Source organism: Hoplias malabaricus, chromosome 2 (assembly GCF_029633855.1).
Source record: "Hoplias malabaricus isolate fHopMal1 chromosome 2, fHopMal1.hap1, whole genome shotgun sequence".
In the NCBI taxonomy this organism is placed as follows: Eukaryota; Metazoa; Chordata; class Actinopteri; order Characiformes; family Erythrinidae; genus Hoplias; species Hoplias malabaricus.
This window is the reverse complement of record NC_089801.1, coordinates 18,208,787-18,349,646: the sequence shown is the minus strand read 5'-3', so window position 1 is coordinate 18,349,646 and position 140,860 is coordinate 18,208,787. Positions and strand designations below refer to the sequence as shown.

At 42.3% G+C, this 140,860-nt stretch overlaps 11 protein-coding genes, 1 long non-coding RNA gene and 2 pseudogenes across 16 annotated transcripts in view; 5 read left to right on the top strand and 9 right to left on the bottom strand.

The window, feature by feature from the left end:
• arhgap31 (Rho GTPase activating protein 31) overlaps window positions 1-14,422 on the bottom strand; it is a 32,841-nt gene extending 18,419 nt beyond the window's left edge. For both annotated transcript variants that reach the window (XM_066658624.1, XM_066658625.1), the window contains exon 1: window positions 13,993-14,422. In XM_066658624.1, coding sequence (XP_066514721.1) covers window positions 13,993-14,092 — 100 coding nt within the window. In that variant the 5' untranslated portion in view covers window positions 14,093-14,422. The remainder of the gene's footprint in view (window positions 1-13,992) is intronic.
• A 5,704-nt stretch (window positions 14,423-20,126) lies between these two features.
• On the bottom strand, window positions 20,127-33,049 carry b4galt4 (UDP-Gal:betaGlcNAc beta 1,4- galactosyltransferase, polypeptide 4). The gene is made up of 7 exons (XM_066661846.1): window positions 32,969-33,049; window positions 30,573-31,190; window positions 28,610-28,842; window positions 27,352-27,539; window positions 27,022-27,144; window positions 25,765-25,869; window positions 20,127-24,355 (listed from the first exon to the last, which is right to left on the bottom strand). Exons 2-7 carry the CDS (start codon window positions 30,880-30,882, stop codon window positions 24,214-24,216), a joined length of 1,101 nt encoding a protein of 366 aa, XP_066517943.1. The 5' UTR covers window positions 30,883-31,190; window positions 32,969-33,049; the 3' UTR covers window positions 20,127-24,213.
• A 7,741-nt stretch (window positions 33,050-40,790) lies between these two features.
• On the bottom strand, window positions 40,791-51,320 carry casr (calcium-sensing receptor). The gene is made up of 9 exons (XM_066651040.1): window positions 51,216-51,320; window positions 50,871-50,899; window positions 50,092-50,231; window positions 48,985-49,627; window positions 47,032-47,338; window positions 45,198-46,037; window positions 44,640-44,870; window positions 44,031-44,154; window positions 40,791-42,760 (listed from the first exon to the last, which is right to left on the bottom strand). The coding sequence occupies exons 4-9, from the start codon at window positions 49,179-49,181 to the stop codon at window positions 41,613-41,615; spliced, it is 2,847 nt and encodes a 948-aa protein (XP_066507137.1). The 5' UTR covers window positions 49,182-49,627; window positions 50,092-50,231; window positions 50,871-50,899; window positions 51,216-51,320; the 3' UTR covers window positions 40,791-41,612.
• A 554-nt stretch (window positions 51,321-51,874) lies between these two features.
• Window positions 51,875-58,407, bottom strand: eif4e1b (eukaryotic translation initiation factor 4E family member 1B). The gene is made up of 7 exons (XM_066651053.1): window positions 58,348-58,407; window positions 57,948-58,042; window positions 57,411-57,506; window positions 56,028-56,091; window positions 54,687-54,800; window positions 54,157-54,296; window positions 51,875-52,303 (listed from the first exon to the last, which is right to left on the bottom strand). Exons 1-7 carry the CDS (start codon window positions 58,369-58,371, stop codon window positions 52,189-52,191), a joined length of 648 nt encoding a protein of 215 aa, XP_066507150.1. The 5' UTR covers window positions 58,372-58,407; the 3' UTR covers window positions 51,875-52,188.
• Window positions 58,408-64,047: 5,640 nt separating this feature from the next.
• Window positions 64,048-73,291, top strand: zgc:175280 (cationic amino acid transporter 2 family protein). The gene is made up of 11 exons (XM_066652915.1): window positions 64,048-64,417; window positions 65,279-65,434; window positions 65,712-65,874; window positions 65,961-66,097; window positions 66,794-67,016; window positions 69,003-69,139; window positions 69,705-69,807; window positions 70,846-70,961; window positions 71,071-71,231; window positions 71,751-71,859; window positions 73,137-73,291. The coding sequence occupies exons 1-11, from the start codon at window positions 64,048-64,050 to the stop codon at window positions 73,289-73,291; spliced, it is 1,830 nt and encodes a 609-aa protein (XP_066509012.1).
• On the bottom strand, window positions 67,750-68,618 carry LOC136687587 (uncharacterized; annotated as a pseudogene).
• Window positions 73,292-74,577: 1,286 nt separating the features above from the next.
• Window positions 74,578-89,549, top strand: zgc:152816 (uncharacterized protein LOC777712 homolog). The gene is made up of 20 exons (XM_066661237.1): window positions 74,578-74,683; window positions 76,553-77,185; window positions 78,414-78,475; window positions 78,798-78,895; window positions 79,711-79,751; window positions 80,486-80,602; window positions 80,974-81,099; window positions 81,253-81,414; window positions 81,602-81,723; window positions 83,173-83,650; window positions 84,700-84,790; window positions 84,909-84,925; window positions 85,067-85,207; window positions 85,918-86,046; window positions 86,294-86,422; window positions 86,992-87,122; window positions 87,282-87,393; window positions 87,535-87,661; window positions 88,313-88,434; window positions 89,134-89,549. The coding sequence occupies exons 2-20, from the start codon at window positions 76,622-76,624 to the stop codon at window positions 89,212-89,214; spliced, it is 2,850 nt and encodes a 949-aa protein (XP_066517334.1). The 5' UTR covers window positions 74,578-74,683; window positions 76,553-76,621; the 3' UTR covers window positions 89,215-89,549.
• Window positions 89,550-90,744: 1,195 nt separating this feature from the next.
• On the bottom strand, window positions 90,745-100,812 carry tagln3a (transgelin 3a). Of its 2 annotated transcripts, none has more exons than XM_066661322.1 (5): window positions 100,696-100,812; window positions 99,779-100,001; window positions 98,963-99,137; window positions 97,844-97,946; window positions 90,745-97,683 (listed from the first exon to the last, which is right to left on the bottom strand). In XM_066661322.1, the coding sequence occupies exons 2-5, from the start codon at window positions 99,956-99,958 to the stop codon at window positions 97,500-97,502; spliced, it is 642 nt and encodes a 213-aa protein (XP_066517419.1). In that variant the 5' UTR covers window positions 99,959-100,001; window positions 100,696-100,812; the 3' UTR covers window positions 90,745-97,499. The 2 variants fall into 2 exon arrangements, with proteins under 2 accessions (XP_066517419.1, XP_066517420.1); XM_066661323.1 differs by having other exon boundaries at window positions 99,779-99,998; window positions 100,696-100,793.
• A 951-nt stretch (window positions 100,813-101,763) lies between these two features.
• On the top strand, window positions 101,764-104,805 carry LOC136687784 (zinc finger protein 135-like; annotated as a pseudogene).
• A 1,544-nt stretch (window positions 104,806-106,349) lies between these two features.
• LOC136687785 (zinc finger protein 135-like) lies at window positions 106,350-109,314 on the top strand. The gene is made up of 2 exons (XM_066662341.1): window positions 106,350-106,399; window positions 106,696-109,314. Exon 2 carries the CDS (start codon window positions 106,708-106,710, stop codon window positions 107,683-107,685), a length of 978 nt encoding a protein of 325 aa, XP_066518438.1. The 5' UTR covers window positions 106,350-106,399; window positions 106,696-106,707; the 3' UTR covers window positions 107,686-109,314.
• Window positions 109,315-109,738: 424 nt separating this feature from the next.
• LOC136673947 (uncharacterized protein C3orf85-like) lies at window positions 109,739-111,875 on the bottom strand. 3 transcript variants are annotated; one of them, XM_066649761.1, is made up of 5 exons: window positions 111,741-111,875; window positions 111,364-111,466; window positions 110,715-110,839; window positions 110,490-110,575; window positions 109,739-109,983 (listed from the first exon to the last, which is right to left on the bottom strand). In XM_066649761.1, exons 2-5 carry the CDS (start codon window positions 111,398-111,400, stop codon window positions 109,908-109,910), a joined length of 324 nt encoding a protein of 107 aa, XP_066505858.1. In that variant the 5' UTR covers window positions 111,401-111,466; window positions 111,741-111,875; the 3' UTR covers window positions 109,739-109,907. The 3 variants fall into 3 exon arrangements, with proteins under 3 accessions (XP_066505858.1, XP_066505843.1, XP_066505849.1); XM_066649746.1 differs by having other exon boundaries at window positions 111,364-111,441; window positions 111,741-111,872; XM_066649752.1 differs by having other exon boundaries at window positions 111,364-111,409; window positions 111,741-111,872.
• A 299-nt stretch (window positions 111,876-112,174) lies between these two features.
• On the bottom strand, window positions 112,175-116,853 carry abhd10a (abhydrolase domain containing 10, depalmitoylase a). Its single transcript, XM_066662228.1, has 5 exons — window positions 116,639-116,853; window positions 115,668-115,851; window positions 114,752-114,863; window positions 114,294-114,431; window positions 112,175-114,192 (listed from the first exon to the last, which is right to left on the bottom strand). Exons 1-5 carry the CDS (start codon window positions 116,715-116,717, stop codon window positions 113,851-113,853), a joined length of 855 nt encoding a protein of 284 aa, XP_066518325.1. The 5' UTR covers window positions 116,718-116,853; the 3' UTR covers window positions 112,175-113,850.
• Window positions 116,843-130,759, top strand: LOC136687700 (uncharacterized). Its single transcript, XR_010800505.1, has 4 exons — window positions 116,843-116,962; window positions 117,489-117,623; window positions 129,686-129,834; window positions 130,547-130,759. It is a non-coding gene; the product is annotated as an uncharacterized lncRNA (long non-coding RNA).
• Window positions 130,543-132,723, bottom strand: gsx1 (GS homeobox 1). Its single transcript, XM_066662229.1, has 2 exons — window positions 132,306-132,723; window positions 130,543-130,910 (listed from the first exon to the last, which is right to left on the bottom strand). Exons 1-2 carry the CDS (start codon window positions 132,721-132,723, stop codon window positions 130,543-130,545), a joined length of 786 nt encoding a protein of 261 aa, XP_066518326.1.
• Window positions 132,724-140,860: the final 8,137 nt, after the last annotated feature.

The window sequence follows — 140,860 nt, the reverse complement described above, 5'->3', positions numbered from 1 at the left end:
TGTGTTCTCTCTGTGTCTGCATGGGTTTCCTCCGGGTGACTGTCTGTGAGGAGTGTGGTGTGTTCTCTCTGTGTCTGAGCGTGTTTCCTCCCACGCTCCAAAAACACATGTTGGTAGGTGGATTGCAGACTCAAAAGTGTCCGTAGGTGTGAGTGTGTGTCGCCCTGTGAAGTACTGTTGACCCCTCCAGGGTGTGTTCTCGCCATGCACCCCCTAGGGCTGTGCCATATTGTATCGTTCACAATAATGTTGTCATAATTGTTTAAACAATTTTTAAAAAATCAATATTGTGATATTAGTGATATTCAGACTTGTTTACGTTATGACGTCATGCAGTTACCTGTAACACGGCGTGTGTTCTTTACATGAATCATTTAGACACAGTGAAGTACAGTGGAAAGTGGCTCTGAGGTGGAGGAATTTGCTCCAACAAATTGATAAGGGTTACAGACAATGAATGAATGAATGAATGAGTGCCATAGAAATGTGCCCCATATTGACACAACACACTCTGTTGTCTAGGGACACTTTGCCACACTTTAACAGTTCAGTTTAAGAAGTTGTTTGTGCATTTTCTATTTCTCAGGATCCAAAAATACCAGCTACATATTACACTGAGCTGAACTTTCATGAAATAACTGAATTTTCAAGTAAATAACAGACACAAACGTGAGATTGTCCCACAGCAGGGGGCTCAAACTCAAATAACATGGGGCTTCCTTCACAAATATATATAAAATTATTAATTGTATCTTAATTAATAGTTATTAGCAATTCTTCAGTCTCCACAAAGCACTACAAACTACTTGTTTTTCATATCAACACGACATGCAAATGGCCAGGGGCTCACAAACGTTTGTACATGACTGGTGAAGAAATAAAATCTGTTTATGGGATGCATCCTCATGCCTTGTTCTAAACTCCTTCACCAACACGGCTGCTTCCTCCTGTTCCTTCATCACAAGGGTTTGATTTTTACACTGAATATTACACTCTTTCATGACAGAAGAAAAACAAATGTCTAATGCTTTTTATATTAACTTCCACTGAGAGTTAAGAAGGTTGTTAATTCTCCTGTAAAGGTACTACTTTAGAGATGTGGATAGATGAGGTTTTGCTGTGACATTGACTGTATATAAGGCCTTTTCTCATCTCTGTGGATAGATTTTCATGTTATTAATATGCTTTCTAATCTCTCTCAGGTCTTTAACAGAGTTATTTAAGTCTCTCTGTCTTTGTGCTGAGGCCCTTTAGAGAAGGTGGTCCTGGGCAGGAAGTTAAAAATGGTTTGTTTGTTTCAGAGGAAGGTGGCCCCACCCCGAGGCCTTGGTCCTGCGACACTTCCTCTCATAGAAAAGAGAAAAGTCTCTGGAGCTATGCCACCGGGCTCTCCATCACTTTCTAAACATACCTCCGGCCGTGACGTCTCTCGCAACCAAATCACACACTCTCCGTGTTTCTTTTGGCCTGGAGATCAGTTCACACAGCACTCTGTTCGTTATCTCGTTACCATGACAACAGTCCCGTCCAGTAGATGGACAAAACAAAAACTCAGGGCTAAGTCTAGATACAGAACACCTTACAGTTACCCCTCAGTCAGGTGTTTTTTATTTATTAGAATCTGGGAAAACCTTTAACATAAAACTAACCATTGTGTGTGTGTGTGTGGGGGGGGGGGGGGGGGGGGGGGGTTAGTCTTATTAGTGTTTTTTTGTGTGTGGTGGGGTTTAGTCTCGACAGTGTGTGTGTGTGTGTGTGGTGGGGTTTAGTCTTGGCGGTGTGTGTGTGGGGGGTTTAGTCTTGATAGTGTGTGTGTGTGTGTGGGGGGGTAGTCTTGATAGGGTGTGTGTCTGTGTGTGTGCATGGGGTTTTGTCTTGTTAGTGTGTGTGTGTGGGGGGGGGGTTAGTCTTGGTGGTGTGTGTGTGTGCGTGGCGAGGTTTAGTCTTGTTAGTGTGTGTGTGTGTGTGTGTGTGAGGGGGTTGTCTTGTTAGTGTGTGTGTGTGGGGGGGTTAGTCTCGATGGTGTGTGTGTGTGTGGGGGGGGGGGGTTAGTCTTATTAGTGTCTGTGAGTGTGTGTGTGTGTGTGTGTGTGTGCGTTTTAGTCTTGGTAGTGTGTGTGTGTGTGGGGGGGGTTTAGTCTTGGTGGTGTGTGTGTGTGTGTGTGGTGGGGTTTAGTCTTGTCAGTGTCTGTGAGCGTGTGTGTGTGTGGTGAGGTTTAGTCTTGGTAGTGTGTGTGTGTGTGGTGGGGTTTAGTCTTGGTAGTGTGTGTGTGTGTGTGTGTGTGGGGGGGGGGGGGGGGGGGGGTTAGTCTTGTTAGTTTGTGTGAGTGCATGTGTGTGTGTGTGTGTGTGTGATGTTTGTGCTAGCAGGTCCTGAGTGAATAAAAAGTGATGGCTTGTAGATGACCATAGTCTCAGAAACATGGATTCACACAGACAAGGTTTGATACATCACACACCCAAGGAACCAATCCTGAGAACTCGTGTGCAGGGCTTTCCAGCTGTAGGTGAGCAGTGGAGTGGTGGGTGGAGACAGAAACTGCATATCCATAAACCTTTACTGAAGGAAGTCGTATGAAGGTGTAGTTACAGCTAAGACACTTTTAAAGAGTTAGAGGAAGTTTTTTTTGTCTGAAGTAATTAATGTTCATAATTATATTTACACATTTATCACCCATTACTTTAAATACAGTCAATCATCCAAGACGTCTTTGGTGTCTGAATTCCCCTCCTTCTCTCAGGAGCTACAAGAATAACAAGTAAATAACAGACACAAACGTGAGATTGTCCCACAGCAGGGGGCTCAAACTCAAATAACATGGGCCCTCTTTCACAAATATATATATATAGAATTATTAATTGTATCTTAATTAATAGTTATTAGCAATTCTTCAGTCTCCATAAAGCACTACAAACTACTGTGTTTTCCATATTGTTTTTCATATCAACACGACATGCAAATGGCCAGGGGCTCACAAACGTTTGTACATGACTGGTGAAGAAATAAAATCTGTTTATGGGATGCATCCTCATGCCTTGTTCTAAACTCCTTCACCAACACGGCTGCTTCCTCCTGTTCCTTCATCACAAGGGTTTGATTTTTACACTGAATATTACGCTCTCAGAAAAGAGGAACGGTGCAGGAACATTACTGTCACTAAAGGTACAAACAGTGTAGTGTATCTTTAAAGGTACAGCAGTGGTGTTAGAGTCCAGTTGTGTTCCCTAAAGCTTCATTACATTCTCTTCTCCAGAAGGAGAGGGGGATCTCTGTAATCTTTCATTACACAACTGTGGAGAATAAAAGAACACAATATAGGTTTGATATCGACTTCAAAATCTACAATTATAATAGAATAAAGGTACAGTTATGTTCCCTAACTAAAGGTACAGAATATGCAACTTGAGGGTACCACCACTGAGAGAATGACAATATGTTTCTGATAAACTGGGAAATACGTGTAAACACCAGGTAAGTGTTTCTTATAAACCATATACAGACTCATGCTGAATGTAGGAGTAAAGGATGCAGTAATTACAGTGTGATCACAATCAAAAATTCTAGAGAATTTCTGACTCACTCAGAGAGACAGAAAGAGAGGATGTCTGTTTCTGAATCAGCAACTTCCCACAAAGAAAACCAAAAGTCCAGCGTCTCTCAGCACGACAACCACTCTGTTCTACTCTTTCTGGATCATTTAGGGTTAAAATAACAAGCTAAAACTCCAGATTCAGTGGTGTGACCCAATCACCCCACCCAGCAACAACGACGTGTCGCTTCCCACCCAGCTACAACCACGCGACGTAACATCCCACCAGCTACGAGGCGCCGTCACATCCCACCCAGCTACAACGCACCGTCACATGACACCCAGCTACGACAAAGCTCCGTCACATCCCACCCAACCACAATGCGGCGTCACATCCCACCCAGCGACGACGCGGCATCACATTCCACACAGCGACGACGCGGTGTCACATCCCACCCAGAAACGACGCGCCGTCACATCCCACCCAGCAATGACGCGCCGTCACATCCTACCCAGCGACGACGCGCCGTCACATTCCACCAAGCGACGACGCGCTGTCGCATCCCACCCAGCGACGACGCGCCGTCACATCCCACCCAGCGACAACGCGCCGTCACATTCCACCCAGCGACGACGCGCCTTCACATTCCACCCAGTGACAACAAACCGTCCCAACACACCCAGCTACGACGATGCGCCGTCGCGTCCCACCCAGCTACGACGATGCACCGTCGTGTCCCACCCAGCTACAACGCGCCGTCGCATCCCACCCAGCTACCACGCAACATCACATTCCACCCAGCTACGACACATTGCCACATCACACAGAGGCACTAAATACAATCTGCAGTTTGAAGACACTGTTTCAGATGAAATGTAGTTCTGAGAGTCTGAGAGTTGAACTGAATGAATGGCCTGTGTCCTGTGACTGAGGACTGACTAAACACAAACCACAGTTTACACACAACACAACAGAGCCCTTCATTGAGAGAGAGAGAGAGAGAGAGAGAGAGAGAGAGAGAGAGAGAGAGACTCTTTCCTTGCCCTCTGAATACTGCCTTCAGAATCAGAATGCAAATGCAACATAAAAATTGCTCCCTGGTCCTGGGGGGTTTTAAACCCCCTACCCTTAACATGCGCAGCTACCATGTGCAGCTACTCCAGAGCATCCTGTTCTATTTGTCAATGTTTTTCTAAACAGAATAAACAAGGTGTGTGTGTGTGTGTGTGTGTGTGTGGAATGTATAAACATCATACTTATGTATAAAACCATTAACAAATGTTAGCAGGTAAAGAACCCTTTTAAGACCAATTTTAATTCCATACTGAGCTCTGTTTGTCCTGAAAATGTGAGTGTGGTAATGTTTTAACAAGTTCCAGAAATGCTGTTAGGCGAAAACTATGCTAACCGACTCATATCTGACTCACATCTGTGAGTTAAACTCACAAATGAGAAACAAGCACATTTCTGTGGAGAGCTCCAAAGCTGTGAAAAATCCACCACATTTATTATAGACCTGTAGTTGCAAGGTAATCTACTCAATAGCTAAGCAAATCTAGCAATACTTTTGTAGCATTAGCCACATTTTTGCATGCTAATCAGCTCCCATTAGCCGTTTTGAGCTGTGTGTTACTCTGAGGCATTTTTCTGTCTCCTTTTTTTTTTATCTCAAAAATATGACTGTGATAATGTTTTAACGATTTCCAGATCCTCTAAGGAATGGAATTTGTCTGAGGTGGGTAGCAGCTAGCTTTATTTACTCAAGAACTCAAGTACTTTCCTGAGTACCTTCAAATGCTAAAACTTATTTTAAGCACAGCTTTGACAAAAGGGATATTTTAAAAATCTCTTTAAGTATTACGTGTAGTTCCTAATAGGATTTTAGAAGTTAAAACTGCTTTACGGTTGCAGAAACCCCTGATATTTATAGAGGTTTAGCAGGTTATTTTGGAATAAAATGACCCAAGCAACAAAGAACTAAGCCAAACAGATTTTCTTCAACTTTCTAAAGAACTACAGTGTTCACAATTTTAGATGGAATTCAACATTTAAACTTGATGTCAATAAACAAACAAAACTTAAATAATGTGCACTGCACAGCACGAGAACATCTTTTATCCGTGTTATTAGCCCAATCCCTCTTCCTCACAGGCGTCATTACCATCCATTAATACCACTGTCTTATTTTTATTTACGGAGAATACAACTTTACTAATTTATTATTTGCTAAAATATCGAAGCAAATAATGGCTAGAGAAATGTCCGTTTCAGTAATAACCTTTTGAAAATTAGTCAAAAATAGTAAGTGAAAGAAATGTTGTTGTTAGAGTTAAAGCTAAAGTAGGACACCAATAAAAAGCATTGCTTAGGAGAAATATTATAATAAAATACTTTATGCCTTTGTTGGAATAAGAACCTATGTTTTGTAATTCGCATTATGCCTTTTTCTATGTTATGAGTAATGACGGCTGTAATGAGGAAGAGTTGTAGTGTTACTGTCACATAGTGTTTATATGGTAATTACCCATACACTTATGATTGTGATATTGTTGGATAAAATGTCGAAAATATGCGACTATGTGACGAATATTGCAGTCTCCGATATCATGAGTAGGTGTGAGAGCGGGTTGTTGTTTACTGTAATGTCTGCAGGACATTAATTATAAATCAATTACACCAGCTAATGTGTCGCATTCCACATCATACAATGCTACTGGTTACTTTCATATGAAATTTAGGCCTGTACCTTATTAACATTAAAGACATAGAGCACCCAATAATCACAATCTGTCAGCAGTTTTCTTGCCCTGAAAATGAAATTCATATTATAGAGAATCTCTTCCACAGGAACCATGTGTTAATTAATTCTGAATAATTAGGAATAATGTCACTGAAAGTCAGCTTAGGCTTGTGTCCTGTCTCATCCATTCACACTGGAACCAGTACAGCGACTAAAATGTGAAATGTTAAGGGGAGAGTGGTGGGAATAAATAGAAGCTTGGCTACTGTTAGTCACCAAAGTAAACTCCCTTTTAGTGAATCATGTAGTGAAACACGTTTTTTTTTTCTTTTTCAGAAAAAAAAACACCAACATTTTAACCGGTGTGCCTCAGCCATGTACTTCAAGTTCAAATGTAAATGTATTGATTCACTGCAGTAATATTTGTGTTTACTCTAGACCTCCTCACAGCTACATACAGGTTTTAGGTTCATGTTCAAAAAAACTCATTAAAATGGTGCATACATTATATACTGAGCTTGTAGTAGATGTTCTTGATGGGTTGTATACATTTCTGCTTATACTGTGCAGAAAATAAAACAGTACAGGTACTAAACAGTTCACATAAAAACCTGGCTTCTCTGAATGTTCTGTTCCACCTTAAAAGCCGACGGAGTTACGTCCTAAGCGCCTAAAAACACATCTTCAGCTTGAAACCTGTGTGTCGCCACTGCAGCATTTAAGGTGGAACGGTAAAATTGAACGATCGAACATCTTCATGTACGATTTACTGAAGGCAATAAAGTTTTTTAAAAAGCTAGATCGCTACTTACACATAATGCCTTCTCTGATTTGTGCAGGTGCTACTTTAATGAGGACGCAATGCACATGACCATATGACATGATATATGCATGAGGCAGGCAGAGGAGACATAAAACTTAACAATGAATTGTACCGTCCAGCCCCCCCCCCCCAACACACTCACACATTCACTCCCACACTCACACCTACGGAAACTTTTGAGTCTCAAATCCACCTACCAACGTGTGTTTTTGGAGCGTGGGAGGAAACCAGAGCACCCATAGATAATCACACGCAGACACAGAGAGAACACACCACTCTCCTCACAGACAGTCACCTGAAGGAAACCCACGCAGACACAGAGAGAACACACCACATTCCTCACAGACAGTCACCAGGAGGAAACCCACTCAGACACAGAGAGAACACACCACACTCCTCACAGACAGTCACCCGGAGGAAACCCACGCAGACACAGGGAGTACACACCACACTCCTCACAGACAGTCACCCGGAGGAAACCCAGGCAGACACAGGGAGAACACACCACACTCCTCACAGACAGTCACCCGGAGGAAACCCACGCAGACACAGGGAGTACACACCACACTCCTCACAGACAGTCACCCGGAGGAAACCCACGCAGACACAGGGAGAACACACCACACTCCTCACAGACAGTCACCCGGAGGAAACCCACACAGACACAGGGAGAACACACCACACTCCTCATAGACAGTCACCCGGAGGAAACCCACGCAGACACAGGGAGAACACACCACACTCCTCACAGAGAGTCACCCGGAGGAAACCCACGCAGACACAGGGAGAACACACCACACTCCTCACAGAGAGTCACCCGGAGGAAACCCACGCAGACACAGGGAGAACACACCACACTCCTCACAGAGAGTCACCCGGAGGAAACCCACACAGACACAGGGAGAACACGGTGCGGGACTGTTTTTTCTGCTGTAATTGCTTTAGTCCAAATCATGTTTGAGTGTATGTTTGTGAAAATCACATTTATTTACCCACTTTATCCATCAGGCGTTTTTCGCACATTTTGTTTTTGAACTCTACATATTTTAATATATAAATATGAGTCAGAACACACAGATGTCAACTGTGTAACACATTGCTGATCTTTCTGATGTCAGCTGACACATTGCCAGGTTGTTAACATATGTGCATCACAGGGTTCCTCTTTTCATCAAGCCACACACACACATGCACACACACACACACACACATGCACATGCACACACACACACACACACACACACAAGATCTGGGAGCTCAACCAAATTCCAGCGAATCTATACAGACACTGCACAGAGTCTACAAAGAGTAAACACCGTCTACATAGACTGCACAGAGGATTCTTGAGATCTTCAAGGCAAGTTAAAAATGACCTAGAAAACAGTGTAGTCTGTCTATAATCTTTTCCTAGTCTGAATAGTGTGCATAAAGTCTTTATGGAGTCTTTTTCCATTGCTAAATCAGGAGCAGGAAATGCATGGCGTATCGTAATAATTAGCAATAGTTATTGCAGTCATTGGATGTGTTCGGTCACACAGTTCCACCCTGACCTCAGAGATAGCATGCTAAATAAATTGAGAACTATTCGTTTTTGACTGTTTACACTGTGAATATTGAACAAAGACAGCAGAAAAAGGATCTGTGGCCAACAGGAGTGATCAAGGCATGTTATAGCCACTAAAACGTTATATAATACAGAATTATACACAGGATATGGTGTCAGATATCCTATACCAGTCCGTTAGAGCTTCACATAGGGCCCAGCTCACTCTCTTCCTACCAGCAACCACCACATTCTTGCAATTATCTATTCTCGAACATTTAAGTATCTTACACCTAACCTCTAAGGGTTGCTGTGGCCGTTTATGATCCAATCAGCAACCAGCTACCGCTAACAACTACAGTTACTCATTAGGCCCAGCCTATGTGAACCCAAACCCCAACTGTACATCACGAGCTCTTCACAGGGGTCACCGGGTAGGCTCTTCCCCTCGTCTGTGTTTCACTGAATTAAGTCCATGACACATCAATCGTGAAGTCTGGCATCCCAGACCCACTCCCATCCAAGCCAGTTTTACAGCCACATCATACTCTTATATTTAAATCAACACTGGCCTCCCTGGTGACACCTTTAATGCATGCTCAGTGCCACCAGTTCCACGTGAGCTTTTTACGTGATACACGGCATCTGCTCTGTCCTCCATGTACACAGCAAATTCACCAGTGTTAAAGGAACACTATGTGATAATTTAACCTTAAAATTACAGCTGCAAAGTCACTGTGATGCTTCATTGACCTGTAAAAGCGAGAACAGAGCCTCTGTGATTGATACTCTGTGCTCAGCACTGCAGAAACTCCACTATGAACCTTTAGGAGGAGGGTAGGAAAACACACCCTCACCAGAATGCTGTATATAAAGGTCATTACATTAGGGGGAGCCCCAGTAGCAAAATATATCTTTTAAAACCCTAATCTTACCTAGTGTTCCTTTAAATGACCATTATTAGTGTTAAATTAACAAAGTGAGTGTAAAACTATAAAACACATGAACACTCTCAGTGTTCATTTATTTAGCCATTTACACACATTTACACTGCACTTAAAGAGAGACTGTACTTGTTACACAACTGTAAAAATGTTGCATTGCAGAATAACTTCACATTTGAGCAGCAAGAAGTTTAACGAGCCAATTTACGCCATTTAAGCCCCTCCTAGAGAGCGGTTCTGAGGCCCTGATTATGGTCTCTGTGTGGAAGAGCCACCAGAACAGTTCCCCGTCCATGGTCAGAACCGTTCGTCCCTGCCGTGGCCGTAGATTCCACATAGAGTCTACCTAGAGTCTACACAGTCTACATAGTCTTTAGCTGAATCTTTACAGAGTCTATTTAGTGTATAGACACAACACTGTGACCACATAGAATCTCTACACTGTCTTTTCTGTAGAGTCTACCAATCTATAGCAAGAAAAGGGTTAAATAAGACCACACACGGTCTATGTAAAATCTACACCGTCTACAGATAATCTGAACTGACCCTATATAGTCTACGTAGAGTCTGTACAAATCATATGCAAAGTCGACACTGTCTGGTTTAAACTGAGCAAAGTTTACTAAAGAAAAACTGCACAGAGTCTACGTAGAGTGTCAGTGGAGCCTATATATTCTATACAGACTTTACAAATCCCAGCCATGGATTTAAACATGGCCCACCTACTGCATTCAAGCTGAGACACAGAAGAATCATGACGTTCCTTCTCTTCCTCAGTGTGTAACTCACATCCTGCCGCTGAGGTTATAGAGCGTCTCTGGAGTAAAGTCATTAGAGTAAGCGGAATATGTGTTAGTCAGCTCAGGAAACTGTCCACTGAGAATAAGGCATGAATCTGGGGAGAAATCTGAACTTTAATCCACAGGCAGCGCTGTGGAAACTGTGAACTGTTCACTGCAAGCTTAGGAAAATGGTTTAAGCTCAAGGTGTTTTCATTAAACAGTTGAGATGTAAACAGAATAAGGGAGAGTATGGTTTTTGAGAATCTTGTCAGACAGTGGTGGTGAATGGAACCAGACATCCATCTGTAACAGAGGCTCATAGAAAGTCACTACATGAGATTGTTGTGAATGCTCTTTTGGTTTGTGACGTTTGAGAAAGTTTGGGTCTAAAACGTGCTTGAAATTAGTTATGAAAATTGTAAGCAGGCCCCATTATTTATTTTACATCTAAATAAATCATATACGTTAAATCATAAATAATATACGGCCTATTATTGCTAAACACACTTACTGAAAGAGGTGTGATTAGTGGAAGTTATTTATTTATCTGGCCATTAGAAAACTCAAGGACTCACTGGCTTTGTTTAAATATTCATTCACAGTAATGTTAGCACAGTCATAGTCTTCCAACACTTTTTTTCTGACAGAACTGTACTTACTGTAGGAGCCTAACCCACGAGCAGCTACAAATATGCGGCTAAAAAAAGAAACGCGCTATTTGTTCCACGCTGCTTCTGTCCTAGCAAAGAAAAACGGGTACATGCACAAAACTGGCAGGCTCTTTAGTGTCTGCCAACACTCATGAAATGTGTGGGTAAACAGGATCTAAAACAAAAGCTTCTTACAGCATCCCACTGCTGCTCTGGGGTCAGTTTTACAGCTCACGCTGATTAAAGGGAGGACTACACACTTGAAAATATCTGATTTAGAATCAGTTTAAACGGGGCATGGCTTTTCCTGCAATTATGACAGCTATCCCACAGTTCAGCTGGGCAGAAGACTAAAGGGCGGGTGCAGGGCCACACCCACGTTCAAAAAAGTCACACACGGCCAATGAGCATCGGCCTCAGAATGGCTTTTATGTAAAAAAGGAAATGAGTGAAATATGTCTAGCCCAAGCTTTGACTCTCTACTCTCTCTTCTCTTCCACCTTCCCCCACCTTTCCCTCCTTCATTCCATCCTTCTTTCTTATTTATCCTTCACCCCGAGTGTTTTCTCAGTGACCCGAGCAGGAATCTGTCTGTAAACACACTCAGAGAAACTGAAATAACACACGGGCTGAGAGGCTGAGACTCAGAGTCTGTACGGCACCTATATAAAGTCTTGAAGGAGTCTGTACAGAGTCTTAATAGAGTCCATGTGGAGTCTGTATAAGACAGTCTACATAGAAACAACACAGCGTTATTTTTACAGAGGCTTGACAGAGTCTACAGAAACTGTGTAGAGCTTGTATAGTCTTTAAACAGTCTACAAGAAGACTTGACAAAATCTACAGAGTCTATATAAAGTGTATTGTCACCATCCAAAGAAAAAATATATATCTCTAAAATTGTATCTTTAAAGGAGAAGGTATTAACCCTTATAACAATGAAAGGAAGTCCATGTAAAATGATTTTATTCAGTCATTTTGGAGCATTTCTCATGGTCCATTCATCATGTAATGTTCACACAGTGTGAAGGACAGCTGCTGTGTTCTAAAGTAAACATCCACAAACATGGAGTCTAACTAGGGTCTACACAGCATCGACACAGATCCTGCACAGAGACAATATTGAGGTTACATAGTGTTTACATGGACCCTATAGAGGCTTTACAGTTCAAAATGTCTACACAGGCCACAAAGACTCTTCATAGAAACTATACAGCCTTCAAACTTGGATTCTATGGAGTCTTTATAGACAGATTACACCTCTTGTATAGAGGCAACAAAGAGTCTACATGAAGTCTAAGGAGAGTACAAAGTCCCCATAGCATCTGAACAGGGCCTGTGTAGGTTAGTCTAAACAGTCTGTGTTAGACCTACATACAGACTACACAGAGTGCAGTTATCGACAGGGTCTATATGTAGTATCTGTAGAGCCTATAGAGAGTCTATATAGAGCTCACACAGAGTCTACGTAGATATTAAATTAACAAATGCTTCTTTAAAGGGAACGTACCTGTAATCCCAGTGTATTTTAAGGTGGAGTGGTGTGTTTGAGGAGAAAACCGACTGTAGTTTGTACGCGTCTGAAGTGTAAATTGTCTGTAAGTTTTTATTCACTGTTTGAATCAACGCAGAAACTCATGTGTAACTTGAGGTGTTTAGTTTTGTAGCACTGTCGCTAATGCAGTTAGCCGTCTCATGAGTTTGGAGACATTTCCACCTTAAGCAAAAATAAGTCAATATTATCCACCTGTGGAGCACGAATAGAGCAACGTCCTCATCTCGGTTCATGCTTTTCAACGTTTGAATGGTCTGCCATGAGCAGAGAGAGAGAGAGAGAGAGAGAGAGAGAGAGAGAGAGACTAGCATACCAGACCGAGACACTTTGTTTTTTTAACAATTTACAGACATTGGGGCTTCGTAAACACATTAGACCAGTTTCGAATACACAAACACACTTGATCGTTAATGAATTGTGAGGAAACGATATCTGAATTTTCTAAAAAGGGTTTTTTGATTACAATCGCGAACTAAATTTTACAGTCTGTAAACATATCTGAACGCTCTGTTTCCTGTTGGCTCTACTGTCTGCACACTCAGTTTGTGAAGGACTTGGGTCAGAGTTTATCGAAAGGTGCTCTGAGGGTCTAAGTAAAGACAAGAACGACTGAAAGAATGGAAAATGCCAGTCACAGACACGGTAACATCTCATCGTGTTCCACTGAGAGGTATTCGGAGTTAGAGACTGTAACACAGAGTGAGTTTTTGTGTCTGGGGTTCTGCAGGATGATGCCGGGCAGAAACTGGGTGTTGGTTTCTTCCACGTTGCTGGTGTTTATACTGAAGTCTTTTATATAGTTATTAACGGCAGTAAATCAGATCCAGGGTGTGAGGAGGGAGAAAAAGAGCCAGGGATTTTCTGAATTACAAAAAATCTGAGAAATTATAAAACAGAAAACAAGAAAGTGATCTCCTTAATGTGTATTAGTGACTCATTAATATCTCCATAGTTTCATTGATATCTATGTAGTGTCTGTTTAATATATCTCTAGTGTCTCAGTAACATCAGTAAAGTCTCCTTAATATCTCAGTAATTCCACTTTAAAATTTCAGTAGTATCTCCTTAATATCTATATAATTCCTCCACAATATCTCAGCAGTGTCTCCTGGATGACACTGAAGTCAGACGGAGACACAGAGTAGACTTTATCTTGAGTCTCCTGCGAGAAGGAGTCCAGGAATGTCCCCTGTGTCTCTTATTGAGCTTGAGTGGAGATCTCAGTAAAGTCTCATTCTGGGCTCAGATTTTATCTGCAGCTGAACTCAAAAACAGAACTCCACCGTTTCTCCTTTAACTTGTTTTTTAAAGCTGTTTCTCCTGAGGGAGTCTTATGAAGGTTTTGCCTCCTAAGCCATCAAGGAGCAGCTACTGAGCGATAAGAGAAGTAAAAGCAGAAAGTGATAAAGGAGTGAGAGGGGTACCTTCTTGTCCTGAATGTTGGAGGTACACGGTCAGGTCACAGCCGAAAGCATTTTCACTTCCTTTCCTCTTGGACTTCTGCTTGGAGGCTTTATTCTTCATCTGTTTATCCAGCTCTTAGGTTTATCCAGATCAAAGTAAACAACCGCAAGCTCCAAAAGTAAGCATCGGACCCCCTCCCAAGAGCTACAGCCCCCCAAAAAAAGAAAGAAAAGGAAGGAGAAACACCTCCAAATGTAGTCCCAAACACACAGAAAAGACTGGTGGGCTCACATTTTGGCCAAGGGTCCGGCGAGAGCTTGGTGTGGGAGAGGAATTCAGAAGTTCAGCTCTAAGTCTGACGTCACTATTCCATCAGCCTTTCTTTTCTCTCTCCCTTTTCTTCAGCCCTCTACCTCTCCGCAGTCAAACAGAAGTGAAAAATGTTCTGAGTCCGAGGCCCGTCCCGAGAAACAAACCCGAAAAAACACCCTCTGAAAAAAACCCCTGTCACAGTGAACTGGCTTCCTCTCCTCTCTCCGCTGTAGGCGTTCCTCTTCTCTTCTCTTCTTTTCTCCTCCTTTCTTTTTTTCTTTTTTTACTCTCCCGCTCTCCCCCTGACCCCCTCTTCCTCTCTCCACAACACCCCCCGCACTCACTCACTCACTCACTCACTCTCAGATGCCTGTCAGCCAGAGGAAGTGATCCACAGAAACCTCCCTCTCTCTCTTTCTCTCTCTCTCTCTTCTTCTCTTTTTCTAGCCTTTCTCCATGTCTTTCTATCTATTTCTCATAGTTTTCCCCGCTCTCTCTCTTTCATGTAACTGTCTCATTTCCTACAGTTCTTTTTTTCAGATTTTAGTGTGTGTATGTGTGTGTGTGTGTATGTGTGTGTGTGTGTGTGTGTGTGTGTCTGTTTGTTTGTGTTTGTGGTGGTGGTGCTGGGGATTTGGGGGTTTAAGGAATGACTGCTGCCCACCAGTTAACACAGTACTGACCTCTTTAACACCTCCCCCCATTCCTCTTCACTCTCTCTCTCTCTCTCTCTCTCGCTTTCCATTAAGAGAGCCTTAAACCATAAATGGCTCAAATCTTCTCAAATCTATAAAGAAATATCTGTTCTGTGAGGGGCTTTTAGAGGAAGACATTTGGTTCCATTCACCTCCAGTGTTTGTTTTGACTCCGGAAGTTTCTCCAAAGTGGAGCATTTCACACCAAACCCACTCTCCATCCTCCAGATAAATTGATGGAATTGCACTTTAACTTGAATTGCCTAACAACCAGAGGTCACAGGACAAGTACTGTATGTTTCTGAGTGTCTCTCTCTCTCTCTCTCTCTCTCTCTCCATTTTTAAGCCATGCACGTTTTTTTCTAGTGCTTTTGAAACAGGAAATCTGCTCTCAGACTTCCTGTTCGCTCCCTGAGTTCCAGAGTTTCCTGTTCAGGGCTTTGTTTGGAAAACAAAAACAGACGGAGAGCAAGGGAAGTGGGGGGAAATGGAGAGAGAAAGAGAGAGAAAGAGCGAGAGCAGAAGAAGAGAACAACACATGGTTCCCGTTAGCTGCAGCGTAGTCTCATTTCTTTCTCAAATCAGACTCAGCTCTGCTCCGACGAAGCCCTCACTCCATCACCACTGAGACAGACCAACGAAGAAGGAGAAGTTTTGATGGTTTTATATATATTCACAGTTTTATACAGTGTGCAGTTCAAATTAGATGGACTAACCCTGTCCCAATGAATGAATGAATGAATGAATGAATGAATGAATTTTTAAATGAAATCCTATAAGTTTTACACTGTAAAGATTCTTCTTCAGCCATTATACTGACCCTTGTGGCCTCCTGCATCAGACATTCTGTCCTAAATATTTTTTAAACATGGCCACCCTCATGTGGGGGACCCTCTCTATGGACCGTAAACTGGTTTGTTTAGGGATGTTTTCATTCTTCATCCCCTGTGCTCTATTTCTGATAAACAAATTAAAATCATAATCACTTTCAGAAATGTCACATGATGGTGATAAAAGTTAGTGGCAAAGTGTAACCTAACAACACACCATTTATGACTTGACTACATTGACCAATCAGAAGTAGTCAAGCACACACAGGCTGTGACATCGCAACCATGACAAACTGGCAATCTGTCCCAACAGAAAACAATCACAATTTAAATTGCAGTCACAACAGAGGTCTGAAAAACGGGAAGTAGACATTTCCCCCAAATGCTTCAGCTCCAAAGTTTAGCCAGAGTTTTAATGGAAGCTGAACGCATCGAGTGACAGAGCCATCTGCTGCCCTCAGGAGCGGTCACTAATCATTTAATTGTGACAGGAACACACAGCTCCCAATGTCCAGCTCACACCGCTTTGGCACAGAGGCCCTGAGGGATTTATTTACCTTCTGTGACGTGTTTCAAACTTTCTGCAGCTGAATCCGGAACCAAAGCTACTGTCAAAATTAGAGCTGGATCATTTCATCCAGATATGATTAAACTAAGAGTCTAGAAATAGCCACTGTTTGGACAAGGCTGTGTCCACTTAAGACTAAAAATAGGAACTCAGAGCTTGGAATTGCTGCCCAGCCCATTCCCATTCCCATTTCTTATTTAACCTCTACCCCTTCTTTCTGAGTGTGATCTTGCCCCTTGGAGCTGAGTTACAAAGTGGAGTGGTTCAAATCTTCCCCCAACAAAACAAACGACCATAAATAAAAGCCAAAGTGTTTAGGAAATGTTTATTTGTTTGTTTATTTGTTTGTTTCCTTCACTCCGCTGGCAATAATGGAATATAACATTCACGTTAGTCACTAAAACATGAACACTTATAATTTATCCACAACTTCAGTATCACTCATTGACTGATCAAACAAAAAATAGCAACGCTTCATTCCCAGGCAACTAGCACTGCTCTGCACCAGTCTGCAGTGATATCAGAGGAGCTGCTGCACTCCTTCACCTTCAGAGGAGTTCCACAATCAGATATTCCCCCCCTCTCCTCACTCTTCTGTGATATAGATCTAAATTCAGATTCTTATTCAGCAGATTTCTGTTTGAACCTTCCAGTTCTACCTTAAATGTTGCCATAGCCTCAGGCACCAGAGTGTAATTACATAGGGTGACCAGATCTGAGATGGTGAAAAAGAGGACACGTCTCGGGGGATGATAAGTTCCCGCCCCTCGCTGCCATTGTATGCTTAGCTAAAACTATGTGTGCTTTTAGGTCCTTTACACCTTTATTTGCTACACAAAACATGGGAGTTTCTTTTTTAATTCATCCGAGAACTTATATTTACGTTTCAAGATAGCTGCTCGAGATGAGGGTAGGTACCTGAGCTTTGCCTGACGTAAACAAGGACTACTGACGTGCAGACTGACCAATTAAATGTTTACAGAGAAGGTTATCGACCAATAACGGTAGCTCTACAGTAAGACCGTCCAATCAGAAGATTTTAGGCTACTTCACCACGCCCCCTTCTCACTCAAGTGAACCAATCGGAGTAGGGGAGGGCGGGACTAGTTTGTGAACGAAACTTCTCGAAGTTCTATGTAAGTTCTAGAAAAATAAAATCCCGGACGTTTGTGAAATTCCGCTCGGACAAGTCTAAAAAAGAGGATATGTCCGGGGAAAAGAGGACGACTGGTCACCCTAAATTATGTCACCATTTAAGGTGGAACTGGAAAGGTGGAAATATCTCCAAACTCAGGAGACGGCTAACTGCATTAGCGACAGTGCTACAAAACTAAACAGCTCGAGTTACACATGAGTATCTGTGGGAATTCAAACAGTGAATAAACACTTACCGACGCTTTGCACTTTATTCCGTTTATTCCGACATTCCGTTTAAAAGTCATTAATAATCATTGGTAACGCAGAGAAAAAGGGAGTGACCTCTTCATCATCTAACAGTGACATTTGAGTTGATTCATATGTAATGTGCACCACACTGTCGTCGGTGTCTAAAGAGACATTCAGTCAGAGGTCAATCCGGTGCTAAATGATTAAACTTATTAACAAACGTGCTGAAGGTGACAGGATTAATATCGACTGAGGGCAGGTCACCGCCTTTCTATGTGTTATTAACGTTTATTTATGACTTTTACTACATTTACAACTTAATAACCATTAATAAACCTTTATGAGTGTACTTTTATTGTAAAGTGGCACAGAGCTGGGATTGTTAATGAAATAAAGCTAATTTATGATGAAAATACAAATCTAAACCCCATCCGTTAAAAGCAGAACCCTCTGCTTTAGTCTGAGCTTCACTGAGTGTGTTTTCCACAGCTGAGTTTATCACAGAGGACAGATACTGTCCCTCTCTCCCTGCTGTGGACAATGAAGCCTTTCTGCTGGACAGGACGGAAGATGACATCACTCTGTCACACACACACACACACACACCAAGGCCAGCATTTCCTCTCCAAACACTGTGAGAGCAGTTCTAATCTCAGTGAGTGAATTTAACGCAGTATCACACCACACTCACCACAACCACACACACTGCAACCACACACCATCACACCACACACACACAACTGCACATGTAGTGAAATTAACATTATATGAGGAGTTAAATGGAAATCAAAGCCTTGAGTGCATAAGCGTAATCACATGACTGCTGTAAGGAATAATGAGCTGAAATTAAGATGTGTATTATGGGAAACACTGATCGTCCCCATTATTCAGTGTTTTGAGCTGAATCCAAGGCACCGAGTGAACCCTGAACTGTAAACAGACTCACATGCTTTAAGTTTGGGCACATTCAGATCTTTCTCCTCACATGTTCCTTAATATTTTCCCCCAAAATCACCACCACAAATGGAGAAAAGACTCTTTCACTCAAGAGAAAAGCCCACCCCAGCTCAGAGACGGTGAGAACAGAAACCGTCTCCATCTCTAAAGTGTCCATTTCCGCGTCTGAGCCTTGTGATCCACACCAAAGGTCAGCGTCCCCAGTGGAGCCTCGGGTCACATGACCTATTCCAACAAAGGCCCAATTCACTGAGGCGAGCATGTCGGATTGACAGTGTCCAGTGATGTAATCGTGTTTTCTGGAGCTTGAGCCATTTGAACCTTCATTAAAGATGAAAATAATTCAGTTTACTGAGGTTTGTTTAATTATTGAATATTAAATTGTTTAAATAGACTCTTCTTTAAGGGCGTGGAGCAGTGAACCTTCAACAACAACTCAGGTGCCTCAGAGCAGGTACGAGTTAGAACGTGGGCCCTGGATCTCAGTAAAGCACAGTAGAAGCTCCTCACAGACTTACAAACAGCACCTGCTCAGCAGCGCCACCTGCTGGATCACACCTCATAGAGGAGCTTTAAAGAGCCCATGCTCGACATTTTTCTGCATTTTTGTCCACACCTTGGACATCTGTGTGGCCTGTTTATGTGTGTGTGTGAGTTAGAGAGAGAGAGTGTGTGTGTGTGTAAGTGAGTGAGAGTGAGTGTGTGAGTGAGTGAGAGTGTGTGTGTGTGTGTGTGTGTGTAAGTGAGTGAGAGTGAGTGTGTGTGTGTGAGTGAGTGAGAGTGTGTGTGTGTGTGTGTGAGTGAGAGAGAGAGAGTTAAATTGTAAATTGTATGTGCAACAGACAGAAAGTGTGAGTCAGAGAAAGAGAGAAGGAAAGTGAGAGAAAGAGAGACAAAAATAGAATAAAATGAAGGAGAGAGGGAGAGGGAGTGAGACAAAAAGAGAGGGAGAGTGAAACAGGGAAAGACAAAAATAGAGAGAGAAAGAGAGAGAGAGACAAAAATAGAGAGAGTAAATGAAGGAGAGGGAGAAGGAGTGAGACAAAAAGAGCGAGAGTGAATCAGAGAGAAAGACACAGAGAGGGAGTGAGACAAAAAGAGCAAGAGTGAATCAGAGAGAAAGACACAGAGAGAGAGAGAGAGAGAGAGAGAAAGAAAGAGAGACAAAAATAGAGAGAGTAAATGAAGGAGAGAGGGAGAGGGATTGAGACAAAAAGAGAGGGAGAGTGAAACAGAAAAAGACAAAAATAGAGAGAGAGAGAGAGAGAGAAATAGAGAGAGTGAGACAAAGAGAGGGACAGTGTGAATCAGAGAAAGACAAACATAGAGAGACAGAGAGAGAGAGAGAAATCAAAACCAAAGCAAATATTTGTTTTCAGGAAATAATTTATTCAGATTTTCCAGAATCCCGTCACCCGTTACAGATGATTGAACTGCACGTTAATATCGGCAAAATTAAAGTTTTAGCACAGCACTACAAAATAAAAGCATAGGCAATAAAAGCAAAGGAAAATCTCAATGGCACTTCATGATCCTTGACAGCGGAGCAGTAAACGAGACCTGCGTAAAGCACTGAGCGCTACGGGGAGAAAGGAGTCGTTAAACAGCACTCTGTCTCCACAGCTCAGTACAAACAGGTGAGAAGCAGCAACAGTGTGTGAGAAGTAATAACACATAAGATAAAAAAACACACGTGCCTCGGGACCAAATAGACCCTCGTATTTATTCAGAACACGCTGAATATTTATGAGTTCTGTCAGGAAATTACTGTGGGGTTTTAGGCTCAGGCTAAACTCAGGTGAAAAAAAAAACAAATAAAAACACAAAGTTGATAATAAAGCGAAGCTGTAAACAACAATAAGGCATTTGAAGCTGTAAACATCTACCTGTTACCGTCCAAAACCTCAGCAACACGGCTTACATTATACACAACTCTGAAGCCTGTATAAACATACACACACACTCATCAGCCAAAACATTAAAAACACCTCCTTGTTTGTTCCCTCACTCTCCATTCTCTCAGCTCCATCTGTTGCTCTGCATACTTTATTAATGCCCCCCACCCTTCATTAGCAGGTGTGATGTGGTGGTGGATCATTCTCAGAGCTGCAGTGACACTGACGTGGTGGTGGTGTGTTAGTGTGTGTTTTTCTTGTGCGAGTGGATCAGACACAGCAGTGCTGCTGGAGTTTTTAAACCCTGTGTCCACTCACTGTCCACTCTGTGAGACACTCCTCCCTCGTTGGTCCACCTTGTAGATGTAAAGTCAGAGACAGTAGCTCATCTGTCGCTGCACAGTGTGTGTCGGTCGTCCTCTAGTCCTTCATCAGTGACACAGGACGCTGTCGGCTGGATGTTTTTGGTCGATGGATGGGTTTTAAAAACTCCAGCAGCACTGCTGTGTCTGATCCACTCTACACCAGCACAACACACACTAACACACCACCACCACGTCAGTGTCACTGCAGCACTGAGAATGATCCACCACCACATCACACCTGCTCTGTGGGGGTCCTGAGTGCTGAAGAACAGGGGAAGAGGGGTCTAATGAAGAATGCAGAGCAACAAGTGGACGATAGTCTGTAATTGTAGAACTGCAACATGCTCCAGTGTGGTCTATGACTCCTGAAAACAAGGAGGTAAGTGTAAAATTATCGCTGATCAGTGTGTATATTGTATAAGCTACAAACAACAGTGTTTACATGTCCCTCAAAAATAACAAAAACAAACAAACAAAAAACCCAAAGGTTTCCAATGACACAGACCCTTTAAAACCTCTGTTTATAAATGTCTTGTTCTTGTTTACCGTGAGTCTGTAAACACATGACCCCGAAATACTTTTCTACGCAACATTCATAATTTTTGTTCTATTCTGCAGAATTAGTTTTGGACACACACACATCACACAGACACACACACGATGTCCAAAAGTATCCAGACCTTGTGTGATGAGTGAATTCAGCTTCTGTAATGTGTGCACACTGCTGAGTTCTAATTTACTGTCCATAGGAAAGCGTTAAATTAAACATGACGCTCTGGTGCAGCTGCACATGAGCATAAAGTCACCATGCCCAGTGCTGAGAGCGGCCACGGATTTATAAAACCTCCCTAAACTGAGCTGTGGAGCAGTGCCGCTGTGTTCTCTGGAGAGACGGAGCTGCCATCACATCCTCACAGCAATGCTCCAACATTAATGCTCCTACACTAAAGCCTCCCCTGAAGAGAAGAAGCTGGTGCTGCGGTAAATGATGACCCCTCACTTCCGAAGTAATACTGGACGAGCAGGTGTCTAGAAATGTTTGGATACGAGTGCACACAGCCCAAACGCTCTCAGCTCAAACACTGACCTAAATTTGAAAGCGGCTCACTGTAACACCTGTTCCCAAAGCTCATTAACATCCAAAATAAACCTCGCTAATGACACCAACCTGCGGCTGGGTCTCAACTCTGAAACCCTCACAGAAACCCTCAGAGACACTCTCTCTCTCTTACTCTTTCTCTCTCCCAGTAAAGTTTAGGCACCCATGGGTCAAACTGCATTAATTAGTGAATCTTATTACACGTTCCTCGCACTTTTTTCTTGTCCACATTAAGTTCATCAGTTAGTATTTATTTTTCAGATTAACTCAGTCAGAATCACTCACATTTAATGCCTGCTCCACAAGGGGGTGCTATTGTAATCTGCATCAATGAAACCTGTTCACGTCATTCCTTCATTCATCCATCCAGTTCAGGGCAGCTGTGGTTCTGGAGCCTACCCAGAATCATTGGGTGCAAGGCGGGAACACACCCTGGAGGGGGCGCCAGACCTTCAGAGAGTGACACACACTCACACACACACACCTACAGACACTTTTGAGTCTCCAATCCACCTACCACCGTGTGTTTTTGGAGTGTGGGAGGAAACCGGAGCACCCAGAGGAAACCCACGCAGACAGGGAGAACACACCACACTCCTCACAGACAGTAACCCGGAGGAAACCCACGCAGACACAGGGAGAACACACCACACTCCTCACAGACAGTCACCCGGAGGAAACCCACGCAGACACAGGGAGAACACACCACACTCCTCACAGACAGTCACCCGGAGGAAACCCACGCAGACACAGGGAGAACACACCACACTCCTCACAGACAGTCACCCAGAGGAAACCCATGGAGACACAGGGAGAACACACCACACTCCTCACAGACAGTCACCCGGAGGAAACCCACGCAGACACGGAGAACACACCACACTCCTCACAGACAGTAACCCGGAGGAAACCCACGCAGACACAGGGAGAACACACCACACTCCTCACAGACAGTCACCCGGAGGAAACCCACGCAGACACAGGGAGAACACACCACACTCCTCACAGACAGTCACCCAGAGGAAACCCATGGAGACACAGGGAGAACACACCACACTCCTCACAGACAGTCACCCGGAGGAAACCCACGCAGACACAGGGAGAACACACCACACTCCTCACAGACAGTCACCCGGAGGAAACTCATGGAGACACAGGGAGAACACAACACATTCCTCACAGACAGTCACCCGGAGCAGGACTCGAACCCACAACCTCAAGATCCCTGGAGCTGTGTGACTATGACACTACCTGCTGCGCAACCGTGCCAACCCTGTTCACTTCAGTATCAACAACTTTCTTTTAAAACAGCAAGCAAAACATGTTTTCCACAATTCTAATTCTTTAAATGATAAATAGGATTTAAGTGAACTTCTCTGCACTGACTCTGCTTGATGTAAACATACATCACCCAGCAATTTCCCTCAGGATCAATTAGGTTTGTCTTACACCAAGTTTTTCTCTTGGCCAGAGAGTAGTGTGAAAACGTAAAGAAGAGTAAATACGGCTGAAAATGTAGAAAATGTGTAGAGCTGAGAAAGAGAGGCTGTGTTGCCAACAAACATGCTAACGTGGCTAATAGTTAGCCTCTACGTGACTAACACGATGCTAATTCATCTTTGAAATTGAGAGTTTTACTATAAAGACATTTAAACTCTGCTTTATGCAAAAAAGTTTGGACCCAATCTGGTCAAATGTCATAACCAGTTTACACAGCCTCTACAGTTTAGTGCACAATATCTATTTATTTGCTGTGCTATTTTTAATACGTTGAAAAAAAAGACCAAAATTTATAAAAATATAGAACAGAAAAGGTAAAAGGCATTTAAAAAACAGGCTATGACATCCTCAAACACAGCCATTGTGCATCAAAATATGCAGACCTTATTCTCCTTTCATTTGAAAATCAAATACAATGTAAAATTTAACCATAAATGTTTGCATATGAATATATACCTTTGGAAAATTCTCCTCAGGTCTTCGGTTGCAGCTCTTAGTCTCTGCTTTTGGAGAATGCAGCAAGTTCAGAGTCTGTGCTGGCCACAGGCTGTTTTTCAGGCTTGAATTCACTCTACACTCTGACTTTTCCAGTTTACTTGTCTCTAAGCGCAGAGAGGCTCACAAAGGCCTGGACTCAAGAGGAGACTGGAGGCTTCCCGATGTCCACAGTGACGTTAATGTAGAGGGGAGGCCTCTCCACTGACAGTGTTGTGTAAGAGCAAGAGTTTAAACCATCCTTCTTCCACATCCGAGGTGTCCGGCCCAGCAGACGCATTCTGTGGACGAAAATAATTATGTTAAACACCCAAATCCAAGTCCATTAAAGTGCTACTTCTGGCTCTAACCCTCAGTCCTCATCCAGACCATCCAGATATTGTCTAAAATATTGTCCAACCCCTCTTTAAAAAGGTTTTTTTATCTTTAACCAACAGTGTCTTCCATAGAAATCACAACTTATAGAGTGAACACATATCTGACTCTAACAAAGTCTCAGGAGGCTGCCTCACCAGCAGAGGGTGACAGCACCCCATAAGGTTTGATGTTGAACTCCTCCCGAAGAACACAGTGAGCACACTGCTCAAAACTTTCATTTGCAGAGCTCCATAATTAGATTTTTTTTTTTAAATAAAAAGTCTGATCTCTGCCAGGAAATAAAACCAGACTGAAAAAAGTCTACAACATGTAGCCGTGGGTTTGTTCACGTTACTATGACAACACCACATCCACATGGCTCTAATGATCTACTGCTCTAAAGGGGATATATTCTACCCCTTTTCCAGGAGTGGACACAGTTTGGGGGTCTTGAAATATCACAGCTTCGCTGAGTGTGATCCACTGATGTGACCGTGTAAAATTACTCACTATCACTTCTTTAACTACATCTAGAGTTTGCCGTTTCATGAGTGTTTACCCCTTTAAATGTGTCCCTCTCGTGGTCAGGGGGTGATTTAGTGAAGGTAGAGAGGTGTTCATGCTAAAGGAATCCATCAGAGCGCTGGGATAAGTGCTGGAGCACAGCCACAAAGACCACCACCAACAATGACCTCAGCCGTGAAGCATGGAAAAAACAGCACAAAACTCTCCTGCAGTGTCCACTGAGAGGAGTATAGACCCGGACTGGAACACAGCTGCTTTTCTTTTTCACAGCTTCTTTATCGCTGAAACAAAGCCTTGAAATGTCCAGGACCGCGTAAGTCCTGTGGTCCCTTCACAATCTGAGGTCTGAGAAATTAAGGGTAGAAGAATTGTGTTGTGGTGGTGGTGTTTTGGACAGAAATACACTGTGATCCAGTGAGGGTTTATGTGATCTTATACAGAAGGGTAATAGAGTCTCACCTTACAGCTTTATTTTGCAGCTAGATTACTCTCTAATTCCCTTTCACACCTTTAAGATGTCACCGGATGGCATGATTATATACATTAGTCCTTGATCATTGTTGTGATACGTGGATCATGTCTGTAACTTTAACATTTCTGCTCTTATGATATAAATCCACAGATCGGAGGAGGTGGGTGAAGCACGACTGGCCTCTAAACTTTGCTTCCTTAGCTGTAGCGTTATTGAACCTATTGTAGCTTATATCCAAATCAGCACAGAGCTATCAGCTTATTTAAATCCTCACACACATGGAGAAGTCCAGTCATCTCTAATAGATTTGACTCTGAGGTCATCTTCCACACAGACCTGTCTCTGTTGACCTCATTGCCGCTGTCTCTCTTGTGGAAGACCATAGTGTAACGGGCCACAATCGGTGACGGCCGGACGATATGCATCCCCTGGAGCTGCACTCTGAAAAAACAAGAGGTAGCTGTTAACACAAGGACAAAGTGTCTCTGATGTGAAGCACTGTACAGCAACTCCTTGTGGTGCAGTTCCTAACTGAGTGAGTGAGTGAGTGAGTGAGTGAGTTACAAGCCAGTCCCCTGAGGTTTAGGTTATTCGGTTTAGGTTTAGAGGAGAACTGCATGGTTAGTGTTAGCTCTAACTCACAGCAGATAAACCACACTGACTCTAGACTAGCATCTGTTTTGTATTTCTTTGTTTACTGTGAGGATTTATGAGTATTTTTCACACAATTGTTTATATTTTCTGTTTATATACATGCATTAATGTTTCTGAACCTTAGTTTAGTGGTAGATTTGTTTCATTACTTTATTCAAAATCAGAATCTTAATGATTTATTGTTGTTTGCAAAATAAAAATAACCAAAATTTATTGTATGAATGTTCAAAACCATCACATGTATACATATATATATATATATAATAATTTAAGCATTTATTATATTATGTTCTTGAAATGACTGTCACAGTTTGTCTTATCGCCAAAAATACCTTGAAATATCGTGATATTTTAGAGCCATATCGCTCACCCCTATTTTAAAGATACAGTTACAGTAAAAAATCACATTCAACATCTAACCAAATACAACCTGGGGCCCAAACACTGTTCTGTTTTGTCGCCAGGTACATTCATTTATAAATACTTGTCCGAATAGAGAGGAAAAAATATCTGAATAACTTGAAATGTACATTTCTTTTCACATTTTCATGATATTATCCTCCTTTAGCTGGACGTATAATATCAAGCTATATGATCCACCTATAACCCTATCTCTAACCATAACCCTAAGCCTATTTTTATTGATATTATGTGTAAAGTGTGCAAGCCTGGGTCAAATTTGAGTAAATAAAACTAAAATAGTCCCATTCTAGATTCTACAGATGAATCTGAGTGTTTTACCACGGTCCATTAACTTTTTTCAATATTTAGTTTATAGATGTTTTAAATATCTATGCACAGGTCCTGTTCGTTCAGTGTGTCACGTGTCACATGTCCCTGATCAAGGCACTGTCCTTGTACAAACTCAGCAAAATAAAGCCACTATGATAAAGCAAATCTGTTTAAACAACATTTCCATGAGTGTAGCAGTTTATTTACCGTATGCGGAGGTCATCGTCCTCGCCCCCCCAGCCCCAGTATGTGTTTGGGAAGCCGTTAACTCTGGAGAACTGCTCCTTTGTCATTGCCGACACCCCCCCAAAGTAGCCTTGATATCTCAGCCTGAAAGAGTCAACATCAGCACTGCCGTCACATTTCACGTTCTTAAAAGAGGACTTTTGTGTAATGAGCAAACATTTACAGTGTTCTGCCATAAATCAGTAGTAGAAGATGTGTATCTTAAGCCTAACACCGCCATAAATACACACACCTCCACAAAGCTGTATGGATTTATATCTCACGCAGGTATGTCAGTCTGCCTGTACGTACCGGTAGCCGGTGGAATTCCTGCCCACCACCAGGTGTTTGGGCTGATTTTCACATGTGTAAAGGTTGCGATCGTTTTCAGGAATCAGATCCACGTCGTGGAAGATGAAGCAGTCCCAGCTGTAGTCTTTCAGAGCCTCCAGATAGCCCACGTTCAGCAGCTTGGCCCGGTTAAACGTAGCTTCTCCAGCCTTGAAGACAATCACAAACATGCACCTTTTTTTAAATCCTGTAAACTACAGCTGGGTAATCCTAAATCAAACCTCAGTCCAGCTCAACAAACAGGATCTCTGACTTAGCCAAACTAATTTTAGCTTAACGTCTAAGCTTAAGTTAAACATTCCTGATCATTTTTTATAGAGCTTCTTAACTATGACAATTTAAGATTAACTTACTCAGATCCAGTGAATGCATGCCTCAGCTCTATTGTTTTCAATATCAATAAAAAAATTATATTTAGCTAGGATCACTGTTTTCCAGATCTGGTCATATGACCAAACAAGGGACCATATTTATATTGAAACTGCATTTTTGAAAATGTGCAATTATCTAAACTTTAAGCTAAAATTTATTCTAGTGTTATAACAAGGAGATAATTAGCTTCTATAGTAGATTTTCAGTTGAACATTTAGCTGTGGTCATCGTTTTTGGCTTCGCAGTACCAATGTAAAGAGATATGAAAGATGGATATATTTATCTCATACACTGCTGTTCTCTCTGTGCTGAAGAGGGTCTCACAGCATTTTAAAACACAGAAGCCCACTGTCTTTTCGTGTCAGAGATCAAACTGTGTTTTATAATGAGGAGTAGCAGGCTGTTATGCTCTGTTAGTCATATTAGCATTTTCGTCATATGATCCAATGGAAAACTTCAACACTTTATGATCCAATGGAAAACTTCAACACTTTATGATCCAATGGAAAACTTTAGCACTTTAACCAGTGCAATCCTCAGCTCGTGACAGAATCTGTTAAAGTTATTTACACATGGCCCATACACAAGCTTCAGTAATCCTATTATTTCACTTGTGTATTGTTTCATTGTGTAAGAGACTACACCCAGAAGCCATACGTTCTATTGTCACAAAATTAGTTCATATTTTTTAGTAATCTGATCACGCTAACCATACTCTCTGAGAGTGGAACAGATTTTTGGAAGATAATGCTTCACCATGCGTTAGTGTTTACAATGTTTATTTGCAACATTTATCTCCGTTTTTAAATGTCTTCCAAAATAAAAGGAGTAAAGTAGTTAAACAGACCTGGTGGACGACGTAGATAGCATAGTGGAGCTGCTGTCTCTGGAGTAAGGGGTGGAGGTGGTGGAGAAGGTAAAGGAGATGTTTCTCTCGGTTTCTGTGAGGGATTAGGATGGCCACACTCTGTCTGGATGAACAGTCCAGAGGTTCAAACTGACCCTTAACCACTGCCGCATTCTCTTTCTTCACCTGCTCCAGAGTCAGACTTGGCTCGAAATTTAACTTCAGTGGTCCACCTTAAAAAAAAAACAGGAGCACAACATTTATTGCTTTTGTTATTGCTGCTTATTTTCTATATCCAGTGCAACTTATTTATAAAAAAAGCACAGAATAACCAGGGCCGTCTTCAGTGTCACAAGCTCCTTAACACATTTAAAAAATTTTGGCCAAAGTCCTGGTCCAAAGTCCTGTTAGAACAGACACTCAGATAATCAAACTAACATAGCTCCGGTGTGTGTCAGGAATGAAGCTGTAATGAAGAGAGAGGTCTGCAGGAGTGAAATCAGCATGTTTGTCTTTTATTTGAGAGCGGGATCTCAGTAAACAGCGAAGAGAGGGGGAGGAATCACAGTTTTAAAGCAGTCACAAGTCTCTGAGCAGCTGTTGAGGCTGTAATGCGTAAACAATTTCATTCACGCAGCAGGAGCTGTGGGACTCTAACTTAAACAGAGCTACACTTATTCTTCACTAACTGAGCACAATGTCATCAACCCATTCATCTCTAAAGCTGCGGATGAAATTTAACAACAATCCCAGCATCTTTCTAACTGCATCTAACACACCGTCACTGCAGCTCAACACGCTTGGAGGAGAATACTAACAACTAGTCCTATTAGATCAGGTCAGAAAGAGTGTGAGAGTATATAATCTCTTAGACTCCTGGCTACAGATGTTTGCGACGTTGATTAAAAATTGGAGGAGTGTAGTTAAGATTTTGATTAAGTAATTTTTAGTGAAACCAGTTTTAATCTTGTGTTAAACTCTGTCAAAACCAGGAAAACCTAAAGGCGGATCTGATTAGAAGCACATTCACAGCATTCAGAACCAGTTCTGTGACATCGTTCCCCAGTAAATCAAAGGGTTAAAATCCATCAGGGTCTGCCCTGTGGTTACAGACCCTGGAATGAGGACAGGTGGTATCAGTCTGTCAAACAAAAGGCAAACACAGTTAACTATGCGTCCAGATATAATACACACAGTGAGAAACCAGTTCTGAGCTGTTTTAAACTACAGTGCACATATGTAAATAAGCCTCAGATCTTTATCACAACCACAATCCCCTCCAGCACATCACCTCATTTACATCACCTTTCCCACAAACGTGATAAAAACAGAAAACCAAACCACCGAAAACACAACAGACCTCATTGGACCGGAGCTACCATTTAAAACAGAAATGTAAATATAACTGGACTATAACTGCTGCACCGTTTAAGGGCTGAATAGATTATTCCTGGACAAAGCTTACGTGCCAGTAAGGGATTAGAGGTTAAAGAATCAAGTCTGAGACCCATTGCCAGTTCAATGCCCTGGATCTGCAAGAAAATATGGAGCCTGGGAATACGTGCACCTGACCCCCAACTGATTGCTGCCCACGGCTCTGTGTGTGTGCTCACTGCCCCTATCACTAATGTGTGTGTTTTATAGGGTAGAGTCTAATATATTATCATTATTATTAAATATTATAAACACATGATTTACACTTCACATAACTATTTCACCATTTAAGGTGGAACGGGAAATCTGTATAAGAAGCTAAAGCACTGGAATGTGACCATTTAAAGTGGACCTGCATATAAATGTAGCTGGTGCATATTTAATGTGGAAAAGATCATTGTATTGAGGTTTGAGAATATATATTATGTGTTAATTATTGAGCATCTTTTCCATTTTATGATTCATTCATTTTTTGGCTTAAACTGATCGGTCTCTAGTTAAGGGCAGACATTTTGGGGGTAAAACTCACGGAGCAGTGGTGATTCCTGTGGGCAAATGGATTTGGTGGCCTGTCCTTCATCCTCCTCCTCTTCCTCAGGGTCCAGCTTGTTTATTTTAGCAGGTGTCCAGCTCTCTGTATTTCTCTCCAGCTGTGTATCCCCTTCTTTCCTGCTCTTCTCCTTGTTCTGCTGCTGAGAAAATGTGGCAACCAGTTCTGTCGTTTTCAGCTGCCCATTAATAAGTGTCTCTATCCAGGCGAACACACACATGCAAATAATCAGCAACAAAATGTATTTGACCTTTCGGGTGAACCAGGACACTGCGGGGCACGAGGACATGGCTGTGGCTCAGCTGCGAAAATGTAAAACAAAAGAAAAGACAAAAAAACACAAACACAGCGTCCTGGGGACAGACATCTGCCCCAAATCTGTCCCAAAATAAAAAGATAATAGGAAAACTATGACCTAATCAAGGCTCAATGCCCTGCATATGATCACGGATACGTTTTGGCCTTTAGTGACCTGTCGGTTTAGTCTTGGGAAGATTTCCATTTTTAATAAAAGTCAACAAAAATGTTTCAGAAAAACAACTGCCTTAAAAAACAGACGTCACTTGTAATAGTCCAGGACAGTCTTCCCGAAGAGACCTGCACATAAAGAGAGAAACACACAGGTTACTGTTTAAATATTTACAACAGCTCTGAATGTTATAAAACATGACAACATCAAAGACCAACAGAACGCCCCAATAAAACTGTAATAAACATGTCATACAGCCTCATCCAAGACGTTAAAAATACATAAAATAAACAACTCACATCAATGTTGAGCTGTGAAGACAGTTGAGGAGATGAGACAGTGAGGAGGTGAGACAATGAGGAGATGAGACAGTGAGGAGATGAGAGAGTGAGGAGATGAGACAGTGAAGAGATGAGACAGTGAAGAGATGAGACAGTGAGGAGGTGAGACAGTGAGGAGGTGAGATATTCTACATTCCACAGGTGAGCTGGAGCCCACCTGAGTCCACCTCGCTTCAGACCTCCTCTGAGAACAATACCGCTTTATTCATGCCTCCCTCTATCTCTCCCACTTTTTTTCCCCTCCTTTCTTTCCCTCTGTGGAGCGATTGTCTGACCGCTCCCTGCAGGTAATAATCTCAGCAAACGCCGTGGATCGCTTCTTAAACCCTGGCCTTTTGTTCGAGTGCCAGACTCGACGAATCACATGCAGCTTCTCTTCTTTCGTGTTTGCACAAATCACTCAAGTGTGTCTTTCATGTGGAATTTCTACCAATCACTTCTTCGACACGAACCTGAAAAAGGACCTTCACTTGTCCTTTATGTTACTGAATAAAGCTTGGCCACGTCAACTGGGAAATAAACCTGCTTTCAGTTTTTTTACCAGTTTAAATACAATCATAAATTGATTTCTCAGTTTAGTCTCAGGAGCTATCTGTAATTTCTGACAAAAACAAACAGTGAAACAACATTCATGAAATTTGTTATTTCTTTTATATTTCTTGTCAGTAAAAGTGTAAAACCACATTTTGTTACAGTCACAGTGTGTGTCGGTCGTCCTCTAGTCCTTCATCAGTGACACAGGACGCTGTCAGCTGGATGTTTTTGGTCAGTGGACTATTCTCAGTCAAGACACTGAGGGGTTTAAAAATTCCAGCAGCACTGCTGTGTCTGATCCACTCACACCAGCACAACACACACTAACACACCACCACCACGTCAGTGTCACTGCAGCGCTGAGAATGACCCACCACCCAGATCAGACCTGGTTTCTGAGCACTGAAATACAAGGTGAAAGGGGCTAACAACGTACGAGGAGCAACAGATGAACCACAGGTTGTAATTACAAAATTACAAAAACATTTGTTTGTGTAGAGGAGTTGATAAACCGGACAGTGTATGGAGAAACAAGGAGGTCATTTTAATGTTTTGGCTGATTGGTGAAAATGCAGCACAGCTTTAACATTTGGATATTTCCAAAGCAGTCAGTACATCAGAAAATATCAGTGGGGGTAATATCAACGTCTAATAAGCATTTTAGATCAATTCCTCCCTTAAACTCATTTTCTGTTGCGAGATTGATTTTTATTCCTCTTTTAAAGACAAACATATTTTCACGCATTTTACCTTGAACATGGACAGCGGCAAAAATGCAATAAAAGTGACCCTACCACCAGAGGAGAGTGTTAAAATGATTAATAATAATCATTAAGTGGTTATTAGGAGGTAATAAAAGGGATAAATACAGAAAGTGCCAGTGTGAGAGTAAAGCCAGTAGAACTAACGGTGTTAAAGCACAGATAACATCAATGTTAGCTCTTTTCATTCCTGAGACGATAAGAATGGATATAAACAAATGCACTCAAAATTAAACGAAGAGAATAAATAAATAAAAGCATGTGTCATACCGGAAATTATTCGGAAAACGGTTTGTTTTCTTTATTTAGCTCCTCGCTGACTCCCGTTACAGCCACATCTCACAAATGAGGGCGTTACTTCCGCAAACACGGGCGTATGAGTGGGCCTAAACCCCGCCTTCTGCTCTGTCATTGGCTACAACAGGGCAGACTCTGCACTATGATTGGCTGGAATTGTAAATTAGCCCATCGTTGATTGAATAGTGGAGATGTCAGTCTGTTTGACTTGGAGGTCTTATGGTGCGTATGGTGGTATATATATATATATATATATATTGCTGTTTAATAAAAATCTGCTTGACTCAACATGGGCAAAAGTTAGACACCTCTTTCTTTAGATGGTGATGGTTTTCAGTCAATACATCCATTAGATTTTTTTTTTTTAAAGAACACAAATGTTATAATAAAATTGCTGTTGCTGTAGTCTGAAGGCGAAAATGGCTGTCACATTCTGGACATGGAATGCCTACGCCTTCATACTTTCTTATATTTACTTGGTAAAAGTAGAATCAGCTCTGATGTGGAATATTTTCTTAACCCTTATCAAACTGAAACACACACACAGACCTTTTTTCTTCTCTCCCTGCACCGCCTTCTGTCTCACTCTCTATCTCTCTCTCTCTCACACACACACACAAGAATAATTCCACAAATAGGATTTTTTAGTTTAGCCAGATATTTGACTGAAATGTACTTATTAGTAAAAGACCCGAGAGACATTCCTATTTGACAGCCCTCAGCTGTTATTAAGCTCTACATTTTCTTACTTATACATTAAGGAACAAACACCTTGGGCCTGTTTACACCTGGCATTTAAATGTATATGTTGTTGAACAGGTCACATTCCGACTTTTCTTGTCCCTTGAAAATCCAGGTGTAAATTCCTCCATAATGCACTGTGGTTAAATTATGATCGAATCACTCGAACCACAATTGGAGGTACATATGGATACTGCCCGTATTTAATACAGAACAGAACACGTTTATGGAAGTAAATCTGTCTCATCAGACTTTAAAATATTACCACCTTTGAATTTGTAGCCACATTTGTTTCCACATTCTGTCATATCACATGCTATGTTCACAGGGCCATTACAAAAAATTTCCACAGTACAATTTCATCATCTTCAGGATATCAATAGTCTGTTATATTGTGTCTTTAGTGAGGCTTTCAGATTTTTGAGACACTTTGAAAATAAAGAGGTAATATCCGTGAAAGGAACCTAAACGTGTAGTTTTTCCACGGTTCTGGAAGTTGTGTTCGTATTTCGTTCGAATGCAACTAGTGCACCATTTAAAGTGAAAGAGAAAATCCTAATGAATTGATTGCTCATCATTGGTGTCCCGGATGTGTACCTGAATTTTTTGTAACTCATATTGTGGTATCTGAATTTCGTCTACATTTTAAATATTTGTTTAGAAGGTTTAAGAGCAAACACACTGGGAGCAGCAGGAGAGAAACCATGTTTACAGTTGGGTGGAGAATGGTAAATGTAAATTATTAACAGAGTGGTGTGATTTTTACACAGGAAAGTAGACCTTGTCTGGTCAGACTGGAGATGCTTTTAAATGACAAGCAGAATCAACTCAAAGTACATGCAGATACTATCTTTGACAAAAAGCATATCTCAATGCCCAGTGTAAACAGGCTCCTGATGTCTCAGCAAAACTACCCCCTCAGAAAAAAGCTTATAGCTTAGAGCCTTCATCCAAGACACAGAAGCTCCACTCTCCATTCTCTCTCTGTGAGAAGAACAAAGAACGACACCATGGGTCTAAAATGGATGTGGAGCTGGAAAAAAATGGCAAATATAGCACTGAATAATTTGTTGTTAATGCTCATTTAGAGCAAAAATTAAGTAAACAACACCTGATCTCTCTTGTCTCTTTTGCCAAATACAGGCTGGACTGGGGCAAAAAATAAAAGATTATTTTTGAAAATATCAAATCTAAGGAATACTTTGATGATCACTGCTCTTCAAAGCTTACCATGTCCAGTGTTCACATTTCACCAATACGTGGGTTTATATTCTTCAGGAACAGGGTTAGCTTTACTTAGACACATAGTTGTTGTTTCCTTTGTTTTTATTGTGTACTGTAAGTACAAATTCTTGTTTTTAAACATTACTATAGGTTGAGACATTTAAAGAAAATAACTCTCAGCTTGTTGTTCTAAACCTCAGTATTGCTTCAATTAGAGAAGGGTATCTCTGCAGGCCGGAGGCAGCTTGGAAGTTTGGAAGTTTAAGAGAATGTTAGTGAGTACATTTTCAGCATTATGTGATTTACAGACTTGTTTGTGGTTGGATTAATATGTGAAATTCTTGCAATAAAAAGAGAATAACATTTAACAGAGACATGTACTGAGAATGATAATGTTTGCTTACATATAGGCTACTACTCACTTCCTAACAAGAGACAGGACAGTAAATATGGGTTCATCAGCACAGCTCAGTGCTGGGGTGCTATATATTCTTCACCTGGCATTAGGTTCATGTTTCTCTACTCCAGAGAATCCAATTCCATTGTCAGTATTTCTCTACAGGAATTAGAGAGGCAGTGTGTGCACGTTTGCACATCTGTGCTAGTAATGGGTGCAACTTAATGTATAATACATTCATTACAACTTTGTCCTCAAATATTTGTACATATGGTATATTTTTTATATAAATTTAACTGAATAAATGAACTGTATTAAAATAAACTGATAGCCCTTCAGGCGGCACGGTGGTGGGGCAGGGAGTGTTGCAGTCACACAGCTCGAGGGACCTGGAGGTTGTGAGTTTGAGCCACACTCCATGTGAATGTCTGTGAGGAGTTGGTAGGTGGATTGGCGACTCAGTGTGTGTGTGTGTGTGTGTGTGTGTGTGTGTGTCACCCTGTGAGGGACTGGTGTGTTCCTGCCTTGCACCCAGTGATTCCGGTTAGGCTCTGGACTGGACCCACCGCGACCCTGAATTGGATAAGCAGTTTCAGACAATGAATGAATGAATGAATGAAAGTCCTTCTACAAATTCACATGCACAATCCAGGTAAGAAGAAAGGGAGGCTTTCTGACAGTCTAAGCCAGTGTTATCCAACTCTGATCCTATTCTACCTGTTCAAACAAACTTGATTCTACTATTTTTGTGGGTAGGGTGTTCCAGGACCTGGTTCTGATGCCAAATCAAAGCATATGTGATCATCTGAACACAAAGAGTAATACATAATACTCTACAACAAGGACATACTTCTATAAAGAATCATTTAAAACCACACAAAGGAACTAGATGAAGTACAATGAACTTCTCTGATTGTCTGTTTATTTTCTTAGTTTTAAGTTGAGCCAAATTTCCTGAGATTGCACCACCATCTTGGAATTCATTAAACCACATTACTACATTACAGTGAACTTCTATCTTAATAAGTTCACCTCACTTGTAGCTACATGCACTGACTCTATTGTCATATACACCCACTATGACTGAGTGCTCATGGTAGGTTTGCTGAATATTATGATTATTTGCAAATTATTAGCACCATTTCTCCCATGTCCATTAATGGAAAGGAGCTGCTTTAAATATTTATTTTAATAGTGGGCCATTTTCTACAGTGTTTCCTAAGGGTTTACACATTTAAATGGAGTATAATCCAATACTGTGCTGAGTACAAAACAAATAATAGAGTCCTATAATTCTGTAATCAAAATAAAATAATGATTGTAGACATGAGAGACCTAATGGAATTCATAAGTTTGCAGTTCACCCCATAATCCATCCATTATCTGTAACCGCTTATCCAATTTTAGGGTCGCGGGGGGTCCAGAGCCTACCTGGAATCATCGGGCGGGAATACACCCTGGAGGGGACGCCAGTCCTTCACAGGGCAACACAGACACACACTCACACCTACGGACACTTTCGAGTCGCCAATCCACCTGCAACGTGTGTTTTTGGACTGTGGGAGGAAACCGGAGCACCCGGAGGAAACCCACGCGGACACGGGGAGAACACACCAACTCCTCACAGACAGTCACCCGGAGCGGGAATCGAACCCACAACCTCCAGGTCCCTGGAGCTGTGTGACTGCGACACTACCTGCTGCGCCACCGTGCCGCCCCACCCCATAATCAGATTACCAAAAATATATAATTAAAATATCAGGAGTGCATTTTGTTTTCACTGTACTAATATTTTAAACTATAACTAGTAGAGAGTATCTAGTTCTGCTGGAGAGAAACTATGTCCTTTTTTCCTACGTTCGCCTTCCCACAAAACATAGATCGCCCACTTGCTGCGTACGCCCCTCCCATTTGTTGGTTTCCGCCCACTTGCTGCGTACACCCCTCCCACTTGCTGGCCTCCGGCCTGCAGAGATATGTAGTTGTGCAAATTACATACCACGACCTCTAACACTAAACCATCTGCATCTGGATTGGGAACACTTTCATTAAGTGCCTTAATTGCGTGTGATTAATGACTGAAGTCCAGTTGTCTGACAAAAACAGTATTGTCTATTCTAAGTGTTAATATCCATTATTAAAAATGTATTTATTAATAAACTGTTTTTTTCTGTGTCTGTTTCAACAAATATAAAATGTGAATAACCTTTGTAAGTTAATATTGGGAGGAAAAAACAGTGAGAACACCAGATATGGACAGAATTCAAGCTTCTGTTTCTGCAGCCAGAGAGAAAGCCGCTCCACTGCACCATAGCCCAATGCAGGGGATTCTAGCAGATGCTCTGTTAAGTTTTTCTCTTATTTGTGTGTATCACATATTAACTGTCTATATCTTACTCTTGGGCAGCACAGTGGAGCAGCAGGTAGTGTCTCTGTCACAGCCCCAGGGACCTGGAAGTTGTGGGTTCGAGTCCCACTCCGGGTGACTGTCTGTGAGGAGTGTGGTGTGTTCTCCCTGTGTCTGTGTGGGTTTCCTCCGGGTGACTGTCTGTGAAGAGTGTGGTGTGTTCTCCCTGCGTCTGCGTGGGTTTCCTCCGGGTGACCCTCTGTGAGGGGTGTGGTGTGTTCTCCCTGCGTCTGCGTGGGTTTCCTCCGGGTGACCCTCTGTGAGGGGTGTGGTGTGTTCTCCCTGCGTGGGTTTCCTCCGGGTGACTGTCTGTGAGGGGTGTGGTGTGTTCTCCCTGCGTGGGTTTCCTCCGGGTGACTGTCTGTGAGGGGTGTGGTGTGTTCTCCCTGCGTCTGCATGGGTTTCCTCTGGGTGACTGTCTGTGAGGGGTGTGGTGTGTTCTCCCTGCATCTGCGTGGGTTTCCTCTGGGTGACTGTCTGTGAGGGGTGTGGTGTTTTCTCCCTGTGTCTGCGTGGGTTTCCTCCGGGTGATTGTCTGTGAGGAGCATGGTGTGTTCTCGCCTTGTCCATGTGGATTTCCTCCCACACTCCAAAAACACACATTGCTAGGTGGATTGGTGACTCAAAAGTGTCCGTAGGTGCGTGTGTTGCCCTGTGAAGGACTGGCGCCCCCTCCTGGGTGTATTGGGCCTTGAGCCCAGTGATTCCACATAGGCTCTGGCTCACCACCACGTGAACTAAATAAATGTCACATAACGAATGAATGAACAAATGCATGAATATATCTCTAAGACAGAATAAAGTAAGTACTCCAGCTATCACAGATTTTTTTATTTGTGTATGGAGTGTAGCATAAACAGTGATGACTCAATCTTCACCATTAGTGACCACAGTGGTTTTGAGAAGTGTCAGTTAGTAACTACTTAGTGGAGAAAGAAAATCTGAGCTGCAAGTTCAGGCTATAATCAGGGACAGAGACAATGGGGCAAACAGTTGATGTCTCGGAGGCATAACAAAAAAGCTAAACCTATCACAAAAGCTACTCCAGCTGAACACTCACATCCCACAGTTCACATGTCAAACAGGTTCGTCCCACTCAGTGAAACACCCACTTAAAAGCCTTTTACAAGGTGCTCTGGTCATAGAAGACTCTATTGTACACCAGCATGGGACACTGGAAGCTACATTTGGCTGTTTATCGGGTGACAGATCACTGGATATTAGCTGTTAGCAAACAGCTAAGAATGGTTGCCACTAAGAACAAATGACTCTTGCCTGCGCAGGGCCCTATTCCAACACGATAGTGTGCTGAATTTTGCAGCAGGTTTTGGGCACTACACTTCTGGATGTCCAAGTGGTGTTCAGAAGATAATCTGAAGTTTATAGATAATTGTTGTAATTGATTATGAGGATGCCTAGTCTTTTAGTGTAGGATGGCATCCACTCCTTATTCCTCATTTTACCTTATCTATTAGTTAGAGTTGTATAACCTGCTGCTGAAAGAGAAGAGGCCAGGTCACAGACAGACAGGCTAAACCAACAGGCATCACCTAGGCACAATCATATTCAGAATGTGGTTATTCCTGGAATTAAACAAACAGAAAAAAACCCACAAACAAATCTACCCAAAAACTGAAACTTGGACTAGATCCCACGAATACTTCAAATAAAATGTAGCCTATAGTTAAGCACACAGCCAGAGGTGATTAATCAAAGGAGGTGGTGTAGGTTTAATGTTTCCTCAAATACCTCAGATATTACTCAGACAAGGTGTTGCACATTTATATCTTTTAAAATACTCACTACTAAAATAACTAATCCTTTTACAAACAAAAGCTGAGTTAATATTTACAGACCTTCAGGGGCCAATTCAGAATTTTTATAACAATCGAGTGGCTTTATTGTAAGCTTCATAACTGTATGATATTTTAAAATTTGTTTTGAGAAAAAAGCATTTTCATCAATCCTAGACTTTCGGCTTCAGGCAAAATGCAATTAATGGGGTCAACCCATTATCGTAATCATAACCTTGATTTAGTTTTGACCCTGTGTCAATACAGATAACCTAACTGTTCTTCAAACCACTGTAATCTCAGACTATTACCTCATTTTGTGCGAGATACATCTGAGTCAAAATGTATGTACACACCCTAATAAATGCAAGAATATAATGTATAATGAAGAAGCAATATCCTCAATTCAGCAGACAGAACAGGACAGTGTTCATCAATACTATCCACACAAAGCTGGTTAAAGAAGTGAATGTGTGTCTCTCTCCTGGGTGAAGCCCTAGTGCCCAATGCAGTCCTCCAGGTGGGCGGTCGTTCCTGGTTGAAAGTACGCTGTGCGCGTTTGGCTGCCGCTTCTCACCAGTGTGTGTGGGTTCAACATTGAATGGAATGGCGTTCTGAGCAGTGTTGATTGTTGATTTTAAAGCGTTCCTGGGATTTCTAGAAAGGTGCTATATAAGTGTAAAGATAAATAAATCAAAAACAAATCATATAAAGGCTCAGAGACTCCCGTACGGAAACGTGTGCACCCTTCAAGCGATCACACAGACAATGCCCACATACTTCCTTGTGTCAGCTCTGTTGACCTGGTTGTTGAGCAACAAATCCAGTAGAGGGCAGTTCACAGTAAAAATCAAATATTGTGATGGTGGAGGAACGCAGAACAATTAACTTTCACCATTCCCTTCTTGCACTGCCCCCACAGACTCTAGTGTTATTGCTCCACGCCGTCTGCATCCAAAAGCAAATTATGTATGAAAGAATGCAGAGTACGGAAAGAAGGCTCCAACCGTAACTGTATTTAACATTTTTATTTTAGTGCGGCTTTTGATATTATAGACCACACTATCCTTTTTGATAAATTAGTATAAGTGAATTACGGAGGTCCACAAGGTTCTGTTTTAGGACCATTATTATTCATGTTATACACACAGCCCCTGGGCACAGTTATAAATAAACGTCGTCCACTGTTACACTGAAGATACTCAACTGTACACATCAGTCAAACCAGATGATAAATTGTTTTTTATTAAATAAGACCATGGCTGCATACAATACATAAAATTCTGGGTATCTCGCAATTTTCTTCTGAACTCAGTGGGTGCAAAATCTGCAGTAACAACCTGTCAGACTTGAGGTAAAATACACCAGATTTCTCTCGTGCTCCTGGGTCCACAGCAAGGGGTTTCATTAGGGCAGCTGCCAGTGTTTCAGGGGGCTCTTGTGTCTGTGTTTCTGATTCTGTATTTTTAGTTCAGCTGTTATTGCTAGCTCTCTAAACTCCATAAATCCACTTCCTTCTGAGTCAATGACTGCCCTCATGTCTGGCATAACTTTGATGGAAGACTGAACATCGGAGGCTCCTGCCCACCTGCTTTGACACCAGTTTTCTGCCCTCTGTTCCCTGCATCTGATACACTCAATACTACCAGTCCTTTCAACGTCATATCTTTTCATCCTGATCTACCAGTGGGATGGGACTTCATAAACATTTAAAACTGCAGGTAGGAGCAACCTCTGAATCTGTGTGAGATGCAGAGGCCTTTATTAATGTGTTTTGACAATGTGACCAAAGGAGGATGGGTCCCCCTGTGAGTTTTGGTCTCCTTTGGCTCGCTCACCTGGGGTTATTCACTGATTTACTTTTAGTTATGGACCCTCAGGCTGTAAAAAGCACTATTAAAATACATTTCACTTGACATAATTGGTGTAGTTGGTCTAGAACATTGTTGTATTTGTTATGTTCACTTTAATCACACTGAGGTACTACTACACATACAAGTCTCCAACAGTCAGGCTTCCTTTTTACCAACGTCAAGTTTAACAAAACTTTGAGTGTTACAGTTTCATGGAGTTCTTCCTCACCTCCTCGAAGCTGAGTGAGAGAGTGACGGTCCCACTCTCAAAGCTCACTCTTGGCCTTTGGCCTCGTCTCTCCTCCGAGGGTGTGGCCGACTCATTGCCGTTGGTCTTGAGGCTGATGGAGGATGAGGGGGAGGAGCCTGAGGAGACCCCTGCACTGCTGGACCTCTTCCTAGTGGCAGAGCTTCTTCTCAGCGTGGCTTTGGCGGCCGCTTTGAAGGAGTGGGCCGCTGTGCTGGAGCGGACTTCCTCGATGGTGTTTCTCGACGGCTTGAAAAGGATGATGTACACCTTGTTGAAGAAGATGCAGGCCAGCAGACTGAAGCTGGATGCCAAGATGGCGATCACCTCCACAGCGGATACGAACTTTCCGTAGGTGCTAAAGTAGGCAGGGACGAAGGAGATCCAGACTATGAAGAAGATCAACATGCTGAAGGTGATGAACTTGGCTTCTGTGAAATTCTCTGGGAGTTTTCGAGATTTGAAGGCGAAGAAGAAGCAGATGGCAGCCAGGAGGCAAGTGTAACCGATCAGAAAGCCCAGAGCCATCATAGAGCCTTCATTGCAGGTTATAAATATGATCTCGTCAATGTCATAGTTTCGGTTGCTCTCTGGTGGTGCGTTGTAAAGCCACACCACACAGATCATCACCTGCACGAATGTAAACAGAAACACCAGTAAAAACTGCAGGTTCAGACCCCACCACTTCCGATGGAGACTGGTAGGAATCTTGGCTTCAAACACCAGCAGGACTCTATTGGTTTTCACCAGAATGCAGGAGATACACAGCACGAAGCTGATGCCATAAGCCGGCTGCCGTAAGCGACACGACCAGTCCTGGGGCTCGCCTATAAAGATGAGAGAGCTGGAGAAACAGCAGCCCAGAGAAAACAGCAGTAAGTAGGACAGCTCCCTGTTGGAGGCCTTCACTATTGGTGTGTTTCGAAATCGTACGAAGACGCCCATCACGAAGGACGTCAGGAGAACGCCCAGCACGGCCAACAGAGCCAACGCAATCCCGAACGGCTCTGACCACGACAAAAATTCAATCTCCTTCAGGAAGCAGGATGTGTGGTTCCCGGTCGACCAGGAGTCGTTGGGGCATTTTGTGCAAATGCTGGCATCTGTGAACGAGACAACAATACGTGTTTAGAAAATCAATATGTAAATATATAATAACAATCTATAGACTCAGAAGTGAATATTGCGTTGATTGCACAAGGATCGAATTGCCGTTTTTGTGATCCATCCTGTCAAAATTACAAGGGCTGGGGTGCATTGATTAAAGGGATTGTGGGGAAATGCAGTTGCCTAAAGTTGTTTACATTCCAAAGAGCCACTTCTTTTAAGGTGGAACAGTTTGTTTGAGGAGAATGATAACTATGAATAATGTTTGTTGGTGTCTGAAGTGTAAATTGTCTGTAAGTGTTTATTCACTGTTTGAATTCCCATAGAAACTCATGTGTAACTCGAGCTGTTTAGCTTTGTAGCACTGTCGCTAATGCATTTAGCCGTCTCCTGAATTTATAGACATTTCCACCTTAAGTAATGTATTGGTAACAGCAAAAATAAGTCAGTGTTACCCCCCCATGGAGCAAAAATAGAGCAACATCCTCATCTCTATTCATGAATTGCAACATTTGGAGTTTCTTCGTTGTGCCCAAGACAAACAGAGCCAGTTTGTCTTGGGGCTTTGTAAACACAACAGATCGGTTTCAAGCACAAACTAACTGGAGAGCAGCAAATCATAGGAAAAATATTCTGAATTATATAAAAAGCAGTTTTTCATTACAATCGTGAACCTTGCATTTAATTTCCCTTCATATGAAGTAAGTAATCACCCTAAAAAAAAAAAAAAAAAAAAAAAATTATATTATATATATCTATATATAAAATATCCATATATATATATAAATAACATGTTACTTTTTAATTCTTTGAAAAAAAAATACATTTAATCTTTATAGGAAAAATTATTATTTATGGCTCTCATCAGAAAACCTTTTTCCTTCAGATTGTGGAGCAGGTAAAAACCCCTCTGGGCTGAGTCGGGGGCTGTAGGGTGGAGGAATAATGTCCTGGAGTCCACAGTCACACACACAGTGCCAGGCTCCAGTTGCCTCAACACACCTGTGCTACTCAGAACGGTTTAGTTTCCACAGAGATTCAACAAAAACTAATGATGGAAACGAGCTGATGTTTTCTTTATATCCTTCACAGTGTCACTGCCCAGAACCGTTATCAAATCACCTGCAGGATTAGGAGATTATATCCACACCCACAACTTACTGTACACCCTTTTGTAGTTGATTTTGCATTAGCTTTCCTCAATGTATGGGTAGAGAAAATGCTTGGACGGTATGATGCACCAAAGACGGTGATTGATTAGCTCACCTTTATGGTCGCTGTATTCTCCATCTGAGCACTCAGTACACTCAAAGCAGCAGGTGGGCATTCCATCAATGATCCCCTTCCTCGTCCCAGGCTCACAGTCTTCACTGCAGTTTAGAAATGGGACCTGGTTAAAGAAGATCAGTAAGCACAATATTTACTGGACAATACCCAGTTGTTTTGTGAGCATGGAAATGTGATATATAAATATTAATATTTTAAACTAAATGGACTGAGTTGAACTGACGGCAGTGCCCCGTACCGACCGTCACTCAGTGACAGATGCTGTAAAATATTTAGATTGAAATATTGAAAATGTGTTTAAAAAACACATTGTTATAGAAACATTTATTGTTGTGATATTGAATTATTGTACTATACATGAGAAAGGAAATGTAGGAAGTGTAATTATGTTTATATAAGAATTACATTGCAATGTCCATGTGGAAATATGAATAGCTTGCTAAAAGGTGGCAAAGTGAAGACTGCCCTATATGAACTTTACTTCAAAAGGGAGTTTGTTTTTGTACAAAGAGGTTTACGAATGGTCTCTAGGCCTTTAAGCCTAGGCTAGAGTTATAATAATTCTGCACATTCCCATCAGGGCATCACCTCAGTCAAATAGCCATTCCACAGTATTTTGCTTTTGTCGATGTTGAGTTTGGCCCCCTTTTTCCCGTGTATACTGTAGTAACCGACTTCCTTGAACACCACAGAGCCGTCCTCAGGCGACCGATGCCAGTTTATAATGGTGTAATTGGCAGAGAGTTCACTGGCTTCATCAAAACGTACAGTCTCCTTCAAACTGTTTTGGACTTTCAGGTGCCTCAGCTGCTTCAGGACCTGCCCAATCAAAGGAGACAAGAAAGGTGGTCAGAATGGCCTGCGCTAGCTAGCCACTGAGATCCACAATGTATATACTTCTGCTTGAGATATATATATATATATATATATCACACACACAGGAAACCCACGCAGACACAGAGAGAGCACACCGCACTCCTCACAGACAGTCACCCGGAGGAAACCCTCCCAGACACAGGGAAAACAAACTGCAGTCAGTCACCCAGAGCGGGACTCGAACCCACAACCTCCAGGTCCCTGGAGCTGTGTAACTGTGACACTACCTTATTCCACCACTACAACTTTTCAGCACAGAGATTAAATTACCTGCCATGCCTCCACTTTCCTAATATCTGCACAGGAGCCATTGGCGAAGAGTCCTCGTCCGGGTGTACACATCAGGATGTCCTGCAGAGCCTCAGCTATGGCATAAACTGCTTCATAAACATTGTAGGAGATCCTCAAGTGAGTGTAGTCCAGGTAAGGCGTCTCCACGCTGGTGACATCTTCGTCTCCAGAACACAGAGGCCTGAAGTTAGTGCTGCCGTTCTCACTGTCTTCTTTCCTGGGACTGTCCTCCAGGTAACAGTTAAAGGTCTCTTCCCAAAACTCCCGGACAAACTCGTTGTGGCTGGATTTCTTTGGATGGACATGCTGCAGGAACTCTTTAAAGCCAGGAATCTCACCAGAGCGCAGCGCAAAGCCAATGGTCCCTCCCATCACGTCCAGATATTCAGGCTTAGCCACGAGGCTGGAAATGGCCCAAGCTTCACTTGCTAGCCACACTCTGTCAGTAATGTTACGTCTGACCATCTCTTTAACTAGCGGCTCCATGTCAGGGCCACTGGCGAACACAACGATGACCTTAGCCGTAGAGTTCTCGATGCGATCCGCCAGTCGAACGATCTCCGTCTCGTCCAGATACTGAGAGATGAGCGCGTTCAGGTCGATGCAGATGTCTCTCTGCAGCATCTCGTTCTCAAACTTCTCGATGCCTGGTCGGCCGTACTCATCATCCGAGGCGATGGCGATGACCCAGTTCCAGTGGAAGTGGTCGATGATGGCTGCCATGGCAATGGCCTGGTACTCGTCGGTGGGGATCGTCCTCATGAAGGACTTGTACTGGTTCTTGTTACTCAGAAGACGACTGGAGGAAGCATAGCTGATCTGAATGGAATGGGGGTTGACAGAAAGCTAGGGTTAGAGTTTGAATGCAACACAAGACAAAGGAGGACGGAGAAAAGAACTGCAGGGACAAATATGAAGGCACATCGGTACGGTTATATATCGTATCCCTTCTGTGATACATTTTCATACAGGAGAAATATCAATATTTTTATTGAGAAATGTAGTCGGTCTCATCAGACTCCCTCTCCAGTTTAACATGCCAGTGTCCATACTGCATGACACCACATGGTAGCGTTATTCAAATGAATAGTGTAAACCTACCGTGAAGAAAAACTCAAGCGAGTTTTAGACTTCTTTCAAGTCTAAAGTGTGGGCCCACTTCAACTTTTACAACAATGAAGGCACACAGATGTGATTTCCAAGAACTCTACTGTTAAAATAAAATAACACGGATAACGAACATGCACAGCCACTTCTTGAACAGCTGTGGCCTATTGGTTAGAGAAGAGGGCTTAGGGCTGAAAGGTCATTGGTTTGATTCCCATGAGCAGCAAGAAAACTGGGGGTGGTGGGAGTGAAGGAACAGCACTGTCCTCCTCCTCCTCCTCAATCCACAGCTAAGGGGCCCTTAAGCAAGGCACCGAACCCACAACTGCTCCCATTAAACATTGCAATGTAAAATAGCCGTAAACTGCCAGAAAGCAGATTGTAATGTAATGAAATGATGACCCACTTGGACATCGACACTTTGAAGTCAGGGTGGATGTTTTAGAGCCATGAAGATATGTATTTTGTTGTAAATGAAACTGACACTAATAAATCCATAATTCCTGCTCTCTCTCTTTTCAGGAGTATTTTATCTTCAGTTACACATGTCATGACAAGTATTGTCTCTCAATATATTGAGCCGTGGTACAGTCATTATCACAGGCAATGTATCAAGATAATATCATATGAGTTGCACTGTGATTCCCACCCTTGTGTCAAGTCTCATGGCTGTTTAAAGATTGCGACGTTAATATCCTCCTCATACCTGTGGGATGTAGAACAGACCAACTAAATCAGCCACAGCCGTAGAGACTGCAGATCCTGAGGCTCCCACTACTGCAATAGTGGAAGGGATATTGCCAGTGCAGTTACAGAACTCATCTAGATTCAGGGAGTCGATCTTATTCTGAGCCACAAAGCTCAGAGAAGCTTCCAGAGCCTTGGAGACTGTGTTACAGGTGTCAAATATACGGTAGCCCAGGGTGATGTTGGGCAAGAGACTTGAGCTGTTGTTGATTTCCTCGATGGCAAAGATCATGGCCTGCAGCCAGCGGAACCCACGGAAATTATACCTGCACAGAGAAAGGGACTTGATTAGCAAAATTCAGAGTGTTTACAGTCAACTTCTTCCACACTGATTATGATTTGGACCCTTATTCAGACCATAGAAATTAAAGTAGCAACTTGGACTTGCAAGTTTTAGCAGAGGTTACAGCACATGGACACAAGATTACAGCTCTGCCAACATTACATAAACAGAGATTAATTGAATTACCCAAAGAAATAAATTGTGGGAGAACACGTGTTTTAACAAAATAATGACCCCAGAATAACTCAAGACAATTTCCTCCCCTTAACTCATCACACAGTGTAAACCTGCATAAGGGCCGAAATGAAGGCAATCATTTGCCATAACATATTTAAGTTCATAAACTCAAATGTCAGAATACACATGTACTCCAAGTGTGTACAATTTCATTTAATGCTTAATACAATGCAAAAAATATACATTTCTGGTACTCAATACTCATTCATTGTCTGTAACCCTTATCCAATTCAGGGCGAAGTTGGGCCCGGAGCCTACCCGGAATCATTGAGCGCAAAGTGGGAGGGGGCGCCAGTCCTTAAAAGGGCGACACACACTCACACATACAGACACTTCTGAGTCGCCAATCCACCTACCGTGTGTTTTTTGGAGCGTGGGAGGAAACCGGAGCCCCCAGAGAAAACCCACGTAGACACAGGGAGAACACACCACACTCTTCACGGACAGTCACCCGGAGGAAACCCACGCAGACACAGGGAGAACACACCACACTCCTCACCGACAGTCACCCGGAGGAAACCCACGCAAACACAGGGAGAACACACCACACTCCCCAGTCACCCAGAGGAAACCCACGCAGACACAGGGAGAACACACTACACTCCTCACAGACAGTCACCCGGAGGAAACCCACGCAGACACAGGGAGAACACACCACACTCCTCACAGACAGTCACCCAGAGGAAACCCACGCAGACACAGGGAGAACACACCACACTCCTCACAGACAGTCACCCGGGGGAAACCCATGCAGACACAGGGAGAACACACCACACACCTCACAGGCAGTCACCCGTTAGAATCATTAAACTGAGCGGTACAGTGGTGCAGCAGGTAGCGTCTTTGTTACACAGCTCCAGGGACATGGAGGTTGTGGGTCTGAGTCCTGCTCTGGGTGGCTGTGAGGAGTTCTCCCTGTTTCTGCGTGGGTTTCCTCTGGGTGACTGTCTGTGAGGAGTGTGGTGTGTTCTCCCTGTGTCTGCATGGGTTTCCTCCGAGTGCTCCGGTTTCCTCCCACTCTCCAAAAACACATGTTGGTAGGTGGATTGGAGACTCAGACATTTACTCACACAATTTTGAGTGTGTGTCTCCCTGTGAAGGACTGGCACCCCCTCCAGGGTGTGTTCCTACCTTGTGCCCAGTGATTCCGGGTAGGCTCCGGACCCACCGCCGCCCTGAACTGGATAAAATTTTGTTACAGACAATGAATGAATAAATGAATGAATGACTCAGTCCAGTTAATTACTTTGAACATTAGGGCTTATGGTGTAAAGCTCTTGTAGAAAATGTACTGGAAATGCTGAGGTGGTTTGTTTGAATCTTCAAGAAAGTTATTCTATACAGGTACAAGATTTTCTTTCAGTAATCTCCTCAAAATCAGCACCATTTTACCTCACACATTCAGTGGACTCTGGTCTTGCTGCTAGGTCCTGATCTTTGGAAGCTACTCCAAAGTGAATGGGGAAGAGTCCTCCTAGAAGAATGTCCCCAGTTTTCTGGGCCCTCTGGTGTGGACCGTAGGTAGAAATTCCAGAGTTTGAGCCCAGCAGCACCAAGTAGTGCAAAAAGAACTTCAGGTAAAACCTCATAGTTGTAGATCCGAGGGGAGTTCAGAGAATGTAGACAGGTTTCATTTAGGAGTAAAGTATGTTGCCTGGAGAGACTGCAGATTTTCCATTTAATGCACTTGGTTCAAGGTACAGACCAAAACATTCATTATATTTAGATTTCCTTCCCAGGAAAGGCACTGGTTTGCATTCCAGCTTCAAATGTTTTAAAAGTCAAGGTAAATTAAAACTGGTTTTAATGCTCCTGGAGAACACAGCTGCTAAAGTCCATGTCACCAATTACCATTTTACCGACCGAGGATCTATCTGTGGTGCTGTCGACCTCTTTGATCGTTCCTCTGAACTGACCAGTCTTGTCTTCATCTCTGATTCACTTTCTGTTTGATGCGAAATGTTCAAGACACAGGAGTCCATCAAGGTAAGAACTGGAGGAGTTTAGAGTCAGGTTTTGAAGCTGCTGTAAATGTCTGTGGACACAGAAGAGAAGCAATTGCACAATTTATTAGTGTCAAAACAAAAAGACAGTGCAGAAAAACACCCAGAAGGCATTAAAAACTGCATGACAGCACCCCCTTGTGGACAGCATTTGGCCTGCTAAACATGAATGAGCAAGTGAAATGAGGCGGTGAAGCACGGCACTGTTTTTAAAGCCGTAACTGAAAGTGGAGCTTAATTATGTCCTGGAGTTCAAATATGAATGTCTGATGTGAACAGATATGACGCAACACCAGGTTTTGTTCAAGTCCTGTTTTCTCTGCATCTCTCACATGTACAGGACACTGGAATAGAATCAGTGAATTTCCTTCCTCCTCCGTCTGCTAGAAACAGGCTTCCTTACCACTCCAACTGCACGTCTCTGAAAAGTGGCCCATAACAAAGACAACCCCATAATTGGGTGGAAGTGATTAGTGAAGGGTTTCACACCACTGACCTCCTCGGTGTGGGCTCTGGGTCTGATGTTTAGGTCAGAGTAACCCGAGTGACCATCAGCGGAGTGAAAATGGCCCAACATCTCACTCATTACCTCTGGAAATATGCAGCAGCAGGACCCAGCTATTCAACAGAAAATCCCTGGAAAAAAGATAGAGCTCTGATTATACAAGGGAAGAGATCGCATGCGCTGCAGATTCCAAACAGAGCAGTAAAACAACGGAAAAGGGTGTAAAAGAGGGAGTAAAACAACGAGCCTCTTCCAATTTCGATTAAAAATGTATTAAACATTTCTCGCATAGCATGGATACCAGAGTGTAATATTAAAACCTAAATTATGTTCAGGCATCAACAGCGTCCAATCCTTTTACTATCTAAATCAATCAAAACTTTGTAATTAACACATTCATCATGTTGATGGACGGGTCAAGGAAAAGCCAAGCATTCCACAATATTAATTTACCTGTGCTTTAGAGAAGTAATGGAAATATTTAATCTAATAGCACAAAAATATCGAATAGATCAACTACAAAATCCCAAAACAGATTAACTAAGACACTTGAGAAACTAAAGGCTGGTTTCCACTCTGATTTAAACCTAGGTTTTGAACTCCATTGCAGTTTAAATAGTGATTCAAACAACAGGATACTCTTCAAAACTTTGGGATGAGCCTTAATCCATTCCTGTTTGAAAAGAAATCCCACACAGTTCAAATAAAACCAATTAATACACAAATAAACCCATTCAGAGATATAAAAATATACAGAAAATTAGACTCACCCCTGTCCACGTCTGAGAATCCCTCCATTCTGAAAATATAAACACAAGATCTACACAGGCATCAGTAGTAAAAAGAGCTCCGTCTGATCGAGAGACCCTTAAGGAGCGTCTCTCCTTTCCCTCTTTACTTCAGCTTGTGGAGAAATGTCTATTGGCTTCAATTAATTCTGCTCAGAGTGAGTGAGTGCAGAGCCCTGTTCCTCTCGGTCAAACATTAACCACAGCAGACCAGTCCATTTCCTCTGGACACATAAAACCAGCCGACGGTCGCTGCTATTTTACATCCCCTCATCCATTTGTGTACCTCTGTGTCAAAGGAAAAAGGTGCACCACCCAGTTTCTCACCTGGAATCTCCCTTTAAAAACATATCTCCATGTTCTTACTGAGACTTCCATTGTTTAAACAACATTTGAGCATTTCTGAAATGACAACAAATTAAAAAAAACACATGAAAAAAGTCTTTCATTCTGATTTGACCTTAAATGTTTGACTATGGAGACTCAGAGCCTTATGAAGGTGATGAATGGAGCCGGCCATCTTCAGCTCTGACATTTTAAGTAGAATGATGGGAAATGGTACACAATTGTTTTCCTTTAGGGTCCTACTTAACATGGACCTTTGTGAATGGTCTCCAACCTCAGCAGTGTGCTCACAACCATTTCACGTAATTAAAATCTCTTCAGCAATTTAGGAAGACGTCTGGTTCCATTCACAAGCACTGCCTCTAGACCCTGAGTGTTTCCACACTAAACCAAAACCACTCTCCCTCACTCGGTTTATAATCAACCGTTTATTAGAATTTATAAAAAGTTAGCTATCATAGTCTTAAGCATTTGTTTCAGAAGTATGTAAAACTCTTAGAGAACTTGCAGAAAACGCTGAAGAGATTTGACCATGTTTTAAAGTATTTTACCAAAATTCTTACTATTCTTTATTCTTTCCTTGTTTGTAAGGTCAACACTGCTGGTTTTTTAAAAAGAGAGTGAGGAACAAGAGAGAAGGTCCAGCAGTTTTATTTTGGAATGAAGAACGAAAAAAAAAAGTATTATATATTTGTCTTATACAGCACTCATCACGACAAGAACAAAGACAAAGGCTCCCGAAACTTAACAAAAAAAATAAATAAATAAAAAAAAAGAAAAGCTACAACCTCGACCACCTCAAGGTCTCCCACATCAAGTGCACGTCATTGTTCTCCGTTTATTAAACTAGACAATCATTTCCACAAGTGCCTCCCTGTGAAGGTTCTTATAGATTTCACTCGAACAAAGAGAGGGTTGAGGTCACACTGGGTGACCCATGGGCCACTGATTCCCTTTAAACCACAAACTTGTTCTTGGCGATGGAGTTGCTCTTGGTGGCCGTGTCAGCGTGAGCCTGATAGCCAATCACAAGCTTTGGTGGAAGGCCCAGCGTCTCTTTGTACTTGCGGCTAAAGAAGAGAAAAGGAAAGACGAGTGGAGTGGGTTAGCGAGCGGATAATGAATTCCACACATTTCTTACATCCAAAAGGACATATTTCTGTCTTAATTTTATGAAACTGCTGTTATACTGACACACAGTGGCCTGGTTTAATCAGAGACACTAGTAAATCAGTTTAACAGGCACATCCACGTTAAGGACGCACTGTTTGGAAGATAAAATTAGGAAAAACCTTTTAAAACTGTTAAGCCCAGTTTGCATGAACCTGCTTTTAGATTTCCAAGTATTTGATGCAACTGATCAACTTTTAAATTGTTTGTAAAACTGATGGAGAAAGACAAGAGTCCTACTGAATATCCAAGCAGCGCTGGGGTCCAGAAAACATCCGACACCGTGGTGTGATGGGTAATTAGTTTCATTAGGTTGCTAGGCACAAACCCCTTTTCCATGATCATTATAGTTTACAGCAGAATGAACGGGTGACTGCCCACATCTGGACAAGACTCTGATTGTTTAAATGCAGGAGTCCTTGGTCAAATCATACATCCTGCATTTTCATGCTCCTCATTTTTCCTGCTTAGGTCTGCAGGGGTTTAAACACTAAAAACATGAATTCATTTCTTACGATTTTTGTAAATGTGCCTTTAAATTTTCCTGTGGCACAGGCTTTTTAAATCCCCCCTAAAGGCACAATGTCACCAAAAAGGTATCTCAGTAGATGACTGATTAGTCTCTCTCTCTCTCTCTCTCTGTATCCATCCGTGTGTGTCTCTCTGTCCGTCTGTCCATCCGTCAGTCTGTCTCTGTGCCCATCAGTCAGTATGTGTCCATCCGTCCATCAGTCAGTCAGTCTCCCTCTGTCCTTCCGTCTGTCGATCAGTCATTGAGCCTCATTGACGCTGAGCCTTAAGGCCTTTATAAACTGTGCTTTAGCTGGTGGTCTGGCTCAAGTCCCCTTTCCAGAACTGTGCATGAGTCGTGTGTCCCTGACACTGATCAGTGATGGGCTTCACTCCATGGGAGGCTTACGAAGGACGCCTTTCTCCACAACTGGTAAAAACTGTGCTGTATCAGAGCTGTGTGAAGACTGCTCATTTCCAGGAGCTGGAGGGATGCTGTGACTTTAAGTGCTCCTCAGGGTGTGAGGTCTTCGTGGTGGCTCCTATACAAAAGCCCTCTGCCCAAACGTTGTGGGGACCTCAAGTGGAGGATTCTGCACTGCGCTTTATATCTAGGTTTAACCCTTCGGTTCTTCACCACTCTAATCTCTGTAATACCTCTGATTCTGTGTTTCACACGTTCTCTGAATGCTCCCGGCTGCTTCCTCTGTTTGTGCTCCAGGGCCTGGGTTTTCTGTCCTCCTCCAATGTGTGCGCTTGGGTGTGTATTCTCAGAGGGCTAAATGCTGTTTTGCTAATTGTCTGTTTGGGTGTGTGAAGCTGGTGGTTTGGAAGTCTTTCAGGTGGCGGTGAGAGGGACAGGATACAGACGCTGTGAGACTGTACAAGGCCTCAGTGGAGTCCCGTCTGAGGGTGGGGTTTCTGTTTTCTTTGAGGAGAAATGGTGCATTAATGGAAGCTTTGAATCTGTTGATGACACAAACATGCTAAACTTCCAGTGGTGCTGTGTGTGTGAGAGAGAGAGAGAGAGAGAGAGAGAGAGAGAGAGAGAGAGAGAATAAACACATTTATATTGTCCTTTATAAAGAATTTTTTGGCTTTTAAATTTTTGAATGTCAGAATTACTCTTTAAAACATGATTTAAATAAAAGGAGTGTTTAAAATAAATAAATAAATAAAAAACTGTTTTCTTTGTCTGTCTCCCTGTCTCCTCTCTCTCCCTCCCTAAACGGGTGTCACTAACCCGATGTAGGTGACCGCCTCTGCATTCTCAGTGTTCGTGGTCCAGACAGCGATTTTGTCCCCCTTGGCTCTGACGTTAATGACCGCTCCGCACACGTCTCGACTGTACGAACCAAAACCCTCGCCAATGAGACACAGCAGCTGCATGAGACCGGATTAAAGTAAACATCAAAAAGAGAACCTTTGAGCATGACATCAATCATGACATCACAGTACACAGTTTATCTAGTCACTTATCTTCTAGTTTATTTTACAATAAGAATATTTTAGCAACAGATTAATTTGAGACAACAGCCTGAATATTTCTATAAACTACACAAAGCCAATTAATATGTGTGTGATATTTATATTGGTATATAAATATAGGCAAAACTTTCACCGAAAACCATTTTAATATTTCAAAAAAAAAAGTAAATTTGCAAAAGAAATTTTGACAGTGGATTTTATAATTACAAACCAATATGTATCTCATACCAAACAGCAATAATCAAAACAGCAGTGCAAGAGAGAGAGAGAGATGGAAAGAGAGACCGTTTCCAGCCAGAAGCGGTCCAGGTCGGAGTGCCTCTGTTGCTTGGGGAGAGTGATTAACCAGCGTCCACCACATTTATTACTCCTGTCCTCCCACATCGGCTCAATGCCATCCTGCATGGTTTAAAACAATGAGAATAAGTTGTTTATTTTGCTGTCGAAACAAAACCTAGTAACTTTCCATTTTGTGACATTATTTGAAAATCCCAGCTGCACTTTATACGCTGTGTGCAAATTTCCCTAAGAATGGAGCCAAAGAAATGTTCCAAAATTACTCGCAAATGGTCATCTTACGTCATCATACAATAAATATAAAGTAGCATAGCACCCTCATCTTCTGGAAAAGTTTTCAGTTTGGAAATAGGAGGTCTAAAATGTGTCATAACTAACTCGGGCCACATTTAATTTTAAGATGCATTCAGCAAATAAACCGTGCACTAAAAGGTTCTCTGTGGAGACATGGGCCTGTCCCAAAACCTAGTTAGCATTTATGTCACATTCTGCTCGCTCCTGACACGTAGGCTGTCCCGGTTCTTAGACACCTCATTATTCGGACTAAGACATCTTAATTTGGCCGATTTTTAAGGCAGCATTGAACCCTTCCTCAGCAGTGAAGCTAATCCCAGGATCCAACACAAGAACAACTACCGACTCTTCTCCCAGAGCAAATATAATTAAAATAAAAACTGGACCGCGACCCTGAACTGGATAAGCGGTTACAGATAATGAATGAATGAGTGAGTGAATAAAAACTGAAAGATTAGAACCCACGCTAGCCGTGGATAAAAAAAAAGGCTTAAATTTTTTTTTTTTAAAACGGTCACGTGCGGTGGGCGCGAACAAGCCGTGACGCAATCGCTCTCTAACTACAGCGTCTCAGTAATCGGCCTCATGAGGACAGAACGACCGTTAGATCGCTGACGACTTAAACAGTTGTCCACGGAGTCAGTAACTACTTGTACAGCTCACTAGGTTTTGGGACAGAACTAATGTCACTCAGAAAATAAACGTGTAACGCAACAGGGTATAAATATTACTCCACAAAGAGTTTTAAATCTCACCATAACAGTGCAGCAACACTACAGTCAACCACAGCCCATTCAGACTAAGTGTAGAATAGGTTTAATAAACTGAGGACTTTGTGAGCAAAAGAAATGAGGAAAAAAATTACAGCTATGACTCCATACAGTGTTCCCTACAAACGATACAATGGAACCATTCTGTCACTGAAAATGCTGCACTTCTCTAAATAGTAGTGTTGCAATAAAGTGGACCATTTAGAAACCCACTGTATAACAGCAAAGGCCTCAAAGAAAACACGTGAAAGGAGAAGTCCTTTACCTTGAACACAGAATAGTCGCATCCTGAGGAGAGTTTGCTGGCCGCCTGGATGTTGTTGTACAACCTGCAGCAGGGGAAAGGAAAAGGCAGTTGACTAGACATTCATTTAATGTTACCACAAAAAATGCAGCATAAAATGAAGGTTTTAGATTTTAGATTTCTCTCATCTTTATCTTTTGAAAGGCTTTGTCTTTATTCACAACATCAAGTCAAAAAAGAAATACTCATTTGAGTCAAAAAACAAAGAAAATAGTCCATGTACATAAAGAGGAATTCAAAACTTTAACCATGACCTTATTGTCACATAAAAGCTGAAATATCATGTGTTCAATCTATTGGAAAATAACCCTGAAAAACACCACATTTTCCTTGAAATATTCTTTTTAATTGGGGAGAGCCAAATATTCCGATTTCACAACATTACTCCATAATACATTGGTAAACAAAATGCTTGAGCTTTTATAATGGATTTTAAAAACAATCTGGAGGAGCTGAGAAGCACAGAGAGAGAAGCCAGAGACCTACAGGAGGAAAGTTGAGCAGAACAACATGAGGGAGGTCTGGAATGGTACGAGGAGCATTTTGGGCTGTAAGCAGAATCCTGACCTGGTGTGCTGGGGAGACAGTGGCTTGAGTACAGCTGGACTCTGGTCAGTGTCTGAGAGTTGGGCCCTGTGCAAACTGGTCTACATTATGGATAGTGTTGTTCACCCACTACACACCATCACATCGCAGAAAGAAAAATAAGTTCAGTGGAAGGTTGCTGTCACAGAGGGGTTCAGTGGATCGACTCAGGAGATTTTGTCCCTGGAGTCATTAGGCCCCTCCGACTAGCTGGACCCAGCAGGACCAAAAGAAAGCAGAGGACTGAGTGTCAGCCTAATGCAGATGAGCAGGTTTATATCTATGTTTTCAGTTACATTTTTGTATATAAATACAAAGTTTCCACCAATTTTTCAAATATTTTCTGTACGCCATGATCAATTTCTAAACGGTCATGATGTAAACAAAGTCAAAGAGCATGGTTTGGTGAGAAACATTTTTCTCACAAAATTTATCACACACAGCTCCCACTGAACCACTGGTGTTGGTAGAGAGAAAATAAATTCCTGGATTTGTGTTGTAAACACAGACACCTGGTTCCATTCACCAGCACTGAAAAGTAACCTGAGCGCTCATATTACTTACATTCTACATTCAACCATTTCATACCAAAACAAACACTCCATCAGTTTATTTACAGCTCACACACTGAACTATGAAGGAATTTGGGAAAAAGTGGTGAAATTCCCCTTTACTGGGGGAGTCTTTAGGGGATTTTTCAAGACTGGTTTTTTTTTTTTTAAAAACTAAGTCTACCTGGAATCTGGTTTCTATACTTACGCCCAGAAGTCTTCAGCAGTGTCAAACTTGGTGATGAGTCTGAGATTATCTTGCCACATTTTACTCTTATCGTTCTTGTAGAACCACAGAGCCCACCTGAAACTCAATAAAATTATTTTTAAAGTAAATGATTTTAAATTAATTTAAAAGTTTAAAGTATTTTTCTGACTATTCAACCTGGAAGCATAAATAATTATCAGTATATAGCAAAATTAACGAACTAAAAAAAAAACTAAATATGTGGGGCAAACAAAGAAACAAAATTATTATTTAAAATATATTTATAGATTTTTCATTTAATTTTATATATATAAAAAAAACAAAGTACAAGATCAAAATCAGTTGAAAATAAAAATAAAGCCAACAAACAAAATTGTCAAACAATAAATAAGAATACCCCCACCAAAAAAAACAAAAAAAACAAACAAAAAAAAAAATCAATAAAGCTTTAAAATTTTTTGAATATTCTTAATATGAAAACTAGTGTAAAACAATAATATCTGGTAACAATATGTAGAAGTTAATTTACACACAGACCTGTTTTGTAAAGGATGTTTAGGCTGTGGTTCCTTAGGAACCGTCTCAATTTGTGCTTCTTTTTGATCAAACTTTTTTCGGGACCGTTTATCAATCTGTTCCAAATAAAAAACAAACAAACAAACAAACAAAAAAACCAACAACAACAGAAAACCGCTATAAACTTAAACTTCGGTGGGTGTTGGATCATTCATTTCCACCTTTAATAGGTTACAAGTTACTGCAGCAGCATTTAAGGTGGAATGGAAAAAAATCGATTTTTTAAATAAAAAGTTTAGATTTCATAACAAATTAAATTTAAAAATGAAGCCAAACTGTCTCCAACAACAACATTTTAGAAAATTGTTGATGATCTTAAGGATACAATGCAGGTTTTTTTTAATTTTAGTTTTATTCTCACCAATTGAACAGCACACGCCGCCATTTTGAGTGCGAAATGTTCGTTTGTGATTCCTCGAGGACAAATCCTCCTTTTATCTCTTCCCGGCCCCCAAAAGTATTTTTATTGTATATTCTGCCATTTGTTTTATAAATATTTTATTACTACTCGTAAAGTACGTTTGAGATTTAGTATATATATATATATATATATATATATATATATATACACACACACACACATTATTAGTGGGGTGTTTGACATGTTAACGTTACAATACACTCAAATCATTCAGACAATCAATAATATTATTAATTCAACACATAATGGCTATAAGAAAGGTAATAGCAATATTCAAAATTTTTAAACATTTCGGTTTTGAGACTATAAAATATCTCCCTTTTTCCTATAAAGAGTCCTTTCTATAAGTCGCCACAAGGAGGGGACATTTCACGCTTTTATTATAGTCCTTCATCAGTGATAGTGGAAAGCTAAATCCCAAATGGATAACCCTTGACCTGAATAGGGCACATTTTTTAATAGAGTTTGCTAAACCATAAAAGGCGCTCTGTAGACATTTCAGCTTTGTTAGGGCTTTGGGGCCGTTTTTTCAAGACCTATGAATTCTATGTTGTATTTAGATCCATTTAGATCTCAACCCAGGAGTGTTTTTTGTTATTATTTCTGATGTGTTTGACAAAAAATATAATACTTAAATTTTAATAATTTGGCCATTTTCTGGACCAGTATTATTATTTTTTCTTTTGATTTGTGTTCTTTTGTAGGTTACAATCCTCCATTCTCCATTGGCCCAACACTCACAGAAATCTGTGTCTAATGATTCTATATCTGTGGATACTGTCCTTGTTGGAGACCCCTGTTCTACATTTTCACATTTTTTTCTTGTTATTATCATTTAACCCTACCCTTGACCAAGTTCCATATCAGTGCTAATGTACAGTTTATAACTCCATCCATGACTCAGGGTGCTAATCTGTCCAGGCTAATTCTGAACACTACAGTGGTGCTCCATTGTGTTTATAATGTGGCACAAGGTGCACACTTCCAAGTGTCTGTGCTTGGTTATTAACAACCACAGAAAAGCTGTGCCATTGGAGTTTGATTTGCTTTAAAAAATATGCTGTATTTATGCAAGAATAGACTGTTTTACTGCTGTCAAAATAGTTAAATACAAGGCTAACTGTGAGACATAAATGATGACAGAATGGTATAAAATCAAACTGAAAATGATGACACTTTTTAAAAAGGAAGAATTCAAATGTCCTCAATGTATTTAGTGGGTGTATTTATAGCCCACTATAGTGCATATTTAGCATTGCACAGGGTTACCATAGGCTGAGTTCCAGAGTAATGAAGAATCATTAAGTAATGATCACCTTGGATGTTTGTAGGAAAAAAGCCAAGAGAAACTGCTCACTGCTGAGAAAACCATGGCCCTTCAGCCTGATGTGGAAAGAGGTTAAGAGGTTTTAATAAAAAGGGCATCCACTCATCTGACTCATCAACCTTTGCCCTCCGTGGTCTGCATTAATTTTGTCCAATTCAGCAAATAATTCAACTAATACTGTCACACACACACACACACGCGCGCGCAAAGCACACTCTGTCCCCTCTAATAGGGTTGAAAACAGACTCCAATTCCTAAAAATCCAGTAGATATCCGAAGTCATCTTTCTGTACCATAGCCGCATAAAACTCCAGATCTAAACTAATCTTCTCTCTAAGAAAAACTGTCTCAGTGTCTTTACTGTGACTTTAAAGAAAGTCAACTAATGACTAAGGTCAATGAGAGTAACTCAGCTTTATTCTCAGCTTAATCTCAGTCTACTCAGAACAGAATGACTCTGTGATCCTCATGTGTCTGATATCAGATTGAGGTGTGGTCATTACATCGTGTTCTTGCACATCTTCATGACTGCCCTTATTCAGTATAATGCTGCCGTCTAAAAAATCTCTCCTCAATTTTTATTACGTCACACCAGCTGTCCTTCACACTGTGGAAACATTTTGCTGAACAAAGGTAGATTAAATTCTTGTCTCCTTTTAAACTTACATTTATGAGAATATTGGTGTTGGTGTTCTTACAGTAAAGAAGATGGGGGATACACCCCTAAAACTATTATTATAAAAACATCTCTTATTAAAAACTATTCCAAAAAATCTTGGAAAATGATTTCCAAGAAAAAACAGTGTCTCAGCTTTAACTTTACCTCTTCATGTGATGTGCCTTTTTCAGTAGGCAATTAGTCCCTGCCTCTGTGTCCACCCACCGCACCGCCGCTCGCCTGCAGCTTGAAGCCCCGCCCCATGAGTTGATGGGTTGGGTCCTTAGGTGTGTGAGGTATGAAACCCTGTCTGTCTGAATCTGTGTTTCTGAGAATGTGTTTGTAACACTGCAGTTTCAAAGCGGAAACCCTCCTCTTGTCATCACAGTACACAGGAAAGTGACTTTAATGATTTGTAATGAACTTAGCTGATATCGATTAATTAACATTTTTGTAATCGCCACAATGGTGATTAAATACAGAGTGTTTACACGGTGTAAAGTAGTTATACAGTGTTTTAATACGACAGTGGTTACTTCTGAATTGTCCATGAAAGAGAAAGGGGTCTTTTGAAGCCTGGAGGTATTTATAGCTGACTGTAAATGAGAGAAAACTGAGCTGATAAGAGACTCAGAGTCAGCATTAAGATCACATTCTGTTCTTTATCTGTCTCTGTACCTGACATTCAGTCAGATCTGACTTATCAATAAATCTTTATCAACCCAACTCATTTATCCTTATGACTGTGACAATAAAAGCATAACAAACTGAGCAAAGAATTGCCACTTCTGTGAAATGGATGATAAAATGTATCCACAAAATAGTAGATGGTGAACGGTAATCATTCATTAATTCATTCATTGTCTCTAACCCTTATCCAGTTCAGGGTGGGTGTGAGTCCCGAACCTACCTGGAATCACTGGGCGCAAGGTAGGAACACACCCTGGAGGGGGCACCAGTTCTTCACAGGGCAACACACACTCACACATTCACTCACACACTCACACCTACGGACACTTTTGAGTCTCCAATCCCCCTACCAACGTGTGTCTTTGGAGCGTGGGAGGAAACTGGAGCACCCGGAGGAAACCCATGCAGACACAGGGAGAACACACCACACGCCTCACAGACAGTCACCCGGAGGAAACCCACACAGACACAGGGAGAACACACCACACATCTCACAGACAGTCACCCGGAGGAAACCCACACAGACACAGGGAGAACACACCACACATCTCACAGACAGTCACCCGGAGGAAACCCACGCAGACACAGGGAGAACACACCACACAGAGACACTACCTGCTGCGCCAGTGTGACACTCTGAACTGTAATGACCTGTTTTTAATTTTTTCATTTACATCAAAGTCTTGTTATTCAGTTATTTATTTACTAGAATAAACCTGCTATAAAATCACTTAGTGCTTATGTATCTATAATCACTTAATCGGTACAACAGTGTACTAATCAGTAACTATAAATTGTAAATTGACTATTAATTTTTTTAAACCTACTATGAATTTTTCTACTTTATATTTTCCAGTAAATAATATGAACATTTATTAGAAACATTTGAGCTTCACTTTTCTGCTCATTATCTTCCTGTTATACTCTTATCTAAATAGCTCTTACAACTACTGCCAATAAATTTCATTTATTGGCTGAACTCATGGGGCCGGAGACAGTAAAAACAACCACACCACCACAAAACCTTACTCTATGTTACAAGAAGACGTCTAGTTCTCTGGAAATAAAAATCACTCTAAAATAATCCTATGAAAAATCCCTGTGCGTGTCATACAAACCCCTCCCTTATGTTTCCATCTCCTTATCAGTATCACCGCTCATATATGAGCATAACTCACTTATTCCTCCATTATTCTGTAGTCCTTTTTCTACCAGTGCTTTAAGCTAATTTAATATGGAGGTTTGTGCTAATCACTTACAGTCAGATCAAATCAGGTTCATATACTGTCTTCTAGAAAACTGTAATAGATTGATTACTTTTATATAATAACTATATATTGAAGTGCCCTTCTCTAAAGTTTTTGTGTGACCACAGTTGCTTCACCTTTGGCCTTTTTCTCCTCGCTGGTGTGATCACATGCAGAGGTGGGAGCTTGGAGTGTCACAACATATTAACTTAAACATGCTGCATAAACATGCAGTGATGTCAGGATGAAGTTGTCCATGTCCAGAAGGGAAGGCTTTTCCTAATTCCCACTGGATGTTATTTTTTCATTCATTCATTGTCTGTAGCCCTTATCCAGTTCAGGGCGGCGGTGGGTCCGTAGCCTACCTGGAATCATTGGGCGCAAGGCAGGATCACACCCTGGAGGGGGCGCCAGTCCTTCACAGAGCAACACACACACTCACACACTCACACCTACAGACACTTTTGAGTCTTCAATCCACCTACCAACGTGTGTTTTTGGAGCGTGGGAGGAAACCGGAGCACCCGGAGGAAACCCACGCAGACACAGGGAGAACACACCACACGCCTCACAGACAGTCACCCGGAGCGGGACTCGAACCCACAACCTCCAACTCCCTGGAGCTGTAACAGAGACACTACCTGCTGCTCCACCGTGGATGAGTAATTTTGTTCTTCCTTTGGTCTGACTGTGGTGAACTCTATGTCCGATCCTCGCCTGTGTTCTCCTTGTGTCTGCACATAAGCCAAAGCTCAGTATGCTCAAAGCCAGTTTTAGGCAAGGGTTGTTTCAGCATTAGACTGTGGAGCAGTGGAAATATGTTCTTTAGAATGATGGAGCATTGGGATCGGGTGCAAGAACTAATCATTGAACGCCATTGACGAGCAGGTGTCTACAAGCATTTCATCGAAGCATTTTGCCTCTGCTTTCTCCAGAAATCACACATCTCTCCTAAATGTAACAGAATCTGTCAAAAACGAGACGTGAAGATGAGGCACGTGAGCCGAGCGAGGTGGGGCTCTGAGATGTGGACTGTGGTCAGGAAGAGTGCACATGAACACACTCACACGCACATGCATACACTCTCACACACACACACTCCACTGACACACCTTCACACTCAAGACTCACAGACACACACAGCTCTACAGCAGCTCAGGTAAGAAATCTCAGCTCCACTCAATACACTGCACTCAGTTTATGTGTCAAAATTAATTGAACGCATCCTAAAATAACATTTATTTTAATACAATTTGCATTCAGTTAAATGTGCCATTAATTTTCACTGGCCAGGTTTGTAGTTTAAAGGGTTAAACTCAATAAATAAACACTTGCTGTATTAAAATTTGCAGAATATCATTAAGTGTGTTTGTCCTCCTCCTGGAACATTATCCTAGGGTAGATTCAAGGTTTTCTTGATATTATTGTGATATTAAATTCCCTCATAATTCAGTTGTTGAGCTGTAAACAGTGTGAGTGTTCTCTGGTGTCACAGGGTTCATTGTAAAGTTTTTTGAAAAGCTTCCTATGAGGGAGATATAAGTAGAGAATCACATCTTGTTCCAGGTACTACCACTGTGACTTTCACACTCTTCACACTCTTAAGGACCTCTCACCACGGTCACCGTTTCATAATTTTTTAATAGAATTGATAGAGTTCCTTCTCAAATGTAGAAATGGTCATTAATATCTGGACCCTGATTTTTCCCTCTGGTAGAATGACTTCTGGAAGTGTGCTAAAGTTTGTGAAGGGTCTGTCCAGGAGGAAGCCGCTGGAACCAGACGGCGAACAGTCCAATTTCAGACGATGTTTAACCACGCTGGACCTTGTGGCTCTGGGAGTGGGCAGCACTCTGGGAGCAGGGGTGTACGTCCTGTCTGGAGAAGTGGCCCGCACGGTGTCCGGACCCAGCATCATCATCTCATTCTTCATCGCCGCTGTGGCGTCCGTTTTTGCGGGTCTGTGTTACGCGGAGTTCGGAGCTCGGGTTCCCAAAACGGGTTCGGCGTACCTCTACAGCTACGTCACAGTGGGGGAGATATGGGCTTTCATCACTGGCTGGAACCTGCTGCTCTCCTACGTCATAGGCAAGCATCTGAAAACGGGGATATCTTATTCAGGGCGTTCATGTCTGTAAATTATATCTCTGCACTTAAATGTGATTATTTTTACTTTTATTATACTTTAAAACACAATGTTACCAAACTGACTTACAATTCTTAGTCTTGTAAAAGAGGCTTGTAGGCTAATGTAACCTTAGGAGACCTGTTCCACTTGTGCTAGTGGATCAGACACAGCAGTGCTGCTGTGAGTGAAATAATTGCTGTTTCTACAGTCCAGATTTAAAGGTAGTAAACTGAACAATTCATAGCAGATAATAACATGTCTTAAGATTAATAATTAATATGTCTTTTATTGAACTGTGTTGTTGCTGTTGTCTAATGATTATTTACAACTCCGTTTCCAGAAAAGCTGGGACGCTGAACAAAATGTAAATGAAAACAAAAAGCAAAGATGTGCAAATCATTTAAACCCTGTATTTAATTGAAAATTGTACATTGTTTTTGAATTGTATTTGGAAATTGAGCCCATTTTGAATTTACATTTTGCTCAGCATCCACACTATTTTGGAAATGGTGGTGTATAAACGTAGCATAACACCAGCCTCATCTCATAAATATAACCACAGGCCTATCACATCATTCATTACTACGTTTGAACATTTCTTTACACGCATTTCTCAGTGAACAAGGCCGTGTCCAAAGCTCAGACTCCCGCGGCTGTCTCCTGAGGCATTAAAGCTCAAAGCTGAATCATTAACAGCTGTTAATGTGCACCTCAATGATCTGCATTACTTTGATATAAAAGCCATTATCAGAGGCACATCTGAGCACAGAGCTGATTATCCTGAATGATTTTATGACTGAGTTATGACTATAATTACGCAGGTACCTCCAGTGTGGCCAGGGCCTGGAGTGGCACCTTCGACGACCTCATTGGGAACGTTATCGCTGATTATTTGAGCAAGAATGCAGCTATGAATTTATCTGGACTCGCCCCTTACCCAGACTTCTTTGCTGCTGCCCTTATTATGCTTTTAGCAGGTAGGTTTAATCAGAACTCAAAGAGCACCCTTTATTTATTTCATTTTCCTATAAACCTGCAGTTACATTGTTCATTTTTCAATATAGAGTTAAAAGGAAATTAACAGTAACTTTATGTAAGATCATGTTTTTCAGTGTGTATTCTGTTCATCCATCCTTTAGTAAAGTTTAGCCCCAGCAAATAACTCTAAACCCCTCCCAAATTCAGCCAAAAATCTTTATCTTATTTATTATATATATATCACTGGATCATTGTTGTTATTTCCATATTTCTCAGGTATCCTGGCTTTTGGAGTGAAAGAGTCAGCCACAGTAAACAAGCTCTTCACGGGTGTAAACGTGCTTGTGCTGGTGTTTGTGATCATTGCGGGGTTCATTAAAGGTGATATTAAAAACTGGCAGTTGACTGAGGAGGACATCATCAATGCCTCGATATCTGCGTAAGTGACTCTCGACCTGTAATGCGTCTCTGCTTAAGAGGCAGTTCTGTAGATTTGTACTCACTCATGTTCTTCCCTCTCCACAGAAATAACTCAATAAACAGCACAAATACATTGAACTATGGAGAAGGAGGTTTTTTCCCGTTTGGATTTGCAGGAACGATAGCTGGAGCAGCCACATGTTTCTATGCATTTGTGGGATTTGACTGCATTGCAACGACAGGTTCGCTTGAATTCAGTTTGTTTTCATAGGGAGCATTTGCCACACACAATGTATTTGCAACACACAGGGTCATAAAAATATGGTGCTTTTCCCCTGCATGGTCTCTACTCTACTTGATTCTACTCCAGCTTTTCTGCTGCTCCATCAGGTAAATTTGGTACTGGGTTCTTGTTTAATGGCTGCTCTCTCGTGGTTCAGAGCGAGTCGAGTAGGGACTAAACCGTGGCGTGTAAACCTTGCAGAGTGCTGATTGTCCAGAGAGAGTCGTCACTCTATGCCACGCAACGCAGACAACCAGCACCAACTCTCCATCTGTAAAATCTCCAGCTGCAGCAGAGATCACGTTTTTTTTTATCCGACTCACGATGGCAGCTCGTAAAATTACGCCGTGGTCTTTTGAAGAGGTTCAAACGCGGTCCCAGACAACAACAGCATGCCAATACACCATGAGTAAACACTGCTTAACGTTACCGCCGCCGTTGTTGTGGTTTCCAAAGCCCACTGTTCCCCTATGAGAAAAGACACCAGATACATTTCAGTGTGGGAGCTGTGGGGGTGGAGAACCAACTAGGTATCAGGGACCAAACAGAGAACAGAATGCAGTAGAGTTGAGTAATGTAGGTACCATAAAGTGGAAATGCACCAGTGTTTTAAGCTGTTTCCACAGCCGTACTGATTTTTTTCTCTCTCCTGAAGGTGAGGAGGTGAAGAACCCTCAGAAGTCGATTCCTCTGGGGATCGTGGCCTCGCTCTTGATCTGTTTTCTGGCGTACTTTGGTGTGTCTGCCGCTCTCACTCTGATGATGCCCTATTATCTCCTGAGCGTCCAGAGCCCTCTCCCAGTTGCTTTCACCCACGTGGGCTGGGATCCCGCCAAATATGTGGTCGCCGTGGGCTCTCTGTGTGCCCTCTCCACCAGGTACGGGGGAGGGCGGGTGGGGAATATGACAGTTAATGTGCCAAAACGTTTGCTCAAATCGCATTTTAAGTGTTGTACCTTCTGTAAAGACGAGGTAACATGGTTACAGGTGAAGTTAAATGGACTCTGATGTGTTTGATAATGACTGTCATAAGGGCAGATTTATTGGAGCATTTTCCTGGAGAGTGATTCCCTGTATGATGTTGGAGCACATAGAGGAACAGGCTGCATCAGTTAAACATTCACTAGTCTGGGAGTATAGATGATAGTGGTTTTCAAAAGTACTTTTTATTTATGGGCAGTGAGGTGCAGCTAATTATAAATGAATCTAGAACAGGCTTCTCTGGCTTTCACTGGTCCCTATAATCTCAAAGGTCAATTCCTGAGCCCATGCACTGGTTTTTCATATTTTGTTACCCCCATAAATTTCACGTACCATGTCTGAGTGGGTTTGAGTTTGCGGCACCAACTGCTCAAAAAATAAAGAAAAAACTAAAGCAACACATCCTAGATCTCCATGAATGAAATATTCCAGTTGTAAATGTTTATTCATTACATAGTGGAATGCGTTGAGAGCAAAATAACATAAAATTGATCAATGTAAATCAAAATATAAATCATATTTATCCCATGGAGGTCTGGATTTGGAATCATACTCAGTGAATATTCCTCAAGACATGTTCAAATGAGGTTCAGCAGTGTGTGTGTGGCCTCCACGTGCCGTATGACCTCTCTACAATGTCTGAGCTTTCTCCTGATGAGGCGGTGGATGTTCTTCTAAGGGATCTCCTCCCAAACCCGGATCAGTCAACTCCTGGACAGTCTGTGGTGCAACGTTGCATTGGTGGATGATGTCCCTGATGTGCTCGATTGGATTCAGGTCTGGGGAATGGGGCCAGTCAATAGCATCAATGCCTTCATCACGCAGGAGCCGCTGACACACTTCAGCCACGAGGCCTAGCACTGTCTTGCTTCAGAAGGAGCCCAGGGCCAACTGCACCAGCTTATGGTCTCACAATGTGTCTGAGGATCTCCTTCCGGTACCTAATGGCAGTCAGGGTACCTCTGGCTAGCACATGGAGAGCTGTGCGGCCCTCCAAAGAAATGCCTCCCCACATCATTACTGACCCACTTCCAAACCGGTCATGCTGGTGGATGTTGCAGGCAGCGGTACGTTCTTCACTGCGTCACATGTTTTCAGTCTCATCTGTGAAGAGCACAGTGTGCAAATGTCGAATCTGTCAATCTTGATGTTCTCTGACAAATGCCACCATGCACGGTGTTGGGCACCACTTGTGCTTGTCTGGCCCTCATACCACCCTCATGGAGTCTGTTTCTGACAGTTTGTGCAGAAACAGGGATATTAGTGGCCTGCTGGAGGTCATTTTGCAGGGCTCTGGCACTGCTCCACCTGTTCCTCCTTGCCCTCCGACGGCGCCCTCCACGTCTCCTGGTGTACTGGCCTGTCTCCTGGTATCTCCTCCATGCTCTGGACACTGTGTTGAAAGACACAGCAAACCTTGCCAGAGCTCACACTGATATGCCATCCTGGATGAGCTGCACTACCTCAGCCACTTCTGTGGGTTGTAGACACTGCCTCATGCTTCCTCTTTGGTCACCACCTGCTGAACCACTTCTTTATAGCGGCTGTTTTGCTAATTGCCTCTCATTTCTAGCTGTTGTCTGTTCCATTTGCACAACAGCAGGTGAAATTGATTCACAGTCAGTGTTGCTTCCAACTGGACCGGTTAATTTCACAGATGTGTGATTCACTTGGAGTTACATTACTTTGTGAACCAATAGAAATAGATGCAAAAGTGTTTGTAATAAAATCTCTGCACATTTTATTATAAATATATCAGCTTCAGTTCATCAGCTCATGACTGAGCCCTCGAAATCCAACACAGGTTTGATGCTGAGTGTTAGAAAACTATGTTTAGAAAAATGCAAATCTAACGAATATAATTTCTGTTTATTCCGTTGCAGTCTGTTGGGCTCTATGTTCCCGATGCCCCGCGTCCTGTTCGCCATGGCCAGAGACGGACTACTCTTCAAACCTCTGAGCAACATGAGCTCCAGACAGAGTCCTGTTATAGCCACCCTCTCTTCAGGAGTAGTGGCAGGTAATACACCTGAAAAACACACCTGAAACAGGGTGTATATAATCCAGATGTCCACAGAGCTCTGAAACTAATGATGAAAAATGTTTTATCACCGTTGTATCCTATTCCAGTCCATTAAAGCATCACATAGGGTCCAGCTCACTCTCTTCCTACCAGTAATCGCACCATTTCTGTTATCATCTATCACTGGGCATTTAAATAACACCATTTCCTACACTTGACCTTTGAGATTTCTCCGACTGTTTATGATCTGATCAACAACACTTCTTTATCATCTAACATTGAGCATTTAAATGTTTGAAAATAAATCCGAACAGTTAATCACCCAACAGTTAAGGTAAACAGAATGAAGCTAGCAAATATATATTTATTTATTTGATTATTTATTTATAAAGATGAAGTACTGAAGTGCATTGTAGTCCCTGAATAAACCAACATATGCTCTGTACAGTGGGTCATATTTAAAATAGGTTTAGTACAGAATCTCTGATACATCCAGGCCACTAGGTGTCAGGAATGCGCAGAATAAGATTGTGAATGAACTGTGTTGTGTGTTTTTTTTCAGCCATCATGGCTCTTTTGTTTGACCTGAAGGCTCTGGTGGATATGATGTCCATAGGGACTTTGTTTGCTTACACTCTGGTGGCCATCTGTATCCTCATCCTCAGGTAAGTCTATCACTTTTGGGTGGATGTAATGTGCAAAAGATGGGATACTCCGGGTCACATGATATGTTTTATTGACTTTCTAAATGTCAAAGATTAAAAGTCTAAGGGCGGCACGGTGGTGCAGCAGATAGTGTCTCTGTCACAGCTCCAGGGACCTGGAGGTTGTGGGTTCGAGTCCCGCTCCGGGTGACTGTCTGTGAGGAGTGTGGTGTGTTCTCCCTGTGTCTGCGTGGGTTTCCTCCGGGTGACTGTCTGTGAGGAGTGTGGTGTGTTCTCCCTGTGTCTGTGTGGGTTTCCTCCGGGTGACTGTCTGTGAGGAGTGCTGTCTGGGTGCTCCGGTTTCTTCCCACGCTCCAAAAACAAACGTTGGTAGGTGGATTGACAACTCAAAAATGTCCGTAGGTGTGTGCGTGAATGTGTCGCCTTGTGAAGGACTGGCGCCCCCTCCACAGTGTGTTCCCAACTTGAGCCCTGTGATTCTGAGTAGGCTCCGGACCCACCACCGCCCTGAACTCGATAAATGAATGAATGATTTCATACTCACCGTGTCATCTCCAGAACTTAGAAGAAGAAGAAACACCTTGGGGAAGTTGCTTCTCTGTATTTGACCTATCCGTGGCAGTGAACACTCAAACACACACTAGTGAGCACTTCTTCACAACCACTGGGGCAGTGAACGCACACACAGCCGGAGCAGGGAGCTGCCAACCAACTGAATTTTGTCTTGCCGGTCCCGAGAATTGGCCCGGCCTCAAGCTGGCTTCTCTAACCTCAAGGCCACGGCTGCTTCTTCTATTATGTTCCTTTATTTTACACGGTTCTATGATGAACGCTTACAAATTTTCACCTATTCTTCTGTAGAGGAGAATGTAATGTAATGTAAAGGAAAACAGGTGGGCTTTAAAACCTCTGTTGTACCTTTTAAAGGTACATTTACACTGTTTGTATCTTTAGTGAACAATAATGCACTTTTTTCCCTAACATTTTTTTACTCAGAACAGAACAAATCTCTTATTTTTGCATTTTATGTTCATGCAGATATCAGTCAGATCCAGAAGAGATTAATGAAAAACAGAAATGGAGCATTTTACGACCGCCTTCGTCACCCACTGCAACGAGTTCTAAAGTCGTGTCCTATCTGACCATCTTCATAAGTAAGTTAGAGCTTAATTCTGCCACATTGGGCCTTTACTAACGGGAGAGGGCTGTATCAGTCTAAGGCTTCACTGATAAAATAACATGTGTTTTTCTGTTGTTTTCCAGTTGTTCTGGCTGTGGTCCTGAGTGTGATTATAACCAAGGGGATGAACTCAATTAATGAGTGGTGGATGATTCTTATCATCTCCCTCACTTTGCTGTTTTTACTTATCACTGTTATCATCATCTGGAGGCAGCCACAGAGCAGCGCTAAAGCCGCCTTCATGGTGAGACTCCTACACCTGTATTTATTAAGTGTTCAGCAGTGTCTTTTAAAGTCATAAGCTGCGTTTTACATTGTATGAAAATTTGGCATCATGACACTTAAACTAAACTATGAGAGTGTATTAACTATATTTATTAGCATGCTAAATTCTATGTAAACATAAGTTAGTCCAGATCAAGCTTAATACATACTTTGAACTTTAAGTAATAAATCTAATTTTATACATTCATTAATTATAGTTTAAATAAAGAACTCAAATGAAGAATCACTTTGTAGCATATATATACATTTATAAAACATGTTTGTGGATAAGTGTGCTAACTTTTGGAATTATGTTATTATATTGGTTATATAATAATATATATTCCACTCATAATGCAATATCAATATATAATTATTCATTGATTCATCTTCTTTTCTGTTTGAACCATTTCAGGGTCATGGTTAATATATAATTAAATACATTAAATTATAAAATACAACCAAACTTCTGCTAAAAGCTAGAATCTGTTTCCTTTAGGTTCCTCTTCTGCCAGTTCTCCCAATTCTCAGCACTTTGGTAAATATCTACCTCATGGTTCAGTTGGGAGGAGACACGTGGATTCGATACGCCATCTGGATGGCAATTGGTAAGGTGGACATTTTACAAAATGTTTATTTCTATAGTTCTACAGCCAAAGCAACTATAATTAACAATTAGTGGTCTAACACTGGTGTGTGCTGGTATATAGTGGTCTGACGCTGGTGTGTGCTGGTGTATAGTGCTTTGACGCTGGTGAGTGCTGGTGTATAGTGGTCTGACTCTGGTGTGTGCTGGTGTATATTGGTCTGATGCTGGTGTGTGCTGGTGTACAGTGTTCTGACGCTGGTGTGTGCTGGTGTATAGTGGTCTGACGCTGGTGTGTGCTGGTGTATAGTGCTCTGACTTTGATGAGTGCAGGTGTACAGTGGTCTGACGCTGGTGTAGTGGTCTGATGCTGGTGTGTGCTGGTATACAGTGGTCTGACGCTGGTGTGTGCTGGTATACAGTGGTCTGACGTTGGTGTGTGCTGGTGTACAGTGGTCTGACACTGGTGTGTGCTGGTGTATAGTGGTCTGACGCTGGTATGTGCTGTTGTACAGTGGTCTGACGCTGGTGTGTGCTGGAGTACAGTGGTCTGACGCTGGTATGTGCTGGTGTATAGTGGTCTGACCCTGGTGTGTGTTGGTGTATTGTGGTCTGACGCTGGTGTGTGCTGGTGTATAGTGGTCTAACGCTGGTGTGTGCTGGTGTATAATGGTCTGATTCTGGTGTGTGCTGGTGTATAATGGTCTGACGCTGGTGTGTGCTGGTGTATACAGTGGCCTGACGCTGGTGTATAGTGGTCTGACGCTGGTGTGTGCTGGTGTATGTTGGTCTGACGCTGGTGTGTGCTGGTGTACAGTGGTCTGACGCTGGTGTGTGCTGGTTTACGGTGGTCTGACGCTGGTGTATAGTGCTCTGACACTGGTGTGTGCTGGTGTATAGTGGTCTGACACGATATTTAACAAATTAGAAACCTAGAAACAAACTAAGATGCCCAACGTTACAACACATGGCTATAAAAACAAGGATAAACTCTATATGTTATCACAAAAAAACATTTTCACAAATTAAATGTCAAGCACAGGGAGACAGGGTTTAAATGCACATTGAGAGAAACCTGAGAACTATCAGTAAAATTGGTACGAGAGCAGTTCCACATGCAAGACATGACAAGGGCAGAGTAACAGAAACAATACAGAAAGAGCTGGACAGGTCAGGACGTTACACTTTCATTTTGTTGCTGTCATCTATGAAGAATTTAACTTTGTATCTATCAAATCTATTGTTATGTTTCAGAAATAGTACCACGAAATCTGAGATTTTCTCTCTCTTTGTACACAGGTTTGTTTATTTATTTCGCATACGGAGTATGGCACAGCGTGCAGAAGAAAAGAGATGAAACCCCTTACAGCATCCACGTGGAAACTGTCGACATACAACTGGAGAAAGACACCAAAGTCGGCTCCGTCACACCTCCCCCTCAAACCAAGTTTTAATCAGATTCAGCCTTATTTAGATTTACATTTGATCTGTGCATTTGTAGAACTGTGTGTATTCAACGTGAATGACATTTTATGTTCATTACATGTACATAGCACACTTCATAAAATAATTTATAAACAAAGTGAGTTAGTAAACTAAAGACTTCAGGCAAATAAGTAATTTCATATAAGTTATTATAAACTATATTTTCTATAGTCAATTAATATTTCAGCTGTGGTTAAAGTATTTAAAGCAGCACTTATATAATCTCAGCTGAGACCATGAGATTTTTTTGTGGTATTTAATAATTAAAGGAGATTATATTACATAACTTCTCTGTGACCCTGTGAAGGACTGGTGCCCCCTCCAGGGTGTTTCCTGCCTTGCGCCCAATGATTCCGTGTTGGCTCCGGACCCACCGCAACCCTGAACTGGATAAGCGTTTACAGATAACGACTGAATGAATGAATGAACTTCTCTGTGTGAATGTCAGGTTTAAGAGAGGTGTTGGAAGTGTAAATATTGTCTGTTATTTCTGTCCTCTATTATGCTATGAAAATCTAAACTTATCAATTTATCATTTATTATTTTTTTAAATGGAAGACTTATACAATAATTTTGGTTATTGTAAATACTTGGACACATACTGAGACACACTTATATGTGTTTGTGTTTTTTTTTTTTCCTGTAATTTTACCAGGCACAGATATTTTAATTTTTTAAGCAGTTTTCAGAACGACAATAAAGTCTATTTTATGTTGTAACATTTTGTCACATTGTGTGTATATATTGACTCTTTCATGCTCATATATTAGGTTTCTTCATACTGGCCAGTTTTTAAGTGCTTGTAAATGCTTCCAAATACAGTACATATGATAGACATTTAGCAAGCCCTGCTCATTGCTAACACTAACATCCAATCAGATTTACCTTTGGTGGAAAGTTCCGGCCCTTGATGACATTCATTACCAATCAGATATTTTTATTGCAGAAATTCCCGCCCAGTGCTGACTCTAACATTCAATCAGAGGTCTAGCTTGTAGAAATTTCCACCTACTGTTGACCCTAACAGCCAATCAGATATTTTATTTGCAGAAGCCCTTACCAGTACTAACCGTAAAAGCCAATCATATTTGTATCTCGTACAAAGTCCCATATACTGTTCACCCTAACATCCAATCAGATATTTTCTTTGTAGAAACCATTACCAGTACTCACCGTAACAGCCAATCATATATGTATCTCGTACAAAGACCCGCCTACTGCTGACCCTAACGGCCAATCAGTTGTCTTGCTTGGAGGTGGGTCTGTCTGCTGTTTGGCAAAGATGGCGAAGTAAGGATATATGGTTCGTGTTGATGTAGCTTACTACGTCGATACAAGGGGGATTCGTCGATTTTAATTGGGTAAATGCTTTGAATAAACATGTTTGCAGTCTTTAGTGACTTTAAGGCTTTTGTGGAAAGGGTAAAGTGTGTGCTTATTTTATTTATTTGCTAAAATAATCCAGCGAGTGTAGCGTTGAGATAGCGTTAGCATTGAACGGCAAATATCCCACGGCGACTGTGAATCGCTGCTTTTAACTCTACTACTGGGACTTCGGGTCTTCACTGGGGCAGTTTAAAAAGAACAAGGGGTGCATGTGTGGTTTTGTTATAATATGGTCTTGCTATGAACTGTTTATCCCACTGTGATAAGGCTTGCTTTCTGTTTTGGGCCTAAAGACGTTCACTACACAGCTGCAGTACTCTGGACTAGACCCACATTTGCATATTCATGAGAAACAATTCCTATTTAATGCTGATTATGAGCAGTAAACAACTTCAGTACTCTGAACCACTCATATTCGCATACTCATGAGAAACAACCCCTCTATATTGCTATTTATGGGCAATAAAGAGCTGCAGTACTCTGAAATTCTACTGAACTAGTCACACATTTGAATATTGATGGAAAACAACTCTTTAATTCTGTTTGTAACGAGTTCTGGAAAGGAGCAGTAGAAATCTGCAGACTTCTGCTTAAATTAAATTGGATTATAAATATTCATAATAATTTTACGTAGTATACAGGTAGAGCTGGATAAATCTAAAATATGTTTGTGTAATCATCAGAAGCAAACTCTTTAATGCTAAGTTTTAACCACAGACGCAGGCGCAGGTTTATATTTATTGTAAATTTCTTTCTTTTTTTTGTAATTGTGGTAAATTCTATGCTTCTTTGAGCACTTTTTAAGAAGTACATTTTTAATTACAAGAGCTTAATTAGACATTGTTAATTTAATCTGATAAACACTGAATGAGTAATGTGGTGCTACTAGTACATTGTATCTGTTTACGTAGATTATAAAAATGTTCCAGACATAGTCTTAAACACTTTCCTGGCCTGTCTGGGACTTCGTCTCCGTAGTAAAACAGTGCTGTGAAGTGTAGCGCTCCTTAATGATGAGGTTTACCTTCCGACACTTGGTCTGAGGCAATGGCAATTGTGTCGTCTGTCAGAGGGGTATAATAAGCTGTGTCTTATGTGAAATGGAGCAGAGCCAGTACCTTCACTGTTGCCGTGGAAGACTTGTGCTTTGGGACTAATATTAGAAAACTATTACTGTCTCAATTCCTCTGTCACTGAGGTCTTATTTGTAATTTATTGTGTTACAGTGTGGTAACGTCAGTGGTGTATGTTTTGAATAGAGTAGAACACTAGGGTTAATATTATAATTGTATTTTAATAATTAATATTGCGATTGCACTTTCAATATGTTTTATTTTAAAGTCTTTTCAGGTTTGAGGTTTGAATATCCAAAGGTAGTCTCTCCCAGACTCTGCACCATGAAATAGGGGAAAATACTGTCAAAAATGTGTCAGCAATTAAAGTGATAATCTGGAGTTTGTTCCCCTGCTGCTTTAACAGTTTCTATATTTTTGTAGACGTTGGAGCATTTTTGATTTGACGGCTAGTGCATTAGTGAGATCAGGTACTGATGTTGATGTTGGGCAGTTGGTTGTGAGTCACAAACACCACTCCATCTCATCCCTAAGATATTTGCTGGAGCTTCAACACTCCAGAAAACACAGTTCAGCTTCTCCATGGCCCAATGCAGAGAGGCCAAAGTAAAATTATTCGACTAATTTAATTAATTGGAACTTGTGTACATCAAAGTTTTTGTTATAATTTGCACAGAGTTTTATGGGGTGTAGGAATAAGGTACATGTGCCACACCACCTATGTTTATTGTTGATCCTAATCCTATGTGTTTCCTCTTTCTTTCCTGCTAGAGCAACAGCTGTGAAAGCAGTTCCTCTTCTCCTCCTCCTCATCTCCCTCCGCTGGATGCTGTTTTAACAATGGAGTCTTCAGAGGGAGCCGCCGGGGAAGCTGGGGACGCCTCCACCACGGTGCACGCTCAGAGCCTTTACGCTGCTCTTGGCCTTTCTCCCGAGGATGTGGAGGCACTCGCCAAGATCCCAGAGAATGAGATCAGCGTTGAGACTCTGCCTTACCTCATCATGCAGCTCAAGGCCAAGCGAGAGGAGAAGGAGTCTGTCTCAGCCGTCACAAACACAGACACAGAACAGACTCCAGGCAAACCTCCAGAGGAAGAGGAGCCGCCTCAGCAAGCCAATCAAGAGCCTCCCGAGAAAATCAAGGAGAAACGACCGAGCCCGCCCTCCTCCAGCGCCTCGCGCCGCTCTGAAGGCCATGCTTCCAACCACGACCATGAGCATCATGGGAAGTATGAGAGCTACCGGAGGACGGAGCGTCCAGCTCCGGGAAGGAGAGACTTCAGACACAGGAAGTCCTCCAGAGAGCGGCTGAGCAGCGACACACTCGATACAGAGTTCGACGACAACCCCAGCGTCTTCCCCCACGTGTGCTCGGTCTGCAAGATCAAAATCAACGATCCCAAGGTAGAGAGGACAAAAATATGGCTTAAATTTGTTTAAATAACTATATACATAAATACTCCATTTAAAACACAATTTAATCTTCACTAAATGGAGCAATAAGTCATTTAGTTTACTCTGAAAACAAACAGAAGATGGCACAAATGGCACCTGGATGTGACAGAGAATCAGTACTAATCTTATTTAAACATGACTGCCCCCATGTATGGGACCCACTCTATGGAGCTGCTGCTGTAGAAGGGCCTAATAAATTAGTCTTATTTTTTAATTTGATTGGTTTTATCAGTACGATTGTTCTAAATTTGCCTTATGTATTTAGTATTGTATATAAAGATTATATTCCAGCCATGCTGGGCAGTTCTACACCCACTGATCCAGTCCCACTATCACCCAGTGAGAAGGAGTGGTGGAGGGAGAAATATGCACAAAGCTTCCCTGTCTTCCTTTAAAAACTGTCATTTGCTCGCAACTTCTGGGAAATAAGCAGGTCACAGAGATGGTAAATAACACCTGTCATAGCCCATGTCTCTTCCAGCATGGATGATCTTTGACCAGACAATGTTTGCTCAAGTCTTCACATGTTTTTCCAGTAACATGAAATCCACTCTGTGTTTTACTGCACAGCTAGCCCTTTTCCATCAAAATAACTCAGGTTCTTGATCTGGTTCTGTTCAGATTTTTTAGAACCCGCTCTTCAGGGAAGCGCCCCTCCCACTGTGTCTGCAACAGTTTTGTGAATGTGTCTATTCTCAGCGCTGCTGTCTTTTGTGACCGGGACAACGGCAGAGTCACAGATAAATGAAGAGAGTCATGGTTTATCCACTGTTTACAGTGGCGTCAGATTGTAATGATCGTTCTTGGAGGGGCGCTGACAAATCAGAAAGTGGATATCAGGTCTGCTGGCCAGTGTCCCATCCAGCTCCAGTGCACCAGAGCTCTTTAGTCTCTGAGCTCTTTCTGGAGCTTCTTTAGCTCGACACGCCCATAGACGCTGTCACGATTCATGCTGAAGAAACTGCTGATCTTGAGTTCCAGCCGGGAATGAACATTTTGGGTCCGGAAAGTATTAATGTTGCTGACACAGAATAGTTCAAAATTAGGTGCAGGAACGGGACCAGTTCATCATTGGTGGAAAACGGCAAAAAAACCTGAAGCTTTTTGTTTGTTACTTGATGTAAAATGCAGAGATTTAAGATGATTTTCTTGTGTTTTTGTAACGTTAAATTGCCAGGCATGGACTGGTCATCTTCGAGGCGCCCGGCACTTGGAAGCACGGAGGGAGTTAATGCGTTTGTAAGTCTCCATTTGTATTTTATTTGTTTAATTATTAATTTACATTTTGTTCATATTTAGGAGCAGATGAAACAAAAGTTGTTGCAAATGACGCACTTAAAAACAGAAAGGAGAGTAATACGAGCACTCTACACCCATACAATCAGCCAGCTCGCTTGCCCACTTTCAGGGTGTGGACGGTGTGGCAGAAATGTTAACACCATGATACTGGAATGCATTTATGTCTCAACATTTTGTTTCTCAAACTAATGAATTTCAGCAGCAAAACAGCAATGCTGCATTTTAATAACGGAAATCTTAAAGTCAGTTGTTGTCTCTCTAGCTCCAGCCCATATTCGGAAGAAGACTTGTACTCTTCGCGGCGAAGTTCTCGCTCGTCTTTGCCGAGTAAACGGCCCTACAGCTCTGAGAGGAGCACAGGTATTTATTCCCATTTTGTTTAAGCACAGGATCTAAGTCGTATTCCCTTCTTTCATGACACTAGCATAGCAAATAAAACGAGTAAAGCATATTTGTGTAGACACGTATAAATCAATGACCCAGAATGTGCAAAATAGTTAAAAAGAATAAGCAAGGTGGCACAGTGCAGCAGCAGGTGGTGTCTCTGTCACAGCTCCAAGGTCCTGGAGGTTGTGGGTTCGAGTCCCGCTCCGGGTGACTGTCTATGAGGAGTGTGGTGTGTTCTCCCTGTGTCTGCGTGGGTTTCCTCCGGGTGACTGTCTGTGAGGAGTGTGGTGTGTTCTCCCTGTGTCTGCGTGGGTTTCCTCCGGGTGACTGTCTGTGAGGAGTGTGGTGTGTTCTCTCTGTGTCTGCGTGGGCTTCCTCCGGGTGCTCCTGTTTCCTCCCACGCTCCAAAAACACACGTTGATAGGTGGATTGGAGACTCAAAAGTGTCCGTAGGTGTGAATGTGTGTTGCCCTGTGAAGGACTGGTGCCCCCTCCTGGGTGTTTTCCCGCCTTGTGCCCAATGATTCCGGGAAGGCTCCGGACCCACTGAACTGGATAAGCGGTTACAGATAATGAATGAATGAATGAATGAATGAATAAGCAATATAAAAAGTTGTCAATAAAGGCACCACGGATGTGCTGAAAGCTTTGTAAATCAGTTTTCCTGAATTAATTACTGGCTGATTGTGGTGGCATTTGTGTTTGCCTCATTTTGTGATCAGTAACAGTTGAATGGAGCACCAGTAATGTACTTGTTATATGCATATGTTGTTTATTTTTACTTTCAGGAGACGTGTCCTCATCTGACCGGCATTTCTCTCACTATAAGGTAAGACACACCAGGGTTGTCACGATTTATTTATTCATCAATACCACTTTAGAATAAGACGATACCGTTTATAAATGGTTTAAAATGGTCTTTCTTAATGGTCATTAATCATGTCGTAAATGCATTAATTTTCATTAATATCCAGTTATAACACACAGATAGAAAGGGCAACAGTAGCCTGTTGTTTGCCAAATAGTGAACCCACATCCATCTACAATTAAACCTCAGATCTTGCCAAATACTGACCTCAGTGTATATCCTCCCTCAGTCAACATTAACCCTGTCAGCCCCAGCACAGATTTGTAAATGAGTTTAACCATGTTATCTGATGTTTTCATTTTTTGGCAAATACCAGGTCACTGTCGCCCTCTCTATGTATGTTTTACAAATGATTATTAATGACTTTCAAGGTGTTTACAACCTAATTAATAACCACGAAGTAAACAGATTTTAAACCAATTACAAACCTTTAGGAGTGTGGTCTTATTTTAAAGTGGTACCGATTCATCTGTTAAAAATTAAATCTAAATTAAATTGGCTGTAGCTAAATTATCTTCTGCTCTCTTCATTCATAGGATGAAACTGTAGACTTTCTTTAATCATATGTATATTCACCTTTTTATTGCATTATTACTGAGATTGTTTTGTCTTTGAGTAGTGTTTTGTTTTTCTTCTGCTGTACATTAAATACACTCTGTATTTTCCTGTATTTCTTGCCTCTGTTCTGACGTTAGCCTTTTACGAGGGTGGTGGTCGCCAAATTCCCGATGGGCTGCGTGGCTGTGGCCGATATGCTGGCCCTGGGAAAACCATTTGGAACGATCGTAAAGCATCTGATATTTCCTTTCAAGGTATTTGAAGCACAGCGTCAAAACTGTTATCTCCATTAAAAGATGGAAAGCTCATTCTCAGCTTTGACTGTACGTTATTAAACAATTTTATGTGAATGTTCCTAGTGTTTCTGTAGGTTTGCTCTTCATGCAGTTTGTAAATACAGGGCAACAGCAGTTTTAAGATGTGGACAAAATGGCTGTATAAGGTTTTGTTCCACCAGAAACTATAGGAATATACATAATTATATATTACAAAAACCAAGCTCAGAGAAACGTTTTACTGTATTTATTAGAGTTGTATTTTTATTCATGATTGTAGCTTAACACTTATATTTTTGTAAGCTTTAATGTGTTTATGAAAAAAAAGTGAAGTTGTTGGTGTGTTCCAGGGCTTTTTGGAGTTCAGTTCTCACGGAGAAGCGAAGGACATGGTCAATCACTATCAAACTAAACCTGCCTTCATCAAGGGCCACAGGATCAGCCTCTGCTTGTCCCCAACTGTGGAGGTTATTCATGTATGTTACAGCTCCATGGAGCCTGGCAGGCTTAGGGAAGGAAGCTCTTACCAATAAGCTGAAGCTATTTCCTGTATCTGACACACATTGATGGATAAAGAGATTCTGATTTTGTGATGGCGTATTTTTCTGTTCCATGTGTGTGGTTTCCAGCCTCCCGAGGTGTACGATTCTTCAGCAAAGCGCCAGAAGCCATCCTCTCAGAGCGTGGTGTGTTTCTCCCGGCTGCCGTCGGGGAAGGAGATGGAGGAGGAGGTCTTGGAGATCGCTGCAATGTTCGGAGACGTGCGACAGTCAAAGTTCTCAGAAGACAAGGTGAGATTCTGAGTAAGGGGTGAGCTGTTCTATATTAAGAATGAATCAGGGTTCGCAAAATTGGATGTTTGTGTGTGTGTGTGTGTGTGTGTGTGTGTGTGTTTAGAAAACTTGACAGAGATGTTGCAGTGGAAAATTATCAGAGCATTAATAATTTCACCTTTTAATTTGTTGTGGTGGTGCCCAGGCTCTGATAGAGATGGTGGATTGGCGGGATGCTGATATCATGGTGAAATATTACCACACCAACCCTCTGAGGATTCAGGACAAGAGCATCAAAGTGTCGCTGTCTTCCCTGTCCAGTTTACGGTAAGAATGTCTATTCATTTCTGGTATTATTTCTCCGGAGATGGTTAAAAAAAATCCACCATTAAGATACACATTTAAATCTCTTAAATGATCCATGTGAGGCCTTTGTAATCTCAGAAATTCTATGTTTAGAACAGAAAGTGATTCTGCTCTCTCATTTTTTTTTAGCTTTTTCATTAATGTCCATTAAAATTGACGTTGTAACAAAGGTGCTCAAATAATGTAGAAAACTGAAAGTGGAAGAAATAAAATAGATTTTGGACAGCAATTTAATTTTACGTTTATTTTCCAGTCTTGCATTAAAATCCTAAAAACACCTCTCTATTCAGAGTTAGAGAAGTAGAAGTTATTTCCAAAGGAGATGTGTTCTCCCTGTGTCTGCGTGGGTTTCCTCCGTGTGACTGTCTGTGAGGAGTGTGGTGTGTTCTCCCTGTGTCTGTGTGGGTTTCCTCCGGGTGACTGTCTGTGAGGAGTGTGGTGTGTTCCCCCTGTGTCTGCGTGGGTTTCCTCCGGGTGACTGTCTGTGAGGAGTGTGGTGTGTTCTCCCTGTGTCTGGGTGACTGTTTGTGAGGAGTGCGGTGTGTTCTCCCTGTGTCTGCATGGGTTTCCTCCGGGTGCTCAGGTTTCCTCCCACGCTCCAAAAACACACGTTGGTAGGTGGATTGGAGACTCAAAAGTGTCCGTAGGTGTGAATGTGTGAGTGCGTGTCACCCTGTGAAGGACTGTCGCCCCCTCCAGGGTGTCTTCCTGCCTTGTGCCCAATGATTTCGGATAGGCTCCGGACCCACCGCCGCCCTGAACGGGATAAGGGTTACAGACGATGAGTGAATTAAGTCATTTCCAAGGTAAAAGTCCCTTTATGCTGTTAAAAGTGTCTTCAGTGGGACTCGGCACCTTCATGTGTCTTCATTCACTACACGTGAGTCTATGAATATGCAACTACTCTCCGTCTGTATCCCCACCCACCCCTCAACTGCTCTTCTACCACTGGAAAGCCCTGCCCTTAGGGTGACAGGATGGGTTCCTTTGGTTTGAGGTACAAAAACCCTGTTTGAATCTATATTCCTGAGTTTGCTATAATGATGCCGTTTCAAAGTGGAAATGCTTAGCCACGGCACTGACCGCTTATTTCCCTGGGAATAAACTACAGCACACATGCGAAGATATTAACAAAGCTACACGGCAGACTTACTCTTTATTACTCTAAGAATTAACTTCACTAGAAAATTAGTGCCCTCTAGTGGACCTACATTGACACTGCAGCAGGTTCAAATGTTTTGTTCTAGCCTGTATTCGATGTTTCCTAAACTGTGAGATGCAGATGTGTTTGCTCTGGGTTTTCACATAATGAACGTGTGTCTGTAGGTTCATCCACGTGGAAGAAGACTGTGTTACAGACAGGTTGTAATATTTATGAGCGAGGCCTAAGGTTCTCGTGTGTAATTGCAGTGAGAGCAGTCCTGAGCACCCTTCATCCAAAAAGAGCCACAGCAGCTGCAGCCGACAGAAAAACGAACCTTCTTCGTCCAAGAGCTCGTCTCAGCCCAGCGGCAGGGACAAGGAGAAGAGGAAGAGTTCCAGCAGAGAGCCTTCCACCGCCGAGTCGAAGCAGGAGAAGGACACAGACAAAGAGATGGAGGGAGAGGATGGAGAGAAAGACAAGGAGGAGGAGGAGGACAGACAGGGCGATGAGGCGGAAAAGATGGAGGAGAATGTAGAGAACGAAGAGGGGGTTCAGCGGGAGGACAATCAAGGCCTTTTGGAGACTGAAAACATGGAGACGGCAACAGAAGAAACAGAGCAGAAGGAAGGAGAAGAGGAGGAGGCAGAGTCTAAAGAAGATAAGCATGAAGAGGAAGAGCAGGTTGCAGTAGAAGGAGATGAGAATAAAGGAGACAAAGTATCAGAGGAGAACACAGAAGAACAGGTGAGATCTCAACTGCGGGTTTCACTCGAACGGTGGTCAGGGTATTTCAGTACACCCCAGTGACTTTTATAAAACATATACTTTATTGATTAATATCGAATAGTTATTAGTAGTGCCGTGAATGTTAAACCGTTAACACCTGTGATTAATCTGGAATATTTAACATGGAATTTGACCAAATTTGGCCACACCTTCCCATAATTCACTCATGTTACGGAGCCTAGTGATGCATTAGTGGTTTTATTAAACGGTGGAAACACAGCGTCGCTACTGTTGAAGTCAGAAAGTAGATTACATCATTTCTAGGCTGAAATATGGATTAAATCTCATAATTAACACCCTTACTGTTTTTCTATTTCTCTGACACACACACACACACACACACACACACACACGAACAGCTGCTGTTAGACGTTCTACACTATTGTTTTTTCCTTGTGCCTGGCTTATTCCACATATTTCTCTCTCATAAAGCTGTTGAAGGTGGAATATGGAGGCGTGTTAGTGTCTGAGCTGCACACTGCAATTTTCTAAAGTCTTGTGTCTGAGTTTCGTTTGTTTTTCTTTTTTTGTATTTTTTAGCTATTAACTCTCTCCCTGAACCTTTTAGTCGCCAAATAAAGAGGCTCTAATACACGTATCATTAAAAACAACTTATTTTAATGTTATAATTTAAACAAAAAGAATGATTTCATTTGATTATCTCCCTTCCAAATAAAACATGGAAATAAAACCATTTAAATTTAAGATTATCACAGTGTCATTGTGATTAATGCAATAGCTTTTTTTAATTGATTGAAACCAGTAAGTATTATAATTATGGATTATAATTATCAGCCATTTTCATCGTAATTATCAGATTTGATGTAAATTTATTACAGGGCATGTTCACACCTCTGGGTTTTTCACTGTGAATCCACCTTTATTTATATTTTTTTTATTTGTCTCATTTTATTTAACCTGTTTAAATCCTCATGATCCCATCCACCGATAAGTTCTGCACGCCACTGAATCCCACACTAACTTGACTTGTCCACCAAACTATTCAGGATGACCTGGACGAAGTGGACTTCCCAGAGAACTTGGATGACTTTGTTACCTTGGATGAGTTGGACAGCACCACTGGAGGAGACTCCTTAGGTACAGACTGTTCACAGTGATAAAGAAACCTCACAGTCTCACATTTCACAGCTAATTCTATGTATGATGTGTGATAAATGTGTACATGTTTAACACGTTTCTTGTTGTTTCCCCTCAGAAACCTCTGAGCCGAAGGTTAGTAACTGGAGTCCTCACTTTTCCCCACCATCTGGAGCTCCAGCGTTTTCAATTACAATTTATTTGCTGTGTTTTACAGTTCATATTTTATGGTGTGTGTGTGTGTGTGTGTGTGTGTGTGTGTGTGTGTGTGTGTAGGAAGGTCGGGTGGTCGTGGTGAGGCCGATCAGGAAAGAGTTCAGAGAAACAAGAAAGAAAGTTGTGCCGGAAGCTCTGTATAACATGGCCACTCCCTTCGGAAAAGTGGTCAACTTCGCCATCTCCTACTACAGACATGAGGTGTGTGTGTGTCTTTACACTGACTCGCTGTGCCATATTTGGTAACATTTTAGAAAAAGACTGCACTTATAAAGTTTATAAACATTTACAATCTGTCTGTAGTTATTTATTAATTAGGTTGTAAACACATTAATAATCAGTTATAACACACACATAGAAAGGGCAGCAGTGACCTGTTATTTGCCAAATAGTGAACCCACATCCATCTACAGTTAAACCTCAGATCTCGCCAAATACTGACCTCACTGTCTCCTCCGTCAGTCGACATTAACCCCGTCAGCTCCAGCACATGTTTGATAATAAGTTTAACCATTTAACCACAAAGTTAAATCAGTTAACCACTAATAGAATAGACGCTGTCTATATAGAGCTTTACCACTTCACCTCGACATTTTCTTTGAGTTTTGACACCTTCAGTTTTAGACAAAAAAAGGTCACTGTTGCCTTTTCTATTTCTGTGCTACAAAGGATTATTAATGATATGTAAGGTGTTTACAGCCTATTTAATAACCATGTAATAAACATATTTTAAACCATTTAGTGCAGTCTTGTTTTAAAGTGGTACCATATGATTTACTAAAGGGTTTTACAAAGTTACTGGATCTAAAGTGGTTTACAATTTGAACCGAATCTAAATATAGTCCCTTTAAATATCTCCCCTTCCTCTGTCTTCCTGTTTGTGTGTGTTCTCGTGTGTCTATGTCATTCAGGCTCTGATTGAACTGGAAACAGTGGAGAAAGCTCACGAAATGGTGAATTTCTACAAAAATAGAAAGAAGTCTAAACTGCTCGGGAGACCAGTGTCTGTGTCGATATGTCTGGCCTTCGACAGAATCGAGGTGAGAGCTGAAAATCAGTCGCACATTTTAATATCAGAACAAAACCTCCACAACAGACAGTTTCTGGAAAGGCTTTCTGAGCTTTATATGGGTGTGAATACAGCAGCTATTCATTAGAATCAGCCACAGAACAGTTCTTCTGATACGTTCTTTATGAAAATATGACACCCTTTTTTTTTTTTTTTTTTTTTTTTTTTTTTTACACAAATGTTTTTATGTATGAATATACACGTGTTTTGTGTTGTAGGGTCCAAGTGGGAGATCGTTGTTTATCAGCATGCTCCCTTCCTTCAAATACTCAGACATGTCCCTCCTCAGACTCGCACAGCCTTTTGGCAAAATCACAGCGTACTGCTCCAACAGGATGTATGGAACGGTGGGTAACACACACACACACACACACACACACACACACACACACTCTCTCAGTGAGTTCACAGACAGGAAAATATGAAAAATATGCAAAATATGAAAAGCAACACCATGTAGCCTTTTACCTTAAAATGACAGCTTCAAAATCATTGTGATTCTCCCTGTAGCTGTAGGGAGAACAGAGCCTGTGTCACTGCTGATCCTGGCTCAGCACTGCAGAAACTGCACTATGTAACTAACTGTAAAGGGGCAGGAAACACATTACGAGAACTATGTAATGCTTTATGGCACAGGTCAAACACACCAACTAATGCAGTGGAAGCAAAGGGGAGTAAAAGAGGCTGTGTCCCAAATTGTGCCTCACTCCTTTTGTAGTCCACTTCACAGAATTCAGTCTGATTTTATTGGTTGTTTTTGGTGGTAGAACTGCTTATAGAGAGACGCCTTTATGTTTAGAGGCGCCTCGTCTACAGAACTTTCTCTTATAGTTACTTCCCTGTTTTACAGTACGTTCATTTACAGTGATTTGAAATATCTCTCATCACTCTTTATCTCTTTCTCTCTCTCCACCAGTGTTACATCCAAATGGAGACAAAGGAAGCAGCTGAGAAAATGCTCCAGAAATTCTTACACAGGCCTCTCAAATTCTACGGCTCTGTGTTAAAGATCACCATGTGCAGGAAGGGAGACTCTCACATACCATGGTGAGCTTAAAAAAATAAACTCTGTGCATTAGGGGAAGTTTTAAGCTTCAGTATTTTGCAGGTGTTATTCCGTGTGTAGTTTTGATATTTGCTGGAGCACAGGGTGCTTTGTGAATTCGCCCTGAAGCTCTACGTGTACCTGTCTGTGTTTTTGCTCAGGACTCCTGCGAATAAGTTTGATCGTTGGTGCGATACAAGGGGAATAAAACCGTCCAGAGACGGAGAGGAGAGGACGGAGAATGGTCAGACCTCCAAAAACAGCCCCAGAGAGGTACAGTCATCACCAAAAGCCCCGGGTGTCTCCTCACATTCAGCTAAGATTCAGTTTATTACAGGAATTTAAAATGATACATTTCCTATTAAAGAGTTGGGAGATTGGAGAGAGATCCAAACCCTGTGTGTGTTTGTTCAGGACCGACACAGTCCTGAGATGAGTTTGGAGGGAGTGGGTGGAGATCGCGTTTGTGAAGGTGAAGACTCGGAGGAAGAGGAAAAGGCCCGGAGTCCGCTCGGTCCGTATCAGTCTGATAATCCTGTGGGTAAGAACCTCCTGCACTGAAGAAGCAGTGCGTCTCACACCACAGTCTCCACCGATACACTCCGGCCGTGAATTTACAGAATTTTATTTACGTCACTCACCATTTAGGGTGGTGGCTTTTTTGTTTGCATGTTTTTTTTTTTCTTTTTTAAAGAAAGCATTGTGTAATATTTAAAAAGTGATGCTATAATTTATTGTTCCTTTATCCATTTTTGTTGATTGGACTCAACAAACCAGATTCACCAATCTTTCAGAGTCTTGATTACTCATGAACATCGTAGTAAAAGTGATGTGGCGCCTTGATCACCAGCCATTGCTCTCCAGCTGTGCTGATCCTTGCGAAATTTCCCTAACGTGGCCGTGTCGACGGCATAACCTCTGGTAGAGGGGGTAACAGAAAGTTGTTGGTTCGGTTCCCAGGACTGGCAGGAACATCAACAGCTGAAGTGCCCTTGAGCAAGGCACTGAACCCCCTAACACTCCCCGGGCGCCGGGGATGGATGCCCCCTGTGTGTGTGTGTTCATTGCCACAGTTGGGTTAAATGCGGAAGACACATTTCACTGTACGTTGTACAATAACAAATTGGACGTTATTATAAAAAAACATGTCCTGTTGATGTGAAATCTGTGCTGCTTCGTCTCTTTTCTGCAGGCGTGGATTACGTTGTCCCCAAGAGTGGTTTCTTCTGTAAACTGTGTAACGTGTTTTATACGGACGAGAAACGGGCGAAATCGGACCACTGCAGCAGTCTGGAACACTACAACAAGCTGAAGGTCAGTGATCAACACGGTGCACAGATCTTAACCCATAAGAGTCCAGGCTCAGTTCACCATGAAGCCAAATCATGAGAAATATAAAGCAGCTTTTCGCATTCTGCTATTATTTTTTTGGTTTAAAAGCCAAGCGTTACATAAACATCACAACAACCTTTTTGTAACATGTTTTGAATATTAAAATGAGATCAGAGAAAGTTGTGTGAGACACTGGACATGGGACTAAAGCATTTGAATAGTTAAAAAGGATGGAATACACCTATTAAAATAAACATTTCTCTGGTCTCTATGCACTCACCAGGCACACGGTCATTCTGTAAAAAGGTCACACAGACACACGTCCACAAACTGCCATATGACTGCATCCAGGGCGTGCAGTAAATGTCACTTAGAGACGTCATGATTTAAAGTGAAGGATAAAGCTGTGTTGGGAACGTTCCAGACCTCAGAAAGAGGATGAGACTCATATGTCACCGTGGGCTCTTATGGGTTAAGACTGTCACACACCAAATGGAGAAAAGAACTGTTTAAACTTTGACTAAAAGAGAAGTTAGATATATGTTTTGAGATTCTTGCTCCCGATGGTGACACCGTCACATGGAAAGATTTGATCATTCCTCATCAAAGCTGTCTCAAATAAAACAGAGTGGTAGTTTACATCTACAGCTCGTTAATGCCCTTGTGCCCTGATCTCTGCAGAAGAAGCGTGGAGAGGTGGAGGAGGAGGTGCAGGAGGAGGAGCAGACGGACAGACAGACAGATGAACAGATGAACGAGTGAGAGGCATACGTTTGGATGGACTGATGTATGGATGAATGACTTTCAGTCAGGTGCCAAGAGGATGACAGTTCACTGCAGTTCCTGAATTTTCTTTTCTTTCTTTCTTTTTTTTATATTATTTTTAGTTAAAAAAAAAGAACATTCCAGCCTCCGTGTTTCTGTCTCCATTTTGTTGAGGACGACCCGCTTTGTTTTTGAAGTGTCCGCAGGAGAGAGTGAGAGAATAAAGACGAGGGAGAAGACGGGAAAAACTGAGGTGTCATTACAATCTCGTGTTTCATGTGTTGACGTGTGAGCAGGATAGAAGTTCACTGTAGCTTCTTCTTAAATAAACAAAGGTCTGTTTGATTAAAGGCCTCCGTCTCCGTTCTTATTCCTGCTCTGTATATTACATGCTTTAGAGTCTCTTACAGCTAGCATTTACCTGGACTCATCTCTTCTTCATCATGCATCGTGGGTGTCTGCTGGAGGTGGTGTTGGTGGTGCAGACAGGGGGCGCTGTCCCTGGGGTCTGGGTGCATCTCATCGTCTCGGTGCTGCGACAGGGACACTACTGAGTAAACACAGCTGTCCTTCTGATGAGACATAAAACAGAGGTCTTGACTCTCTGGAGTCAGAGTCTGGCTCAATGTGACCCCGATATCTGCCTACATTTGCCCCTGAGGTCACTCTCTCTGGCCTCCTGACTGTCTTCAATAAACCGCTCAGCCCATCCTCTTGTCCTAACAGCTGGTGTGTGATGAGAGGACTGTTGTGGATCAGCAGTTGGAGGCTGATCACTGGAGGAGCTGGAGAGACTCCCTAATGTCCCAGAGATTGTAAAGTGCTCTAGGGGTGTAGAAAAGCACGGTAGAAGTGGAACTATCATTCATTCACTCATTCATTCATCATTTTATGTGGGGAAAAAAATTGTAAAAATTAAAAAGCAAAGCATGCACTCAAAGATGGTGCTGTTTAGTGAGAACATGATGATGATGATCAAAATGAAGGTCAGAAATTCTGACTTAGTGTATTTTATATTCATTTCTTTACTCCTCACCCTATTGCCCCTTTCACACATGCACAGTAACCCAGAAATGTTCCGGAGTTGTCCCGAGGGAGCTGTGTGTGTGAACAGGACCATCCGCAACATTCGTCCCGGACATTACCCGGATTTTATCCGTCTCGCTCCCTGTTAAAGACTCGAAGTAAACTCCAGAGTTTCTCCTGCTTTCTGCAAAGGCACTGCTCCACACATAAACCATGTGTTTCATTTCCCACTAAGAGAACACACCTGATGCAGAAAATCTCCCGCTGTGAGCTGCATGTGTGAACAACTGCCCCAGGTTATCTCCTGACTCGACACTCTGGATTATATCTAGAAATTTTCAGAAATTCCTGTTTGAAAGAGGCATATATCCTCAATATCTATGTAAAGTTTAACGGGTCACCCACATTTCTTCTCCTGCCCTAGGCACACAGCACCACCTTGTGGACAACCAAGTGAATGCATCTTTGAAATGAACTCCAAAAACACTTTCTCAGTAGGAATTAGAATCATTTTATTGACTTTCCACATACAAGTTCAATAAATTACTATAAACATATAGTTCATACTCCATTCTGTACACTGATTGGAAGCAGTGAGGAACAGTTCCAGCTCGTGATGCTTCACTGCCTGCGTTTGTATTGCTCTGTCGCAGTGTTTCAGAGAAAGGCGTAAATCACTTTTCATCACCTGCTAATATAACATTCAGTAAAGCTGCTCCGGTCATGCTGAGCCTACCGGAAAAACACTCATTTCTACTTCGACTATTTCAGCACCTTCACCACATTGTCACTGTCCAAAGAAAACCACGTTTCTCTCAGTGTTTCCAGATGTTTTTCTGCAGCTTGATGAGACCTGGAACAACAGAAATATGTACGATTGTCCATAATATCAGCTCCACTGACCACACAGGTGCACTTTGTACTTCTACAATTACAGTTAGTTGTCCATCTGTTGCTCTGCACACTTCGTTACCCCCCTCTCCCCCTGTTGTTCAGTGCTCAGGACCCCCACAGAGCAGGTGTGATGTGGTGGTGGATCATTCTCAGCGCTGCAGTGACACTGACGTGGTGGTAGTGTGTTAGTGTGTGTTAAATGGTGCAAGTGGATCAGGCACAGCAGTGCTGCTGGAGTTTTAAACCCTGTGTTGCTTAGTGTCACCCCAGCGCTGACTTTACATCTACAAGGTGGACCAACGAGGGAGGAGTGTCTCACAGAGTGGACAGTGAATAGTTTTAAAAGTCCCGCAGTACTGGAGATTCAAGGATTTGTTCAGACAGTGACAATACAGTTTTCTTACATTTAACAGCCATCAGTGAATGCAAACTAAATATCTGGCTTTAGTGAGAAAACACATTCAAAAACACTCAGCAAACTACTGCACGTCCACAAATACTGTCGCATGTCGTTTGGTGAGTAAAAAAAAGCCTGAATCTAGCTCTTTTCATTTTCTAACTTTAGCAAATGTGAAAAAACAAGCAAAACATTAAACAGAAAAAAATATGAATAATACAGATGCTATGTATATACTATTTATATATGTATAAATAATTTAATGTAGCTTAATCATCTGGAAATGGCACCTTGATATCACAGTAACGTAATTCTGACACCAGTGTTAGGACACTGAATGTCAGCACAGTTTACTCGTCCTGTTTACACCAGTGTGCACATCTTTGAACACACCACTTTAATCACATGTATGCCATGTTTTAGTGTGTTTTTATTTACCTACATTTTTTTAGTTACCTAAGTTTTACCTGCTGAATCTGATATATGTCAAATTCCGTAAATAAATTTTATCCATGCATTAAACATGGACAGGGATGTGTGAGCACTCCTCTTTGAATAAAATTTGCGCCTATGTAATGACTGCATTCAAAATGAATCATCAAAACCAAGAAAATATAAATATATTGCATTACTTTTGACTTTTCCAAACACTGACTGTAACCCAGCCTCAGACACCAGCATTATGACGACATGAGTCACTATGACATCACTCATCCTTATGACATCATAAACGCTATATTCTGGAATGTTGCAAGGATTCTATATGAGGTCACATCCTGTTTTCAGAAAGTGAATTCAGGACAAAGAAATGCTCTGTCCTACTCACTGAATAGTGCACTTATTTGGAGTTCGGCCACTTTCTAGCAGTCTCCAAAATCATAGTGGACAATTTTCTGTGCACTCAAATAATCCCACAATGCACCTCAAAAGGTAGTGTACAACCCATTTACACTAGTGGATAGCGGATACCCATAATGCACTGCGTTGTTCGGTAAACACCATGAGGTAATGTCTATAATCGTTCACTACCCTCTTGAACTCAGTTCCCTATAATAGTGCACTACATAGTGATTAATAAAGGGAACAGGGAGCCATTTTGGACACAGCGAAATTTGGAAAAAATAATTAACTGGAAGAAGAACCAGGGGAAAGTACAGGTAAGGCGGAAAGAGGGAGAGAAAAAAATATGAAAAGAAAAGAAAGTAAGGAACAGAGGAAACAAAGAGAATCAATAAAAGCAAGACGTTAGGGGAAAAAGGGAAATGTCTGCCCTTGTAAGCACCTCATAAACATAATCTATACAATGTAAAGTTGGATCTAAACGAAGTCTGGGCAAAGAAACCTAATGGAGCCAGAGTTTTAAAAAACAGTGTTTCCAATTTTTAACCAAATTTGAACCACACTCTCACATACTGATCAAACACTGATCTAAGCTCTTCACCACTGTCACATACCGATCAAACACTGATCTTAGCTCTTCACCACTGTCAGATACTGATCAAACACTGATCTGAGCTCTTCACCATTGTCACATACTGATCAAACACTGATCTGAGCTCTTCACCACTGTCACATACAGATCAAACACTGATCTTAGCTCTTCACCACTGTCACATACTGATCAAACACTGATCTGAGCTCTTCACCATTGTCACATACCGATCAAACACTGATCTGAGCTTTTCACCATTGTCAGATACTGATCAAACACTGATCTGAGCTCTTCACCATTGTCAGATACTGATCAAACACTGATCTGAGCTCTTCACCACTGTCAAATACTGATCAAACACTAATCTGAGCTCTTCACCACTGTCACATAGTGATGAAACACTGATCTGAGCTCTTCACCACTGTCAGATACCAATCAAACACTAATCTGAGCTCTTCACCACTGTCAGATACCAATCAAACGCTGATCTGAGCACTTCACCGCTGTCCGATACTGATCAAACACTGATCTGAGCTCTTCACTACTGTCACATACTGATGAAACACTGATCTGAGCTCTTCACCACTGTCACATACGGATGAAAAACTGATCTGAGCTCTTCACCATTGTCAGATACTGATCAAACACTGATCTGAGCTCTTCACCACTGTCAGATACTGATCAAACACTGATCTGAGCTTTTCACCATTGTCAGATACTGATCAAACACTGATCTGAGCTCTTCACCATTGTCAGATACTGATCAAACACTGATCTGAGCTCTTCACCACTGTCAAATACTGATCAAACACTAATCTGAGCTCTTCACCACTGTCACATAGTGATGAAACACTGATCTGAGCTCTTCACCACTGTCAGATACCAATCAAACACTAATCTGAGCTCTTCACCACTGTCAGATACCAATCAAACGCTGATCTGAGCACTTCACCGCTGTCCGATACTGATCAAACACTGATCTGAGCTCTTCACTACTGTCACATACTGCTGAAACACTGATCTGAGCTCTTCACCACTGTCACATACGGATGAAAAACTGATCTGAGCTCTTCACCATTGTCACATACTGATCAAACACTGGTCTGAGCTCTTTATCACTGTCACATACCAATCAAACACTAATCTGAGGTCTTCATCACTGTCACATACCGATCAAACACTGATCTGAGCTCTTCATCACTGTCACATACCAATCAAACACTGATCTGAGCTCTTCATCACTGTCACATACCGATCAAACACTGATCTGAGCTCTTCATCACTGTCACATACCGATCAAACACTGATCTGAGCTCTTCATCACTGTCACATACCAATCAAACACTGATCTGAGCTCTTCATCACTGTCACATACCGATCAAACACGGGTCTGAGCCCTTCACCACTCTCAAATACCGATCAAACACTGGTTTGAGCTCTTCATCACTGTCACATACCAATCAAACACCGATCTGAGCTCTTCACCACTGTCACATACCGATCAAACACTGACCTGAGGTCTTCATCACTGTCACATACCGATCAAACACTGATCTGAGCTCTTCACCACTCTCACATACCAATCAAATACTGATCTGAACTCTTCATCACTGTCACATACAGATCAAATACCATTTTCTTGCGCTCCACTCTGATTTCATGCTTTAAATCAGATCTAATGTGCTTACGTAGCACTGGTGTCAGTAGACAAGTAAATAAGCTGTCTCTATCCGGTATGTTAGACTTTCTCTCTCTTTCTCCTTCTCTCTCTCTCTTTTTCTCTCCCTCTCTCTCTCTTTCCCTCTCCCTCTTTCTCTCTCCCTCTCTTTCACTCTCCCACTGTTTCTCTGCTCAAGCAAAAAAAATACATCCTTTAAACAAACACTGAAAAGCACCAACTGAGATTAGGATGATGCTCTATTTCTGCTCCGTAGGGGGGTAACGCTGACTTATTTTTGCTGTTACAGATCACTTAAGGTGGAAATGTCTCCAAATTCAGAAGACAGCTAACTGTGTTAGCAACAGTGCTACAAAACTAAACACCTCCAGTTACACATGAGTTTCTGTGGGAATTCAAACAGTGCATAAACACTTACAGACAATTTACACTTCAGACGCGTACAAACTACAGTCGTTATTCTCGTCAAACACACCACTCCACCTTAAAATAAGTGGAGTTTTCGGAACAAACTGTGTTTCTGATCTCTACTGCAGTCAGATCCTAATCTGAGCTTGATTCATTTGAGCTTTAAAACACTCCATCAAAAACTGATCTAAACTCTAGATCACCATTAAATGCTGATCACATACTGATCTGAGCTCTAAACACTGTCAGGTACTGACCAGACCTTTAAACCACTGAGCAGACCTCAAAAATACTGATCTGAGCTTTAAATCATCCCTCACACACTACTATGAGCTGTAAACACTCCTGATCTGAGCTGTAATCATGCGGTACTCGACAGGAACAGTGGTATGACACTAATAAATATAATAATACACTGCATATAAGTGCAATGATATTGTATGGAGCCCCTAAAGTGTTATAGTGGAAAAGTATTATTTAGAGACTTCATTTACTCCGTTTAGCAATCATCTGCCTAAGCTTTAATTTGACACTTCCTTCAAGGTAATGGAGCATTGTATGAAAATATTTGACATTTTGCAGATTTGTGACTAAATTTTTTTTCAAACATGACACATAGTTACACACATAGTAAGTCTATTATTGCTTTTAAGAACCTAATATTGCCCAATGTGTCATGTCCATAACACAATCCATGCATAAGTTTATAATTAATTAATATTCACATAAATTACACTACTCCAATGGAAAGAGGACAGTTCCAGCTTTTTTATGTCATTTTATTGTACCTTTATTTTGTAGATCATTTTATATGAGATAAAATCAGATAATCTCCAAAGAAGCAGCAGCTTCACAGTGGCGCTGACAGGCGTAATTCTATTTTCATGTTATTCATTTTTTTAATTTTATTAATTTTTCTAAACATTCATTCTTGAAAGAAAATGAGAATAGCAGATCAATTGGGTTTTATTGAGGAGTTTGCTTGAGAATGAGATGTGATTTTGGCTATGTGCCCACTGTCCCACCTCCAGCTGAATGCACCACGACCAACGAGTCGTGTCAGATTCAAAATTCTGCCTTTATTCACTGTCTCCTCGACCGGAGCTATTAATGTTTTAGTCTAAAAAACGTGTTTGTAACGTGTAAATAAGGAATGAACAAAGCGATCAAACACATGTCCTAACGCATCTATACCCCCTGTCATGTCTGTCTAAAAAGGATTTTTAATTTTATTCATTCATTGTCTGTAACCTTTATCCAGTTCAGGGCAGTGGGGTCCGGAGCCTACCCAGAATCACTGGGTGCAATGAGGGAAGACACGCTGGAGGGGGCGCCAGTCCTTCACAGGGCGACACACACTCACACATTCACTCACACCTACAGACACTTTTGAGTCTCCAGTCCACCTACCAACGTGTGTTTTTGGACTGTGGGAGGAAACCGGAGCACCCGGAGGAAACCCATGCAGACACAGGGAGAACACACCACACTCCTCACAGACAGTCACCCGGAGGAAACCTACGCAGACACAGAGGGAACACACCACACTCTTCACAGACAGTCACCCGAAGGAAACCCATGCAGACACAGGGAGAACACACCACACTCCTCACAGACAGTCACCCGGAGGAAACCCACGCAGATACAGAGAGAACACACCACACTCTTCACAGACAGTCACCCGAAGGAAACCCATGCAGACACAGGGAGAACACACCACACTCCTCACAGACAGTCACCCAGAGCAGGACTCGAACCCACAACCTCCAGAACCCTGGAACTGTGTCAGAGACACTTCCTGCTGCTCCACCGTGACGCCCGATTGCTAAATTGAGGGAACAAAATAAGTCTCTAAATATCCAGCGTAAGGCTTTAGGGGCTCCATACTATTGGCTTTATATGGCTTCTGTTTAGAATAAGAAAATACATTGTTTTTTTGACACATACAATAGCCTCCAGCAGCTACATAGTAATATCTCTGTAATAACATGATAAAAGCAGTATAGTGGGCACACACAACGTTATAATTCTAAGCCACAGGTTAGTTACTGTTGGAAATGATTAATCCTGTACTGAAATCACTCATCTGGAAGGCTATTGGTGGTTATTAGTGAGGATCATGTCCTTTAGGTGTCATGCTGTATGTCACAATGGTCAATAAAACAAACAAACAAACAAACAAACATCTCCCCACCTCTGTAAACAGACAACAGCAGTGAAAATACAGCACACCTCAGCCCGGCCGTACTGATTTATGATTTGTAATTAATTTGGTGGGAGGCTGATTTCGGGGTTGATTTGCACTTGATTTGGACTTGATTTAAGGCTGATTCTGGGGGCTGGTTTTAGAGCAGATTGGGGCTGATTAGTCTGAATATTTTGTGAGATTCTGGGCTGATTTAGACTGATTTTGGAGCTGATTCTGGAACATTTGTGTGGTACCGGATTTACGAGGGGCTCCTGTCCCCGTTGCGGCGAGGCGAGTCGTAGCGGAGGATCTGGCGCGGCGTTCCGTAACCTGCCATTCCCGACTGAGACGCTCCACGGTTGCTGCCCATTTGTAAACCAATCAGAGCTCGGCCTTGACGCAGCTGCTCCTCTGAAAATTCCCGCCGCTGACCTTTGGCCTTCCTACACACACACACACACACACACACACACACAAATCAATGCCATACACAACATATTAGCACAAATTAAACACAGTACAATGTCCCCTCACACAGGACATTTTGTGTGTGTGCTGCTTCTTAGGAGTGTCTGCCCCTGAAATCTCCCTGTTAATAATAACCTGTGAAACCAGTCCTTGTTGCCATGGTAATGTCCATCGTCCTTGGTGAGGGCCTCACTTCCAAGTGCCACGAGGGTCCTCTGGACAGCGGCCATGTCTTTCCCTACACACCACACACACAACACAAATAACACACGGTTCTTTAATACACACAGTATCAAACACACACACACACACACACAAACACTCTATAGCTGTGAATATGACTGGTAACTGAGCGACCAGCTGTTTTCATCCTGTTTCGTCTGTGTCACAGTAAACACCACGTCCTGGAACTGTGAGGGAAAAGGAGTTAAAACATTGAAAAACTAGTTTTCATTTGGAAGTAAAAAATAAAAAAACTAAATATCCAAGAAAAGTTTAGCACAATTAATATATTCTTGTATAATATTATTTTATTTCTATTTCTTTAATTTCTATGATGATATTTTTACATTTATATTTATGTATTTACACATTAGATTCTAAGATTTCACACTTTTGTTAATCCATTGTAAAGCATTTTGATCGACACTTTATCTTGTTTGAAAAGTGCTACATAAATAAAGTTGAACTGATTAATTTGATTGATTTTGAACTATTTATAAATGAAAAAGAAAAGCGGGGCACAGTAAAACAGAGGCAGGTGTCCTCAGACTTTTGTCCCTGAGATTGAGCAGCTCTTAGTCAGTGTTTTCCTCTGTTTTCTGCTGAGTGCTGACTCTGTGGAGGCTGCTTTCAATCTCCCACGCTGCTCTGTCTCAAATACACTCACATACACATTAACCCTTCAACACCCGGAGCATTACAGTGATCCTGCTGTGCTAGTGAAATCACGTAATTACAGAACGGCTTACATTTACGTTTCATTTACACTACGTATGGACAGGGTTGGGTCTGCAATACTGACAGAAATGTAGAGGCTGGTTTCCCTTTCACTCCTCATTGCTCCCTCACAGCTCACCACACAGGGAGGCACAAGTCGTACAGGGACACATTTATTATTTATTAAAAATGCACAGTGATTTGCAGAGGCAGAGGTTTGATAGCATGCATAGAGTGTTAATGTCAGAGGGATTAGATAAAGTAAGTGAGAGCTAATACTGATGACTGTGGAATGCAGAGGGATGCGAGTGCTACCTTCCCACAGGTCAACGGTCTGGAAGATGTCTCCTCTGACCACACCGTACGCCTCAGTGGCCACCAGAAACTGAGAGATCTTCTCCATCTGCTTAAAGGCCATTTTAGTCTCAGGGATCTTCTTTATGGGCTCCATGCCAGGGGGGTACAGGCTGTTAATGAGACGACACAGAATCTACAGAGAGAGAGAGGGAGAGAGAGAGAGAGAGAGAGAGAGAGAGAGAGTGAGAGAGAGAGAGAGAGAGAGAGAAAGAGAGAGACAGACAGAGAGAGAGAGAGGGAGGGAGAGAGAGAGAGGAAGAGAGAGAGGGAAAGAGAGAGAGAGAAGGAGGGAGAGAGAGAGAGAGAGAGACGGACAGAGAGAGAGAGAGGGAGAGAGAGAGAGAGAGAGAGAAAGATGGAATGACTCCAAACTGAACCAAATCAGCATTCAGATCCAACTGGGGCAGTTGTCACAGTCTGGAAGTGAATGCAGTGAAATGTGGCCCCATCTTTGCCTCTTTTTTGGCAGAACCACAATCTAAACAACACCCGGACCCCCGACACATGGCTGCCCCCGGGCCTTGGGAGAGGGCCTTATGCCTGGAGCACACAGGACTTTAAACTCCTGGACGATGGTGAAAACGTGAGGCCTCACAGTCTTTTGTGGATCACACGTCCAGATCACTCCAGAGAACACAGTTCCACTGCTCCATGGCCCAGCGCTGGACCTGCTCTACGGCCCCCGCCTCAGACACTTGGCCCTGACTGTGGTGATCTTAGGCTCATGTGCCGCTGCTCTAGGAAGAGATTATTGTGTAGCGTCAAATTCCTCACCGTCCCGTCCATGAGAAACTTCTGGAAGTTCTGTTTCCCTGGTTCTGGACGCTCCAGACCGTCCCCGCATTGGACCATGATCCAGTCCAGCAGACGGGCCTCCAGCTCGGGGTCGTACTTCTGATCAATCTTCTCCTGGACCTCGCGGCTCAGGCCGTAACTGGGCCCTCGATTCGCCATCGCAGACACGGACCAGCTCCACACAGGACCCACACAGAACCTGCTGCAGAACAACAACACTGTCACAAACACGTTCTCCACACAGAACCTGCTGCAGAACAAAAACACTGTCACAGACACGTTCTCCACACTGGACCCACACAGAACCTGCTGTAGAACAACAACACTGTCAACATCTAACGCTAGAACAGGGCTTCACTGTCTCCTCCTCGCGAGTCTAGAACTCACACAGGCCCATCTTTCGTGGTTCTACATCTTACTTCAGCACTACACCCCACAGCGAGTCCAGGGCTCAGGGAGCGACGCTAACACGGATTTAAACATCCGCGGGAGAAAAACAGATCTGACCAGAGCTTCTTTAGAACCAGACCCAGACCTATCACATGCACGAGCACCGTGCGACCCCTGCTTCTCTTTTAACTCTGTTTTAAACCAACGCTGCTTTGCTGCTCTTTATATATGTTTCAGTCTTTTGTCTCCTTTTCTCCGTCACTGAGCCTGGACACGACACCAGTTTCACTGCGGAGGACGGAAGCAGACGGAAAATAATGATAAAAGATGGTGAATAAAGACAGAAATCAAACAAACGCAGCACACATCGAGCTGGGAGACCGCCTCGCGTGCCGAAGCTGTCACGAAACGCGTGAGACGTTTCTATGTGCAACGATGCATGATGCGAAATAAATAAAATGATATAAAAATGTGACTAAAATGAAGGTTTGACTGGTTTTACTCACGGAGAGAGAGAGATGGAGAGAGGGATGGAGAAAGAGAGCTGGAAGTGGAGGATGCGCTGCTCGGCCGCCTGTCGTCACTCCGTCTGTTTCACTTGGCACCAACAGCGTCAGTGGGCGTGGCTGCGTATAGAGAAGTGGGCGGGATTAAATCAATGACCGCAGAAAACTGTTCCCTACAGTCTTTGAATACATAGGGGTCTGTGGGCGGGGCCATGAGCTTGTAGTACTTTTTATATTAAATATTATCTTTTTATAATAGTCCTAAAAATGATTAAAAAACTTAAAATATTTATAACTCTTTTTGAGACATCTACTAACATAGACACGGGGAGAACACACCACACTCCTCACAGACAGTCACCCGGAGGAAACCCACGCAGACACAGGGAGAACACACCACACTCCTCACAGACAGTCACCCGGAGGAAACCCACGCAGACACAGGGAGAACACACCACACTCCTCACAGACAGTCACCCGGAGAAAATTCACACGGACACTGGGAGAACACACCACACGCCTCACAGACAGTCACCCAGAGCGGGACTCGAACCCACAACCTCCAGGACCCTGAAGCTGTGTTACTGTGACTGCTGCTTGTTTGTTTGTTTTATTTAGTACTTTAAGCCTTTTTTATAATATATATTCATTCATTGCCTGTAACCACTGAAATCACTTGGCACAAGGCAGAAACACCTGGAAGGAGTGCCAGTGCTTTGCAGGACAAAACACAGTCACACATTCACCCACACTATCACACCTATGGACATTTTTGATTCGCCAATCCACCTACCAACATCTATTTTTGAACCATGCGAGGAAACCGGAGCACCCAGAGAAAACCCACATGGACACGGGGAGAACACAAGACTCCTCACAGACAGGCACCCAGAGCTCGAACCCATAACACCAGGATCCTGTGGCAGAGACACTACCTGCTGTGCGACTGTGCTGCCCTTTTTATAATATACCAGAAAAAATATATAATACAAAAAACAGCGTGAACAACAGCCACCAGAGCAGATATAACAGATGTACAGATATACAGATATAACAGGTGTAATTCTGGCGTGACGTTTGGCGGAACACTTGCTTGGTGGTAGCGGTTGCCAGTCGGAGCGGTTTTGAGCGCGTACAGAAGCTCTGCGCGACGGAGATGGGAGTGAAATGTAAACAAAGTTTTATTCACCAGTTTATATTTAATTATTAAATTATTTTCAAAGACAGGGGTCTTTAGGCGACTTAGTAGGAATTATTTTGTGAAAACTATCACGGAAAATTAGAGTTTGTTAAAATTTATGTATTCCGTATATGAGTTTATTTTGTGTAATTAACAATTAAAAACAATTTTAATAGGTATATGTTTATAAAATTAGATCTGAAAAAAAAGTAATATCTCAGAAAATGTCAAGAATGCAGGGTTTCAGTCCTGTGAAATGAACACTGCTCCACAGTAAGTTGAAGGGTTTATACCTTTTCAGCCCACAACTGGCACTGAGCATGGAGAACTTGGAGCAGTTAACACACCGTCATATATGAAGCCCAGGTGTGTACCAGTGTGTTTGGTCCACGGTTTGAGTGTTGACTCCTCATAGTGATGCTTTGTGGTCAGTGATGGGGCCACTGTGGGTTAAACACAGGGCCAACAGGCAGAACAAAATCTTAATACATGAAAATACTCCACTGTGGGCCTCATTATAGGGCTGCCCAAGTGTATCTGATATAGGCAGTTCCATTGATAGCCCATGAGCCAATGTACACAGAGCCCAAGCCAACCTTAAAGCCCAGTTATGCCCATATTTAACCCTCGTGGACCCCACTGATTTGTGCTGGCTGGGGGTCTCCTTTGCAGCACTGCTTAATGTGTAGTCATAGACCTGTCACAATAATGACATTGTCAACTTTTTGTACAATATATGGACATGACCACAATCGTTGTGTCTTCTGTGATGCTCACCGTGTTTACTGGTATGTTTGTTTACGTAAGAATGTCTCCTGTGATTTAGTCTCTCTCTCTCTCTCTCTCTCTCTCTCTCTCTCTCTCTCTCTCTCTCTCTCTCTCTGTCTCTCTCTCTCAGTTCTGTTCTCTGGTTTTCTGAGGTCTCTCTGTTCTGGGGGGTATTTCACTAACCCTAACCCCAATGCAGGATTTATTTTTTTAGCTAGATAACTTAAGCCCAGAGTCACTCCCATCCAATTAGAAAAGAGCTGAGAAAGATTCCTATTGGACAGTCTTCAACTCTGGGTTTAAGTTATCTAGCTAATTGAGAAATTCCACTTTGTGGAATACAACCCTGGAGTCGTTTTGTGGATTTGTTTAAAAACAGTGGGTTTTTAAAATGTATTTAAAAAAATATTTATATTCCTATTCCAATGTATGTATATTCTTAATAACTAACTTTTTTTCCTAAATGTTCATTGCTTTTTAAAGGGGTGTTATTATTTAATTATAACAATTATTTTATTTTCATATCAGTGGCATAAAATTGTCTTAATATTATAAAAATATAAAATATCATATATCACAATTATTTCTGGGACAATATATTGATCACGAAAATTGGCTATATTGACGGTCTATGTAGTTTCTAAATTTACTTTGAGTTACTGTGATGTTTTTATCTGTTATTTAATCCTTTCTAGTAGTAAATGACATTCATTTGCAAATCTCATCTTGCTGTGTTCCCCAGGCTCATCACAATCATCGAAGATGTCTCCAGAAGGACATTATCTAGCAGCTGAAGTTGAGGAAGCTCAGCAAATATCTGCTGGTTCTCACATCATCACCGGAAAACTGCCCACTCACTATTGCCCACAGTGTGGGAAGAGTTTTACTCAACACATAGGCCTCCAACGACACCTGCTCATTCACAATGGAGAGAAACCACACGTCTGTTCACAGTGTGGGAAGAGTTTCACTCAACAAGGTCACCTCCAGCATCATCTAGTCACTCACACAGGAGAGAAGCTTTACAACTGCACTCAGTGTGGGAAGAGATTTGCTCAAAAGCACAGCCTCCAGAAACACAAGTTCGTTCACACGGGAGAGAAGCCGTATAGCTGTCCAGTGTGTGGAAGGAGATTTAGTGACCGAGGCTCCTTCAAAGCACATCAGCACATTCACACAGGAGAGAAGCCGTATGACTGTGAACACTGTGGCATGAGATTCATCGACATACGCACACTCAGTAAACACCAGCGCATTCACACAGGGAATAAGCTATATTCCTGCTCGCAGTGCGGTAAGAGCTTTAATCACTTGACCAACTTCAAAATGCACCAGCGCGTCCACACAGGAGAGAAGCCGTTCTTTTGTTCCGAGTGCGGGAAGAGCTTTAACCAGGAGGGCAACTTCAAAACACACCTGCGCATCCACACGGGAGAGAAACCGTATTCATGCTCACTGTGTGGGAAACGTTTTACACAGAGGGTCCACCTCCATCAGCACCAGCGGGGGAAAAGCCATATTACTGCTCTCTCTGCGGGAAGAGCTTTTCTCAGTGGGCCAATTTCAATCAGCACCAGCGCACTCACACTGGAGAGAAGCCCTTTTCCTGTTCTCTTTGTGGAAACGGTTTCACGCACAAACACAGTCTCCTTCAACACCAGCTCGTTCACACTGGAGAAAAACCATACGACTGCTTGCAGTGTGGGAAGAATTTTAGTCGGAGGAGTAGTCTCATGCGGCACCAGCGCAATCACACGGGAGAGACTCTGGTTAGTGCAGAGAATGTGGCTTTTTAAATATTGCAGACTTTCAGCCAATGATTCGATTATATTCCCGAATCCCTGGTTCCACAGCCACAATATTTTGAGCAAATGCATGAATTTAGAAAAATAAAACTCAGATTTCATAAAGACCTTCATACTCTGTTTATGTATTATCACTTGTGAAATATTATCCTTTCTGTTTGATTATTCATTCCGGGTAGGCTCCAGACCCAAGGGTTACAGACAATGAATGAATGAATGAATTGATTTCTATTATCTGTTGCTGAGGAAATAATTTGGGATAAATCTATTAAATGTTATAAGATGCAGATGATTCTTGTCTATTCTATTTCACTTTATTTATAAATGTAAAGCTTCAAGACACTATATTTATAATGATTGCACATATATATAACAAATAACAATAATGACATTTATCCAAACAATTATCTATTTTGGATGCTTTAATGTATTAAACTATTATTTATATAATACATTAGTATTGTGTCTTTTTTAAATACAACAATTTATGAAGTAGGTGGCACAGTGGAGCACCAGGTAGGTGTCGCAGTCACACAGATCCAGGATCCTGGAGTTTGTGGGTTTGATTTTTTGGGTGACTGTCTGTGAGGAGTGTGGTGTGTTCTCCCTGTGTCTGCGTGGGTTTCCTCCGGCTGACTTTGAGGAGTGTGGTGTGTTCTCCCTGTGTCTGTTTGGGTTTCCTCCCACAGTCCAAAAAAACACGTTGATAGGGGGCGATTCAAAAAAGTGTCCGTAGGTGTGGTGCCCCCTCCAGGGTGTATTTCTTGCGCCAAATTATTCCAGGTAGTCTCTGGACCCACCGCGACACTGAACTGGATAAGCGGTTACAGATAATGAATGAGTGAATTTATGAAGTGTTTTAGGAAATTATATCAGAAAATAACTCTGAGGCAGTGGCTGATCTGGAAGCAGTATTTTTTATGTTGTTTAATTTTATACACTTATCAGACAAAACATTAAGGTAACCTCATTGTTTCTACACTCATTGTCCATGCTCTCAGCTCCACTGACCTCACAGGAGCACTGTGTAGTCTATCTTTTGCTCTGCACACTTTGTCAGGCACCTTTCATAATGCTTTTCAATGGTCAGGACCCCCACAGATCAGGTATGATTTGAACGGTGGATGATTGTCAGTGCTGCGGTGACACTGTTGTGGTGGTGGTGTGTTAGAATGTGTTGTGCTGATATAAAGCATGTAGGTACGTAGACCTGTTTCCTTAACAGACACAAACTTTCTAACACGATATATATTGCCCTAGATCTCTGAGACAGACTAGGACACAGTTTACATTGATCCCAGTTTATTTGTACTGTCTTTATTACATTTTCCGTACATTATTGAAGAAAAGAAACTCAACAACAGATACTTAATAAAAATATTAGTTGTATGTTTGTGACAGAAATGTATTAATACATTTTATCCACCCCTGTTGAGATTACAGTTATTCTCAGAGGCAAAAAACATGCATTATTAAATTCACTCAGGATTTCTGACTGTGAGTAGTTGGAATATTCACAATATTCATAAAACTGTTGAAAATATATATTTAAATTATTTAAATGCAGACATACAAATATATTTTAAACATTTTGTGGAAGAGGTATTGCTTTAATGCTGTATATTTTATTATTTATGCTTTTATTAATGTTGTGTCTGTTGGTTGTGAATGCAGTATCAGGAAGATTTATATTAATATAATAAATCATGAAAAACATGCTACAAATAATCCCAGTTTACCGTGAAGCTAATTCGTGTTCACTACAGAGTTAAATGGATTTAAGGGATTTATACTGAACGCAAAATTAAAACCATAAATCAAACAAAACCTTGCGTAATATGCGTGAGTTGTGGGCGGAATGATAATTCGGCGAATGCAGCTGAGTCGGACATAATATGAGCGCGCACACGTTTGTTTATAAGCGGAGGCTTTAGGGGAAAACAGATGAAATGTAACTAGGTTTTTTTTATATTTGATATGAAAAGCATTTATGGCGCTTTGAGTATAAATTATAGAGCTGCTAATTTAAGATTGTTGGACTGATTTATAATAGATAAGTTTGTTATTTTAGTGCATTTATTGTACAATAATGATACAGTATGTGATTTGAAGTGCTTTGTTTATCTGCACTACCTGGCCAAATGTTTTTGGACAGCTGTTCAGATGAATTAGCCTCCCAGCTCATGCCAAAGACAGCCCTGGTATTTTTAACAACTCTGAATTTCTTCCTCAAATTGACTTCCACAGGAGTGTCTGAAGATGCCTCCAGAAGGGGAAAGTGAGGCAGCTGAAGTCCGGGAAGATCAGCAGATACCTTCTGATCCTCTCCTGACCAGGAGGAGGACATGGACACGAAGAAATCTCCCTACGCATCACTGCCCAAAGTGTGGAAAAGGTTTCACTCATAAGAAGAGTCTTCAGCGTCACCATCTCCTTCACACAGGAGAGAAACCGTATCAGTGCTCAGACTGTGGGAACAAATTTCTTTACGAGGGTCACCTCAAAATACACCAGCGCACTCACACAGGTGAGAGACCATTCACTTGCTCGGTGTGTGAGAAGAGTTTTACCCGGAACAGCAGCCTTCAACAACATCTACTCATTCACACTGGAGAAAAACCCTTTGTCTGCCCACAATGTGGGAAGAGCTTTACTCAAGTGGGTCACCTCCAGCTTCACCAGCGCCTTCACACAGGAGAGAAGTTGCATTCCTGCTCAGAGTGCGGGAAGAGCTTCGTCCATAGGAACGGCCTCAGGAAGCACCAGTACATTCACACAGAGAAGAAGCCGTACAGTTGCTTGCAGTGTGGGAAGAGCTTTATCGACTTGCACACTTTCCGTCAGCACCAGCGCATTCACACCGGAGAGAAGCCCTATCAGTGCTCAGAGTGTGGGAAGAGCTTTAACCAGTTGGGTCATCTCAGAACACACCAGCGCCAACACACAGGAGAAAAGCCTTACAACTGCTCCGAGTGTGGGAAGAGTTTCACAAGGCGAGATTACCTCCAACAACACCTGCGCATTCACACCGGGGAGAAGCCCTATTTCTGCTCCCTGTGTGGGAGGGGTTTCACACAATGGACAAATCTCCAGCAACATCAGCGCATTCACACTGGGGAAAAACCGTATTCCTGCTCTCAGTGTAGGAAGAGTTTCACTCAGCAGCATATTCTCCACCAACACCAGCGTGTTCACGCAAGAGAGAAGCCTGTCATTGTTCAGAATGTGGTCTTATGAGTTTCATACACTCATGAGTGTGCACAAATGACAAAATAAGACACCTATTTTCTGGTTTGTCATATTTTAAAGCAGTGGTTCTCCAACTGGAGGGCAGCAGAGTCGTACTTAGGGGGCGGCTTATACATTTTAGAAGCATTATCGGTACGATAAATCTTTTTTTACACACTTGAGGGATCCTGTATAGTGTAAGATGTACACGCACTGCAAGGAATACCCTGCACTTACCTGTTTGAACTCCAAGGACACTGTTATCAAGAGTTAGAGGAGACCATTTTAAATGACCTAACTTTAAACATGTAGATTAACTAACTTGTCAGTCATTAATTGGCCTTGGCCATATGTTGCTTGGTAGGATAAATGTAAACATCCTGGATAGTGTTTTTCTTCCTTGTGAATACAGACACAGTGTAAATACTTAAATAAATATAGTATATTGAATATATTGTATATAGCCAAATCATTGAATTTAGGTGTTCCACTCACTTCCATGGCCACAGGTGTATAAACCAAGCACCTAGGTGTGCAGACTGCATCTACAAATATTTGTGAAGGAATGGGCCACTCTCAGGAGCTCAGTGAATTGCAGTGTGGTACAGTGATAAGATGCCACCTGTGCAACACTCCCAGTCATGAAATTTCCTCACTACTAAATGTTCCACAGTCATCTGTCAGTGATATTATAACAAAGTGGATACATCTGGGAACGACAGCAACTCGGCCACAAAGTGCTAGGCCACATAAATTACAGAGTGGGTTCAGCGTATGCTGAGATGCATAATGCGCAGAGGTCACCAATATTTTGCAGAGTCAATCGCTAGAGACCTACAAATTTCATGTGGCCTTCAGATTAGGGTGTAGTGAGCTTCATGGAATGGGTTTCCTCAGCTGAGTAGCTGCATCCAAGCTTTACATCACCAAGGACTCATGAGTAATAGAGACGTGTTCTCTGCAGTGACAAATCACGCTTTTATCTCGATGGATGAGTGTTTGGTGTTTGCCAGGAGAATGGTACTTGTCTGACTGCATTGTGCATGTTTGGTCGAGGGGTGATTATGACGTGAGGTTGTTTTTCAGGAGTTTGGCTCTGCCCCTTAGTTCCAGTGAAAGGAACTATTAATGTTTCAACACTCTAAGAGATTTTGGACATTTCATGCTCCCAACTTTAGGAACGGTTTGGAGACGGCCCCCTTCCTGTTCCGACATTACTGTGCCCCAGTGCACGAAGCAAGGTCCATAAAGACGTGGATGAGTGAGTGACTGGCCTCGACCCGATAGAACACCTTTGGGATGAATTGGAGCAAAAACTCTGAGCCAAGCCTCATCCAACATCAGTGTCTGGCCTCACTGATACGCTTCTGGACAAATGGTCAAAATTCCCATAAAGTCACTCCTAATCTTTGTGGAAAGCTCAGAAGTGTTGAAGCTGTTATAGCTGCAAAGGGGTGGGGCACACATCCTATTAAACCCTGTGGATTAAGAATGCAATATCACAAGTCCTTATACATATAAAGGAATACAAGTGGGTACTTTTAGCAATACACTGTACATCTCTGCTTTTGTCAGTTGTTAGTTTGAACACAGCAGCTGTCTATAACGTATGAAAGTGTCACGATGAATGAACCAATAAACATGCTCCAAAATGACTTGGAATACAACATTTTTACATCGACTACCATTGAAAGTTAAGGTTTTGTTCTTTTCCTGTAAAGTTACTATTCTTGAGATACATGTTTTTCATTGGAGAGCGATATTATTTATATATATTTGTGGATTTATTTATTATGTTATTATTTATTATGTTAGCGTTTGATCAAAACCAAACACATGTAATGTTTTCTCTGGAATATCTGTAGAGGATTCTCAACGTTATTTGTTATTATGTAGGTGTCATTTCTCTGACGTCTCTGTTGTGGGTGCGACAGCTTATTAAACCGTTCTGTAAATGCTACATTAGTGATGGACTAGTGCCATGTCTGAGGTGTGTTCTGTCCTTGCGTATTCACACAGGACACAAACCTGATGATGCTCGGAACGTATAGCTGTAGGGGTTTTATTTTAAAGCGTATGATTGGGTACATGACAAAATACAGCATACAAACGTACTAGTAATACATCTACACTACGAAGCAAGCCTAGAAACAGCAGCACACAGTGGGACTGCTCTCCTGCTGACCACCTCCTGGACACTGGTGTCTTTGTATGTTATCATTAGTCACTGATCACTGGCCTCCAGTGTGAACATCAAGTTGAGCCCTGGCGTTCCTCAGCATCTCCATATACATCCTGTTATTCTCACTGTCGAGGAAAACACACACAAACACATTACCATTTCAGTTCTGCACGTTTTAGTCAAGGTCTTTAATTATACACAGGTCAGCCATAACATTAAAGCCACCTCCATATTTCTACACAGGAACATTGAGGAGTTCCACCGGTTGCTCTGCATACTTTGTTAGCTCCTTTTCAACCTGTTTCTCAATGCTCAGGAAAGGACTCTAGTCACAGAAAAACATCCAGTGACCGACACACTGTGCAGCGACAGATGAGCTACCGTCTCTGACTTTACATCTACAAGGTGGACCAACAAGGGAGCAGTGTCTCACAGAGTGGACAGAGAGTGGACACAGGGTTTAAAAACTCCAGCAGCACTGCTGTGTCTGATCCACTCTACACCAGCACAACACACACTAACACACCACCACCACGAAATCATACCTGCTCTGTGGGGGTCCTGAGGGCTGAAGAACAGGGGGAAAGGGGTAAACAATATATGCAGAAATCAAAACACAACAGCCACTCACTCAGCCACAGAGCGGTCGAACACCAGGTTCCCCATGTCAATGTAATACTGAGCATCCGTCCTCAAAGCAGTCCAGTATTCATTCGCCTAATACAGAAAACACCATTAGAGCATCCAGAACGAACAGAATAAGAGTCACAGGCAAACTTTTAAACGACTCTGGGCTGACAACATGATTCCCTTTGGCTGATCCACTACAGGGAATGTATGATGTGTGTTTTCTGACCTGTTCCTGGAGGGTGTATCCCCATATGTTCTGAGGGTGGTTGGGGTCCCAGTAGCCCACCTGTCTCTTCAGACGAATAAATTTCTTGGCTTGTTCTTCATTAATAAAGGGAGCTGTAAATACCCCTAAAGGAGTCCAGAATAAAGCAGTGGGTACTTCATACATCTTCAGAAACACACACACACACACAGTATCACACTGGCACAGTATCAATGTTTGAGAGCAGCTACAGTCTCCACCATTCCTCAGTGTGATCTCAGAGATAATGAGGAGGAACCACTGAGACATTAAGGAGACTACTGAGCTTTTATCAAGACACTAGAGATATTAAGGAGGAACTACAGCGATATTAAGGCAACACTATCGAGATTTTAAGGAGACTACAGATAGTGAGACAAAACAGAGATATTAATGAGAAACTACAGATACTAAGGTGCAATTATTAGACATTAAGGAGACACTAACGATTATTAAAGAGAAACTATAGCGATATTAAGGATGAAGTACAGAGGCATTAATCCGCTCTTGGTTTTTTACTTCTGATGGAAGTAGCATCACACTCCCATCGTGTAAATAATGACTTTAAATGGTAACGATATTTAACTGATGTAAATGTATCTGTGTGTATACAATTAGTAATTTATCTTACCTCCCAGGAGAGTCACTAACAACACGACACGCATCATTCTCCTCAGCTGATCCGGGAAAGAGAGCGAGAGCTAAGGCACTGGTCCCAAAACAACAGCAGAGTTCTGTAAAATTTAGTCTTTCATCTAAAGCCATTATTTTAAAGATTTGAGGCTTTTAGAGGCACAGCCCTGAAAGGAACTGGCATGGACCTCACTCCCTCATCTACACACTGACACATGCACAAGAAATGATCTACGCATCAATGACTGTGTGTGTCCTTGTTCTAGAGCAGCTACAACTTTTAACACTCCATTCACACACCTTTCAGATGCACAGCCTCATCCAACCAAACCAGATTCCACTGATTAGGAATGAATTACAAACAGAAAGACTCACCTGAGCACACCATGCAGCAGTGGAAGTGTGTGTGGAGCGAGAAAGGAGCTGGATAGAGTCTGGAGAGGAGGAACAGGGCCCTCTTTCAGTGAAGGAGAAAATTCTTGAGGTTACGCTACGTCAACGATCAGGAACACACTGCACTGAAGCCAAGGCTGAAGAAATGAGCCATTCACTCTCAGACACTCCCTGTCCCTGTCCCTCTCTCTCTCTCTCTCTCTCTCTCTCTCTCTCTCACACACACACACACACACACACCTATAACCCATTGGCTCCTGATCACTTTTTATCAGTCTTTGAGAGAGGCGTGCGGTCAGGGAAATTAAACTGATGTTCATTGTGTAGGGACCATTTTGCCTTCAGCAAAAATACAGAGAAAACTGAAGAATCCAGGAGAAACGTCAGACATTTTCTAACCTTTCACATTTTTATTATTGAAAATGTATAAAGAATACTGCTATACAATATGCACACTTTCATAACAGACTACACTTTCTCACAACATTTAAACTGAGAGGAAAATGAAAGGATCTCAGATGCGGATCACAATTAAATCAGGACTAAAACAATTACAGCAAGTACAGTTGAGTCCAAAACTAAGCTGAATCCAGGGCCCAGAAACGAAACAGAACGAGCCCCCGACCAGAACAAAGGAGCGGACAGTGTGGACCAGTGTGTCCAGTCCAGGAAATGACCACTGACATTGGTGTGAAACTCAGTTGCCAACATTTAACATTCCACGAATAAAGACACAGACAAAAAAGTTATTGACGATGCATGTTTGTAAATGGGATGTTAATGAAGGACTGGCAGGACAAGCTTTTGGAAGGTGACTGTGTCTCTGTCCTGAAGCTACTCGTCTGGGTAAAACAGTGTAAACTAAAGAAGAGCCCTGAAGGCAGTTGTGGACAGTGCAGAGAGGGATGTTTTAAGAGTGCAGCAGGTTTCAGGTTGAATAAGTGCAAATCATCTCCAGAACTGACCGCTCTTTACTGTGGCAGGACGATTTCACCCAAAATTCACAGCAGTCAGAATTCGCTGCAGACAGCAAGAGTTTCTCTATCACAGTTTTAAAGCCGTGTCCCTTTGTGAACGGAACGGGACGAAACGAGAGAAATCAGTAGAACAAAGGCAAGAAGGAGGAGTTCCTTTTGTTGTTTTGAGAGGTTTCTGTGTTTTATACTTGTGTGATTCTTTTGCGCAGAGCAAGTTGAAGTGTGTGTGTGTGTGTGCGCATTCACTACTGCAGCATTGTCCTGAACATATGAACAACTATATAAAAGCAGGCTGACTTTATCCTGCTGGAAAATTGGAAATTAAAACATAACTAGAGCACGTCACAGATATGGAACGTTTGGATTTTAGAGAAATAATAATAAATATGTACATTTTATATTTTTATATTGCCTAAATACTTTCATTACACACTCCTTGTGTGAGTGATGTGATCATCAGCTCTGATCAACATCAAACCCCTTCAGTACTAGATGTAATATTATAAAACATAAAGCAACTTTAAAGCAACTCTAGGTAGTATTTTTGTCTCAAAATTACAGGTTCAAAATCACTGTGATGCTCCACTAAGCTGTAATAGGGAGAACAGAGCCTCTGTCATTGCTACTCCAGGCTCAGCACTGCAGAAACTGCACTATGGAACTTTCAGAGGAGGGTAGGGAACCACCACCCACTCCCTCCCTCCTCCCCCATAATTTCCAGACAGTGCTGTGAAAATGAATTACACTCTGCAACTGCAGGTTGAGCCCAGGAACAAAAATACCAAATCTTACCTAGTGTCCCTTTAAAAATGACTTTAAAAAAAAAATAGTGAACTTGTGAATCTTTTCTGAGTGCTAAAAACATAAGCTTCTGTTTATGCTTACTGAGTTAAACTGAGAAAATGCTGAACTGCAGACATTTCTGACCAACACCAAAAAACTACAGGTCTCCAATATTGGCCGATATTACCGGGCCCCATATATATCGGTCGGGCCCTGGTTTGTCCCTCACAAGCCAGTCGTAGGCTTCTATAACATTTCCCTGTCGCTAACCCAGTCTTTTCCTCGAGACCCAATCAAGGTCCTCCCTAATCTCCGCAGACCTCCTGTCCACTTTACCCCAGCGTGGTCAGTTTGTCGATGAGGTCGTCGATGGTGTAAACCATCAGTTTGATGTCTTCCTTCTCTGACATTCGGTGGCGTCCCTGTTTGCGCAGGATCACGTCTACGTCAGGGCTGATGACTCGCTCGGCGACCTGCATGGACACGTGCCAGGGGACGTCATCGTCCTGCAGCCCGTGGATGAGCCGTAGAGGACAAGACACGGGGATGGGACTCTGCAGGACGCAGTGGTTCTCCGCCTCCTTCAGGAAGTCCAGACTCAGCGTGTAAGAGCCCTCCTCGCTGTGCCGAGAGGGGAAAGACCACGAGCCTCGCTCCTCTATCTCCTTCCTTGCCTGGAGGGGGCGCCACAGACAACACACAAACACAGAGCTGAGAATAGAACACACTTCGTAATGTGAGAACGTCGGGGTATGTGAGTGACACCTGTTCTCACCTCGACGGGCAGGGTGTTGAAGGCTGTGACGAAATGGTCCGCAGCGGTGGCGATGCCCACAAGGGCGGCGATCTTCTCTGGCCTTGCCAGAGCAGCTAGCAACATCAGCCAACCCCCCATACTGGAGCCCACCAGGATCTACAGTAAACAACAGTGTTAAAGCAGACACAGGTCAACTATGGAGGGCTGTAACTGACAGGAGATTTGCCCGATGTCTCTTACTGAAATCAAACTGCATTCTGTTGCATTGAGGGCAGTGTGTTATCCACTACACTGCACTGCACCAACCATCATGAGGGACTGATTAATGCACTGCTACTTCTTTCTGTAGTTTTCTTTCACTTATGTCACCCACATATTTTCCAAGTGTTTTCTCATTTTCGCAGTTCCTGTGACAGTGGCCCAGGTCATAAAGGCAGTAAATGCGTTACTGCGACAAAGCACCAATCACCCCTCACCTGAGGACCCTCCACCAGCTTGTCCAACACGAACAGGACGTCCTTCTTCCACGCACCAATGTTATAGTCCTCCATTCGCCCCTCAGACGCTCCACAGCCACTGTAGTCAAACCTGAGTAGACCACGGATGTGTTTGTCAACACCAGATCAAAGTCAGTAGTGGAGACAGTCACCTGTGTGCACTTACTGTAGACACTGTCTCCTAACAGCAGCAGCAGTGTTTACAGTACTATTTAAACCTCCTTTCATAATAATAATAATAATAATAATAATACACTCATAGTGACTCTCTTTCAGAGAGAGAGAGAGAGAAAGAGAATGAAAAAAAGAAAGAGAGAGAAAGAAAGAAAAAGTAAGAGAGAAAGAGAGAGAGGGGGGGAGGGAGAAAGAGAATGAAAAAGAAAAAGAGAGAGAAAGAAAGAAAAGAGAGAGAGAGAAGGGAAGAGAGAAAGAGAGAGAGAGAGAAAGAGAAAGACACTATTCTGAGAAGAGGTAAGATTAGAAGATAGAAAGGGCTCCTATAATTAGGGCTGGACAATAATTCAATATCGATATGTATCACAATATAAAACAATAACAATGATATGATTTTTATACACATTTTCACTATTTCAATGCCCATTATTTACAGCATCTGTCACTGAGTAAAAGTTAATACAGGGCACTGCCCTCAGTTCATTTTCAAATTAGTTTAAAAACATTAACATCAAAGTCAAGACGTATTTTTTTGACTGTGATGTCATATTGCTTTCAGTTCTTGACAGTTTTTCTGTGGCTTTTTTATTGTTCATATCAATATTGAATTATTTTGTATCGATCGAAATTGTGAAATATATTGTGTGATCAATAGTGCCCGTATCATCCAGCTCCAACTACAGCTACTACTTTTACAGTGTATTGTGAAGAACGCTGGTACCTGAGGTACGAATGACCCAGAGACTTGCAGAACTCTTCCAGAGCCTCCGCTTTCTGTCCACTCATGTTTGAGGCGAATCCTGGGAGGAACACGACGCCTGGACTCTTCCCTTTCAGTTTCCTGTACGCCAGTTTGGGCAGGTCCGGGCGGGTCGCAAACTGGACTGTGGTCTTGTTCCGGACTCCTACAGGGAATATATATATAGTTGAGAAAACAGAAACATTAAAGATGCAGTCTATGTTTCTGATATTGTGAAAAAAACAGACCTTAAAGGTGCAGTCAGCTATATTTCAGAGGTAGAGTCAAGAAAACACTGACATTAAAGGCACAACCAGCTATATTTCCTATATTTGAGATATACAGTTGTATTCCTGACTCCTACACAAAGATTTAAAGGTGCAATCAATTCTTTTCCTCACCCATTCCACATTTAAACACACAACAGCCACATTTAAGAGTTTTAATACTGGACTCCGACACCTCCAAGCCACTAGGAGTCAGCAGAACTGCTGTTTCAATCTTTGACAGTTCACTTCATAGAAAAACATTTGAATTGAATAAATAATTTCATAAATAAAGATGATTAGAAGTTGAAGCCTCTAATCCTTCCAGGATGGCTTTACTCGATCCTGGAACATTGCAGTGAGGATTTGATGGCAGCCTCGTGCGCAAAGTAATGGTGCATTATTAGTTCTGAAACCTCAAGGTATGTGTCACGCAAGGCATCTCCGTCGCCACCGAGAGGGTGGTGCAGGGCTTGTGACCCCTCTGGCCCACGCTTGGCGTTGGACACGGTGACCTTAGGCTCACGTGCGGTTTACGTGTCAGCACGTGTGGCAGAAATCATTAACTCTGAGGGCTGTCTACACACATTTGGTCTCGTAAAGGTATGCCTCTGAGGTCTATGAGGTCACACCCCCTGCGCTCCACAGCTCCGTGCTTTTCTCGGAGTTAAAGCGCCCCACACTCACCCGCCGCGGCTTGGGGCAGGAGCGAGAAGAAGCGCGCTCGGACCTGGAGGAGACCGCGGTACTGCGCTGCGGACGCCATCCTCTCCGCGGAGAACACACACCAAACAACAACAGAGGACGGGCTCAGCGTCCAGTCTTCAGATCAGCACCCAGAGGAGTCGGAGCACCTTCTACTCTCTACTGCCCCCTGCTGGAGTGGAGTAACATCCCTGAAACTGAGAGACGTATATAAAACCAGTGTGACCGTGTGGTAAAGTGTGTGTAGAACAGTAGTAGCCTGTGTTTATTTGGCCACAGCCAACGACTGATAACAACAGCGTCTGTGTGAGTAAAGAAAAATATGAGTTTACCATTAGAAATATTCAGGTAACACACACACACCCGTGGACAGTCTCATACACTCACCCAGTCACTCACACACACACACACACACACACACCTGTGGACAGTCTCATACACTCACCCAGTCACTCACACACACACACACACACACACACACCTGTGGACAGTCTCACACACTCACCCAGTCACACCCACACACACACACACACACACACACACACCTGTGGACAGTGTCACACACTCACCCAGTCATTCTCTCTCTCTCTCTCTCTCTCTCTCTCTCTCTCTCTCTCTCTCACACACACACACACACACACACACACACCTGTGGGCAGTCTCACACACTCATTCTGTCACAAACAAACACAGAAAATGAATGAATGAATATAAAGCTTGTGGCTAAATGGAAGCTGAATATAAACACTCGATTTCACGTCATTAAAAAAGGCCAGAAGCTTTTTATAAGTCTGGGTGGAAGCATGTGTAGGTGTCTATTTTCCGTCAGCAGATGGCGCTACAGGCCCGGTCTCTGGGCTGTGGGACTTTGAGGAGTCTGGATGTGGAGGGAGTATTGGCATTGAGTCTATTATTGAACCAGAAGACAAAGTGAACACAGTGACAGCGATCTACACATCACCTGCAGGTAAATGACTCACCTTGATTTCACTTTTACCTTCCTCTTGATTTCGCTTTTTCAGTGAGCTGTGATGGTGTAGCATACAGGGGAATGGAGAGATGTCATTAATGGCTAATTATCTTAATTGAAATGCTGCTGACGTTAGCCTGTATTCTGTGTGAGCAGCCCACAGAGAGACCCAAAGGGAAACAGTGTGGAGTGCAGCTGAGAAAGTGGCCTTTCTGTGTGCAGCAGTGAATGTAATGTTTGACAGTGGCTCTGGCGTATTGTTGACTAAATGCATAACTAAAAAACTTAGAAAGTTATAAATAAAGTGCGTGTGTTGAGGTGTGGTCACCTCTTGGGGGCGATCTGCTCTGATCAGAACACTTTGATCCACTTTTTAATGAAGCTTCTCTTGTAAAGGCCATGTGCAAGGTTTAAAATGAGCTTATTAAACGTTCTTTATTGGGTCACGACCCTCTTGATATCCTCAATACCCAGTTATAATGCTTCAGTCAAAAGGTCAGTGACCTGCTGCTTGTCGAATAGTGATCCCACTGTAACAGCTCAGATCTTTGTTTTCAGCATCGTTCACTGTGAGCTTCAATTCATCACATATTCATCTTCATCGTTGTTGCCTTGTGTTGTGAACTGCTTATTAAGGCTTTAATAGTATTTTGAAGATATAGAGTGGCCATTAATATGCTTGTTATGATACAGTATCATATCAGCGAGGGTGTAAAGTTTATTGAACAGTCTGTTTCAACAACATGTGCCTAAAAACATAGATATTTGCCCTTAATAAGAGATTTAATTTGAAACTGTTACTGAAACCCCGAGTTCCATGAGAAAATGTTCGCAGCACTTTTAATGCAGTTGAAGTACACACTAAAGAAGTATGTGTGTGTGTTGTTACTGCTGGTGGGCTGATTTGTCTCAAACCTTGCAGAAATATGTGTGTGTGTGTGAGAGAGAGAGAGGAGGTGTATGGTTACTGTTGGTGAGCTGATTTGTTGTGAAAGAAGCTGAATGAAAGCTGCTCTCCTTCTCATTTCCAGCTCGGTTCCTTGTTATGACATCCCGGTAAAAGGCTGCCAGAAAGGTCCCTCACCTCGACGCTAAATTCAAAATAATGAATGCAGCCCTCCCTCTCCCCTCTCTCTCTCTCTCCACGGTGGAAAAAAAAGGCCAACAGTTGAGCAATTTCTGCAGCTTGTGTCAGGGCTCATGACTAATTCCCATATTTAAATGTGAAGAGGAGAAAGCTGGGCCCATTTGGCTGCAGCCAAGCGCATTTTATCAGTTCAGAAAGACTTCAATGGCGCCGAGGCTAAGAGGTGATAGGAATTGTTTAACTGTGCAAAATTCAATCAAAACCACCGTTAGGAGCTAGGCTCGAGGCTGGAGCTGCAGAACCCAGGCTGCGCTGTCCTTCCCTCTGAGGAAATAAAGAAGCAACCCACCATACTCCCTTAAAAAGGGTTCTTTAAGGGTGTTTTAAGGAGGATAGAGAATTGTGAACATTCCCAGAACTTTCTGAATGCACACACTGCCCTTTTCCCTGACTAAAGAGCTCTTTTCTAAAATGGAAACTTTCTGGCTGATCTTCAAATAAACTTTATTTGAAAAGACGCTTTAAGCCCAAAGTGTATAAACCATTACATTTGTTGTTGTTGTTGTTGTTGATTCATGTTATTCCTGTAATGGTGTGAGATGGTATCATGGGACTTCTTCATGGGTTAAATTCGCATTTAACAGTGTGTGAGAGAATGTGGACACCCCTGGTCAGGAATAAATGACATATTCTCTACAGAGAACACACTTCTGCACATTTCAACATTTTACTATTTGTTTCTTGGTTTTAACCCATTGTAGGTTTGCGCCGTAGTTCTTTGCATTTTAAGCTGCATGTTTTTCCAGTACGTGAAATTTAGTGAGTAAATAATGCATTGAAGTCATGCAGAAAAACACTACACCATTTAACTAGAGCTGTCCAAATGAACTACTGCACATTTCTGGAAATGATCCCAGTGGTGTGGTAGGTGATCTGTGGCTAGTTCTAGACACATTTGATGGTTTTTAATGGGATCTAAAGGAAACTAGAGGTCTCTAATGGCAAGCTTTAAGCCAATTCCCATGAGGAAGGCTTTAATCCTTTTGGGTTCTAATGGTCTTTTTCAGCGGGGTTTAGTAAAGTTAGCTCTTGAGAGCGAAGTGCTCAGTTGATTGTTTGTAAGTCAGAACAGTTCATTATTCTCGACCTCTTGACATCGCAGCTGCAGATCCTCTCTTCCCTCTCGCTCACTGTCTCCATGAGAACATCACGCTTTATCACTGGGTTTAGTGGTAATGCTGTATGCACTGAAATGATCTTATTCTTATAATTTTCCTAATATTTTTCTGCTGTCCTCCTATATGTGCTTTACTAGTTTACCACTACACGGAGGATGTGAATTTGGGAGTGTCAAATATTAGTCCAAGTAGGCCTATTAGGACTACTTGGACTTGTAGGACTATTTAATTATTCATTTATTTATATATATATATATTTGCAATTTTTAGACCATCATTTGAATTCATCTTTAAGACTTTTTAAACTGTATTAAATCAAACTGAATTCCTTGTACAGCCTTGAAGATATATTCAACTTATTGTGTATCAATTCAATGAGATCTAATTAAAAAACAAAACATGAAATAAAACTAAATTAAATCAAGGCATTTAATGAATTTAACTTAAATACATAAAATATAAATGTATGAATGCATGCGGCTCCACAGAGTTTGCCATTATCTTTGGTTAAAACGTCCTGGAATCCACATTAAATAAACAAAGTAAACCATTAAAATCTATCCAAAAGGGGCGTATCATCAGAATTGTATTGACACTTTGAAAATAAACAACTCAAGCGTAAAAATGACCTATATTGTGTTTTATTTCATGTAGCTGTTAGTTTTAGCACAAAAAACCTAGCTAGGCTAACCGTCTCCATAGCAACAGTGGAATACGATGTTGGTGGGGTGAGGGGGGGTGTAATATAACACGACAATTTTGATTTTTAAAACCGGGGATTTAGGAATAAATGTACAATTTCAAGAATGAATAAGCTTTTTCTCAACTTTTAATAAGAGTTTAGCATTTAACAACTTTTTTTTACCACTGCTTCACTGAAGATATTTGCCATACTTTCCACCTCGATAAAGTTAACGTTACATGGTTTATGGCAACAAAGTTAAAATTAAAGATAAGCTGATTTGAAATGGGTTAAATGTCTTTAAATATTATAATATTGTTGTTATAATAATTATAATGATTATAATATTATTCTGTCGTTGCCCTCTCGTATTCTGCGTTAGTTTACAAATAAGAATGACGTAGAAATAGCAGAAACTGGGAAAAGTGCACTATGAACAGTAGCTATATTTGGAGGGGGGTGTTAAAATATAAGGATACATTATATTTATTGCCACGTTGCTCAACCTTAGTTGTGTAATAATACCATATATCAGTATCTTGTGTTATGGCACCAAGTCTAAATTAGTATGAACTGTTGATTTGAGGGCGTGTATGTAAGTATTGTGATATATTTATATATTTAAATTTGGTTGCATCCTCCAAACTCCCATTTTAACCAGTTCTTGTTGTTTAATAACATGGAAGGACTATGTTTAGAACCGGCTCCTGATTTGGGTAAAGATGGGCGGAGAGGTGATTTTTTGTATTGTGTGTGTGTGTGTGAGTGGGAGGGGGGTGTTGGGGGGGGGGTAGCTACTGCACTCGCAAGGTCATGATCAATGCCTGTCCTGTCGAGATGGATTTCCTGACTCGATGCATCTCCACAATCAGGCCTTGCCTTCACCGCCGCTCGCGCTCTTAAAGCTTAGCCATGCAGGGGGATGGCGCGAGACCCCCGTTAAAGCGCGTGCAACAGGTTTCCCACCCGCTCCCGGAGACATTCCAGACTAATTCTGCCTCAATCAGGAGCACAAACCACGACAAATCCTGTTTAGAGCTTTAAAAACAACAGCATCTCACATCCATCTCGCAATGTTTCTTTCCCAACTCCATCCCCGGCGTCAGAGAGAAGAGCGAGCCCTCGCTCGCGCGTCACGCTCAGCATTACAGCGTTTAAGACACGCAAACAAAACCAAAACCTGTTTTAAAAACACTTAGAAGTGGTGACGTTTGCTTTTCGAGCACTGAGGGCTTTAACGTGGTGATAAAAATAAGAGTAAAGCGTTTGTAATGACGCACAGTCGTGGGCTCTCCTGTGCGTCTTGTTGTTGTTGTGTTGTGTTTTATGCGTGTCTTACAGCATTATCCTGGGGTGGAAACGAAAGCACACACCCGTAAAGATGCTTTCTATTTCTTCACGAGCTCGAACACGAGCTTCTACGAACGGGAGCAGTATTTTCAGGACGTAAACATGAGTAGACAAGCCGCAGAAGCAGCAGAGCACCTCTTTATCCAAATGCGTAAATATTTAAGGCCGTAAAGAGGGCGCACGGGCAGCGGAGCGGTTTAAACGCAGAGAAAAGACAAAACTAGTTTGGAGTAAAAAGAGAAAACAGTCTGCCACGCGAGGAGGGCTCACAGGAGTTTGTGGAGGAGTGGTTGGAGTCGCGAGCTGTGCCCTCATTGAGAGGCCACGTGTCCGTTTCCAAAGCCTCTCCAACTTAACCACGTCCATTGTGCGCCTCAGCCACCGGCCGCGTCCCCTGCGCATAAAGGGATTTGCAATTTCAAGATATTCCCAGCTTAAATGTTTTTGACAGTTCCCTCGCCTTCGCCCCGGCCCCGCTCGTTTCAGCTGTGCCAAATGGGTCACCTTGGGTAGCTGTCTGCGCGCAGAGAAAGGACCCTCTCTCTTTTTTTCTCTCTCGCGCGCATTGAGGGTCTCTTTTTTTATCCTCCCCAACTTTTCCTCGACAGGGAAACCAGCTGCTGGTCGTGAAAAGACGGCTTATTAATTGTCCTTTGTCATGCAGAATTGCTTGATTTCTAAAGGGGGAACGCACAAAGGCTCCTTCTTCTTCTCCTTCTCCTCTCTTTCTTTCTTTCTTTCTCGCTTTTTTTTCTCTCTCCAGCATTTTTGTTTCGTGCGCATTTTGCTCCAAGCCCCATCGACTCAGCTGCAGCTCCGCGCGCCGTCTGACAGACTCAGGTACCGAAGGCCCCCTTCTCGCTTCTTTTGTCCTCTTTGAAACGCGCTTGTAAACCGGGCAGACTGATTTGTTACGAGCTGCTCTTTTAATCTGATAGATAAGAGACACGGCGAAGAAAAGAGCGCGTAAATGAAACATTAGGGGCGAGGGCCAGGCGCCTGTTGACTCAAGCGCTTTCTCTCTCTCTCTCTCTCTCTCTCTCTCTCTCACTCTCTCTCTCTTTCTCTCTCTCTCTCTCTCTCACTCTCTCTCTCTTTCTCTCTCTCTCTCTCTCTCTCTCCCTCTCTCTCTCTCTCAGGGCCACGTCAAACCCTCGCCTTCTCCTTTGTGACGCAGAAAGGACACTGTAGCCCCCTTTTCTGCCTTCAATGAATTGATCGGGGCAAAATTAAGAATAAATAAATTGAGCATTTGTGGAGCGCACGCAGGGGGCTTTTGGAGGTGGGGGGAAAGCCCCCTCGACCCCCTTTAAGGAGCTGAATGGAAGAAGAAAGAGAGAAAGAGAAACACACACAGTCTATAGCGCAATTAACAAAATGCTCTAATCCCGGATCCTCACAGATGCAAATCTCACGGGGCGAAGTTTGGTTAAAGAAATGTTTAAGTGAATCTCCCTGAAGGAGTGAGGGGGGCTCTGTCTCTCCTGTCAGCCAAGACCGAGCCCCCTCGCGCGCAACAATGGCCCGGGCAGCCTACGTGCGCGCGAGCTCTTGCCCCGTTCCCAGCGCACGAGAATCTAAAGACCACTTTAAAGTCCATTTTCCAGAAGCACCCCTACGGCGACGCCGAGCGCAACAGAGCGCGCGCACGCGGCTTTACGCGGCTCCACTTGCTTTACGCGCCAGGGTTGTTTTTATTTGGGGAGGGGGAATGCAAACAGCAAAACCAACATCAAATCGTGCGGTTCCAAATGAAGCAGTTACAGGATAAAGCTGTACATTTAGGGTCCAAACATGGGGTGTGTTTCATCAACACACACTCCACAAGCACAGTGAACACACACCCAGTACACAGCCACGACACCCACCCAATACACATTTAACACGTATCCTTTATGCACACAAATACACATCTACTATAAACCCAACACACACCCAAAACACCTCTAACATACACCCAACACACACTGTCAGAATGTCAGGTGCAATGTGGTTCACTAACTTTGCAAGAAGCTTAAATGTCCCTCCAGGGCTCTTAAAGTCCAGATGTGAACTCTGAAAGTCCATTACACTCTCTTAGAAGGAAGATTGAATACCTCTGTTTTCATAACAGGACTGTATCCAATGAGCAGCACAGTGGAGCAGCAGGAAGTGTCTCTGTCACAGCTCCAGGGTCCTGAAGGTTGTGGGTTCGAATCCCGCTCCGGGTGACTGTCTGTGAGGAGTGTGGTGTGTTCTCTCTGTGTCTGTGTGGGTTTCCTCCGGGTGACTGTCTGTGAGGAGTGTGGTGTGTTCTCTCTGTGTCTGTGTGGGTTTCCTCCGGGTGACTGTCTGTGAGGAGTGTGGTGTGTTCTCCCTGTGTCTGCGTGGGTTTCCTCCGGGTGACTCTCTGTGAGGAGTGTGGTGTGTTCTCCCTGTGTCTGCGTGGGTTTCCTTCGGGTGACTGTGTGAGGGGTATGGTGTGTTCTCCCTGTGTCTGCGTGGGTTTCCTCCGGGTGACTGTCTGTGAGGAGTGTGGTGTGTTCTCCCTGTGTCTGCGTGGGTTTCCTCCGGGTGACTGTCTGTGAGGAGTGTGGTGTGTTCTCCCTGTGTCTGCGTGGGTTTCCTCCGGGTGCTCCGGTTTCCTCCCACGCTCCAAAAACACACGTTGGTTGGTGGATTGGAGACTCAAAAGTGTCCGTGGGTGTGAGTGAATGTTTGAGTGTATGTTGCCTGACACACAACACAGTCCCAACACACATCAGACATCCATCTGACACACACACAACACACATCTGACACATGCCCGACACACACCCAACACAGATCAAACACATACCCAACACAGAACAACACACGCCCAACACAGAACAACACACGCCCAACACAGATCAAACACACACCCAACACAGATCAAACACACACGCACTGTCTCCACAGACTCCAGCTCATTTAAAGAACAGCTCAGAATTGAATTTACACTTTAATATGTTCAGAACCTGACAGACCCTTCTGTTGTTTTCCAAACACTCATCAATCATTAACCACGTGGCAATGTTTATTTTTGACTTCAGACAACAACAAAACAAACGAAATCAAAACAAACCGCACCCATAACACAAGGCAAATGCGCGCGCCCGGCACCCAGGCTCACCACAGGCTCACCACAGGCTCGCAGAGCGCGCGCTCGCTACTGGAGTCAGTCCCTTTGAATGAGTGTAAACCTCGGACTCATCTGCTCCGTGACTCCTATATTTTATTCATTTGCTGATTATGGAGCGAGCGCGCGCTGTTCTGTGTGTAGGAGCTCGCGGCCGCGGTCCCCGGGGAAAAGGGAGCCGCATTTCACGCGCTACTCCTCGCGCCGCTCCCGGCAGATTATCCCCAGTAATCTGCTATAGGATCACACTCAGGGATTTTGTGACCGCGCGAACAGGTGCAGCTCCACTGGCCACGTCCCCGCGTGGAAGCGCAGGCCCATGAATACGGACAATAACATTAGGCTTTTATTTTGGCAGGGTGTAGCCGCTTTATTAATTGGGAGTGAAATGATGAGTTTGACACGTATCGCCCAAGAACCGAGCCCACACTTCTGTCGTTGCTTTTCTGTGTGTGGGACCGGGTTCTCCTGTTCAGCAGGGTTCTAGGCAAACGCCAGCATTTCCCCTAGCTCTATCAGAGTCAGAGAACCTCACTTCAACACCCTTAAACAGAGAGTTCTTTAGTAAAAGGGTTCTGTACGGGAGCATTTGTATAGTAGCATGGTCCTGTGGTTCTTCAATGATACACTGAGCCCTGAACACCCAGAACCCCAAGAGCACACTGGCCTTTTTACAGTTATTGCTCTTTTTGTTTGTTTGTTTCTGTCTGAGGAACAGATTCGGACCCTGAGGCTCAGAGGAAACTAATGTTACTGTCACTAAAGACACAAACAGTAGTGTATCTTTAAAGGTACAGCAGTGATGTTAGAGTCCAGTTGTGTTCCCTAAAGGTTCATTACATTCTCTTCTCCAGAAGGAGAGGGGGATCTCTGTAATCTTTCATTATACAACTGTGGAGAATAAAAGAACAGAATAAAAGTCCTGGAGATTAAACGTGACGAATGACATTTTAAAGTTGTGTCGTATAACTTTAAAAATCTTATAATATAAAATATCATAGAAAATGCTACAGCTGTGTTCCCTAACTAAAGGTTCTGAATACGTTCTCTTAAGGGTAACACCACAGTGACGGTTTTTCTAACCGTGTATAAAGTTAAATTCTACAGACTTCCGCAATTGAATACTATAGACTTTTATTCTATATGTTTTAATATTATAAGGTTTTATAGTACAGAATTTAATATTGTTATATTATTGGTTTTAGGATTTTATGCTTCAGACTTTAATCATTTAACTTAAACGTTGATATTAAATGCTGTAATAATTTTACAGTAAATTAATGTAATTGTATAACATTAAAATGATCAGAGAATGAGACCCTGCAGCAGCACTCCTCCAATTTCACTTCAGCTCCAGCTCCTTCCACACCGCCATAAACCCGCTGATCCTCCACCTCACCAGTCTCCGGTTATTTCTAGAACAGTTCCACTTTAACTCTGCTGTTTCCATGTGGTGAAATCCTGAATGTTGTGGAATGTGAATTCATGCTCTTTAGTGGAAATGATGCCGTTGCGGGAAATTTGGGGATAGTTAATATTTGCTGTAAATGGTGTGACTTCCCAACAACATACAACAGCATTCTGTAATTAAAGTACGGTTTACTGTAAAATCACAGCAGTGCTTCATACACTGTCAGAAGAACTGTCACAACGGTACATTTATAAGGAACACAAATGTAGCTTCTTTTATTATAATTGTATATTTTAAAATTATGTTGATTTCACACGCCCTGTTTCATCCGCAGGACTTTTATTCTGTTCTTTTAATTGACTCGGTTCTATAATGAAATATTACAAATATTCCATTAGAGAGAATTTAATGTACCTTCAGGGTCTTTAACACCACTGCTGTACAACTAAAGGTACATTTACACGGTTTAGTGACAATAATGTACCTCTACCTTTTTTTCTGAGATTGTATCCAACAATAATAAACCTTGCCGTATTAAAGTCTAGAAGTCTTCTGTATTTAAAGCTAATGAAAGTTTGTAGGTTTATTCACTATACTCTTTTAAAAATACCTCGTGTTGTCTGGGCAAAGAAGACGTTTGCACCATCGCTACATGTTTATTTTTAGACTCGATGAAATTTCTGCCCTAAATTAAGCTCTTAGTTTATTCCTGTACAGGGGATTTAATGCTAGTTTTACATGCAGGGTCAGTAGCGATGGGTGTGCCGTTCTCTTTCGGTGATCATCCCTCTGCAGCGCTGCGTCTGACTGCTGCTGAGCCGAGCGCGGTCACGTCCTCTCCGTCACTGACTCGGACTGGGGAAGAGAGTGAAGCTGAACCGAAGCAGGGAGTGACATGAGTCAGGAAAAGTAATAAAACTAGAAAACCTTCATTATTCCTTCGCTGAATTCCCAAACCTGTGTGTGTGGAGATGTCAGTGTTTGGAGAAAATGGCTGTTCTAAATTAAATCAGATGAATCAATTAAAACGTTGCTTTTGGCGGATTTAACGCTATTGAGGATCATTTCAGTTTTATTTTGTTAAAGCAGTTAAATACAGTGATATTTCTATGCCCTCTGTTTTAGTATTTTCCGTTCAGCAAGTCATAATGATGAAACCGTGTAATTAATTTAGTGTCACTTAATTATGACGCGCTCTCATTAAAACGAGACCTTATTATTATCTAGTCATTACGTCATAAAGCATACAATAACACACAATATGCTAAATTATTATTATGGGAGTACGTGTCCCTCTCATTATTATATATTGCAAAATATAGGTGTGTATATATATATATATATATATATATATATATATATATATATATATTTTGTTCAAGTGTCAGAAAAGAGACACCGTTGAGTTTTATTGGGGTGTTTTTAATGTTGTGGCAGTTTGTGCTGAAAATTAAAGCAAAACGGTGTTTTATCTTTCATTCTTTAATCTGCCGCCTCTGAAGTGCGTGTGCTGCGCGTGTGCTATTTCTGCGCGTAAAGACGGAGACGTGCGCGTTAAAAACAGGGAAAATAAATGAATTAACGATGGAAAAAATAACTGCTCTTTATTTAAACACGTTTAGGAATAACCACGAGCTTTAAATTCAATGCAAACAGATTTCACACACATTTGACACTGGACACCCACCACCCAGGAGGCTGTGGTGGAACATATAGGAATACAGAGTAAATATGAGTATAAATTAAAACATAAATATACATTTGGACCTGTTTTTTTATTATTATTAGTTGCTTTAAAATGAGCGTGTTGAGCAAAATCCGGATGCGTGCATCTGTTCTACACGAATGAGACTCTGTGTTATTTGAAATCACATGTCCTTGTCCAGCCAACATAGCTGATCAATGCTAACGTAACGTTAGAGATTTAAACCAATGATGGCCCTTTAATGTCAAATATTTACATGTAGTACATTAATTTGTCCTGTGTGTCAGAGCTAATTGATTTGGGGGAGATTTCTAGTTGTGAACGTCAATGTGATTTAATCTGCAGTTATTTACTATTAATTATATTCTAGTTTTTTTTTTATCAAACCAATTATTTTTTTTAAATTGTGAGCTGAATGTAGAGGGTCAGGGGTCTTTCATTTTGAAGTCATGAACACGGCTCTGATTAGACTAACTCTGTTATAAATGCTAAAAGTCCCCTTTTAAAACTCTGCCTAAGAAACGGTCCTGAGAATTAAAATAGCACCGTTTGAAAAGGCAGTTTCAGTAGAGATTATATGTCATTTTATATTTATCAAACTTAACGTGCATGTGCTACACCCAAACCAGTCAAACGCCGTATAAAATTACTCAAGTTCAGTAAACAGCAACATAAGCTGAACCTGGCTTAAAAAGTGAAGTAAAAGCACGACGCTGTAGCTAACAGCTCTTTAGCCTAAATAAAAATGGCCAATAAATGGCTAATGAGATTCATCATGCGCCGACATCAAACCATACAAGAGAAGGTGGTGTAAGGAAATAACAGCTAATGGTAGAAAAATAAATATCGAACACACGTTCAGTGTACAAATATTTAAAACCTGCAGCGAATAAGATTTTGAAAGACACATGCCTCTTTGGCCTTAATTAAATTATAGTCGTGTTACATAAGGTTGGAATAAGCTAGAAATGTAATAATAATAATAAAGTCATGTTTTTAAAAGACACATTTTCACCTGTACATTTATTCCACTGTAATGTCCTGCCTAATTCTGAGATTAAAACACAAACACAACAACAAAATCAATTTGACTAAGAAATATTCTTTATTTTTCAGTAATAACTTTTTAGTTTTTTTAAATAAATAAATATTCTCATAACACTGGACATACAGTTACAAGCTCCTGCCGGAAGTGACGTGTGGAGGAAATACACCCTTTCCCCAGCAACAACGACAACGATAACAGTCAAAAAAACAATAACAGTATTTACAAACAATCCGCATATTTATATATGCAAATATAAACAAAACAGGTTGGTTTTGTGACGTCAAAATTGAGCTTTTTAAGGGGCAGAGCATATTTTCAGAAGGAAAAATAATACTACAGTCGTACAATACAATTATTATACAACAGGAAAAAAATTCCCAGTGTTTAATATAAAACTTCAATTTTCTCTCTCTCTTTCTCTCTCTCTCTCTCTCTGTCTGTCTCTGTACATATTTACAGGCGTTTCTCCTTATTCTTGTTTAGTGAAAATCACCAGAAAACTGAAACCAGAAGCTCAGGATAAAGAGATAAATGACTTTACATCCGGATCCTCACTTTGGCTTTATGTTGTTTGACTGGACTTGATCGAGGACAGTCGCATGTAACAGGTTTGTTCACCCCTGCACCAACACGTCTCACACATTAATGCACAGTTCACTGTTACTGTACAAAATGTCCTGACATTGTTTATATTACATTTCATTTTTATTTCCTATTCCAATCAAAACCAGCAGAACAGTGCAGTAATGATGTGTTCTTTGACATGTCATTTGACCGGGAGTATTCCACAGAGCAGGATTTTTGTAAGTTTATCCCGAAACTCAAACTCAAAGCCTGTCCAATAGGAACAGAGCTGAAGGACCTTTCTACTGAGAGTTCTCAACTCTGGGCTAAACTGCAAAGCCCTGTTTTATGGAACAGCCCCGATTTGCACAGACCCTAAAAATGGGTCCTGGTTCTAGGCTCTGTATGCAGAACCATCCAGCCTTCCTTGCCTGGCTTTTGGTGCCAATTTTAAAGAACCTTGAAAGCAGGCAGTAAAGCAGATATGCATCAAATTCAGCTCAAAACAAACAAACAAACAAAATGCAGAAATGTTCTTTGAGGGTTCTTTACTGAAAGTATTTATTCTATATTTACAGGAGGTGCCTTTACTAAAGAACCCTTGAAGAACATCTAGAACATTTTTGTCAAGAGACTGAACAGGTTTTGTCTGCATGATTAAAACCTGTAGTTTTGTTTGTTTTGTCTGCATATTAAAGTCTGTATATACATATATATATATTTATGTGTGTTTTTTTTTTTTGTTTGTTTGTTTAGGGGCTGACGGACAAGTCCGCGTCCTCTTTCTCTGAGGACGAAGGTGAGCCAGGTGCGTCCTCCTCCTCTTCAGAGCAGCGCGCGGAGGCCAGGGATGCGCAGGTGCAGGCGCGCGGCTGCTGTGACTGCGGCATGCGCAGCTTGGCGCTGGCACTCTTGCCCTCTTTCTTGTGCTTCACGCGGCGGTTCTGGAACCAGATTTTCACCTGCTTCTCTGAGAGGTTCAGGTAGGTCGCGATCTCGATTCTGCGCAGGCGAGACAGGTACATGTTTGAGGTGAACTCGCGCTCCAGCTCCAGCAGCTGCGTGCTGGTGAAGGCTGTGCGCATGCGTTTACTGCTCTGCAACTGGCTGCTGCTGTTGTCTGTAAAAAATAAAATAGACAAACACATCTGTCAATCATTTGCGCAGACACTGTGAAATACAATGGGGTTACACAGGGTGCTGTCTGCATATGGAGTTAAACAGGGTCTTAATGCATCACCAACAAGGTGACCATCACAAAAAAGAGCAGTTTACGTATTCAAATGAACCAAAAGCAGGAGGGGATCACTGAACACTGAGGGGAAGTTGTGAACCAGTTGGAATCACAGTAAACCTTTTCTAGAGTCTGAAAGATGTTTTTTTTTGTGTTCTCAGACATTCAGATCAGTCATATCTCAATCTGTCTTGTCGTAATATTATTTACGGTAATTATTTATATGATAATTGTAGAAGCTGTCTCACCTGAGCGGTTAAAATAAAATAAATCTACAAGCAAAATGTTGCATCTGAAATGAAAAAGAAATGTGCTGCTTATTAATTGTATTAAATCTACACTGTTAAAAAGAGCCAACAGACCCCTAATCATTTCTCCTCTGTTATTTATGCAACTCAGTGCTTCTCCAAGGGCTCATGGTTCTACAGGGAATCACTGCCTGGATCAGAGTCAGGATAAAGGCAAGTTTACTGCAGGTTCCCGCTGAGCAGATGCACCCAGGACCGTTTAGAGGGGTCCAGTTGTGTGCACTCTTAAAAATAAAAGGTGCTACAAAATGTTCTTGGAACGATGCAGAAGAACAACTTTCGGTTCCATTAAGAAACATTTTATTTAATTAATTTAACCCTTTAAATATTTCTTCACACTCACATCTCCTGTAAAAAACGGTTCTCTATGGAACCAAAAGTGATTCTTCTACGGCATCGTGGCAAAGAACCTTTTGTAGCACCTTTATTTTTAAGAGTGAGGTAAGCTTTGAAGTTCTCACAACACTTAATTTCCAGTGAGAACGCTGCGGTCTGAAATGTTCTGAAAAGTAATAAAATCTAATAAAATAACACAGCTGAGGAACACCCAGAGAATTCACATTTAGACTGTCCCTCACTCAGAAGAGAACGGTTTGGGTGTAAACCAGGTGCGAGGGGCATCTGCGCTCATCATTGTAGAACGTCGTAGTCAATAAAACACTGTTAACGTATCGGTCCGTGGTCGGACGGTCAGTTCTGTGGTGGTCAGTAGAGCAGTGGTCAGTACTGTGATGCTCAGGAATGTGGTGGTGGTCACTAGAGTGAGAGCTGTCAGTTGTGTGTTGGTCAGTAATGTAGTGGTCACTGGTCTAAGGTTCAGTAGTGTAATTGTCAGTGGTCAGGAATATGTCAGTGGTGTCAGGTAACGCTCAGTGTAAGGTTATGAGGTCAGTAGCTTAATGGTCAGTAGTGTGGTGGAACAGGTGGTACAGGTGCCACAGGTGCACGAGTGAGCGGTCAGTGTGGTACTCACCAATGGACAGACAGTGGTAGTGCCTGGGCTCGGGGAGCGGGTACGAGCTCTGGTAGAGCGCCGGCGCGTGGCTGAGGCTGAGGCCGGCGGAGGGCGCGTGCTGGCGGGACAGGGCGAGCGCCGAGGGCCCGTACTGCGGACACAGCGCCGCGGAGAGCGCCCCCTTGAGGAGCGGCAGCGCGGCGGGCGGCGCGGGCTGGATCTGAGCCGCGGGACCCGCCACGCACAGCGGGCAGAAGCACAGGAGACCGCCGGCGGCCTTGCGCGCGCCGTGGAACGCGGGGTGAGGAGCGTGCGCGGCGGAGGAGGAGTGATGGAGGGAGTAGGGGAAGAGCGGAGGGCTGTTGGCGCGACCCTTTTCTCCTCCTCCACCCGCTTCCCTCAGGATCAGAGAATCCACCAGGAAAGACCTCGGCATCGCTTCAGCTTCCAGGAAGTTCTTTAAAACAACAACAAAACAAACAACAGACAAACAAACAAACTACAGGAAGGAAAAGTGAGCAGAAGCCACGACAAAGTTTGTGCTCGCGGTCTGAGAGTCTGTTCAGGTCTGAGAGCGCGTGAGAGTGGTGCACGAGCGGAGGCTGTTTAAATAGTTGGGGATAGTCCATGTGACCATCTCTCTCTCTCTCTCTCTCTCTCTCTCTCTCTCTCTCTCTCTCTCGCTCAATAGGGGTTTTGTGCCTTTTCTCTGGGCATTCACACTGCACGCTTCCCCATTATTTCACTTGTTAACTAAATGAACTGCATAATGTAGTCTATTCTTGTCAGCCCCACCCACGCCGCAAGAGGCAGCACTGCCCCCTTTTTCTCTCTCTCTCTTCTCTTCTGCACCCTCTCTCTCTCTCTCTCTCTCTCTCTCTCTCTCTCTCTTACGTTTTCTTCTCTTTTTTCCGCGCTGTAGAACTCTTTAGTGTCACTTTAAACTTTATCATTCTCCTCCCTCTCTCTCCCTCTTTCCATTGACACCATTGCTCTTTGTAATTGGACTCATTTGGAGCTGGCGGCGGGGGTTGGGGGGGGGGGGGGCACGCACGAGACGCATCAGGAGTTGAGTGATGAGAGAGAGAGAGACGAGAAAGAGCTTGCACCTGCACTTTATTCCAATCATTCACTTACTCACCAATAAACTCCCGAGGCCGAGTGTAATTGGACCTTAATGACGTCAGAAATATTTAAAAATGCCAGGAGCTGCAGCTTTAACTCTGAAGGACGCAGAGATATTAATATCACAATAAAACGTGGAAACGTCAAAGTGAGAAGTGTTCGTGTAAAGTCCGAGCTGTGTGTGGAGATGACGTGGAAGTCAGGATTAATTCCCGCGGAATTAAAATAATCCTCAGTGTGACGCAAACTACACACAGTTCAATTAAAGTAAAATAAATGTCACTGGACAAAAATCTTTAAATCATAGTGTTCTTTTAATGAACAGATACTTTCACATCCGTGTCATTTATTTATTCAACTTTTATTCAGATTTCATTCAAGTTTCTGGTCCGTTTTCAACCCTGCGCCTCGTTCTGTAGAAAACGCTCATTTAATTCGAATCATTTCTGCTCCTTTAGAAGACTTTCAGCGCTTCTTTCTAATGCAGAATAAAACACACCCCACGCTGTGAAGGGCCTGAAGAGCGCTCCCTGGGGGAAAGACACTGCACCTCGCTTCTCAAACAGATCACTCAACAAACAAACATCAGACGGAGAAAACAAACAAACAAACGATCTCTCAGGTTTACTCTCTCTTTCTCTGTCTCTCTGTCTATCTGCCTCTCTGTCTCTAACTCTCTCTTTCTCTGTCTCTCTCTCTCTAACTCTGTCTCTCTCTCTCTCTCTCTGCCTCTCTCTCTCTCTCTCTCTGTTTTTTTTTGTCAAAAACATTTACAAATAAGATATATAACTTTTTCTTTTGTGCAAAACAGTATTTATCCTTTCACTTAAATTTCATATTTAAAATGGTATTAATAAGTGTGTAATGTTTATATATATATATATATATATATATATATATATATATATATATATATGTGTGTGTGTTCAAAGCCTTATCCAGGGGTTGATTTAGTGATTAATTCCTCCTCTAGGCAACCATGTGCAACTAGAAGGATATATATATATATATATATATAAATATATATATATATATATATATTTTTTTTTTAAAAAGTAACCAAGTCTCTTTCTCTCTCTCTCTGTCTGTCTTTCTGTCTGTCTGTTTATCTGCCTCTCTCTCTCTCTCTCTCTCTCTCGCCTTGAGTTGCATAGAATGTCATTGTGGTGAGTTGTGAATGCGCAGAAGAAAAAAAGCTCACATTAAAGTGTGTGACAGCGGAGGCGCGAGGAGCACAAAGGCATGCAGCCCCCACCGGCGCACGCTGCTTCAATTAAGTAATAGGAAAAACATTTTCTCTCACTTTAAAGCCTCTAAACAAGACCTTCACAGAGAGAGAGAGAGAGAGAGAGAGAGAGAGTCAGGAAGGGAGAGAGATGAGGAAGGAGAGAGTAGGAAAGTGAGGGAATGAGTTGAGAGTGAGTACAGAGACAGATAAAGAGAGAAAGTATGATTTTAGCAGTAAAGGAGTAAGAGGAGAGAGGGAGAGAGAGTGGGAGTACAGTGAGAATAGAAAGAGAGAGAGAGAGAGAGAGGGAGAGAGCAAGGGAAAGAGGGAGACGAGGTGAGAGTGGTGAACTCCACCCTAAACTTTTCTCTGCTGTTTTTCTCTGGACAGGATTAAAAAAAACCACACATTTTTAAACAGGATTAAGCTCAGAGTAAAACACCCAGCGTTGTTTCTTTCTCCCAGATTAAGGTCCTGACCCGCTCTCCTGAGCAGCAGCGTGAAGGAGAAACAGCAGTAATTCTCTTAAAGAGCAGAGACTGAAAATGAGCGCAGGTCGGAAGTGAACAGAGCTCGTTAGGCTTTTGTTGGTTGGTGATTAGTTATTCGACTGGTTCCGTGTGATGTCTTTAGCTGAAGGTGTAAAATGTGGAGCGTTTCTGAAGTGAAAGGCCACTTCAGCCCTTTCTCCACGCCCTTCACCTCAGAGGTCATGCTCCAACGCTGATCTCACAGCAGAGTTTCAAGACCTGCGGCCTGCACAGAGCAGACTGGACTGAACCCAGGCAACAGCAGGAACATCTGGACCGGTACCTTCTGTACCACAATGTGTTTAATCTAGAGATTTACTAAAGTGAGTAAACAAAGGCAGTTGTCTATTTAAAGGGAACATGTGCTACATTTTCCAGGTCTTTTGTGGTGTCCGGTGTGTGTTTTTATGATTGTGTGTGTGTGGGGGGGATATTTTGTCCATCTTTTTTGCGCGTTTCTGTTTTGTGTGGAACTGTAGGACTGTAGGTGTGAGTGTGTGAGTGACTCGGTGAGTGTGTGAAACTGTGCACAGGTGTGAGTGTGTGAGTGACTTGGTGAGTGTGTGAGTGACTGGGCACAGGTGTGAGTGACTGGGTGAGTGTGTGAAACTGTGCACAGGTGTGAGTGTGTGAGTGACTGGGTGAGTATGTGAAACTGCACAGGTGTGAGTGTGTGTAAGTGACTGGGTGAGTGTGTGAGTGACTGGGCGAGTGTGTGAACTACACTGGTGTGAGTGTGTGAGTGAGTTGGTGAAACTGTCCACAGGTGTGAATGTGTGAGTGAGTGGGTGAGTGTGTGAAACTGTGCACAGGTGTGAGTATGTGAGTGACAGGGTGAGTGGGTGAAACTGTCCACAGGTGTGAGTGTGTGAGTGACTGGGTGAGTGTGTGAGACTGTGCACAGGTGTGAGTGTGTGAGTGACTGGGTGAGTGTGTGAAACTGTGCACAGGTGTGAGTGTGTGAGTGACTGGGTGAGTGAGTGAAACTGTCCACAGGTGTGAGTGTGTGAGTGATTGGGTGAGTGTGTGAAACTGTGCACAGGTGTGAGTGACTGGGTGAGTGTGTGTGAGTGAATGGGTGAGTGTGTGAGACTGTCCACAGGTGTGAGTGACTGAATGAGTATGTGAAATTTTGACCAGCTTTTTTTTGTGCGTTTTTGTTTTGTGTGGAAATGTAGGACTGTAGGTGTGAGTGTGTGAAACTGTGCACAGGTGTGAGTGTCTGTGTGAGTGTGTGAAACTGTGCACAGGTGTGAGTGTGTGAGTGACTGTGTGAGTGTGTGAAACTGTCCACAGGTGTGAGTTTGTGAATGACTGGGTGAGTGTGTGAAACTGCACAGATGTAAGTGTGTGAATGACTGGGTGAGTGGGTGAAACTGTCCACAGGTGTGAGTGTGTGAGTGACTGGGTGAGTGTGTGAAATTATCCACAGGTGTGTGTGTGTGTGTGTCTATGTGTGAGTGATTGGGCAAGTGTGTGAAATTATCTACAGATGTGTGTGTGTGAGTGACTGGGTGAGTGTATGTAATTATCCACAGGTGTGTGTGAGTGACTGGCTGAGTGTGTGAACTTATCAACAGGTGTGTGTATGTGAGTGACTGGGTGAGTGTGTGAAATTATCCACAGGTGTGAGTGTGTGAGTGACAGGGTGAGTGTGTGAGACTGTCCACAGCTGCGAGTGTGAGTGAATGGGTGAGACTGTCCACAGGTGTGAGTGAATGGGTGAGTGTGTGAGACTGTCCACAGGTGTGAGTGTGTGAGTGACTGGATGTGTGTGTGTGTATGTGAGTGACTGGGTGAGTGGGTGAAAATGTCCACAGGTGTGAGTGTGTGAGTGAGTGTGTGAACATATCAACAGGTGTGTGTATGTGAGTGACTGGATGAGTTTGTGAAATTATCCACAGGTGTGAGTGTGTGAAATTATCCACAGGTGTGAGTGTGTGAAATTATCCACAGGTGTGTGTGTGTGTGTGTGTCTATGTGTGAGTGACTGGGCGAGTGTGTGAAATTATCTACAGATGTGTGTGTGTGAGTGACTGGGTGAGTGTATGTAATTATCCACAGGTGTGTGTGAGTGACTGGCTGAGTGTGTGAACTTATCAACAGGTGTGTGTATGTGAGTGACTGGGTGAGTGTGTGAAATTATCCATAGGTGTGTTTGTGAGTGACTGGATCCATCCATCCATCCATTATCTGTAACCGCTTATCCAATTTAGGGTCGCGGGGGGTCCAGAGCCTACCTGGAATCATCGGGCACAAGGCGGGAATACACCCTGGAGGGGACGCCAGTCCTTCACAGGGCAACACAGACACACACACGTTCACTCACACACTCACACCTACGGACACTTTCGAGTCGCCAATCCACCTGCAACGTGTGTTTTTGTACTGTGGGAGGAAACCGGAGCACCCGGAGGAAACCCACGCGGACACGGGGAGATCACACCAACACAGTCCCCCGGAGCGGGAATCGAACCCACAACCTCCGGGCCCCTGTGTGACTGCGACACTACCTGCTGCGCCACCGTGCCGCCGAGTGACTGGATGAGTGTGTGAAATTGTCCACAGGTGTGAGTGTGTGAGTGACTGGATGAGTGTGTGAAATTGTCTACAAGTGTGAGTGTGTGAGTGACTGGATGAGTGGTCCCAGTAAACAAGGAACATCCCTGGACGTTCAAAATAGGTCTAAAAGTAGTCTATCCGTCAAGGACATATTTTAAAGGTCAATGGACGTCCAAATTCCATCTTAATAAGTTAGTTAAGTGGTGACCAATCGATAACGTCAGTGGACGTCCAAAATGCGTTTTATACGGGTTTTATACAGATAATTTATTTAGGGACCAATTAATAACGTCAGTGGACGTCCAAATAGTCTAATAGTCATCTTTTCAATGTCTGTGTTTGGACGTCTTTTCAACTTTCATTTCCAACCATAAGAGAACGTTGATTAGACAGCAGTCATTACGTTATTTCAACGTTGAATCAACGGCTAAATGTTCACTGGGGTGTGTGGTGCATCATCAGTTTGTGTTCCGGCATTGTGCCCAGAGGTTCCGGGTATCACCAAGACCCCAAACTGGATGAAGTTGTTACCAAAAATGAATGAATGAATATCTTTTACTGTTTATTGGTGAGTTTGCAACTTAGAGACAAGGCGGAAGAATTCCTCAAGCTTCTCTAAAGCTGAGAACATAAAAAACTCACACTCTTTACTCTTTTATAGCCGTCCTCCTCTGAAAAAGAAGTAATGTTTGAATTCTCCTCCAAAGTTTCCTCATTCTCCCTGCAATATGGGCAAAGGCTAGGTCGCTAAATCACTGCAAAGCTGCTAACAGCGAATAAATGAACAATTCTTTCCTTTGCTAATTTTCACGCTCCTCTTTGGCACCGCACAGTAACACAAACTTCAACCATCTAATAAAGCAGTCACACGGAAATACCTGATCACTAAACAGTAATGAAGAAAACAGCATTCGCATAGCTTAGCTGCTAGTAACAAAAACGCTAGCCCCTGCTTGGTTAACCGTCTCCATAGCAACAGTGGAAAAACAAAAAACGATCAGGGAAATGTTTGTTCATTAAACAAGATATAGAGGAGAGTACACACAGTTTAAGGACTTTTTATATGACTTTTATTTTTAAATATGAACAAGTATTTAATGAACTTTTATTTAGAGTTTAGTGTTTAATCACCTTATTTATCACTGGTTTGCTGAGCACACAGTGGAGTGGGTAATAAACAGAGACCCTTACTACGATGTTTTAAAGTCCTCCAGGAATCAGAGCAGCCTTCAGTGAAGCACAGAGACGAGCGGGAGTCGTTTAGTGGACTGTTCTGTATCAGAGGAAAGTGGGGAAGGCCTGGGGTATAGTGTCAGTGCTTGTTATAATAGGCTTTTTTTGTAAATGGATGTACGTACACACACACACACACACACAGTGGTGAGAGATAGAGCCGGTCCAAATCACCGCTCACACACTCGAGCTGTTAAAATCCTCAGCTCTGCTCCTTTACAAGCGTCACAATTACAGCCAGGCCCAGGCTTTTCATCCAGAACACACACACACACACACACACACACACACACACACAGAGTAATGGCCCTCAGCCCAGAACCGGGCCTTCAGCAGGTAATGGACTGAGGGACAGGATGCTGTCATTTGTTTTATTCCCTCAAAATGACCACTGAAGACCACCCCCCCCACCAATCCATCTACCTATTCATCCATCACTCCATCACTCCCTCCATCCCTCCATCCGTCCATGCGTCCATCACTCGGCGGGAATCACCACTCGACTGAAATAAAGGCTGCAATTTGGTCTCAACTTCAGCAGCGGCCTAATAACAGTGGGCCGTTACAGCGAGAAATTAGGAGCAATTAAACCCTCCACCAACAGAGAGAGGGAGAGGGAGAGGGAGAGGGAGAGAGAGGGAGAGAGAGAGAGAGAGAGAGAGAGAGAGAGAGAGAGAGAGAGAGGTGGTCTGTGTTTCCTCTCGCTCGCCCACGCAGCTCCTCTAACCCTGTTTTATCTGAAGCCGTAATTACAGAATGACTCTGACGCTGTTATAAAGTAACAAAGAATTAATTTCCATGCATTTTACCACATTTTGCCTCATGGATTAAAGCCATTAGTGTCTCAGGGTTGGGGGGTTGTGGGTGAAGGGAGGGGGGCGTGTGGTGGAGCTTGTTAAGGTGGACTGATTTAAATGAGTATTTTTGTGAGGTTTTAATCAGTGTGATCCACACAGTACGAGGACAAAGCCAGGAAAACTGCTCTGAATTTTTATTTAATTTTTTATAAATGCTCTGTGACTCTCATCATTTAAATTAGTACTGAGAGAGAGAGAGAGAGAGAGAGTGAGAGAGAGAGACAATGAGAGAGTAAGAGAGTGAGAGAGAGAGACAGTGAGAGTGTAAGAGAGAGAGTGAGAGAGAGAGACAGTGAGAGAGAGAGAGTGAGAGAGAGAGAGACAGTGAGAGTGAGTGAGAGTGTGAGAGGGAGAGAGAGAGAGAGACAGTGAGAGTGAGTGAGAGTGTAAGAGTGAGAGAGAGTGTAAGACAGAGAGTGTGAGAGGGAGAGAGAGAGAGACAGTGAGAGTGAGTGAGAGTGTAAGAGTGAGTGAGAGTGAGAGAGAGTGTGAGAGGGAGAGAGAGAGAGAGAGATTTAACATACCGTAAACAAGACGTACAGGTGTACAAAAGTTAGAAAATAATAATAATACTAATAATAATAATGTAATTGATATTAACAGGAGGTATTTGATGAAGTTTTCAGAGCTCTCTCAGGTTCTACGCGGGGAACAGCATTGTCAGACGTTCCCAACATCAAGCTGTAAACCAAGCTCTTCCGCTCCAGAGTCAGAGAAGTGTTTCATTAGGGACACGGTGCGAGGGCTGCAGGGTGAACACTGAGGGGTTGAGTGGACTGAATTGTGGTGGTGTTGAGTTTGTGTGGGTGTGTGTTTGTGGCAGCAGGACTGTGTCCAAGGCAAATGTCCCAATAGGACAATGAAGTCTCATCTGATTTTATTTATTATTATTATTATTATTATTATTATTATTATTATTATTATTAATAGTAGTAGTAGTTATAATAACACTAATTGTACATAAAAATAAAAATATGTTTTAAATAAAAACATTTATATTTATATTTAACTGATTATAAATGAAAACACTAATAATAA

What these genes read in the sequence shown, in the direction of transcription:
- b4galt4 (XM_066661846.1), bottom strand. Translation starts at nt 30,882, where the DNA reads ATGTCCTCGTGCCCCGCAGTGTCCTGGTTCACCCGAAAGGTCAAATAC. An exon ending in ACAGGAATCACCACTGCTCC is followed by an intron (nt 28,843 to 30,572) that starts GTGAGTTTTACC and finishes TTTTTTTTTAAG; the next exon opens with GTGGACCACTGAAGTTAAAT. An exon ending in GACGATGACCTCCGCATACG is followed by an intron (nt 25,870 to 27,021) that starts GTAAATAAACTG and finishes TTGTTTTTTCAG; the next exon opens with AGTGCAGCTCCAGGGGATGC.
- casr (XM_066651040.1), bottom strand. Translation starts at nt 49,181, where the DNA reads ATGAGGTTTTACCTGAAGTTCTTTTTGCACTACTTGGTGCTGCTGGGC. An exon ending in GGAAAGTGGAGGCATGGCAG is followed by an intron (nt 44,871 to 45,197) that starts GTAATTTAATCT and finishes TTGATTGGGCAG; the next exon opens with GTCCTGAAGCAGCTGAGGCA. An exon ending in AGAATACAGCGACCATAAAG is followed by an intron (nt 42,761 to 44,030) that starts GTGAGCTAATCA and finishes TCTCGTTCACAG; the next exon opens with ATGCCAGCATTTGCACAAAA.
- eif4e1b (XM_066651053.1), bottom strand. Translation starts at nt 58,371, where the DNA reads ATGGCGGCGTGTGCTGTTCAATTG. An exon ending in CGGCGTGTGCTGTTCAATTG is followed by an intron (nt 58,043 to 58,347) that starts GTGAGAATAAAA and finishes TATTTGGAACAG; the next exon opens with ATTGATAAACGGTCCCGAAA. An exon ending in ACCGCTTCTGGCTGGAAACG is followed by an intron (nt 54,297 to 54,686) that starts GTCTCTCTTTCC and finishes GGTCTCATGCAG; the next exon opens with CTGCTGTGTCTCATTGGCGA.
- zgc:175280 (XM_066652915.1), top strand. Translation starts at nt 64,048, where the DNA reads ATGACTTCTGGAAGTGTGCTAAAGTTTGTGAAGGGTCTGTCCAGGAGG. An exon ending in ATCTGTATCCTCATCCTCAG is followed by an intron (nt 69,808 to 70,845) that starts GTAAGTCTATCA and finishes ATGTTCATGCAG; the next exon opens with ATATCAGTCAGATCCAGAAG. An exon ending in GCGCTAAAGCCGCCTTCATG is followed by an intron (nt 71,232 to 71,750) that starts GTGAGACTCCTA and finishes TGTTTCCTTTAG; the next exon opens with GTTCCTCTTCTGCCAGTTCT.
- zgc:152816 (XM_066661237.1), top strand. Translation starts at nt 76,622, where the DNA reads ATGGAGTCTTCAGAGGGAGCCGCCGGGGAAGCTGGGGACGCCTCCACC. An exon ending in CAACTGTGGAGGTTATTCAT is followed by an intron (nt 81,100 to 81,252) that starts GTATGTTACAGC and finishes TGTGGTTTCCAG; the next exon opens with CCTCCCGAGGTGTACGATTC. An exon ending in TCTTCCCTGTCCAGTTTACG is followed by an intron (nt 81,724 to 83,172) that starts GTAAGAATGTCT and finishes GTGTAATTGCAG; the next exon opens with TGAGAGCAGTCCTGAGCACC.
- tagln3a (XM_066661322.1), bottom strand. Translation starts at nt 99,958, where the DNA reads ATGGCGAATCGAGGGCCCAGTTACGGCCTGAGCCGCGAGGTCCAGGAG. An exon ending in AGTTTCTCATGGACGGGACG is followed by an intron (nt 99,138 to 99,778) that starts GTGAGGAATTTG and finishes CTCTCTCTGTAG; the next exon opens with ATTCTGTGTCGTCTCATTAA. An exon ending in AACAAGGACTGGTTTCACAG is followed by an intron (nt 97,684 to 97,843) that starts GTTATTATTAAC and finishes GTGTGTGTGTAG; the next exon opens with GAAGGCCAAAGGTCAGCGGC.
- LOC136687785 (XM_066662341.1), top strand. Translation starts at nt 106,708, where the DNA reads ATGCCTCCAGAAGGGGAAAGTGAGGCAGCTGAAGTCCGGGAAGATCAG.
- LOC136673947 (XM_066649761.1), bottom strand. Translation starts at nt 111,400, where the DNA reads ATGATGCGTGTCGTGTTGTTAGTGACTCTCCTGGGAG. An exon ending in GATACACCCTCCAGGAACAG is followed by an intron (nt 110,576 to 110,714) that starts GTCAGAAAACAC and finishes TTTCTGTATTAG; the next exon opens with GCGAATGAATACTGGACTGC. An exon ending in TTCGACCGCTCTGTGGCTGA is followed by an intron (nt 109,984 to 110,489) that starts GTGAGTGGCTGT and finishes TTTCCTCGACAG; the next exon opens with TGAGAATAACAGGATGTATA.
- abhd10a (XM_066662228.1), bottom strand. Translation starts at nt 116,717, where the DNA reads ATGGCGTCCGCAGCGCAGTACCGCGGTCTCCTCCAGGTCCGAGCGCGC. An exon ending in AGCTGGTGGAGGGTCCTCAG is followed by an intron (nt 114,432 to 114,751) that starts GTGAGGGGTGAT and finishes TGTTTACTGTAG; the next exon opens with ATCCTGGTGGGCTCCAGTAT. An exon ending in TCAACACCCTGCCCGTCGAG is followed by an intron (nt 114,193 to 114,293) that starts GTGAGAACAGGT and finishes CGCCCCCTCCAG; the next exon opens with GCAAGGAAGGAGATAGAGGA.
- gsx1 (XM_066662229.1), bottom strand. Translation starts at nt 132,723, where the DNA reads ATGCCGAGGTCTTTCCTGGTGGATTCTCTGATCCTGAGGGAAGCGGGT. An exon ending in CTACCACTGTCTGTCCATTG is followed by an intron (nt 130,911 to 132,305) that starts GTGAGTACCACA and finishes TATTTTTTACAG; the next exon opens with ACAACAGCAGCAGCCAGTTG.